The 144,179-nt window shown below is 38.7% G+C and overlaps 1 protein-coding gene across 3 annotated transcripts; it reads right to left on the minus strand.

Moving 5' to 3' along the window:
* Window positions 1–8,369: 8,369 nt before the first annotated feature.
* Window positions 8,370–110,581, minus strand: MME (membrane metalloendopeptidase). 3 transcript variants are annotated; one of them, XM_067033527.1, is made up of 23 exons: window positions 110,407–110,581; window positions 96,666–96,835; window positions 95,901–95,936; window positions 67,785–67,946; window positions 66,751–66,831; window positions 66,569–66,664; window positions 66,335–66,453; window positions 64,319–64,384; window positions 55,739–55,873; window positions 53,429–53,530; window positions 51,615–51,751; window positions 51,412–51,505; window positions 50,134–50,262; window positions 49,266–49,364; window positions 46,587–46,667; window positions 44,907–45,010; window positions 31,490–31,548; window positions 25,947–26,066; window positions 24,088–24,221; window positions 23,905–23,970; window positions 20,823–20,918; window positions 20,403–20,479; window positions 8,370–9,569 (listed from the first exon to the last, which is right to left on the minus strand). In XM_067033527.1, the coding sequence occupies exons 2-23, from the start codon at window positions 96,823–96,825 to the stop codon at window positions 9,470–9,472; spliced, it is 2,253 nt and encodes a 750-aa protein (XP_066889628.1). In that variant the 5' UTR covers window positions 96,826–96,835; window positions 110,407–110,581; the 3' UTR covers window positions 8,370–9,469. The 3 variants fall into 3 exon arrangements, with proteins under 3 accessions (XP_066889628.1, XP_058919619.1, XP_058919621.1); XM_059063636.2 differs by lacking the exon at window positions 110,407–110,581 and adding an exon at window positions 102,046–102,252; XM_059063638.2 differs by lacking the exon at window positions 110,407–110,581 and adding an exon at window positions 101,778–101,971.
* Window positions 110,582–144,179: the final 33,598 nt, after the last annotated feature.

Genomic DNA, 144,179 nt, shown 5'->3' on the forward strand with positions numbered 1-144,179 from the left:
TTTAAAAACGGGCTCTCATGAGCTGGTAAGAGTTGACTCCTGCACATCATGGGTTGGGCTTTGTTCATTCATTTTTGCTATCTACAGAACTCAATAAATACTGAATAAGCCTTAAGTAACATAAATATGAAACGTACAGGTGTTGTACATTAAAAAATTAGGAACATTCTTGGTATTGCTGCCAAGGACAACAGCACTTGCCAGTGTAACTATCTCTTTAATATTTGAGCATTGGGGCAACATATCTTTTTAAGACACACTTCTGAGGCTGAAGTACAGAAGTTCCTGAGAACATAGCAATTCATTAGCTTGCCTAAGGTAAAAATAATACCTATAAATAATCTTTCAGGAAAATGCAAGTTCCAAGTACAGTAAAATCTTAAGGCTGCTTTGTTAGTACTTCCATGGTCCTGGGTTTCTATTTTCTCAAAGCTTTGTTTAAACAATTTATATTTTAGCTACTTTAGTGGATAAAGCTATAAATATTTTCCTGGCATATTAATGCTTATACAAGTAAGGTCCGCTTTGTGGTTAATTAGTTTGCATGCTGAGATGAAAGGTGGGCGATAGGCAAGGCTTGTTAAGTGTCAAATACCTAACTTCTGTAAGATGGATTATGTTTATTTTATAAAGGCCAATGTTTTAGTCTTTGCATGAGTGAATCAATTATGACTACTCACATTAGTTGAAAATACTGGTAACTCATATCTAGTTATCTCAAACTGGTGTTGTATCCAACTACTTCACAATCTAATAACAGATAAGTGAAGAATAATAAATATTTTTGACCAACTTTTTATAGTTGCATATATTTTACCATTAGAAGATAATATCTAAGCTTGGCATAATTTTCAAAAAGTTTAAATAATTCTGAAGTAATATACAGTGAATATTTATTTATATCACGTATTTTCTATAGCTGCTGCAACAAATTACCATGAAGTTAAAGACTTAACATAAATTCATTACGTTACAGTTCTGTAGGTCAGAGATCGGACAGTGGTCTCCTTTGGCCAAAATAAAGGTCTTGGCAGGGCTGGTTCCTTTTGGAGGCTTTAGGGAAGAATCTGCTCCCTCACCTTTTCCAGCTTCTAGAGGCTGCCTGCACTCCTTGGACTGTGACCCGCGTCTTTCATCTTCAGAATCAGCCACAGCTGGTTGTTTTCTCACATGCATGGCTCTGACTTCTACCTCTCTCTTCACTTTTAAGAATGCTTGCGATTACACTGGACCCACCTGGATAAGCTGGGATACTCTCACCTTAAGGTCAGCTGATCAGCAACCTTAATTGCATCTGCAAGCTTTAATTCCCCTTTACCTAATATGCCCTAACATACTCACAGGTTCTGGGAATCAGGATGTGGATATCTTTGAGTGGGGAGGGGGGCATTATTCTACTTACTAAATAATCACATGACAAAAATACATTTACATTTTTACTCTTTACTTCTGAGCAAACTAAGTTTCAAAGGGGTTAAATAGCTTTCCCAAGATCTCTGGGCCAATGCCATTTTCTGGGCAAAATAAAGGAACTTGCATAAACTGTCTTCCCCAAAATTGCCATCTCGCTGAAAACTTCAATTTTGTTTTGAGTGTGCTGCTTTTGCTTTTTTTACTTTTGAAGAAATCCTCTGCTATTTAAAGGATTGCACGTTTTGTGCCTTTTCTGTTTCAAGAGTGTCTAGCAGGAAAAATGATTGAACAGGGATTAAGTAAGCGACTCACCTAGAGCAACAGAACAGACAACATGGTAAAAAGAAAAAAATAAAATTCTAGTCTTTAAGCCAAAAGTCCTCATGTTTTTAAAGACCTACAGGCTTAATCAAGATATTAAACTTCAATGTGGTTGAAAATACAATTTGCTGGCAACTGGTACAATACCCTTTCCAGAGAGGTACAGTGATTATGACCATTCTGAAGAGGAGGAAATTGAAGCTTAGAGGAGTCAAATGCTTGCCATGTAGCCATTTGGCTGGCCTTTGCTTTGACCCTGTGTGTCCCGGGGTCTATATGGATCACTCTGGATTCAAATTTTTCCATGACACTGTACCCTAGTTCTGCACTCTGATATCTTTCGCCATCTCCAAAAGGTTCGATTTGCAAAACATTTTACCTGCCTGCCTTCTGGTTTGGAAAAGGGCTTGATCTTTACTCTGATTTTAACTCTGAGACAATGAAAATGCAGAGAAATTAGTTATTTGCTCAATGCAGTGACTTAGCAACAGGACTGGAATAAGAGTAGTATTCTAAATTCCCAAGAATAGAAACAAACGTTATCCTATCACCCAACTTCTAGCAAATGCAAGAAATGCACAGAACTTCTTTCAAAGTAAAATGATAATGCATAAACTTTGAGAACAGCATAAGATACCTGAAAAAATGTAAAAAGCTTTTCTTGGTGTAAGACATGTCAAGAGCCAACTGTGAATAATGAACAATTGTGTCAATCTCAGAGTGCATACTCCCCTTGGCTGTCTCCTTCCAGAATTAGCATTTCTACCTAGACTAATTTGGTTCTTGCTCTTTAGTTGCCTAATTCTGTATATGAGGTGTACACAGCAATATTTCCTTATCTCCTTCTTCATTTGTCAAAACCCCATCCATACTGTCAAATGCAACGTGTTACTTCCATCGGATGTCTTTGCCATACTATGAAATTCCCCTGAATTCTCAAATTGTGTTTTCTCTGTATCTCTTGACACATCGCACATTCAGCTGCATAATGTGTTTGTGTACATTCTAATGTCTCTACTAAATTAAAAGGCCAGCTGTTTTCATTTATTTTTATCTTCTAATGACCCCAGTAGAAGATAATCTTCTAAGGACTCTTTTACACGTGATATAGTGCATCACACATAAAAGGTGCTGAGCCTTTGGTCAATGAGTAAGTGAATGGGTAGAGTGGACAACTGTAGTGTCAACCAAAATAATCAGTTTATCTTGTTTGTCTTTTCTAGCTATTTTTATGTTTCCTTCTAATATCGTACCTTGAACATAGCAGGTACTCAATGTGTTCACTGCTATAATTGTTTAAAACACTAAACATCCTTTTAAAAATAAGAAAGGCTTATGTAAAGTAATAAATTAGAAAATATATTGTTTCTTATAAAAGATATGTTTTGGGACTTATTAGCTACAAATGAGTTGATTCTGATGGGCTAACACGCCCTTTTTAGTAACATAGAAAACTCTGATAGTAAATTTATATAGATTTCGGACTTCAACATACCTTGATTTTGTCCCTTGTCATTTACTATCTTTGTGAATCTGGGCAAATCAGTTAACCTCTCTGAAACTCAAATTCACCATCTGTAAAATAGGAGTACTAACATTAACTCACAGGAAAGTTACATTAAATGGAAACTTTATACAAACAACCTAAATCATGGGCCTTACTCACAATAAATAAAATGTCTTATTTCCTTCCTTCCCACCCATTTTTATTAAAAACTTTTTTCTTAAAAATTAAATCTAAGTAAAATGCACGATATCTTCATTTTGGTCAAACAAAATTAAAATTGACACATTTGAGATTTAATATGCACAATGTAATCCAAACTGAGATGTTTTGCACAGCTTTTAAGAAATATCTAGTATAACTTGGCGTTTTGGACATCTGTGTCTTTTCCTTTCTCTTCTAGGAATGGTGCTTTTTCTTCTTTTTCAGGAAACTGCCCTTCTCCTACTCTGTAGGGGATCAATGATCATTAATTTCTACAACCTTCTCACTTCCCCATGGCCTATTCACATGGGTAGGCATGTTTCCAAAATGGGCCAATTGGTTTTTCTCCAGGATTTGTCAAAGGTACTGCAGTTAGAGGCTGTGCTTCCCCTGGGAAGGAAGCAGAGAACCTTTGAGCCTGTCATGGTTGACCAGCATGCCTTCCTTTTGGAGAAAGTCGACTGGCAATCATAAAGTAGAACACATGGAAAGAAGGCCCAGTTACTCTTACTTGCCCCGGATTTAGTTATGGGGACCAACACAATCTCCAGTTTTGGCGAAACTAGCATGAGTTTGATTTTCACATTTGTAACCAAAGTCAAATATAAGCAGTGTATCGCCTAGAATTCGCTGTATCCTGCCCCCTCCTCCCTGATCCACCTCTGAATGTTAGCATCTGACCCCCAGGTAAATCATGGTGCCCACCAGGTGGAGCATTTAGGTCTGATCACTGTATAGTTTACTGGTTTCTGTTTCACAGTCATAGACTGTATCCTGAACTTTTGTCAGTGTTTGGCAAATGCTAGGGTTTTGTACGGAGGGAGACCAATGGAAAAGTGTGGCCTGATCAGTTCAGCCTTTTAGCATTTTCGGGGGTGAAAGAACCCAAACAGACCCCTCCAGAGTACATGCTCTGCTCTCACAGAACCACTTCGAGTAGTCAGTGGGAAGTCCGCCCAATCCCTTTGCTCTATGTTAAGCTGTGTGTGTAAAAGCCACCCCATAAATCTGAGATCTGGCCTGTCGTGGCGTGGGGGGGAAGCTCCTGACCCAAATTCTCTGCCCTGAATTCCCTGAATCCAAGTAGACTGAGACACCAAAGTGAATAGCTTCTAAAATAAATCAACACAGCTTAAACCCAGGGGAATTCTATTTCGCTTTTTGGTCAACTTTTCCATCATTCCCTCCCTTCCATCTTTTCTCCCATACTTCCTCTTTTCTTCCAAATGAGATTTTAAAAATGGTCCTTAAAATGTACTGTTTCCACATTATAGAAATATTTAAAATTCAGGAAAAAAGGGAAATAAGAATCACGTGTAATATCACCAGAGACATTCCCTATTAATTTTTCACATATATTCTTCCAACTCTTTCCCTGTGCAACTGTATTTTAACATGATTGAAATCATGATGCACACTCAGCACTGTGTCCTTTTCATACTTTCTTTGAACAAATCTAAACATGTTCTGCTGTTTAGTTTTGTTCTTTGATATCATGGATAAAGGTGCCGTGACCATCTTGCCATTACATCTCCGACGACGTACTGTAGGGAACACAGAGCTTGGATAGCATGTGTATTGAAGGATTAACACCAAGGTAATCGATAATCCAGGTACTTGACCCCATTTTTGTCTTCTGGATGTAGAGTAAACTTTCAGGAGGCATTATAATTTGAGATGATCAAGTCAGAAATGACAGCAAGTGTACTTACAGAAGTGGAATCAGATGTTAATATGCCTGATAGACCTGAAAAAATTGTTAGTTTTGGCTAGAAAGGAAATCCAGAAGTATAAAAATTAGTCACAATGGCTGAACTTCGTCTTTCTTCACGGCCCAGGATGAGAGCTCAACCTTGTTTCCAGCAAGAGCCAATGCTCATTCTTCTGGCCAGACTTCACTTGCACAACCTAGAGGATCTGCTTTGTCAAACAAAATAGAAGCAGTTTGGCTATGAGGATGAAAATGCTAGTGGAGTTTCTCACTGTTTTAGAGGAAATGCAAAAAAAAAAAAAAAAAAAAGAGTTGAAATTAAGACAACACTGTTAGAGAAAAGATTATAATGCAATAAACATGTGTCACTTGGACACCAGTCACATGTGGCTCCTCTCTTCCCCTGATCAACCAAAAGTCAAGCCCCTCAGTCCAGACACAGAAACAGTTTTGGCTCCTGCCTGAGTCATCTGATTATGCCTGTAATTCCCTATAGCATTTGGCCACCTTTTTTTCTTAACTTCTGAAAACAAATCAGATCAGAAAACTGTGGTATCTTTGCAAGAATGGGGTGGTGAAAACAAGAAGATATTGGTCAAATAGTTTCTATCATTCTTTTTCTCTTAAATAAGTTTATTTACTTTATTTTTGGCTGCGTTGGGTCTTTGTTGCTGCGCAAGGGTTTTCTGTAGTTGCAGCGAGCAGGGGCGATTCTCTGTTGCGATGCGTGGCTTCTCATTGCAGTGGCTTCTCTTGTTGCAGAGCATGGGCTCTGGGAGTACAGGCTTCAGTAGTTGTGGCGCACGGGCTCAGTTGCTCCGCGGCATGTGGGATCTTCCCAGACCAGGGCTCGAACCCGCGTCCCCTGCACTGGCAGGAGGATTCTTAACAGCTGTACCACCAGGGAAGCCCTATCGTTCTTTTTTAAAAGATTCAATTTGAAGCTAGCAGGAAGTGTAAGGTTACAGAGATAAAAGCCCCATTTGGCCTTAACATTTTTCAAGACATAAATGCTGTGAGGATTTACATGGGGGGTGGTGGGGTGGGGGGAATGGGGGTGGGGAGGCTGGAACAGAGCCGACTAGGAACAAAAGCAATAGTATGAAAAATATTTGTTTTTATTTTGCAGTTTTAAGACTGGAACCTGATAAAACTTCCTGATTTTCCATCTTTGGCAGGGCGGAGTCTTATTTCCAAACTAACAGTTATCGTCTACTTGGAGAACCACATCTGGGACAACAGGAATGATAAAGGTTTTTGAGGAAACTAACAACAGCACAGACCCAAACTCCATGAAACTTTGGTCTTTGTCCTTTGGATTATAATGTGGTTTAATTGGACTCAGAAATTTACATGGGAGTTTTGAGATTATTTTATCCAATGGGTCTTAACTGGGGAATAGTTTAAGACAGCACTGGACATATTCTCCTTCTCTTACTAAGAACTACTAACAAAACCTAATTCTCTTTATTTCAGGTGGGGAAAGCAGAGGCCCGAGAGAAGAGATCAAATGCCCAAGGTCGATTTGTCATTAGTGGCAGAATCAGATTAGAATAAGAAAAGATTCTTCTCCCAGGATAGCGTCCTTTCCACCTTGCACCTAGAATTTACACAGACAGTGCAGCACGGAGCAGACACCTTACCAATGATGTTGCCAAGAACTTTTTCTATCTTCAGCCCTGAGTGATATCAGCTCCCAACCCTTGGTGTCTCAGCTTATTAACTCTTTTCTTGACCCGGAGTCAGGCATGGTGAGACTCAACCTGTGAGATCATTACAGATAGGTTTTAACTGATGGGATAACACCAAGTGACTGGGAGTGGTTATGAGAGACCATAATGTCCCATACAACTCAACAACTGTGCCACGTACACTTAGTGGTGTCCCCACGTGTGAGGGCTGGGGAGGTATTGGTATTCTGACTTTGGTCTAGCCCTTGGCCTCAGAAAGTCTTATATTTCTAGAGATAAAAGATCCAGGCACTGGAGAAACTTTTTTTTCCAGAAAACTTCACTCAAATCATTTCATCAGAATGGGAGCTGGATGTTTTATAGAGCTGGCAGAGGGGAATCTAGTGCCTTTTTATAATCTGTACTAGTCACTCTTCAGTTCTGGTTCTTCAGCTGCTCTGACAGGATGGAAATTAAATAATTCAGAGATAGCTTTTCTCTTCAGCACTGGATGCTCCAACCATTCATACTACTTAGGAATGTCTTCGGTTTACTTTAAGGAAATATACACATAAGTATACTTTGAATTATCCACAATAAAGGTGGTAGTGATAAAGGGGAAAAAGATAAAGTTTTATCCATGAATAGCTTGCAACTGTATTTTCAATATTTATAATAATTTTAGGAAGGATTTGTGGAAATTAGTCCATTAAAATCTCAAGTACATAAAGATGATAATACACAAGGATGTTCATAATTGCACTATTTGTAACTGCCCCAAACTGGAAACGTCTCAAGTGGATCAACAATGGAATGGATGAATTGTAGTATAGTCACACAACAGAATATTGTTCAGCAATGAGAACAAAGAGTCCACAACCATGTGCAACAATACAGATGAATCTCACAAACGGAAAGCGGAGTGAAAGAAGTCAGACACAAAAGAATACATGCTGAATGAATCTATTTACATAAAAGACAAAAACAGGCAAAACTACTGGATGATATTAGAAGTCAGGACAGTAGTTGTCCTTGGAAGAGAGAAGAGATAGTTGGGGGAAGGGGATTCTATGGCACTAGTAATGTTCTGTTTCTCAGAAGTCCTGGCTACAGGGACATGTTCAGTGGGAGAAAGTTCACTGAGCTGTACACTTATGCTTTTAAATTTTGGCATATATGTTACATTTTAATAGCATTTTTAAAAAACATGTAAATGGACATTTTTCAAGAGGCAGGAAAACCAACACTCATATTTTGGATGTTCCTTCATTTTCATGTTTTGTTAGGAAAAATAAGGATTTTGGACTTCTTTTGTAAAATATTAATCAAATAATGAAATGAACTAAATTTGCAAACAGGACAGGAAAAGAGAACATAAAAGCCTCAAGAGCTGAGTTGCTATCAGGGACTAGACCTCCCCCTCCCAGAATTCTGGGTGAGTTAGAATTTTAGAAGCAAGTCCATTGGATGTGTAGAAGCCTCTCATTTCTATTCAGAAGTGCGCTTTCCAAAGCTAGATGGCCCGCACAATAAGCTTAGTGAGTAATGGGTTCACAATTTCAATTTATTATCAAAATATTTCCATCAGATGACAAACCTGAAAAGTTAAGGAGATGCAGAGCTACATAGATGCAGTTTTGCCCACTTATCATGGCCACCTTCAGCGACAGATTTAATTTTGAAAATCCTGCTTGTAAACCACAACTCTTATGTATCTTTAGACCACTGTCCAATGGCAATTTTTAACCCAGAGTTTGTGCTTAAAGCTTCTCATCAATATGATTTATAAGTTTAAAAAGTCTCTAATCTTCATCTGTACATCACTTTACAGATCTTGGTTCATCACTATTTATCTTGGTCTGAAGCTTCAATATTAAATGATTACCTATAATAACAATTACTTAGTCATAAGTGTAGTTAGTAATTAAATATAAAAATTATTTACACATTACTACAAATCTCTTAAAAAGACCAAGTTTTGAGAGAGAGAGAACAAGAAATTGCTTAGAAAACTGCAGGGAGCCTCAAGAATCTCGTCATCAGTCAAAGCAGGTACAACAAAAAACAGTTTTAGACACTCATTTTTGCCCTAAGAGTGCTTAAAATACAATGCTTTCAGAATGAATAACTGATGATTGGCAAAATTAGATTAAAACGACGTTAAGTCCCAAGGCCCCAATATATATGAGAATTCTTTGGAAGAGTTTTGAAGGAGCATACATTTTGCAAATAAAAGTCAAAATAAGTACATCGGAAACATGTTTTTAACTCTCACATCACTCCTGTGCTTTTGGTGCCAACTGAGTTCTTCCACCTCTTCTTTCTCCCTTTGATTAGAAATGCCGGTCTACATCAAGAGAAAACATCAAACTGGCAGATCATGTGAGAAACAGAAATGAATGGCAACATTCTCTTTAGAGATTAAGCATTATTTACGCAGTGAGAAGTGATTGATTTGATAGACATTAGACCTCTCCTCCCTCCGCATTTTTCCAGAGTAACCTAGCTTCATTTTTATGGCTCCCATCCCCATGAACTACCTCCACATAATCAGTGACCTCTCTGGCCCTTTTTCTCTCAGATAGAGTTTCCCGTTTCTGTGATGTGGGCAAGTCTAGCCAAGGACTGCACCGCTTCTTCTGAAGATTACCAAACCCGGCATTTCTTTTCTGGATTCATGTATGAGTTCTTGCGGCAATAAAAGGCTTCCGAAAACTCAGGCGAGTTCTGCAAAGTCCCAATAATCCTGTGAAACAAACAAACAAAAGTCACCGTCAGCATGTGATACCCATGTCCACACCATGCAGGAGCTCTACAGAATTTTTTTATGTAGCCCAGCTGTGTGGGTTTGGAACTTTCAGTTTAAAAGGAAATTTAAAAAAACAAACAAAAAAACGACTGGTAGAATGAGCCCATTCCTTTTCATTAACAGAATGTTTAAGTGGAGAGTTAGCAAACTACAGGAGTTAAAAGCAGATTTTAAAGACAGATTGCATGGTTTGAATCCTGGTTACGAGTTGTATTTATTTAGTTTCTCTGTGCCTCAGTTTCCTTTTCGGTAAAATGCATATAATAATATTACCTGCATCTTAGGCTTGGTATGGGGGAGTTAACTTATAAACACTCTATATGTGTTTCTAAGGTAAGTGAATAATCCATATTTGGAATTGCAGTTATTTTAAGAAGAATTTGGTTAAAGAATAAAATTATGATTTCTTACTGTATCTTGAAAGGCCTCGCACAATGACTTTCAATATAATAGACTTTAAATAGATATTTGATTTAATAGGGAAGATAACAATTATTTTCTTTTTTCCCAAAAGAACCCCATAGATATCAGAAACTGGATTCAGCCTGAGAGGTTGGCAAAATGTCAATCTCCTCTTTTTTTTTTTTTTTTTGCACAGGCTCCGGACGCGCAGGCTCAGCCGCCACGGCTCACGGGCCCAGCCGCTCTGCCGCATGTGGGATCTTCCCGGACCGGGGCACGAACCTGCGTCCCCTGCATCGGCAGGCGGACCCCCAACCACTGCGCCACCAGGGAAGCCCTCAATCTCCTCTTAACTCTAACCCCAACAGGCAAAAACAACACTGTCCAGCCCATTACTGGCACCATCTGAGGGACGGAGAGGTCCGTACAGTGATGCAGAGGTGATGTTTTGCCATCAACCCTGAGCCAGCTCCTTCCCTTCTCTTGCCACTGGGAGCATCCCACCTCAGCCACCTTGTGTTGGGGACAGGGGGCTGGGAGGCAAGTGGACTGGAGTGACGGGAGGACATGGGGTGCGTTCTAACGTACTGAGATCTCCCTACGTGGCAGATGTGTGGACATGTATACGTCCCGGCGTTTCTCGCCCCTCTGACCCCCTCTCCATACAGCAGTCAGAGTGAGCTTTAAAATTTAAATCAAGCTCAGTCATTCTCTTGCTTAAAACCCTCCAGGGGCTTGAGGGATATGCAAACTCCTCTCCACGGTCTCCAACGTCCTTAGGGCTCCAGCCTACCTTCCAGGCCTCCTCATGGTCTGTTTCTCCTCCTGTTCCTCATTAAGCTCCAACTACACAGATTCACTTTCCATTATGCAAACTCGCCAAGCTCGTGCCCTCTTCTGGACCCGCTGTTCCTGCCAACCACACTCCCTGCAAAGTTACTCCCTAGCGCCGACACGGCTAACTCCTTCTCAGCGTTCATGCCCCTGCTTCAACACACCTCCTCAGAGGTCTGCTTGGAATACAGCCCACGTGAGTCTCTCCCACCTGTGCTAGCCTGTCACAGCACTTCTCACGATGTGCAATGATTTTTCTCTCCTTTACTTCCTGACATACTCTCTACACTATAATCTCTACGAGGACAAAATACTGTGTATACCTTGTTCCCGGCTGCACCACCAAAGCCCAGCACAGTGCTTTGCTTATTGCAGGACTCCGGAAATAATGAAGGAGCCCGTCACCTGGCCATGGTGATTATATGCAGAGAGTAACAGGGCATTACGAAGAAAGACACTGCTGAGTGTTTTTGGTTTATTTGCTACCGTGGACCAACCAGAGAGGAAGAGAGCGTTTCCTTTCCCTATCTCCATTCCACGTCGAATTTCTAAAAGTTCTCCTTCCTGCTGCGTCACCCATCACCACATCAGCTGTTTCTCAAACTCTCCTATCCTTCGGGGAGGAGAACTTTTTTGGTTGTATGTTTTTGAGGACTCCTAGAGGAGTCTTAAAGATTGAAAGCAATCTCTCTGGTATGAAGGGCTGGGGGTTGAGGTTGGGGAGGGTAGAGCAGAGGAATTTACATCTATTCGTCCACTGGCTGGAGAGGGAGAAGACTGGCCTCCCCAGGACTGAAGAGGGGCCCAGTAAAGGCAGGTTATATGAATGACGAGGACGTGCCTGTCACTCTGAGCAGGGCCCTGAGAGGACTTCTGATAGGATGGCACGTGGCTGTCGAGGAGGCTGAACGTCCAGAGTGGCGGTTCTTGCCTCCCTTGACCATGACCAATGGAAGGAAATGGAGCCACCCAACTTCAGATAGGGCGATGAGACTGCAAGGATGTCAGCACCCATAGCAGGCTGGGAAAGGAGGTTATTCCCTAATTTCTAGGCTCATGAGATGCCTCTGGATTCCAGTATAACCCTAGAAAGGAGTACACTGAAAATGACTGAAATTAAATTTCTCACCTCTTGGCTTAGGGTGGGAGCCTAGAGTTTGAATTAATTTGATTAATAATAACAATAATAATAACGTGTCATTTCTTACACCTGCAAGTTCGAACAAGTTCACTTGATACATGGTCAAAGTGATCATGTATGTAAGGATATAAAGATTTTAGACATCGGGGATTTATATTAGTACCTAGTCTTTAAGGTTCTAGGCTCACAGACTCTGAGTTAGAGAGGTGCTTTGATTCATTTAATCTGATCCTCTTCCTGCATTAGGAAGCCCTATACACTGGCTGAGGGACAGTATTCTGGTGGTCTGACTGTTCCTCTAGCTGGGGAGCAAGCTCCCTGATGGACAGGGTAAGCATCTGAGGGTCACTGGCTGCAAGAGCTGCTCTTTTTTGTTTTTACTTTATTAACATGTTTTCAAGGGATTGTTGTCTTAGATACCACCATATGGAGATAAGTACTTCAGTAAAAATTCCAAACCCAAGACTTGATTCTACGTTTCTCTTAAAAATATTAAATAAATTTTTAAAAAAAACAAAAAACCTTAAAACAAGAAAGTCTTCACAAGACACCACTGGGATTTGGCCATGCAGCAACACCCAAACCAATGCACACTCGGCCCTCTGTCTCCATTCCAGCTGCTCTCTTTACATCCAAAAACTTCCATTTAGATAATATGATTCTGAATAATTAGGTCAACAATGTACCAGGGCTTCACTTATTTTCCTAGGACTCTAATTAGTGTTTAGTTGTTCATAACATCAAATCTTTGGATGGATGACATACTCTATTTCAAAATGTGTATACGTTATTAAAGTGAATCCCTTCACTAAGAGTGGGATCATATTTCATTAACATTTTTACACGAATTTCATGCTATATGAAGACTATGTAGTTTTTGTGTTGTGTTTATAATAACAGAAGATAATAAAGGTTTTTATTGATTATTTCCTAAAGTAAGTTACTTGAAATTTTTGCTTTAATATATAAAATATATACTGCTTCTGTTTTATCATACTACTGCTATTTATTCCCATGGCAAATAATCACTTGCATTGAAAACACCTAAGATATGTGGAGTTGAACATCATGTAACCAACAAAGAACTTTATATCTGACTACTCCTGCTTGAATTTAACTGTTTTTTTTCTTTTTCATTACCGAATGAGCTTTTTACAATTAATGAGTTCTCTGACAATCTTTTGCTACATCTCTTAAATAAACAACTGGGCTACAAGGTTAACCAGCTTCATTCATGAGTAAACTGTCCAATTTTTATCATTAACTGATGTTCAGGATTCTTTTAAAGTAAGGTCACATTGGTCTACACATGTTCCTCTATAAATTCGTGAAGAAATAAATGCCTGAATAGATTCCCAGGTATGGGCTAAAGATTAATAAGTGCTAATAGAAATTCTGCAAGGCCCACCAAAATCCACACCATTTATAAAATATCAGAAACCAATGCTAATATTTAAGGTAAATGGAGGAAACATCAGTATTTCAAAGAGGGTTTAGCTTAGGCATGCTAAATCATAGAATAATAAGGAACAAAATAGCCATATTACTTAAAAATGTCTAAATAAAACAGTAGAAAGAATATTTTTTTAAAGTATTAGATATTAAGCTGTGGAAAACATTTCTAGCATTATTAGTGGTGTAGGTTCTATAAAGTGGCCTTTATTCTGACTGGAAGATGATCTCAAGCAATATAGGTATCTAAATTAGCACCATTACTATTTAGGTAGCAGACATTGATATCATTTTGTCTATTTGGACTTACTTTAAAAAATTATCAGGGACTTCCCTGGTGGCACAGTGGGTAAGAATCTGCCTGCCAATGCAGGAGACATGGGTTCAAACCCTAGTCCGGGAAGATCCCACAAGCCGCAGAGCAACTAAGCCTGTGCGCCACAACTACTGAGCCTGCGCTCTAGAGTCCATGAGCCACAGCTACTGAGCCCTCGTGCCACAACTAGGGAAGACCACGTGCGTAGAGCTCGTGCTCCGCAACAAGAGAAGCCAGCATGATGAGAAGCCTGCACACTGCAATGAAGAGCAGCCCACGCACTGCAACGAATAGCAGCCCCCACTCGCCGCAACTAGAGAAAAGCTGCACACAGCAACAAAGACCCAAAGCAGACAAAAATTAAAAATAAAAATAATTAAATAAATAAATTTATTTATTTTAAAAAATGATCAGACCCTTATGTCTTATACAGAAATATTATATCTATACACCATGATCAAGTGGGGTTTATCCCAGGAATGCAAGGATTCTTCAATATGAGCAAATCAATCAATGTGATACACCATATTAACAAACTGAAGGAGAAAAACCATGTGATCATCTTAATAGATGCAGAAAAATCTTTTGACAAAATTCAACACCCATTTATGATAAGAACCCTCCAGAAAGTAGGCATAGAGGGAACTTACCTCAACATAATAAAGGCCGTATATGACAAACCCACAGCCAACATCATTCTCAATGGTGCAAAGCTGAAACCATTTCCTCTAAGATCAGGAACAAGACAAGGTTGTCCACTCTCACCACTATTATTCAACATACTTTTGGAAGTTTTAGCCACAGCAATCAGAGAAGAAAAGAAATAAAAGGAATCCAAATTGGTAAAGAAGAAGTTAAGCTGTCACTGCTTGCAGATGACATGATACTAAACATAGAGAATCCTAAAGATGCTACCAGAAAACTAGAAGTAATCAATGAATTTGGTAAAGTAGCAGGATACAAAATTAAGGCACAGAAATCTCTTGCATTCCTATACACTAATGATGAAAAATGTGAAAGAGAAGTTAAGGAAACACTCCCATTTACCATTGCAACAAAAAGAATAAAATACCTAGGAATAAGCATACCTAAGGAGACAAAAGACCTGTATGCAGAAAATTATAAGACCCTGATGAAGGAAACTAAAGATGAAACAAACAGATGGAGAGATGTACCATGTTCTTGGATGGGAAGAATCAACATTGTGAAAATGACTATACAATCCAAAGCAATCTACAGATTCAATGCAATCCCTATCAAACTACCAATGGCATTTTTCACAGAACTAGAACAAAAAATTTCACAATTTGTATGGAAACACAAAGGACCCCAAATAGCCAAAGCAATCTTGAGGAAGAAAAACGGAGCTGGAGGAATCAGGCTCCCCGACTTCAGACTATACTACAAAGCTACAGGAGTCAAGACAGTAAGGTACTGGCACAAAACCAGAAATATAGACGAAGGGAACAGGATAGAAAGCCCAGAGATAAACTCACACACTTATGGTCACCTTATTTTTGATAAAAGAGGCAAGAATATACAATGGAGAAAAGACAGTCTCTTCAATAAGTGGTGCTGGGAAAACTGGACAGCTACATGTAAAAGAATGAAATTAGAACACTCCCTAACACCATACACAAAAATAAACTCAAAATGGATTAAAGACCTAAATGTAAGACCAGACACTATAAAACTCTTAGAGGAAAACATAGGTAGAACACTCTATGACATAAATCACAGCAAGATCCTTTTTGACCCACCTCCTAGATAAACGGAAATAAAAACAAAAATAAACAAACGGGACCTAATGAAACTTAAAAGCTTTTGCACAGCAAAGGACACCATAAACAAAATGAAAAGACAACCTACAGAATGGGAGAAAATATTTGCAGATGAAGCAACTGACGGGATTAATCTCCAAAATTTACAAGCAGCTCATGCAGCTCAATATCAAAAAAACAAACAACCCAATCCAAAAATGGGCAGAAGACCTAAACAGACATTTTTTCAAAGAAGGTATACAGATTGCCAACAAACCCATGAAAGAATGCTCAACATCACTAATCATTAGAGAAATGCAAATCAAAACTACAATGAGGTATCTCCTCACACCAGTCAGAATGGCCATCATCAAAAAATCTACAAACAGGGCTTCCCTGGTGGCGCAGTGGTTGAGAATCCGCCTGCCGATGCAGGAGACACGGGTTCGTGCCCTGGTCCGGGAAGATCCCACATGCTGCGGAGCAACTAAGCCCGTGAGCCATGGCCGCTAGGCCTGCGCGTCCGGAGCCTGTGCTCCGCAACGGGAGAGGCCACAACAGTGAGAGGCCCGCATACCGCAAAAAAAAAAAAAAAAAAAAAAAAAAAAATCTACAAACAATAAATGCTGGAGAGGGTGTGGAGAAAAGGAAACACTCTTGCAGTGTTTGTGGGAATGTAAATTGATACAGCCACTATGGAGAACAGTACGGAGGTTCCTTTAAAAGCTAAAAATAGAAGACCCAGCAATCCAATTACTGGGCATTTACCCTGAGAAACTCTTAATTCAAAAAGAGTCATGTACTACAATATTCATTGCAGCTCTATTTACAATAGCCAGGACATGGAAGCAACCTAAGTGTCCATCGACAGATGAATGGATAAGGAAGATGTGGCACATATATACAATGGAATATTACTCAGCCATAAAAAGAAATGAAATTGAGTTATTTGTAGTGAGGCGGATGGACCTAGAGTCTGTCATACAGAGTGAAGTAAGACAGAAGGAGAAAAACAAATACCGTATGCTAACACATATATATGGAATTTAAAAAATGGTTATGAGGAACCTGGGGCCGTAAAGGAATAAAGATGCAGATGTAGAGAATGGACTTGAGGACATGGGGAGGGGGAAGGGTAAATTGGGATGAAGTGAGAGCGTGGCATGGACATATATACACTACCAAATGTAGAATAGATAGCTAGTGGGAAGCAGCCACATAGCACAGGGAGATCAGCTCGGTGCTTTGTGACCACCTAGAGGGGTGGGATAGGGACGGTGGGAGGGAGACACAAGAGGGAAGAGGTATGGGAACATATGTATAACTGATTCACTTTGTTATAAAGCAGAAACTAACACACCATTGTAGAGCAATTATACTCCAACAAAGATGTTAAAAAAAGAAATATTATATCTGAATAACTTTAGAAACACATTTATAGATCATATAGTAAATATTATCATAACAACCATTCTCTGAAGTGACTGTAGACAGCTAACAGAAGCTGGATTTCCAAAATGAAGTCATTTAAATTTCTAGAATATCAGAGGGAAATGGTTTTGCTTTAAATACTAAAGTTTTAGAAGTTTATTTCAAAGTAGATAAAACTTTAGTTAGGAAGAATAAAATAATTATAGCTTAGACCTAACATGGTTTTATAGATTCAGCTTTATATGGTTTTATAGATTCTTTATAGTTATACTTTTTCCTTTTGCTTTTGATACTGTGGTTATTTAAGCATAATGTTACAAAATCGCCCTTTGTTTCAGAAATGTTTCTACAGAAACCACCATGCACAATTTTTCAATAGCAACTCAATGTCTTTTAATTTTTAAGGTTCTTTAAAAAAATGTGTTGTACTTTGTACAGCCAGGAAGCAGCCTGTTTCCAAAACTAAATGTGACCTCAACCTTTTGCCAAGGAAATCCCTTTACATCCAGAGAAAATAATAATTTCCTTGACAAAAGGCTGGCATTCCATTTACCCTTTAAAAAAAATCAACACATACTTCTCTTATTATGAATGAAAAATAGTCAAAGAGGCATCTTTTGGACCAGAACAAAGAAAATAAAAGTTACAAATAATTCTACATATTTCTAATAAAATAGTTTTTTCAATTTAAAATTGGGGGTAGAAGACAATTACATATTTACCTACATGATCACTTAACCAGTGATCAGTTACTGACATTTTGAGCTAAGGAGACATAAGAAATGAAGAAAAAAAAAAAAAGCCCTTAACTGTCAGCTAATATGGAATGTTGCAAAATCCATATACTTTATTCATAGGAACGCTTATTCTGTTCGTATCTCTCTCATGTAAAAGTAATTCAAGTATTAATTTTCAAACACATATATGTGATAGGCACTTCATATACATTAACATTAATCCTCTTAGCAGCTCTCATGATAATTTAATCCTCACTTTATATATCAAGAAATTGAGACCCAGAGGTTAAGGAATAGCTCATAAACGGCAGAGCCATTGATGGAGCTCAAAGGTTTCTTACTTCAAAGCTTGCATTCATTTTTTACCATAAAGTATAATGATATTTTTTCTGAGCTAATTGGAATGGAGGAATGGCACAGCTGAATGCAGGCAATACCTTAACAAGAAAGAGAACTAGGGAAGAGACAAACAAATAGAAAAACTCTAATAAAACGAAACTGAAAAGTCAAGAAAATCAGCATTAATGGCTCTGTAGTGCAGGAATAAATAACTCCACATGTTATAGCTTCTGAGGCTTTCACTAACCTAATAAACAGTGAAACCATAAGTAATAGTCATAACAGAAGTCTGTGTCATCCAAAAAAGAAAACTTAGCTTTTCGTCAGGATACTGTGTTAATAAGGCAGGAAGTTAGAAAAGTTATTTTAAACAGAGAAATTTTAATCCACGGGTTAAGATAAAAATGTTAATACTCAAGAGACAAACGTTAGCTGTCAAAAATTAATGTGCCACCTCTTGTTCTCTGAGGATGCCAGATGTAGAAGGTACTATATTAATATTACTTAAATTCACCTAGGCTTTTTATGGATATATGCTTTGGTTCATGAGGATATGTAGGGCAGAGCTTTGACAAATTAGATTGTTATGGTCATTTGTGTGAGCTTATAAATACTCTGTTATCCTCAGATTGTTAGATCTTAACCTCTGAAACTTTAGTAAGGAAAAAGACAACTTTAAAAAATTAAAGCTATTGAATCACTGTTGTACACCAGGAATTAACATGGTGGTGTAAGTCAGTTATACTCAAAAACAAACAAACAAACAGATACACTCAGAGAGAACGCTATCAGATTTGTGGCTACCAGAGATGGGAGGTGGGGAGGAGGGGAATTGGATAAAGGTAGTCAAAAGGTACAAACTTAAGGTACAAACTTCCAGTTATAAGATAAATAAGTACCAGGGATGTAATGTACGACATGACACATATAACTAACACTGCTGTATGTTATATATGACAGTTAAAAGAGTAAAACCTATGAGTTCTCATTACAAAGAAAAAATGTTTTTTTCGCCTAATTTTGTATCTATATGAGATGATGGATGCTCAATAAAGTTATGGTAATCACTTCATGATGTATACAAGTCAAACCCTTATGCTGTACCTCTTAAACTTATACAGTGCTGTATGTTAATTATCTCAATAAAACTGGAAGAAAAAGTTTAAAAAGAAAAAGAAAAGAAAAATTAAAACTGAAAGTTACAAAACCATAATGACAATTGATCCAGGGACTTCCGTTGCTCATTACTGAAAAAGAAGCTAATTTGTATATCCTAGCAAGACTAAATTTAGCTTGCACTATACATATAATAGGTGTACAATAATCAATTGTTGAGTGAATGAATTTTGAAAAAGCTGTTAAGGCAAACACCAAATGATGATGATGATGATACTAGAACAAGCTGAGTAAATTCTTTAATTTTAAATGTGCTATTTTATTGTTTCACAATTGCATGAGTTTTTTCCCCAGGAGTGAATGATCTGGGCAGTATGTTCATATTTATTTTAGGAAGATCTTTTAAAACTGGCCCATTAGTTTTCTTTTGTTCTCAAACTCTGTTTTCCAACAAACCTACAAAATTTTTAATTTGTTTTTCATACACTCATGCCTGAGAGGTGCTGCTGTTGATCAGTGAATCGCTGATGAAGATTTTAGTGCCTGCAGGAGAGGTAGGAATTAGGAATTCAGTCCTAAAATAGATACATGGGGGTCTAGAATTTGACATTCCAGTGCTGGTTGGTTGATTCTCTTTCAATCCAGTGTTCTCTTAGGTTTTCTGACTTGGGATGGATTTTAGATATCTTATAACTCAACTTTCCACTCTGCACAGAATTTTTCTCCAGCATCCCTAGCAGGTTGTTCTCTGACCTCTTCTTCATGGCACTCTCTCCTGGAGCTTTGGGGGTAACTTTGCTCCAAAGTTATTAGAGGTTGGGACCTCTAATTACAGGAAAGTTTCCCTCTGTGTTGAATGGAAATCTTTCTTTGGAACAGCTACTCATTGGTTCTAGGCCTAAGCCTTTTGCAACCTCTTAGAAATGTCTCTCTAGCTTTAAATAGAGCCACTCTTCTGAGGTGACATCTTTGTTGGAATTCATCAAGCACCGGGCCTAGGTCACATACATTCTGAGGATAACAGCAGTCACGGTTATGCTTGTGTAAACATGACATTTATCCTGAAGTGTTCTGTTACTCCTTTCTGAGACCCTCAAAAAGAAAAAAGAAAAAAGAAAAAGAAGGAAAAAGAAAAGTACGGGATTTCCAAATTTGACAGAATCAGAGTTAGAAAAAACCCTCCAAATTTGAAATAATGGAGCCAATATTGGAGCACCTCAACAGATATTCATAACCACGCACCTAAAATTGCCTGGACTGTGCACATCTGTTTTAATGGAGTTGACTGCATACTCTGGCCTATAGGTCCCACACCACACCTAGGGACAGAAATAGAAAAAAGAAAGCAGCATACTTAGGTTCCATCAAGGATTATTTGTTTGGACAATCCGGAGGGAAAGCAAACTTCCTATTGTGAAAATTAAATTGGAATTCTGCATTCCCCAACCAATTACTCTTCAAATAATGTTCAATAATAGGCAGCCAGGAACATAATTATCATTAATACGGCCTGACAGTCTGTTACACACAATGAAAGTTAGTCAATCAAATGCTCTGCCACAATTGATTAAAACAAGAAAACTCAGCATCTAATATCTAACTTACTATGAAATTATAACTCAAGATGATTTTCATATCTATCAATCAAGAAAGATACAATACCTGGGCAAAATTCAAGAAGAACAGTTGTTTGTGATTTAGGTCAAGTCCAGGAAGTAATTTTTCTTCACCATGCTTTTTAACATAATTTTGATAGGCCTAGGCAGTTAATGAAAGAGAAACATGATGTTTATAATTTCCAAATTTATATATAAATCTATGCAAAGATCATGTAACCAAGTAATTAACTTTTTATATCAGAATCACCATAATAATATATTTAGTTATGGCAACCTACAAGTATTTAATGGATTAGAAAGAAAACTAGAATTTACTTACAAATGCTCTGAAAAGAACAAGATTAATGATTAACAGATGATAAAAGCCTAGCATATGTCAGATGATCAGCAAATGTTAGCTGAATGAATGGATGACTTAAATAGTGATGAAAAACTTATCTAAATGTTGTTATATAGATGGGTGAGTCTAGCCAGTTGGAAGAAAAGATTACCAAGGGAGTCTGTAATTGCTGTACTTGGCTTGGTTACTACTTTCAGCAAAAGAGACTCACACCGGACTTCATATGAGTGATTCCTGACAAAAGTCAAGGGAGTCTTTTAAGAGCCCTTAAAGGCCTAGCACCCTATGATTCTAAGAATAAGGATGTGCAATTATCATGACCCCCTGAAGACAGAGCAAAACAGATTGAACCTCAGTCACATTAAGAAGAAGGAATTTAGATTACTTGAACATCAGGAAATTTTCTTAATTCTTAAGGATCTATAGATACTGTTGAAAAAATGTAGTTTTCCTCTACTAAATACACTTAAGAAAGGGATTGACAACAAACTTTCTGAGATGTGTTAGTTTCAGTTTGATACAAAGAAAGGTGATATTAGATACACAGAAGATATACTTCTTTTCTTCTTACTTGCCATCAACATAGATTTATCTGTAATGTGCAAAGATGCTGGGGATATGGGAAAGACTTGAGCCTACTCCTCTTAGCGAGCTCATAATCTAGCAGGGAGCAATACAAGTCAAGATTTCATGTATAATAACATATTTACACACTTGTAATTTGCTTCATTATTATAAATCTGTACTCGTTCTACATGAGGATCTCCACGCAAGTACCCTTAACCCAGACTTTGTCCGATTTTTTACAGTGATTTTTACAGCAGTGATTCTCAATCTGGTTGCGTATTAGAATCACCATGGAGCTTAAAAGGCCCAATGCCTTCCACTTCCAGGCAAGATGGAGTGACAGGGACTGAATTTACCCTTCCAGTGAAACGACCAAATGATAGACAAAATATATTAAACAATGGTTTGCATGACACTAGACATCAGGCAAAAAGGAAAGTCATCTCTGGGAGATGGTAACAAATAGGAGGACCCTTACGACTGCCCCAGCTTTTTGACTTGAGCGTTTCCAGGCCACAAAATAGAGCAGGAAACCCCAGTGGGAGCCTGGCGGACTCCTTGAGAGGGTGAGGAGAAGGTGCTGAGAATTCAGGGACACCAAGGAAAGGGTAATGAAGAGGAGAAAGCTGCAGAGAAAGAGACTCTCAGAGATCAATGGCCCTTCAGGTATTCAGCTGAGTACCTGAGTATTCATGTGAGCACACTACCCAAGGCTAGGGAAGGAACCACAGAAAAGGATTAGAGATAAAAATGTCTGGTATCACACAAGACAAGAACGAAAGACCTCAAGATTCACACTGTAGGTTCTTGCCTCAGCAGTGAAGGATAATTATCCTTAGACTAAGCACTACCCCAGACATGCCTAAGAAATTGTAAAAGCAAGATCTAAAAGGACCAAGCCATTTCTGAGGAATTTAATGGCATCTTAGAATAAAGCTCAAGAATATTTAGAGGAAAACAAAAATGTCCACCACCCCAAAAGGTAAAATGCACAATGTCTGGCATCCAGTAAAAAAATTTCCAAGTATTCAAAGAAGCAGCAATCTACCATCTCCCAGGGCTTGGCTGGAACTCATTCTTTTGGAAACTTTGCAGCCAGATTAATCCCCCAAGCCTCACACTTTGATCATCCAGGGTCACTGCCAAGTCACAGGCCCCATCAGTCAACTCTCCCGCATTGCTCTGATAAAAACCCTCCTCCCCTCCAACCCAAACATCTCGATGGAGAACAAATAACCCTATATCCTCCCCCACTCCAATGAATATTCCATCCATCTTTATGTCAGTAGCCTGATTCTATCCTGTGGACACCTGGTCCCCTGTACCCTCTCAAGTAGACTCTGTTTTTTCTCCCACATGTGGGCTACCTCAGCGTTGGGAAGACAACTCAAAATCACGCTCACTCCTTGCTGCTTCCAAGACCATTACTCCTCCACTGTTTTGTGAAAACCCCTACTTTTCCTTGTGCACATAGTGTCCACTAGACCATCTTTAATCCTTGTTCAAATCATCAAATAATGGCATATTTTATGGAGGGTGCAAAGCTGGATCTCCGGTACCAAGTGCCAAACACATAGTAAAGCCCTCAGAAAGTATCGTCGAATGTTAAGAATGAATGGAAGTCCAGATGAGATTCTAAGGGACGCTCCAACAATACACTCCTCTGAGTCTAATGGTTTGGACCGTTACAAGGCCACAGGCTGGGACCATATCACTTCAGTCCCTCACTGTCCTTGTAAAGTTCTGTAGTTTAATATTATGCCTGTGGTTTATGTTGATTATTGTTCCCCAACACTGCTTCATCTGCCGTGAAACTGAGGGTCATGCTCAGTACATCAATCAATGACTCCGAACTAAACCTTTCTATAGACTGTCTTTTCTAGAAAAACGATTTCAGAGGTTATTTCTTAGAAAAATATCGCCTCCTCCGTGGAACTTGCTTATCTCAATTCTATCATGAAAATATTCTAGAAGTGTTTCCTTTTCTCCTTGGCGTCTTCAAAGCTCAGCGGCTGGAATTCAGCTCAATCGTATCAGCTGTGTTGCCCCTTCTGGCTAGCGTGTTTACAGTCCTCTCTCTCCTTGGGACTTGTCCATTTTCTAGTCATCCATTTATTGCTTACACTATATGTCTTTGGCAAAAGGCTTTAAATGAGTGATTAAATATGATCGATATACACTCTAATCACTAAAAGGGGAAGAAAATATTATTACTCACTCTGTATGCTTGGCCAATACCACCATTATCAGCAATGTTTTCTCCTAGTGTGTTAATTCCATTGAGCTGTTTAAAAAAAAAAAAGACACTTAACGACCCTTCACTATGTTTGGATTGTCAAGAAAGCATCAATAATTCACTTAAGATTGAATATAACTTTTCAAGAGAATGCTGATGACATACATGCTGTCCACCTGCTAGGTCCCAGGAGAAGTTTCCATACTGGTACACCATGCACTGGGATTGGTCTTTAAAATTATTTGCAGACTGTTGAGTCCACCAGTCAACGAGGTCTCCATCCTTGTTAAAATTTCTGCCTGGAATATATATTTATTTAACTAAAATGGGAACTTATTACAATTGCAATAAGATATCTTTAATTCAAAGTGCAAGGGCTGAAATACCAGTATGCGAGAGAACATTAAACTGGACAGATGATGAGATAAACTGTTCTGCTTTCTCATCCAGAATTGATGAAACCCAGGCTGCTGGGACTCTCTTTGCTGATACGCCTTAGTATTAATCCAGCTATTTCAACCACTTGGCCGTTGATGTCTCAGCCGAGGCCACCAGACAAACACTCCTGAAATCATGACTTGCTTCTGTTGGATGGTTTTCACCTGAACCAAATCTGTTTAATTTGATGTTTTGAGATTGTAAAGATGTCACTATTTCACTCTGGCATTCATTTCATATCTCAAACCCTTCATTAGACATTGCAGACTCATAATTTTGCTATACTTCAAGTACAAAGAAAAAGTCACCTTTTCTCCTGGAGCTTTCTTGCTAATTTTTTTTTTTTTTACTTTTTTATCTTATATTGGAGTATAGTTGATTAACAATGTTGTGATAGTTTCAGGTGTACAGCAAAGTGATCCAGTTATACATGTATCTAATCTTTTTCAAATTCTTTTCCTATTTAGGTTGTTACATAATATTGAGCAGAGTTCCCCGTGCTCTACAGTAGGTCCTTGTTGGTTATCCATTTAAAATTTAGCCGGGTGTACATGTCAATCCCAAACTCCCTAACTATCCCTTCCACCCATCCCTTCCCCGTTGCTAATCTTAACTACATTGATCTTTCCCCTTTTGAGCTTTAGCAGCATTTATATATGTCGTATGTTTGATACTTGATTTTATCATCTTTTAAACAGTTATCTATGATGTAGTGAATAAGAGAAGGGCTATAAAGACAAGCTACCTGAACCCACATCCTGGTTCCAATTCCCAGTTTTGTAATTTTGATCAAGTCATGTGCATCTATATTTTTCTGTTTGAAAAATGGAAATAGTATTAATACCTACCTGTGAAGTTTGTTGTATAGTTAGAGTTAACAGAAGCTTAGTTAAGTCCTTCCTGTCTCCTTTTCTTCCTCTGGCTCTCTAAAGTTGGATTAAGGCTTCATTATTTTCCCCTCTACTGTTCTCTTGTTATTTTCTTTCCACTTGTGAATCGATCTTTGTTATAACTTCAACTATTACCTCTTTACATATTTCACATCCTTACTTCTATTCCTCTCAAATTTCATTTCTAAAACTATTTTGCATTTTGAGCAGCATGTAAATATTTAATTTCCTACTGTTTTCAAGGCCCTGAACTAGGTAGTAGGTGTAAGATGCAGCAAAAAAAAAATGTCTCTGACCACAAGCAGTTAAAAGTCCTGTGGGCACCTTACTTTCTGAGTTTACATCTGATTTTTAAAACATGGACTCTGCCCTCTAAAAGTCTAGAGAGATAAGATATAAACAATCATGAAATAAGACCAAACATTATCATTGGTGTTGACAAATATCACAATGTTTTCTCAATGTGAATATCTGTTTTATTCTGTCAGAGTAAAAAGCACACATTGCTAACTTCACTATTAGAAAATTCTGATCTTCTTAAGCAACAATTTAAAAGGAACACGAAAAGTGTGGTGAATATTAGACCAATGATATGCTGATGAATAAATGTGTTTTTGTATTGATAAATTATAATAACTCTTAATGAGGTTTACTAGGGTATATCTCAGCCAAAGAAAAGCATCAATTGCACTTTACCATTGTCATCGAAGCCATGGGTGATTTCGTGTCCTATGACCATGCCGATGCCCCCATAGTTCAATGAGTTAGACTGCTGGGCACTGAAGAACGGGGGCTGCAGAATGCCAGCTGGGAAGACTATGAGGAAAGAAGACAGTTAAGACTACTTGTGGTTTTCTTCTGTGACGGACAGGCCTGGGGTTGGCTTCTTGCCTGCTAAGCTGTTTTCCAGTATGTCCGTTTCACTTAATTGTGTACAAAAATCTTCTGTGATAGAAACAAATGCAGGTCTTTTATTGCTGATGACAGTAAAGAATTCATCCCAGAGTGGCACCACATCTGTGATTTATAATCATAATTGACTTTGTAACATCTATTAAGATTCTTTTCCCACTGTAAGGAGTTTAGAGCAAAGGAAAATTATCATCTTCATTCAGAAGGTCTTTTCCCCACTGCAAATATTTGGGAGAAATAGTTACTTAATAATGGAAGTTTTACTTTTAATGTGTCTAACGTTTTATCCATCTACAATAGCTTAGTAAATAAACAGAGCCACTCAATCGAAAGTATCCCACAACTACACCACCCTTATTTATTTTCATCAAGGCATGTATGACTGTTTATTTATTTATGGTTGTTTGGTCCTTCTTTTTCTTGTCTGTCCCCACAGCACCTCAAATATTAGCTCTTTTGAGATCAGAGATTTGTTTGTACATACATGTGTTTGTTTGTTTTTGAGTACATTTGAATTCTCAGTTCATTATCTCCAGCACCTAAAACTGGATGGTGCCTGGAACATAACAGGTGCTCAGGAAATGTGTTGAATAAATGAATAATCAATGATGATGAATGAATGAATGAATGAATGAATGAGGGAATGTCCTACGATGTCCTAAAGACTTAGCAAATAAATAAACTGTAATTTTTATGTCTACCCTGACATCTGTCTTAACTTGCTAACTTTCTACACTTAGGTGTCTCACACTATTTAAATTTCATGTGTCAAACATCAAACTCATCATTCTCCCTTCGAAGCCATCACTCTGACTTTATTATTTCTGCTAATAGCGTGTGAAGGGTCTCAGTCACTCAAACTGAACAGTTTTCTATCTTCAATGTCTCCTTTCCTTTACAAAGTCTCATATGATCTATTTAGGAAAAGATCAGGTCATGTACCTTCTTTCCAGTAGCATCTCTTCTGTTTATCTCCTCCTATCCGTCCTACTGCCACCTTCCTAGTTCACACTCTCATTCCTTGCCTCAAGAACTTAATTTCCTAATCGGTCTTCTTACTTCCAGTCTCACCCTACAAAAATCTATCCTTAATCCAACCTATCTTGTCCGCCAATTAAAGTGCCACTGTAGTCATTATCTCTCCTCTGCTAAAACACCTTTGATGGCTTATCATTGCTCCCGAACTAGATACAGCCTCTTCTTCCTGGCCTTTGTCTCTATGGTCTTCTATTTCTCCGCCTCCCCCATACTCTCCCCTTCCCTCATAACGTCCATGGTTTTGTAATTTTATCTTTCATGTTCTACAATTCTAGTATCCACTGAAGCATGATGTTCTGTAATCGAAAAAAAAAATCAGTTTCAACATCTACTATGCATGCAAAGCCCCGGGCCATTGCTACATGGGATATCAAGAATACAAGGGAAAGGCCCTGACCTTAAGAAATTTAAGACCTAGTTAATACAGAGTAGCAAATGTTGTTTCTTTGTCATTCACGTGGGGTGAGTATGACATAACCTTGCAAGGGTTTCAGGGATAAATATTAGATATTTACAGAGGAGACTTAAAAATACACTGGGCAATTTAAGTGCTCTCCAGACCGTTAAAAAAATCTGGAAAGTTGCCGTAACATTCAAAATGACAAAAAAAAAAAATACTTTTGTCCTTGGAGAATTTTGATGAACGTTATACCTCACATGTAGCTGCCTGAGCTATCAACAGTGCCAAGAAATTATTTTTAGCTTGAAGTATAAAAATTATGTGCAGTACTTTATTAACTTAAAGTGAACACTATCTCCCACACTATGTACTTTGATTAAAATCCATCCATTATATAAAATGCTCTTATGAAATGTGCTATCAAGACTAAACATTAACTGTAAAGATCCTGCTGCTTTAATTATCCCCTGATATGCCATTCTTCAGGCAAGTGATAAGATTTTTATGGCTCATATTAAATACTAGTCTTCAAGTTCAACTTTGCAAATTATGATTTCTCCCTTTACTCTATCAGCTAAATGTCTCGGATGAGGATTTTCCCCACTAGCCTCATCTCTGTTACTAGTAGACATCACAACTCTTGACAATAACCAACTGCTTAGCTGTGCATTTTTTATGTTCATGATTGTCAACAAGTTAGTTAATTAAATAAGTCATTGGTCCATGAAACAAAAGGCTGTTTCTCCCCACCCCCAGCCCCTCACCGCCCTGGTTTATTTTTTTAAGGCTGCAAGCAATTCGACTTTAGAATCTTTGCTATAAAGCTCAAGAGTGCATTCAGATAAACTGAATTTTGGTGGAAAAAATTAAACATTGTTTTTTATATTAAATGAAATAGCAATATGTTCAGAAACAATTACTCTTAATTCTCAAGTATGAAAATAAGACTCCTAAGAATGACTAAGACAATTTTAGAAAATTTAATTATGTCAAGGTCGTCATAGATCACCCAAACTGAATACACTAAATAATCCATAAATTTCCTAAAATTGAAAACAATTTTCTTGTTAATGAAAAAGGAGAATGCAGCAGTAGTAAGACTTCCCGAATGACTTGATCATTTCCTTGGAAACGACTTGAAAGTTTAATAGGATGATTGAGTGGTGTCTGAAACTTACAGAGAAACATTTGACAAAACTTTCAAGCGCAGCTTTCCTAACGGCATGAAAGATTCCTGAAGCTCCATGGAGTAACTATGCAAGGAATAGGAACCAGTGAATTTAACACTTTCAGTATGCCTTCAGTATGTTCTGGAGGTTGGCTTTTTTTATTTATGTGAAGTGGTGAGGGTGCATAAAAATTGGAATGTAGCCTACATGTGTGAGTTATGACAAACGTGGTGGGAATTGAATTAAACAGTAGAAAATACTAATATGAATGACTCCCTATACAATAATAGAACAAGTTATTTTTCACCGTAACATAAAAAGACCAATCCCATTAGAAATTGTATGTGATCTAGCTTAGGGTACTTGTGTGACGGTGGGAGGAACATTTATGAGACATGTTATTCTATACCAGTTCTAATTCTGTAATGCACATCATATCAAGTTCATTAAGATAGTGCTGCAAAAGTTATATCTCTAGGTATGGATGGACACACAAATACACTTTTATCAAGAAGAGAGGTACAGATCTGGGTCGTCAATTGCTCTTAGTTAAGACAATCCCCACTCTGGAGATTTAAATGAATTGTTAAGGAGAAAACGTACACATGTCAAATAGTTCTCCTCTTGCATGACACTTTCCCTTTCTCTGAACTGCTTTTATTAGCAGATAAGCATATGAAAAGCATATGAAAAGAGGTTAGCAATTTTTCGGATTTCTTATTTCCATCATATGAATTTATCTTGAGTATCTTTAAAAGGTCTTTCTTATATATTAAGAATGCTTATCACAGCCAAGTCTTGACTATTCAGAGGATATTTGTCTACTTTGTGAAATGTTAGCACACTTTTACCTTCTTTTTCCTTTTGCTGTACGCTTGTTTGGTTTGAGGGTATTAAATTCAAAATGAGAACATTCCCAGGTCTTCTCAGATCAGGGAATCTCTCAGGCGGACCAATTTTGAGCCAGCCTCAGGGATATGGGGTAATTCAAAGCCAAACTAGGCCCGTCTTGACCTAAACCAGTTGGACACGCTCTAGAGAAGAAATGAAAGGATGAACATGCCAGAATGGTCCCACAGAAGGTCTGTATGGCTCTTCTTATGGGGATGAATCAGTGTCAGGTCTGATAGGATCCTGAGCTGGATTAAAATAAAGCAATATCCCTTAGTCTGCCCTAATGCAGAATTCAAGTCAAGGCCACCTCAATCTGCCCTGGGGTTCCATTAAAAGTCAATTATCCTGTTCTGTCCAAGTCTACAATGAACTAGATCTTACACTGACAGACCTCAAGAGGTCTTCAAAGTGAAGACTCTCCCGAGATAATGGCGCTTCTAAGAAAAGGTCTGAATGGTGTCTAGGAATACATGACAAAGGATAGACTGCATGGGTTCTGAGTTGATCATTAAACAGGCTCTGATCTAGGTTTAGGTAATCATTTCACTAGCTGGGAGATGTACTACCCTAGACTTCGAACTAACTGACTTTAACCTTACTTATAACCTATTTGTTATATAAAGACAAACTTTTCTGATCATAATTCATTTTCATCTCATGTACCAAAATAAATTCCAGATAGACTAAAGATTTGCTCCAAAAATAAAAATCTATAAAAATACTAGAAGAAAATGTGGATGATTTCTTAATTTAACACTTCCTAGGTTTAAAAGCAATGCAGGTGGGAGGGGAAATTCCCTGGTGGTCCAGTGGTCACTGCCAAGGGCCCGGATTCAATCCCTTGTCGGGGAACTTAGATTCCACAAGCTGCATGGCATGGCCAAATAAATAAATAAATAAAATAAAAATAAAATAAAAGCAATGGGGAAAAGTGTCATCAAATTTTATTTTCCCTCTTGATCCTTGACTACACTTAGAAATGAAGGGCTGGACTGAGTACACCTGGAGAAGCTGGCTGTACTGTTTGTTTGGGAGTCTGAAGTACTGAATCAATTGGTTGCCTTTCTACATACTAAAAACCCTTGGGAAAAAAATGGGTCTATCTGTGAGATACTTGAGAGAGATTCAAGATGTCGCAGTATTCCCAGGAAGAGAAAAAAATATATCTTTGTTATATTAAGCCATTTCATTATTCATTATATTATTCACTCATGTATTAATTTCTATGCATATTTCTGTGATACTACTACTAGGGAACATATAAAATTTTTTTGATCAAAAGTGGTTAATAAATAAAATTTCATATGGTTCAATCTAGTATAATTGACTTTTCAACTTTCTGAGACTCTTGGAATCTTCTAGAAAAAAAGATGATACAGAACAGGACCATCTCTACCAGTGCCAGCATACAAAATTGACAGAAAAATTGGATTTCTGAAAATTTGGTTCTTGGAATTTTAAATCACCTAAGATGCTGACGCTTAGAAAGTCCTAAAGTTAATATAACTTTGTGGCGATATAAGGGACTTTTAAAAAGTATTTAAAAATAAAATAAAAGTAGTTAGAAATAAGATAAACCATTCAACTATAAATGAGAATATTGTAAAAGAAACAAAACTACTTAATGTGATTTATACTGATTTAAATTTTGCTATTATAGTGAAAAGAGGTACACGGATGCACTTACTTTCAAGGAGGATATTCAATAAATCCGTAACTCAGCCTCGCTGTGCTTTTATGGGGAGTATAATAAATTGGTCACGCAAAGCACTACCGCTTGGGAACAACAGAAAAACATTAAATAATTATTTAGGAGTAGACCTTACCTATCTGATTTCTGCCTGAAGAATAAAACGCATTGACTACAGCTGCTCCGCTTATCCACCTACAGAAAACATAAGAACTTGTTACAAACGATACAGCGTTATCTGATTTAATCTGTTCACCACGATAAAAGCATTATCACTGTTCCTAGATGCATCTTAACTTTCTGTCTGAAATATGATCAACAAATTAAAATTAGCTCACTAGGTGAGGTAATTCATTGAAAGTATTTCCACTTCTTGAAATACAGGAATATATCCAGGTCTGCAATCTGTTTTCTAATTTGCATAAATTTTTAATGGAGGCAATTGACAGTACAAAACCCATTCTAATGTATCTCTTGGGAAACTGCAATGGATTAAAATTATATTGAAATGTGTTTAGCTCTGTGTTCCTGATACTAGGTAAACTATGCCAACAATTCTGGAGCAGCTGACAGAATATTGAAATACAGGTTGCTAAAATTTCAGACTCTTTGTAAACTATGAATTAAATTTTTTTAAATTCATAGTTTACAAGGAGCCTTTTTGGGGACTAAGAGATCCCCTCGGCAGGTATTTAGTTTTGGGTAATGTGCCTCCTCTGATTATTGCCATTTAAAATTATTTCTTTAAAATATGGCATACCAGCTACGAGAGCAGAGGTATATTTTTTTTTTTTTTTTTTTTTTTTTTTTTTTTTTATTTTTTTTCGGTATGCGGGCCTCTCACTGTTGTGGCCTCTCCCGTTGCGGAGCACAGGCTCCGGACGCACAGGCCTGGCAGCCATGGCTCACGGGGCCAGCTGCTCCGCGGCATGTGGGATCTTCCCGGACCGGGGCACGAACCCGTGTCTCCTGCATCAGCAGGCGGATTCTCAACCACTGCGCCACCAGGGAAGCCCAGAGAGCAGAGGTATATTTTTGTATAATGACTGTACAATAAAATCCAGGTGGTTCTTAAGTAGATTTGTCTGTGTATGCCATGAATTAGGCTCTATATTGAATCTAAAGATTTTATAAAATACAATTCCTGACTTTAGAAAAGTCTAGTTGAGGAGATGATAAAGAGGCATAAATAACTATAATACAAGACAGAATGAGAAAAATAACAACAACCCAGGCAGCCTTAAGCTAAAGGATGGCGCCAGTGTTCCCACGTCTTTCTGCTCAGATGTTATGAAGACCGCACATCAATAATCACTGTTAAACACTTTTGTGCAACAGGAGTAATATTACCATCTTAATAGACTATTACACATATCCTTATATACTCATTGAAAAATGGGTACTGCTTGACTTCAGATATCTCCTTAAATGTCAGCACACATGCATACACTTAAGACAATCATATATTATTATTTAATGGCTGCATTATAGTTATTCCACTTTTAGGGCAACAATTAGAATGGCAGTTATTATCCTACTCATGGAAGGAGTTTATAGTAATTAGTGCAATGAGGTTAAATCAGAACTGTTTCCAGACCCTGCTTTGCAAGGTAAGCAATACAAAGTCAGCACCCCTACATCAACATTTTAGCTACAATTTCAGTAACTACTGTCGGATTTCAGATGTGAGTCCTATTTTGATCTCTTAAAAATAACTCAAGGAGGGCCACATATAACAACGATCTGATAAATTCTAATCAAGCATGAATTCTGTCTCCAATAACATGACTAAGACATTCATATAAAGGATTTGGGACCTAAAAAGAAAATTCAGATAGAATTTCTGTGAATTTTTCTTTAGGAAGCACATAACTTTGAAGATGGAGGGTGTGGATGGGGGAATAGTTGATCAATGTGTTTCTTCTTTGGTTTGATTTTGTTGCAAACAGAAAACATTTTCAGACAGGATGGTGTGACAGACAGCTCAGTACTCCCTAATTTCATCACAGCTGAGTCATCAATATTTTAATTTCTTGCAGGTTGTTGGTTACAAGCATATAATTTTATTTATTTTAATTAAACTTCACCTTTTCCCACATGCTTTGTGGTGACTCACAACAAAAACATATACTTGTAATCCCAGGGGTGTTAGACTAAAATCTAGAGATCAGAAATGACATAGGACAGGTAGATTTGGTTTGTGTGACCCAAAAGATTATGAAAGAAAACATTTGTATAAATAAAACTCAGGATCAGGGAAAATGATGGATTAGGACTACGTTTATATATATTCACACAGTTATTATGACTCAAGTATGGTTCAAGGTTGTCTGGCAGGAGAGGCAAGATAGGAAATGTGCTCATACTACTTCTGAGGAGAAACGCTGTTCCTTGCAGTGACTTTAGAAAGATATTTCTGATGTGTCCTCAACATTCTGATAGTGTAGGAGAGCAAAACTTGCCGCCCCAAAATGTATCTTTGGTATGAGGATTACTTTGACCTGAAAACAAATCAAGGCCCAAAAGACTCAGGAAGAGACTGTGACCTGCCCCTTAACTGCCTAAAAAATTTTTAGATAGAGGTCCTGTTCCTGGCATAGAGCCATCACCAGAGGTGAGTTCAAATATGGGCCAGGTGTGGTGGGAGAAACTTGACAGAGCCCAGAGATCAGAGTCCACTCTGTATTCCATTGTCTCAGCATGACCCAGAGAACAAGTGTTTACCAAACATTTGCTTCTGCATCTGCATGTGAATTGCCCTCCTCCCATTCGAAGTCTCCAGCCACTACCCCAACCTCCTTTTGTCTTAGCTGAAGATGGTATTTAAGGTGAGGGGATTCAGTCATCTTGGCAAGTTACTCAGTTTTCCTGGGTCTCTCCCATGTACACCTGTAATTAAACTTTGTTTGACTTTTCTCCTGTTAATCTGTCTCATGTCAATATAATTCTTAGACCAGCCAGAAGATCCTAGAAGGGTAGAGGAAAATTTCTTCCTCCCTGATAATAGCATATATGGCAGTAGATTTTATGCATAAACAGCTTATGATTATTAAAATCATTAAATTTCAATTGTTATGAAAATTAATTTAACATATTTTCAGGTCTCATTTGTTCAATTATGAACTTCTGATTTAGTGATGGTATACTGTGCCTGGACTTTAATGGGTAATAACAAATAATATGCAAATTGCTGGTTCTGGACTCAGGCACAATGCTAATAATGAAATACAAAAGATGCCAATTCAAAATGTTTTTGTTTTTTTTTTAAACTATTATATTACAGAGGAAAGGAACTAGATACAGGAAACTAATGTTTCAGATAGCAACAGATCTCAGAAGTAGGACACAGATTAATGAAGTTTATGTTACCCATCTCATGTTTATTGCTTTTGTAAAAATAAATGTCACACCTTTTGTTTTAGTGATTTTTCTGCTCTTCTGTTACATTACTTTGAGGGGGTTTAAGATTGCACTTTGATTAATGTTTGTAACTTTCCAGCAGGGAGGGTTTTACATATTAAAATGTCCACTGTGAATTACACCTTCATGAAAATAGGTAGCTATTTATGACCACAGGACACTCAAATAAAAGTAGAATTATGGTGGTTAGGTTCATAGAGCACTAGTGTGTAGTGTCTGCCTTTTCTTCCTTGAGATCTTTCACAGTGTGTCCTCAGACTACCCCTGGGTAATTACCCAGATTCAAAAGTACAGGGCACTTTGTCCCTGGGAATGATCAGAACTTGAGGTACTGTGATTGGATCATTATATCTTAAAGTGATGATAACAGCGGCAGACTCAATGTCTAATATTTGTGGTCAATCATGAAATATTTCACTATGTTACTATAAAAGCTAAATTAATAAGACAAAGAAAATATTTTTCAAAGTAAATGGTGATGTAACAAAATATGTAAGTTCTTTTGACTTGGATGCAGCCTCAAAGTTTCAGGAGAAGCTTTCATTTATGGAAAACAGACAAATCTGACCCTGAATAGCAGCATAGAAAAGAGAAATTGCACAACTAAAGAGAAAACCAAGTATCCACTAACATAATGAATACTGCAGGTTATCTGAAGATAACCTTTAAAGTACGGAGGCCAGACACGAGCATCTCCTAGAGCAGGTATTGAACCTGAGAGATGGAGTAGGTATCACCCTGTTCTTTGAATTCTCTTCCTGCCTCCGGTATGTGTGTAGGAGTATGGGTGTGTATGGTATAAAGTGAAGGGTGGGGAAGCAAGAAGTAAGCAAACTTTATTTTAAATTTCTGAGACATAATTTTGTCAGGTAATCTTATTCTTGTTTTGGGGCACTTACAGTAGGACAAAGGGACACTATAAGCAGCATGGCCCTCGAAGTTGAACTGACAGTGTAGCTGGGAAATATAAATGAAATGCCCTTGAGAGGGGGACCAGGTGTGTTTCTCTTCTATCTCTTATTACCCTGAAGAACCTAAGTGGTGAGGAGATGAAAGCACAGAGACATCATTTTTACTGCAGGGAAGAAAAGCAGAAGTCTACAGACTAATCCTATAGCCTTATGGATATAATAAACCCACTGGATTGCAAAGGCACCTGGAATAAAACTTCTTTTGCTCACTCATGTGTAACTTTAAAAATTTAAGCAACAAAATCATTAATGCCTCTTTCCCTGAAAGCATTCAACTTCTTAGCATCTTGTGGCCTCGAAGCAACTCCTTTGACATCAGCAGTACAATACAATGGTTTTCTCTGTCTTCCTCAAGTACTTCTGGAAAGGAGAATTCTCATTTTGTAATTGCAGTTGCCACTGTGATGCTTCATATTTATTAATATTCCCTCATCAAAACTTCAAGGTTTTCTATATATTTTCATTCACCTTTCAAACCACACGAATAAGATAGATGACACCTCCAATTTTCAGGTGTAGAAACTAAGGCACACCATAGCTCAGACTCTTTTTCCTATTTACAGACTTAGCAATACAACTGGGAAAAGGATATAGAAACTACGGAGAAAGAGGACCCTCTCATCTTCCAGTCAAATCCCCTACTTCTAACATGTTGATCTGCATCACACATAAAATTTCATCACAAAAATGAATGCCATTTCCTTGCCATCCTCTTTTAAAATGAAAGTGCTCATTTTTAGACTGCTTCACATTTAGGGCTGCCCCTTTCCCTAACAAGCTTTAGGACGCTGGCCTCTACGCCACCCTGAAGTCTCATCATGACCAGATCTTAACAACAATAGCTACTGTGTAATGAACACCTAAGTTACGTGGCAAGCACATGACACAATACACAACACAATGACCCACAAGGCAAAAGTAAATGTTATTATCCTCAGTTTATAAAGGAATCATTGAGGCTCCGAGGTATTATGTAGGTTGTCTAAGTTCACACAGCGAATGAGTGGCAGGAGAAGCACCTTACCTCAGGACTGTGCACTACCTCTACCCCCACCACCTCCCATCACCGCCCCGACTCCAGGGCACAGGCTCTTTCCACTGCTGCCTAAGGTACAATATTTTACCCAAAGGCAAAAGCATGGTAGGACCAAAGAGCCTATTCCACTGTTCACTGTTGTTGCATAAGAGTTGTTTACATGACTGCAGTACTCTGAGTGAGAGCCAGGACTCCTATGCCGACATGACATTGGGAGAATCCACTTCTCTTTCAACAGAAAGCAACACAAATCACTACTCTAATTTTCTTCCTAGAAGTCATCAGTTGGTTGTGTGTGGTTCTAAGTTTGGCGGCAAGACTCCATCTTTTTAGTCTTCAGTAGCTCTATATGTGTGTACATGCATGCATGTGTGCCCTCATGTGGGTCACGGGCCAGATTCAGAGAAATGCCCAATTTGGAACATATATGGGTGGGTGGATTTTTTTCTGTCAGAATTTTCTTTTGGTACTTGTTCTCCTGGTTAAGAATAACCTTGCGATCTTTCGGGAAAGAAATGAAAGCTCTTACATCCTGTATAACCCTTAGCAATGATATAACGTGATGTTATAAGTCCACTGTTGTCTAGCTCATTAGACAGTGACTCCCTGAAGGCAGGGATGTTCCATGTTTTGTTCTTTTTTAAAATTTTGGTAAGAACACTCACCATGAGGTCTATCCTCTTGACACATTTTAAGTGTACATTATTGTTGACTTTAGGTAAGAGGCTATACCATATTAATCTTGCTTAACTGAATTTTTATGCCTGCTGATGAACAACTCCTCATTTCCTCCTCTCCTCAGCTCCCGGTAATCATGATTCTCTCCTTTGATTTTATGAATTTGGCTATTTTAGATACCTCATATAAGTGGAATCATGCAGTATTTCTTTTTCTGTGTCTGGCTTATTTCACTTAAGTATAATGTTCTTAAGTTCATCCATGTTATTGCTGCATACTGCAGAATCTCCTTCTTAAAGGCTGAGTAGTATTCCATTTCATATATAGACCACATTTTCTTTCACCTTTCATCTGTCGATGGAAACAAGTTGTTGCCACATCCTAGCTAACATGAATGGTGCTGCAATGAACATGGGTGTGCTAATATCTCTCCGAGACCCTGATTTCAATTCCTTGGCTATATGCCCAGAAGTGGGATTACTGGGTCATGTGGTTCTATATTTAATTTTTTGAAGAACCTCCATACTGTTCTCCATAGCTACTGCACCCTTTTGTATTCCCACCATTTGTGCAAGGGTTCAAATTTCTCCATATCATCACCAACACTTTTTGTTGTTTTTTTTTTAAAAAAAAAACAATATGCAATCCTAACGGTAGTGATGTGATAACTCACTGGGGTTTTGATTTGCATTTCCTTGATGATTAGTGATGTTGAACATCTTTTCATATACGTGGTGGCCATTTGTATGTCTTCTTTGGAGAAACGTCTATTCAAATTCTTAGCTCATTTTTTAATTGGGTTATTAGTTTTTTTGCTCTTGAATTGTGGGAGTGACATATATTTTGGAGATTAAGCCCTTAGCAGACATGCGATTTGCAACTATTTTCTACCATTCCTTAGGCTGCCTTTTCATTTCTTCTACTATGCAGAAGCTTTTAAGCTCAATGTAGTCCCAATTGTGTATTTCATGTTTTGCTCTTAATAGTATCTCTAGGGCTTAGCACAGTGTTGGGAACCTGATAGGCACTCAATACATATTTGGGTCTTGGCATATCAGTGGGTCCTTCCAAGCCCCAAGAGTACTGACCCTTCTCATCCTTGGGACCCTGGGAGGGTGGAGGGCACGAAGCCTTGGTGTTATGCAGGCTGTCGAGAGCCATGGAAACTGCAAGTCATGTACTATCTGGACATTGCCCTCTCAAGAGGGTACACTGGTATAAAGTTCTAGACTTCTTTTGCAAAGTTCTCCCTGTTTAAACCTTTTAACTTTTACCTTCCCTCCCTACCTCTTCTTCCCCCTCTGAAAACAAAACCCTGCTTGGGTACTAATTAAAATGCAGAAATGTTTTTACTGGTAAAATGTATTTTGCTTATAACCCAAAAACATGTTGAAAAATTGCACAGTATGTTGGCTTAATGGGAATCTAAAAGATGGAACTCTAACATTTTAATCTATTACCGTATGTGTAGAACATGGGCACACCAGGGCAGATACTGCCATAGGGAATTACAGTGACTTGTCCAAGTTTAGTTGATCTGTTATTCTGTCTTTCTGGCTGAGTAGTACTTAGTGAGCCGAATAATCTGTTTTGTGTATCTTCCTCATACATCTACACCATGGAGAGTCACTTGTGTCCCAAGTCTCCAGCAGTCTGCGTGCCCACCCTGGACAGATCCTATCAACTCTCCGCCTGTGTGCCATCCCATTTACCCACATAAGTCCTCTATAACTCTTCTTTTTTAAGTTCAATGACACAGACTTAATTAGAAGATTGAGTCTAGAAACGTTAGTGAAGGGGAAATATCAGAGGAGATATTTTAGAAAGAAGAGAGGTGCTTCCCTACCTCCCAAGAATATGTTCTTTTTCTCTTGGGTCACTTGATGTGGGGAAGCCAGGGAGTAAAACATCCTGACTCTTGTCAAAACTTCACAGTAAGGGCCATAAAATTTTAGTGCTGGAGAGAACCTTAGAGATGTTATGAGGTCTAAATCAACCTGCTCATGTTGTAAATAAGGAAACTTCATGGCTTCTAAAAGGCCACAGATAGTAACTGGCAGAACTGAGACACGAAAAAGAGAGAGTAACTCACGGCAGTGGTAAAACTATGGTGGTACCAGCCACCCTGCTATTTTTGGTGGTGTTGGCCTTTCAGGAAGAACCACATAAAGCCACGGCTGTTGGGCTGCCAACCTCAGTACCACCACTCATTTCAGGGGCTTGCAAACATTCAATTAGCCCAGATTAGAAAAGACAGCAGACTTGAAGCAATGAAGGAGAAGACAGAAATGAACCAACCATTTTGTCTGGTTTTGTTTTAAGTGAATCCTCTGTTCAGCTCAATATTAATTTAAATGCTGACATGTTGTTTCCAGAGAATGTTTTACTAATAAGTTCAGGGTTAACTGTGGTTTAAAAAACAGTGCTATCTTAGCACTTTGTTGTCTTGTAATAGCACTAACCAACTCTGCTTTCTATCAGCTTTCATTGCTGCTCACCTGCCTCTTCTACTAGATTACAAGCTATGAGTCTTACTCATTACTTTATCCTCTTTATCCTTACTCATTAATTTACTGTGCTATATCCTTAGCACAGTGCTTTGCACACTGCAGCTGCTAGATAAAATGTTTATTGAGTTGGCTGCTTTTAATGTCAGCTTGTTTTTATTTTGATGTACAACAGCGGGAGAGAGGCAGCAATGAAATAAGTCTTCGTAGTTTACAAAATGCAACTCCACATGCTCAATGGTCATAATTTACAAACACTGGCACTATCTGTCCCAATTATATTACAGGAAATTCTGTCCTGAGAAACTAACAAGATAATATCAAGTCTAAAAATAAGAAAAGGAATTCATTTTATTTTGTTCTCGTACATTGTTTCTTTTCAGAGGTTTACATTTGTTCCATGGAGTCTAAGTGAATAATCATGTTACTGGAAGTAAATCATTTTAGATATATCACTAAGTAATTTTGCCAATGGATATTACAGTCTCAATTTAACATTATTACTATTTGATAACATGATGTGTTTGAAACTCTTTACAAACTGTCATTAAGTCCCCAGAGAACATGATGTTTGAGATAATTTTGGAAACACAAGCTAGGCACTCAGAAACCACATGAGCCAAGAGCCTTTAAAATTTAAATCTTTGTCCTTTGCAGTTGCCAGGGGCTCCAATGGGCAGAAGTCCTTTTAGCCAGATGATTAACTCAGGCATATCGCATGCAGACTTCCTGACCTCCTTAACTTTTTGAATTTTTAAGCAGAGAGAACAGCAGAGATCACGCTGCACATCTTCACCAACACTGATGGTGAAATGCTTGGATGTGTCAGTATTTACTTTAGTGGCCGAGTTCACTTTATAAGCATTATCACCAACTGGCAATTTTATCAATCATTCACTCCCTCATCATTGAGGAAAGGTCGACATTCTGCTCATCAGTGTCCAAGCTCTGGTGACACAAATACATGGCCTAGTCCATCGTGTCACCATGTAGTCAACAAGGCCTAGTCCAGCTAAATGTCATCAAATGTACTGGTGCTGTGACTAAAACGCGTGTGAGGTATAGCACAGGGACAAGCTGAAGAGCACGGTGTAAGGGGGTTCTGTGAGTGAGGGGATGGCGCTCCAGTTGAATCACACCACGTGCCGGTTTCCGTTAAATGGACAGGGCAGAAAGGGTGGCCCAAGGTAAGCGATACGGAGGAGGAAGAGACGGAGCAGTGACTTTACAGCAATTCCTATGGGTGGAGATTTGGGGCGATGCTGTGGGGTAGGGTGACTCTAAAGGAATTCTGGAGTGCTATTACGGGGAGGTACGCAGAGCCCTGTACACACTTCATGAGATGGGCAAAACAAAGGTAGTGAAAGGTTTTCATCAGAAAACGACACGACTCAATTTGTGTCTTTAAAAGCTCCTTAGGGAGCTTGGAGAGTTAGCTGAAGGACTGTGAGATGATTGAATGTAAGATTAGGAAAATATTATCATCACTCTGGTGAACAATGAGAAATGTCTGAATTCAGGCATGACAATGGAGACGGTTAAGACGGAGAGCCACACCCCCTCATGCCTATAAAATATTTAATTAGCAGCTGGTGGATGAAAACTTTTTTTTTTTTTTTTTTGGATGGGATTTGAAGTAGGTATCCCTGTAGATATCAGAGACGACAGAAAGGGATTGGTCTAGGATGATGAACCCCTGGTCTCTGTCTTGGTAGCAATAAGATAGAAGTTGGAAACTAGGGGCATCAAGGAAGAAAGATGGTAAGTTTTTGCTCAAAGAGGCAAATGCTGTGTTTGTAGGGTCAATGGAACAACTGCATGGAGATGTTTCATTGACAGCTAGACATTTGGATCTGGAGCGCAGAAAACAGACCTGGCTGGGCCAGAGACGTGTATTCAGTGGTCATAATGACAGGAGAAGATGCAAATAAGTATACGAGTTTGCCCGGTGAGAGCATGTGGAGTGAGAAAAGAAAAAGTCTTGAAGTTTACCATTTGGTTAATTGAATTTATTTAAATTAATTGCTGCCGTGAAAATTTAATGCATCATCATGTCTCTAGAATACCCTACAATATAACCCTACTATAATCAATAGCTTTTCTCATCTCTGTCTCATCTACTGTGGATATGGACACCTGTTTGTCCTGCAAGACCCTAGGAGTGAGGACTTGAGCATCTGAAAATGTAATTCTCTGAGTTAACTGCAGGTTAGATGAATAAAGTAGAAGCAATAGATTTCACCTGCCTGAACATACACAGTGAGGACTTGAACTTGATGCTATATAAAAAAGGGAAGAAAACATAGTGACTTTACTGCTATTAAGCAGGTACAAATTAAGTCAAAAACTTTCACTATAAGAAAACTCAATAAAATAGGAAGAACTTTTATTATGTTGTAATCTATCGGGTACAGTCCTAATGACTTAATGGAATCACTGTCAAAAGTACTTCCAATATTTTGGAAGACAAACACTAAATTTTAAAGCTAAATTGCCAAATTAAAGACATCATCTTGTAAAAAAATTTCACAAAATTGAATACGGGCAAGTATGAGTCAACAAAAAAAGGAACAAACACTAACGCAGGGGTTCTGACTTGAGAAGAGGGCGTGGGACTTAAAAGAATACCAATATCTGGGTCCCCACCTACAGGTATGTACGTCACACTCTAGGGTGGTGTAGAGCTGGGGAATCGGTACTATTTCTTTTTTTTTTTTTTTAACTTTATTTATTTTCTTTTGCGGTACGCGGACCTCTCACTAATGTGGCCTCTCCCGTTGCGGAGCACAGGCTCCGGACGCGCAGGCGCAGCGGCCACGGCTCACGGGCCCAGCCGCTCCGCGGCACGTGGGATCCTCCCGGACCGGGGCACGAACCCGCGTCCCCTGCATCGGCAGGCGGACTCTCAACCACTGCGCCACCAGGGAAGCCCTGAACTTTATTTTATTTATCTTTTATACAGCAGGTTCTTCTTAGTTATCTATTTTATACATATTAGTGTCTACATGTCAATCCTAATCTCCCAATTCATCACACCACACCCCCGCCCTGCCACCTTCCCCCCTTGCTGTCCAAACGTTTGTTCTCTACATCTGTGCCTCTGTTTCTGCCCCAGGTGACTCTAAAGTGCAGGCTGAGTTTTGAACCCTTGTACTCAGCATACAGGTAGAAGATGAGGAAGGAAGAAAAACTAGCCTGGTACGGCAGAGAAGACCTTACACGTCTTGCACTTGTGATTAACAGTCAGAAGCTCATGGAAAGGACCCCAAAAGTACTACTGAGCTATGCATGCTACTGAGCAAATATTCATTTAAATATTATATACAATTGTCACTTTTGATTATCTATAGTAAAGAGAAAAAGACTCAGAGAAAATCAACACAACGATAAAAAGGAATGAAAACTGCACACCATATTACAACATGATTATGGAGCTGGGACTACATTTACTTCTAAAGAAAACATCAAGCAATAATTCAAAAACTATTTTTAAAATTATGAAGAAATCTTCTGGTGTCAGGTGAGTGCAGGTTATATTAGCTATTTTCAGAAAGAATATTTGATGATATTTGTATGCAGATATTTTACGCAGTGCTAACAACCATTAAGTGTAACTATACGTCGTTTTAAAGAAATAAAAATATTCAGACTTATAAGGATTCTCAGATTATAAATTTTCTCACAGGATATTATTTTTGATGACTTTTTGTGTGTTTCTAGAGATAGGACTCGCAACTGATTATAACACAAACCATACATGCCCATTTTCCATCTTTCTTTCCCACCTGGGACACTAAAAATTCTGTGACATTTGCTGTCTCAATTTTAGCACCACACAATACAGCATTTGCTCCAGTGTAAACACAGAGGTCAGCAAAAGAAATCGATCTCTTTTTCAGGGTACCTTAAGGGCTCAAAATGTTGTGCAGGGATTGAAATAAACTGGCATTTCCATATTAGGAATTTTGTCCAGCCTGGACTTGGTTTACTAATAGAAGAGTCCTGTTATCAAATAGTCCTTCTGTACTTTGTACCTCTCTTGGCACATTTTCCTCCTGGTGATACGGTTTATTATAACACGTCTTTCATACCCTCTGCTGTTGTAATGTAATGTAATACAATCAAAGTTCACCTTTGAGTCTCCCAGTCCCCAATGACACCTGGACTTGGTATGGTATTGTGTCAGTTACCACAAAAATCAAATTAGTATATTTACTTTGCACTTGCTCACTCATTCATTAATTTAGTTTTAACTGAAAACCTCCTATGTGTTCAGCACGGTGCTGAATGGTCCCTTGCTCTCTAGGAGCTAAAAGCGCAAGCAGTTCTAGGGATTTAAGTGCATAAACACTAAACACTAAATATGTTAGACACACCCATTTAACTGAAAAATGAACATTAAACTAGTAGTTACTACAATGGACGAATGCCACTAGTAAGCAGAGATTAAGAGCATTTGAAAACTACGAATGAGAGTGATTCCTGACGTCTCATACTTGGTACCGCATGGTGGACAGAAGTGTTACCTGGGGCAATCTAGGAAGGGGACGGAGTTGCAGGACATCGGACCCATAGAGAACAGGTGGGGCCGAGGGCAGATGATAACGCCGAGTACAGTAATACAGCCTCAGAGAAGGCTTGAAGGAGCGACGGATTACTTAGGCTAAGGTGTTCTTGAGAGCCCTGTCCACAAACAAAGTACGGGGGACAGACAATAATATGAGAAGAAACCAAAGGTAGTCTCAGGGCACCTTAATGAAGAAAGTTTAAATTTTGATTAAATCCCTGACTCATCTTTAGTATATTCTTGGGTGCTCTCAGAAGTACTCAATAGAAAGAGAACATTACACCTTTTAACATTATTCTAAGTCAGGTTCTTTCTCGTAATCCAACAAAGGCCCTCTTCTGAATGAACATATTAGAAAACTGGAATATACATACTCATCCTTGTCCACCTTTTCTCGAAGCTTCTTTAGCTGTTTATTTTGGCTGAACTTCAAGTTTTGAATTATGTTCTCAAAGTATTCATCTTCTCTGTAGCTCAACTATATTAATTTAAAAGATTTGGGGAAAAATATTAAAACCGGTATCCTCAAAGTTTTTGCTAAATAACATTAAGAGATACTTTCTTCAATTCTATCACTTAATAAAGTTAACAGAGAACATTAAAACTTGCCAAAGAAAAGTTAAGTTCCAGCTAGCTTAGTTCAATATTACAGATCACTGCTGCGCTGGCTGAATCACTACTTCAGCCTATTCTTTTGTAATTAATCAAATGAAACGAAACGTCAAACAAGCTTTTCTATGTTGATATTAATCCTTACAGGACAGACAAGATAAAAGCATTCATATTTAGTATCTACTATGTTTTAAGAACACTGTTATAAGAACTTCATATATCACTTTTTTTTTTTTTCGTTATGCGGGCCTCTCACAGTCGCAGCCTCTCCCGTTGCGCGGAGCACAGGCTCCGGACGCGCAGGCGCAGCGGCCACGGCTCACGGGCCCAGCCGCTCCGCGGCACGTGGGATCCTCCCGGACCGGGGCACGAGCCCGTGTCCCCCGCATCGGCAGGCGGACTCCCAACCACTGCGCCACCAGGGAAGCCCCATGTATCACATTTTTTAATCCTCATAATAATCTTTTGAAGATGGGCTGTTACCACCATTTTAAAGCTGAGGAAACTGAAGCACAATTAAGTCACTTGCCCAAGTTACTGAGTGATGGAGCTGAGATTTGAACACTAGGGGTCTGACTTTGAGCTTATGCTCTTAGCCGGCTAGTGAGAGGTATAGCTGAGATTTGAACTCAAGCAATTCAGCTGTGAGACCATGTGCTCAGCCACTAGACTCCTGCCACAAGGGCCCCGGGGACTCACACGCTACAGCCAGCTCATTTTTTAAAAAGTCAAGCTTTTCTGCAAATGGAAAAAGAAAAAAGGACACTGTGCCTTGCAAACTCCCGCGTTACGCTAGTAAATCAACAGATTAGGAATTGCTGTCATCCCCACATCTAGGCAAGGGTCTCCTTGTCCCTAGGGTTTTAAGTAGTTGTGGTGGCTGCAAGGTTAACAACAGGACCTTTAGCTGAGTCTGAAATCGACACGGTAGTGACTTCAATCAACTCTGTTTTCTTTTCATTGTTACATTACCAAAGGCGAATAAAATAGTTCCCCAGTCTCAAATAGTAGATTTTTTTTCAAATAGAGAAGGCATGACCTGGTTTACCCAGTGGAGGAATAATTAGAAGGTGGAAGGAAGGCTGAAGATTTGACTTTTCAGGTGTGTCTAAAATGAGATAAGAAGCCTGAGTACTGCCTGTTCATCACTTAAATGTCTGTATCTTAATGCTCTTTAAAAAAAAACACCAGATTTTTATCACTACTCTTAAAATGGAATATGTGGAAAGCAAAATAACAAAACCAAATACAGACCAGCCCATGAAACAATACGTTAAAACGAAAACAAACACAGTTCTGGCTTCAGTGTTAAAGGCTTAATATCAATATATTAGGACCTCTGGGTGTAGGCTATGTCACATAATGTCTGGCCCCGCTCATTGCTAGAAAAGACATTGCCGCCAGCCCCAGGCATCGTCCGTGCAGTCTTTATAAAGACGTACCTCAAGGTATTCATTATTCAGTTTGTTGTCATTTGAAATAATGTCATCAGGATAGCCGATCCTTTCTTTGATTGCTAAGGCCTATGAAAATTAGAATATTGAATGTGAGCGTGGTTATGAACTGCCAAAGGCAAACATTATAATTTTCCCTTGACAGCGGTTGAATAACCTGATCCATGCTGTTTACAAGATGAGTATCTGACAATGTTTAAACAGAGATCTTTGCACTGGCTTTTTCCTGGAGCTCAAAATAAACAAAAAATAGTTCTGAAATTTAGCTTCTAATACCCTATTCTCATAGGCTGCAGCTTTCCCAAGAAAACCAGAATGAAAACTGACCAGGCAGTGCTCCACATGTATTGTACTTTTATGAACTTTTTCCCTGAAAGGCTTTTTTCTTCAATTTTACAGGAGCGGTAATATTTAGAACTTCCATTCTAGCAGCTTATAATTATCTTTCCACTTCACTGATTTGGCTGAGAAAACAGATGTGGGCTTACAGGTTTAATGCTAATATTCTTCCTAAATATTGGTTCCTGGAGTTTCTATGTTCTCCTTTGGTCTCCAGAGCTTCTGTACCTAACTTCCCGCAGTTAAACGAATGACATTAGTTAAACAAGTAGAAAACAGGGTTTTCCTTGTTATACCATCTCATATTTACCACTACCTTACTACTATGTCTATTTTTGTTATTTTAAAATTGTTTACTTATTGTAATTATTTCATCAGTACCACTCGTTTACTACTTGCTATTTCTATTTTTTATTTCTCTCACTTTTCTCAAAGATAGTTGACTTTTGATCTTATCATATCACATTGCTCTTAAATAATTTAACTAATCTAATACTTTCATGGGATATTAAGCTTGCATCTCAGAATTATTTGTTTTACCATCAAATGGATGTGGTTTTGTTACAAATCTGTTTCATAAGCCTAGGATTTCCCCAGTGGGTCAGACAGATGTGTCACTAAATCAGTTTGGCCAAGCCCATTTCCTTTCCATACCATCAGCCCATAACGAATCATCTCCCTCTCAATGGCACTTTATTTTCTAGGAGATATTTCCCCAAAAGGTGTTCTAAGGGATACAAAATCTACAGAAATAGGAGGTACTACATGAAAAGGATATATTGTCAAATATTTGGGGTAAATACTGTGACAAAAACGTTAAGCAGGCTTCTTCATTGAAAGACTACTTAGAGTCTAAAATTAAGTAATTGTAAGTGTCCAATGGGATGAATTAATTTGTCTATTTATTCATCCAATTTGTCTTCAATGGTATGCAACAAGCCAGGTACTTTGTAAGGGGCTGAGGATACAATGCTAGGCAAAAACTTCTACCCCTGGAGAGTTTACCATAAAGGTCAATGGTAGGCAATAAAATGAATATTAACTCTCAAGTGGGATGTATGGTGCCATAAGATCACACCCTACAGGTATGTAACCTCGTCGAGGGTGGGATCAGGGAAGCCTTCCAGCAGGAAACGTTTCCTAAACTCTTTTTGACCACGGGACTCTTCCATAGAGCAACTTGGCAGGTCCAGAGTTTCATGACACTACCTTGGGAGATGATTACCTAGAACAATTTGATTAGCTCCATCAAATAGTACCATGTTGTGATAGCTAGAACATGAAAGGAGCAAATCCAGCCTGAACTTCTGAGGACCTACAGAATGGTGGAAAGATAGCTAGACTGGGGTGCCAAATTCTAGACCTGACCCACTCAGGGGTCTGTGACAGCTGATAAAGATGACCCTTCCATGTGATCTAATCCTGAAAGAGAACTAGACCACAGCTTGATTCTCTTAGTATAATAGATTTATGGACTCTTTCTGTGTTAGTTCAAAGAATGGTCTGTTCTTCCTGTTACCCTAACTACAGAGGAATAATCAGGCTGCATGTGGATACTGCTCATAAACACATACAGTTTTCACTGGACATGTTCCTTTTAGGTTTATATAGTTATCAACACAACGGCATAATAAGTTTAAACCTGAGATTTCCTTAGACATCTCACTTTTATTCTAATGCAAGATACTAAGAGTCCCCATAAAAGGTGCACCATGGGGGTAAATAAGAATAGTTATAAAAAGCTCCTTCAACATCCCTCTAACTGTAGGTCACCTTATAGTACTCAAATAATGCACAACCTTACATTTGCTTGAATAGAAATTTAGTATTTTTCTCCCTAGGTCATTTTAAAAAAAACGAAATAGTGCATGCTTAAAAAAAAAATTTAGCTAGAAATTTACACTAACGATTAGGGTATATTTTTAGATATTGGTAGAGGTCTTTTAAATATTTTTCATAAGAGGAAAAATATGAACCACTGATAATATCTTTTAATGCTTTCTTGTTCACACAAGATTTTCCTGTTTTGTGAAGACTTCCTTTAAAAAAAAAAAAAAAAAAAAAAAAAAAAAAGGAAAACTGGAAATCTTTCAAAGTTTTGAGCCAAACATGGAGAGTAGGAGCTAGTTACAAAGAGATAATAAAAGATGAAAATCATAGAAAAAAAGAATCTTCATCCATGAGAAGTGTTCCTGGAAACATTACATCTTGAAGGAGCTTGCTTTTATTTTACGCAATCTTTGAATACTATGTTTTCCCCAAATTTCTTACAAGCTAATCTTTTCTTATAGATTTTTCTTTGATAATTCGCCCTGCCTCGCTCTTTACCTTTTCTTCAGCTTTCTTTTTCGTTTCAGCATCCATCCAAGTAAGGTCATCTAAAGTCTGAATAAAAACTTCCCGGATCTGTGCAATTAAATCCTCAACCTTAAACCAAAAGAACAGTAGGCAAATTTAGGCCATGAATTAATTTTTTCTAACACAAATTTTTAAAAAAATAGAGCTATAAGCTATCTTTATGTGATCCAAAGATATGTTAATAAATGTAAATGTATAAACCAACTGGTGATCTAAACAAATGGATATACGTGGGTAATTATATTTTGAAAGCAACACTGCTACTGTCAACACTAATGATTGAATAGGTCTTAATGCATACATTAATAAAAATCATCTTCAGAATGTATGGTTTCCATCATCACGAAAGACCAACTAACATAAAATACCGTCATTACTATTAGTAGTTTAGTTAAGCATGAGGTAGCATTTCAATAGATTCTTTCACCATGTCTTTAAGTTCCCTTGTCTTCATTTCAGTGACAATAAAACATAAAGTGCATGTCTTACACTTCAAATAAACCCTGGTTTACCTTCTGGTTTTTAAGAAAATACTAATGCTTAGTCAAAGTTGATAACAGAAGAGATTACAAATGACTACACCATTAGAACATGTGACTGGGTATTGTGAATACACCGCTTCTGGAAAATGGACATTTGGTTTTGGGTTAAACAATATTAGGATCAGAAACATAACCAGACCCGTGGGAGAGGGAGAATAAAATTTATTGTGAAATAATGGCAAATTGTGATTCAGAAGTTCTCTGCCAATTAATCAAATTTTAACCAAATGATGGACTATTGTAATTGCCAATCAGTGCAAACACGTGCTGACAGAGTGTTGTGCAGAAAACATTACCACATGTTTACTGTCTCCAGGAAATGCCGCTTCCACATAGAGCCTTCCCACAGCATTTTCCATATTCCCATTGACATAGTTTGCACAACGTCTCCAAGTCGCTGTTTCGGATGTTGTGCCATAAAGAGCCTGTGGGAGAGAAAAAGGAAAGTGGCATTTGACCAGGAGTAGATGGCCGAAGCATGGTAAGAGCACAAATTTCACAGGACTCTGTTCTTTATGTCTCCTAAATTCTTGCAATATTCATTGCTTCTCCTCACATGTCAGGATGTCCTTGCACAGGATAAAAGGTAATCCAATTGAATTATTACTTACTATGATCTGGAAATAAGGTATATTTTCAGTAGCACGTCCTAGAAAAACTGTTGGCTATTGCAAGTTAATATCTTTCTAGACAGCGTTAGAAAAAACAACCCTTTCCACCACACAAACAAAATAACACTGTTGCCACTGTATAAACATAAATGTGAAATAATATTCAATAAATGTAACAGGCGAGAGATCTGGTATACAAGAAAACACATTCCTGTTTTCTAAAGTTTTTGCTGAAGTTCCAGTACTTAGAAGAACTGCATGTGTACAAATTTAAGAACCAATAAAGGGATCAACTTACAGAAGGGAAATTTAGCAAAACACCATTTTTACATTCTCTAATTTTAAGAATATGTCTACATTTTCTTGTAAAGGGTAAAAACTAAAAATTTCAATCAATCAGGGAGTTATTTCCTTTCCATGACACCAACCAATATATTTGTGAGAATTTCTCCTTCCTCAATCCCTCCTGCCCTCTCCCTTCACAATAGGATGAAAATGATGATGCTTCTTTAAATAATGTAGGTACGGTCTAATAAGAGGTCTTAAGGCTATCTCCAGGTAGGTATATTCTCAGGCGATTGTCCACATCAATGTACTCCAACTGTCTGAATGAAATGTCTAGTATGTTATAAGCACCAGAAAGATCAAATTAATTGAGATAGATACCCCTGAAATTACTTTGAACACAACAAAAAACCAAGCTAGTATACTTCCATGAATAACCAATACATGCCCTTCCCGGGCAATTCAATCACGGGGCCAGAGCAGACAATCATAGGACCACAGAGCACCCGAAAACTGCCTTTCCTAGGCGACATGGCTTAAATACAGGCAACATACCCAGCATTTGGCATTTTGTCTCTTGTCAAAGTTTACCACTTCTAGTAATGTACATGGCAAGCCTTCATAACCATGGATCGCTTTATGCTTTAAGTCTTAAGAAAAGAGAGATTTTTTCTTCACCTTGCGGAAAGCATTTCTGGACTCCTTGTAGGTTCGGCTGAGGCTGCTTACAAGATCCATTATGAACCGCCAGGACATTAAATTTTGAAGATCTCTGCATAAAAAAACCCACCACCCAGCAACAGAAAAGATGAGGCTGCAAAGCTTCTAAAGAGTGATATTAAATGTAAACTTTGGGGACATGGGCACTCTGACATACCTACCTGGAAGAATATTTGGTAAGAATGAGCTTAAGTTTGGTTAAATATTCTGGAGCATAAACAACCACATCTTCCTCATTTGGAATATTAATATTCACAGTTGACATGATTTCATTTGTGAAATTTGACCAGCTGAATGGCTGGAAAAAAAGCAGGCACAAAACATTCAGTAATTATGGATCTCTCTTCTTGGTTCCAAGACTCAGTTATGGTTACAGGGTCAGACATGGTTACAGTGTCAGTTACATCACTATATAATTATCACAGTGGTCAGTCTGATATCTGTTTGGGATTTTTCTCTAATTGCTTCAATCAATTTTAAAATAAAAATTAGTTCTGCAGCATAATTATTTAAATAAAAGAATTAAACCAACCATTTAAGAGCAAAAGCAAAGCTTCTAAGTGTAGTGAACATATGCTAGAAATTAGGCTCAGTGTCAAATTCTTGGTCTAACCAAAATGAAAGAAAAAGAAAAAGAAATTCAGCTGTAAACATAAAGTTTCCTAGGTTTATGCAAAAATTTAAATGGGTATAAAATGTTTATCTCTTAAAGGCGGATATTAATAAACAATCCATTTGAACACAGTAATACATCTCAGTGGAGCTTGTGTTGTCAATGAAAGCACACTGTCGTCCTAGCAGAGGTACAGTAAATGTATAGATACAACACAGATGGGCCAATGAAGATGAACAAAATGTACTATAAGCTATCAATATCAGGTCTACAGGCATGCGGTTCTCACACTTCAGAAGCTGGATTTCGAGTTGCCAGAAGATGGAGTCTTATCTATTACTCTTTAAATGGGAATTGTGGCTATTCAACCACCAATGGATATAAGAAAAAAACAGCAGAAGTGGAGATTATGCAGATCTTGTTGAAATGCCACATTTCAATGTTTGAGAATGTTTAAGATTACCAATATCTTAGGCTCTATAATTTTATATATATATGCCTAGAAGTATATAAATACACTGATCACTTACTAAGTATGAGACGCTATGTTCTTTTCTTGATTTCCTTTGGCAGTGTGGCCCATTATTTCAAAACATATTTATTAAACACTTATTATATTAAAAAGCTCTATGTAAGAAATTCCTAACTCAGTAGGTTATGCCTTTAAAAAGTCCTTGTTTTCAGCAATTAGTGCTAAAGAGAATTCCATCACTGAATGTGGTGGTTTGTAGATTTTTCCATCAATGTTGCTTCATTACCTGATTGTGGGCATCAACTAATACACAGAATACATTCATAGCCTTAAAAGAGATTATTAAATACTAACTAAGGAATTACAACTAAACAAAAAGATGTCAATTGATGTTCATAAATGGAACCTATAGATTTTTCTGTTTCTTGTGTTCTACTTATCCATTATTGCTCTGAACACCTCCATAGATGGCCTTGATGAGAACATGGCAAGTTCTATGAATAAATTATCCTTTTTCAGAGTTAAAAAGAAATCTGGCACTTATATTATTTGACTGTCCAAGTGCAATGGCTATATAATGGTCTTTCAGGATTTTTTGCTTTTAATGTTTCCAAACCCTTTCCTATGATAATTTCTAATATTATTACATAGCTGCCTTGAAAGGACTTTTACCTTTGAAATTCACTCTAATTAAATATAAATATAATTATGTCAAATAGTTTTTTTTCAAGTCTTTTCATGAAGTCAAATGGTTGATGTTGTCTAAATTCATTCTGATGTTCACTTTATTTCAATAAATAAAAAAAAATCATCAAATTTTAACAAGCTGCATTTTAATATTATAATTTTAGAAACGGCACAATAAGAGAATACATAAAACTGCTACTTACCTTCCCACTGATCTCTAGTGAAAAGTTATTTTGGATCTGGGCTAATGTCATTTTGTTATAAAGAAGCATTGGATCATTTCGATCTTCAGATTTAGTTGTAGCCTATGGATTTAATTTCTTATCATTATTTTAGATCAAGAACTCTTTAGAAAAATATAACTATATACAAGGGAGAAAGAAATATGGCATAGGTACAACATAACTATATTTAAGTTCTATTCTGTATTTGTGTTATAATTTATTTTGTCCTATCAAGAAGAAGAGAGAAATATAAGAGACTTTAAGTATGTTCAGTAACACTTATCAAGATTTGGCTGCAGTGTCAAGTATAAAATTTTTCAAAAATCTTTATACATTTTCATAACTGCCAAACCACATCAGCAATATTTACAGGCCTCTTTCCTTCTATGGCTAAATGGGCAGCTCAGTTGTGTCTGTGGCTATTTCATATGATAATGACTTTCTTGAATATAGTCATTTCCAGTTTATCTCTCGAGTGCTCTTTCTCTCACCTACCACCATTCAGTGTCCCAGTTAAAATTCAGACAGGAAAAAGAGTAGAAAGCACAAGGATTTCTACAAGAATTTAAAGCAAGTAAGACCGAGAAAATTCCTAGTACATAACACAGGTAGGTGGCAAATTATCTGAAGAGAGTTCTAGCATCTACTTTTGTGACTGTCCGCTCATCTGGCCTAACGAGTTCAGTGTTATCAACAGCATCCAGTATTATTTTTTTCATTGAATCAAAAAAGAAAACTTCAATAACAACTGCCCAACCAGTGGTTGAAAGGAGTAAAAGCAGTTTTAAGTGAAAAGAAACAAAATGTAAAAATGGGAATTCTCAAGTGGCAACGGCTCCAATTTCCCCTTTAGGCCACTTACTTATTCACTTAAAAATCATGTTTGTAACATCTGCACGCAATACTGTGCTGAACACTGTCAGAGACACATAGGGGATCCAGGGAGGACTGAGACGCTACTACAATCTCAGTGTGTCAGAGGGGAGAGAAAATGTAGACACAAAGAATTCGGAGGTAAGATACAACTACCGCAGAAGCGGAGGCTGATCAAAGGAGAACACGGTCTTGGAAGGTGCCAGAGGTAAAAACCCAGCGTAATAAACTGCGCTCCTCTGAAAATTCTGTTTCCAACACAGAACCACATGTAACCCATCACACTGCCATTCTCCCAGCTGCAGCTCTAAGCGAAGTCTGGTTCTGATTCTAGACTTTGGGTTTCATGTAGCCCCAGGAAAGCCAAAATTGCCCTCAAAGATCTTCAGTCTTCAAGATTCTGATGATAAAGTGACAAGCAGACAGGGATTTAAGAGTGCAGGCTGGGCTTCCCTGGTGGCGCAGTGGTTGAGAATCCGCCTGCCGATGCAGGGGACACGGGTTCGTGCCCCGGTCCGGGAAGATCCCACGTGCCGCGGAGCGGCTGGGCCCGTGAGCCGTGGCCGCTGCGCCTGCGCGTCCGGAGCCTGTGCTCCGCAATGGGAGAGGCCACAACAGTGAGAGGCCCGCGTACCACAAAAAAAAAAAAAAAAAAAAAGAGTGCAGGCTGCTGTTCGCCGTGCCAGAGAGTTCCGTGGGTCCTAGACTGAAACTGACCGTGAGGTCAATCACCAACCCGGATGCCGCTTACAGAGTTCGCTCGCTTGAGACCGCAGACCCCGTCAGAGGAACTTCAGACAAGAACGTACCAACTCAGACTCTAAGGACTGGCCTGGAGCTACAGGAGACTCGGGAACACATGCCTTGGGCTTTGCTGACAAACTCCTCCTCTTGGATCTCCCCTGAGCTAATAAGCAGCCTGACGGTCTGAACTCAGTGATACCGTACTGTAGTGTGGCCATGTTCAGAGGCTAATACTTCTTAGCAAAGGGACAGAAACCGTTTCTGTGGTCACCTTAAATTTTAAAATAAAAGAAAGTAAAACTGTACATATCAAAACTAAAACAGCTTTGCCGAATAGCTAGCAATCAAGTGTGTCCTGAATCTCAAGGGCATCTCAACAACAGTTTGACTGTAAATAGTTAGGATGTTGATGTAATCCACTTATAATAGGTCATTAAGTACATCTAGTTTAATATTTGTCAAATTAAGTATGTCTCCTGGATGTCTGGAACCTGGTTCACTGTAAAATTCCAGTTTTAAAGGTCCTCTCGAAGTCAATGATCCATTACCGAGCTATGCATTTTTATCACTTGGTTAAGGAGATGTACTTTTTACCCTTAAAATACGATAGAGAAGAGAAAGAAATAAAAAGTGGTTGACATTGTTCAGTGTATCAGAGAAAATGTGTTTTACATTGGCAATTTCTTTTTCCAATTCCATAACTTTATTCATTTCCAAAGAAAGCTGTTTTTCATCGACAGGCAGTGCCTTTTCCTGACGAATCAATTTGGCCACAGAAATCATAAACTCCACATATGCTGTACAAGCCTGCAAGAAATAAATGACAGTACATTGCTGAAGAACCTTCTAAATATTCAGCACGGCGCTTTAACTTAAAACTTATTTTCAATTCAGTATTAATTTTTGGTCACAGATAAAGCACAACAAAATAGAAATCCATTCCTGAAACCTAAAGGAAGTGACCTGTACGGATTCTCAGAAAGTCAGTGTGTCTTTGAATTATAGCAGAACAATAAAGGATCGCTCTGAAAGTACTAAGTAACATAACCATTTGGCTATGGAGATTTTATAACTTTCAACTTTTAATCAAACAAGTTGCTTTAATAAGAATGCAGATGCAAAACATTTGGTAAGCAATAACCTAGTATTTTTTTCTTAAATAATAATGAATTCTTTTGCCAAATTTCCTTTTAACAGGTTTTCTCTGCACACACATATATATATTTTTCAACTATCCATGAAGAGATGGCCACAAACATTTTACATTATCAGGACATCTTTTATTTGTCTTCTCTGGCCAAGCAGTATTTTTTTTTTTTTTTTTTTAATGAGAATGTGTTCTCATGAGCTCCTCCAACACAAATCTGTGGGTTTTAGTTAATTCCAAAGCTGGCTGTCATTACTATGAAATTTCTAAGATACCACAGATTTGAATATCAGCTTTCTTCTGAGAACTCAAATTCTTTCCATTTTATCTTCACACACATTTTAACTTTATGAAGATAAGCTATAAGCTAGTTTTATTATTGACCTTTTATAGAATATATAAATACCTTATTCAAGTTCAGAGTGGCACTGAACCAAGGAAATTTAATACCACTTTCATAACATCGCTATTTAGCTATTATTTTCTATCAGCAGTTAAAATAAATTAGGATCCCACCACATTCAAATTTATTCAAAATTCAAGTCCCAGCACCAGTTTGGCGACACGCAGACGACCACAATTAGGAAAGCCATACCACACAAGTTTGGGATCGAGGGGTAGTTCTATGCTTCAAAGACTTGTCCACACAGGGTAAATATGAAGGAAAGCTGTAGAGTGCTCAAAAATTTCACACTTTCAAGGGGCTTTTACAACCCTACTAATTGATTAGCAGTGAAAGGGGCACCCTTCTAGTCACTGTGAGTGCAAAGACACATCTAAATTCACAGTGACTCATTAAGAGGACCAAATATAAAACTATTAGGGAAATAAAAATATTTTATCAAGCAAGAACCTAAGCAAAATGTACAAAGTCATTATTCATTTGAAATTCAAGAGGACACCTTTAGATACTGGCATCCCATGAGCTTTACTAAATGCTAAGTAAACAATTTCCCAGGGAGAGGGCTCTCTCTTTCAAGGATACCCAGCGATTGTGAGGCTGTCTCGCTGGCATCTCTATCCCTGGATCTGCTACTCAATAGAACAAATTATTTTTCAACCATGTGTCTGTATTAAAAACCAAATCACTAAGGTAACAGGGGAAAAGGATGTTTTTATGTATATTCTTGCCAACTCCAGTCTTTTCCTATTAAAAAGTAATCAGAATTCTTGTTTCACTTTGAAGAAAACAAATATGTCTGAGTTCATACTTCATGGGACCAAGTATTCCAAAGTACAAGCATGCAGTGTTTTGAATTAACTGCATTTCAAATAATAGAAATTCATCTGCATTCAGCAGGGAATTACTACTAACTACGAAGGAAATGGTAATTTAAATTTTCCAGTATCGATCTACTGAGATATTTTTTTTACTCTATGGGATGCTTTTTCATTAATGAGGTGAGAAAACAATAATAAGAGTGTTCTCCTCCATTTCGTTGACTCTGCAAACTGGTTTTACTCCAGTATCTTTATCCTTACAGATCTATTTAAAGACTATAGAATTTGGCAAGCAGTAGAACTTTGGAAAATGCTTCTAGTCTTCTGAGCTGGTAAAGTTTCCCAGAAAACTGGAAGCCTATTATACCATGAACTTTTGAGATGCTTGAATATTTAATACACTTACATGGAATACACTACTTCCTTTAATGAGCTCCACTACCTGGCAACCTATTACAATGTGACTGATTAAAACATGTCTTAGTATCTTGATTATCTTTCCTGGCTTCCAAATTTATCTAGGAGCTGTCAGAACCCAGGCTTACTGCTGCTGTTAAATCCTTTCTACAAGATATGATTCTACCTTAAGGTATTGATTTTCTTCCTCGAGATACTTCTAGATTTGTAAAATGCCAAATAATAGCAGGTGTTATCATTTGGGGAGAAAGTAACCAACACATATTTTAACATTTAAAAAGTACATTGGCCAGGATATTTTTAAAATCAGATGTCAATTTTTCTTTCCTGTCACTAAGCGAGCAACTAGTTATTATGACGAGGGTCAGAGGCAGCTACCTTTTTCGACGGTCGTAAGGTAGCCTAGTTGAAGCTCTGATAAGTGAATCCTTTATGTGACCAAACAAAAACAAAAACAAATGAAAAACACCCCAAAACCTAAATGTCTATGTAGTCCTTCCTTTAAAAATAAAACACTGTGGGCTTCCCTGGTGGTGCAGTGGTTGAGAATCCGCCTGCCGATGCAGGGGACGCGGGTTCGTGCCCCGGTCCGGGAAGATCCCACGTGCCGCGGAGCGGCTGGGCCCGTGAGCCGTGGCCGCTGAGCCTGCGCGTCCGGAGCCTGTGCTCCGCAACGGGAGAGGCCACAGCAGTGAGGGGCCCGCGTACCGCAAAAAAATAAAAAATAAAAAATAAATAAAACACTGTAAGTCCTAAAGCTTATAATAGCAGGTTCAAAGATGCGAATTGGTTTTAGATGGTTGGGTAAAATCCCTAATTGCAGTTTTGTGAGCTTCTAAATTACACGCTATTGGTGAGATGATATTTACCAATACCCAACACGGTGAATTGTTACTCAAATTAGGACTATCTTCATATCGCAGGACCAGGCAGTAATATTTATGTACTGGCTCTGTTCAGAAATTGGACTTCTCCTGCTTAGAAACAAGCTGATATTTGTTAGAGTTGCCAAAGAGCAAGAGAGAGAGGCCATTCCACTGCTGTCCTTCACACTTGGTATCTTTGTTAATAAGTCACAGCAAGTCCCAGGGAGGAACAGGTAGCTCTCTGGAGCTCTCTGTTGGCTGATATTCGTGTACCTTGGTGTGCCAGCGACTATGGACCAGGGGGTTTCACTTTGAAAGATTGCGCCCCGGGACACCTAGCTCTTACCGATTTTCTGCCCTTCTCTTTCCAAGACATAATGTGGAGCATGAAGTGACTGAAAAGTCACAGAGCTGTCTTATTCCTCGCCACTGATGCTGGTGGTGTTATCTAACAGTGTTACACAGAAAAGTTTCCTGAGGGGACACACAGGGGCCCCCGGCAGGAGAGAGATGTTTCCTCTCAGAAGGCTTGGAATTTTTTCCCACTTGAAGCAGCATGTCAGGGATGGTGCAGTTGCCAGAACACAGAGGCTTACTCCCCAAAGACGGGCGCAGACACAGAGAATCACGCGGCCATTCCTGGGGACAGGGGGTGAGAAACAGCGCCCGACCCTAGCAGGGCTCTGGAACAGGAGAAACACAGGATACTAGAGCATCCACTATGGACCAGCATGGGGACTGCTGGGGTTTTTTGTCAAGTTATTAATGAGAGAGCCTGCAGATTCATATGAGAGAACTTATTATGTAACTTCTAAGGTTTGTTGCATATGTTTGGGAAGGTGCATGTAGTTCTTTTTACAAACTGAGTTCAGCTGATGTAAAAAATTTCTTTTGTCATATCCAGGAAGACCCAAGTTCAAAAGCTCCTTTATGTTTGTGGACTGGGTGAAACCTCCTGACTGTTAGTCACCTGGTGCCCAGAAAGTACAAAATGAGGTCAGCTGTTTCCTTTGCAGGATCTGGCTTATCAAGTCAACCAAGCAGCAGTCACAGCAATCTTTTTAAAAACCAAATCAAATCACATCTAAATTATCCATCGACCCCCACCCCCAGTCATTCACCTTGTATCATATGATCCAGTTTTATTTCTTTTATAACACTATCTCCATTTATCTTATTTCTTTAATTTATTTACTTGTTTCTTTATCATCTATCTCCTCCGATTAGAACATGAGTTCCATGTGCATAAGGACCATTTCTGCCTTGTTTCCTTAGTATCCTTACTGCCTAGAAAAGCATCTGTCACATAGTAGAAGCTCAATAAAAATAAAGTTAAATTGTAAGTATGTTGAGTAAGTTTCCCTCACCTCCTACGTTATCAGGCTTCTAATCGCAGTCCAAGTCCGGAACAGTTTCTCTGAGCTTGTATTTTGGGTAAATGGGCAAACAAAATCCTCTCTAGGTTTACCCTCAGTTCCAATACCTGCTCATCTAAAGGACTGCAAAACTCAGCTTGTGCTCTTTCCAGAGCAGGTACAGCTTAGAGAATTTCCCTGGACTGTGTTTTATTTAGTACACAGGCCCCGGATCAACTCTTTTTTGGCTTCTAACCATCCTGGCCATATTCCAAGTCCTCTATCTTCATCCCTGAAATGTTTCCCTTTTTTTTTTTTTTTTTTTTTTTAAATGAACATCAAATTTTTCTAAGCGCTCTAAATTTCTTCATGACTCTGGCCTCCTCCTCCACCCCTGCCAGGCCCCATAGCATTATTCTATATAGCTTCTAATCTCCAACCCCTTTGTTACCTCCTAGGTCTCTCATTTGCTAGATCAGTGGTTTTCTCACTTTTCTTTTAGCCCTGAAATGCTCTGTTCAAATAATGTTTTGTTAATGTATAAATAAGTAAAGTGAATCTTGAAGAATGTAAACATGAAGGTGTGGCTACACAGAGCACTGTCACTGGCCACACGAAGTGGTCCTTAGGTTCAGAAACCACTACCCTGGCTAATTCTACCTTTTCAGAGAGACACAGAACATAAACATATCTATAATCCAATTATGCTCAAGTATTTTGGGTACCTAACCTGCAGATTCCTTATGAAGGAGGACAGGGCAGCACTCAGCCCAGAAAAGCTAAAGAGGTAGAGAAAGGGAAATTCTGACACCAATTCCAATTCATCCCAAAAGAGTTCAGAGACTCTTCTGGAGGTGGTGATTTTTCAAGAAAATTAAGGTTGTCATTCTTTCAGTGAATCAATAAGCAAGAGCTTTCTCACATGAAGTAGTTGTTTGGTTCCATTTTAAAATTCCATGATTAGGATGATTATTTTTTATGGGCAATATGTATCTTTCATATTGTTTTCCTAGCATAGAAATGTATACTCTTGTATGGGATAGAATTGATTCAAATCTCACTACTCCTGTCCTTTGCGGTAGCAATGTGTCATTAAGTGATCTCTTCAGATAATCAGGATACCTCAGACATAAGGTTCTATCTCTTTAACGAGAGACATCCAGCATGAGTGGCTCCTTGATGAACCCATTTTGAGACCAGTTTCTTCTGCCATCACATTTAGGAAGTTCTATTTATTTCCTGGGAAAGGACACTTTACACAACAAGGTGTCACACAGATAAATCCCAATTTTTAAAATAAATGTATGTATTTGTTCAGTATTTATACAGATGGCTATGTGGCCTTCTGCCTAATATTTGGCCTATAGAACACTGTGTTATTTTTTTTTAACATCTTTTTTTTTTTTTTTTTTAAATTTTTTTTTTTTTTTTTTTTTTTGCAGTATGCGGGCCTCTCACTGCTGTGGCCTCTCCCGTTGCGGAGCACAGGCTCCGGACGCGCAGGCCCAGCGGCCATGGCTCATGGGCTTAGTTGCTCCATGGCATGTGGGATCTTCCCGGACCAGGGCACGAACCCGTGTCTCCTGCATTGGCAGGCGGATTCTCAACCACTGCGCCACCAGGGAAGCCCTTTTTTTAACATCTTTATTGGAGTAGAATTGCGTTACAATGGTGTGTGAGTTTCTGCTGTGTAACAAAGCGAATCAGCTACACGTATACATATATCCCCATATCCCCTTCCTCTTGTGTCTCCCTCCCACCCTCCCTATCCCACCCCTCTAGCTGGTCGCAAAGCACCGAGCTGATCTCCCTGTGCTCTGCGGCCGCTTCCCACTAGGTATCTGTTTTACATTTGGTAGGAACACTGTGTTATTAAATTTACATGATAAACTCCTGGAAAAAGAGTGTTTATGTAGTCTTGTTTTAAGCCACATGAGCCGGCTTAATTCATAATTTTAAATGAGATTTGCTCTCCAGGTTTTTCTGTAGAAATAGCACCATCTAGAAGGAAAGACAGATTGGGAACCAGGAGACAGGATCATGATGAGTGGGGCTATAGTAGCTATTTCTCCTCATCTGCTCATAACAGAACCCTCTATTCTCTTTCCTCTTGGTGGAACTCTCCATCAAGGGGTCTCCCTTCCTGAGCTGTGGAGATGGGTTGGCAGTACCAACTACCTAATCAGAGAGCCCAGTTCCCTGGACACAGGGATTGGTCAAGGGAAGGGCAGGTGGCTCATGCAGGAACAACCAGAGCCCTTTCCTCAGACACTGATAGGAATCAGAGAGACAGAATTTCTCTTTTCTGGATTGTAAGGCTGCCAGGGATCATCTCTGATGCTACAATGGAGAAAGCCTGCTAGAGAAGGACTCCAACACAGAAGAAAGTAGCCCCTTGAGAACAGGAAAAGAGAGAAGATGGTTCAGGTGAACCCCTGGAACCCACATGCCTGATTCATCCCTAGAGCTTTACATTTAGGTGTGACAGACAGAAAACTTTTTTTTTTTTTTTTACAGAATTGAAGTTAGAGTAGGTTTCCATTGCTTACAATTAATGTTCCTGACACATGGATCTTCTAATCCATGACTTAAGCAAATCATTTTACTTATTTGGGTCTCTGTTTTCTCATTTGTAAAATGAGGGGTTGAACTAAATTTTCTAATGTCCCATTTAGCTCTTAAAGTCTGTGCATAAGTAACCTTAATTAGTAAGAAAACATGCCATTCTGCCATGTAAAAAATATAAGAATATATATCTTGGAGTTTCTATTGCCTTAAGGCCTGTTCTCTCTTTAGGAAGGAAAGTACAGAAAACAAAAAGGAATTGACGTATTTAAGTTTAAAACAATAACCAGAGGAATACAATATGCATTTCTCAAAATATAATCTAATCTAAAATGTAAAAAAAAAAACAAAACAGCCACAGGTTAAACAAAATGCTTCCATATGACCCAAGCCTATGAAAGACAGCTCTAGATTATGACCTTTTCTTGATTATGAGATAGTGTTGAATATAAAATGCACAAATACACCATCATCTTAACAACATGATCCTTTCCAAAAGAAAAATAACAAAAAAGAAACTTTACCACATTAAATGTATATACTAACTGTTGGGTATACTCTGATATCAGGAATGTTAAAATACAAAAAATATATATATCTTTTTAGGATTGGACAAATTTGATATGATTTTAGGACAAAATCCTAAAATTGAAAAACATTCTAGTTGATGACAATGAAAATGTAGTATAATGAGCCAAAATTCTTCAGTCACCCTCAACTCTGCAATAGGAAGCAGCTAGACAGCTCATAAAGCCAATAGTTGCAACCCTCACAATACCTGTAATGAACTCAAATATCCCATACCCACTTGATTCTCTGTGCTATTAACTATGGACTTTTACAATATATCTTTTTCTTCATTTCAATGTTGTGTAGCCACTCAAAAAGACACTTTAAAATGAATTTATTCCATGCGATTTTGACTTTAATAATGAGGCCAAATGCACACTCAGTATAAACATATAAAGCTAATAATTTTAATTGAGAAGTAATTTCAGCCACACCACCATTGTGACCCATTAGAATAACCAAAGGTAAACTTAACTTACTTCTGAGCTACAAAATAATGAGGAAAACATTTATGGAACCAACACCTTCCCCAAATACCTAATAATATATTACACTGCTAAGTTTATCATCTATGGTTCCTTCATATCAAGAAGCAAAAGCACATCAACACCAGCTTGAGGGAGGCAAGGCTGTGAGGCAAAGCGAAGCAGTTCTGTGGGGGTGTGATGAACGTTAGAATCAGAAGGTGACTGCAAAGGTCTGTCTGAACCCAATGGCCCTATCTGGGTAGTCCTCTGAAAGTCAAATCAGAAGACTCTAGAAGAGTGCTGCAGAGTGTGATGTGTCTGATACTGGACCATTCCCTGGTCTTCATTGGCACTGACCTAGACCATGATTAATCTGTTCATTTTTTAAATGATCAAACTTACAGAGAAAATAAAACATTTAAAATTGACTTTTCAAAATGGGTCACGTGACTTAAGTACTAAGATCAAGACGTGAACAAGGAATTTCAAGTTTCTTTGTTTCTTAGCTTAGAATATTCATTCAGTCAAAGGAAGCTCACTATTATGTGTGATTTTCAGTATCTGCCTGAGTGAAGGACATAGAGGGTTAAGTTTAAAGTCTGTAGTTTCATTTTATTTTGTTGGATTTTTGTTTTTGTTTTTACCTCTTTATATATTCCAGTGCATTCATAGTAGTCTCTGGAAGGCAGGCCAAGTCGAGGCTGGTCAATCTATACAAAAATATGCGAAGAAGAAAATACAGTATTCAGTTGATATAGAACAGTTGGACAAATTACAAGCACACCTATCTAAGTATGAGCAAGATCCTAGTGTTCTTCTAGGAAATATAAAATCGATAGCTAGTGGGAAGCAGCCACACAGCACAGGGAGATCAGCTCGGTGCTCTGTGACCACCTAGAGGGGTGGGATAGGGAGGGTGGGAGGGAGACGCAAGAGGGAGGAGATATGGGGATATATGTATATGTAGAGCTTGTTTACTTTGTTATAAAGCAGAAACTAACACACCATTGTAAAGCAGTTATACTCCAATAAATATGTTAAAAAAAAAAAAGATCCTAGTGTTTTTGTTCTTTATAAGGGTAACAAGCAGACACTGAGTGAATACATAGCTAGGAAATGGTTTCCACACTACTGTGAGTTAAACTGATGTGTAGCTAGATAATCTGGAAGTCTGTGCTGCAGATATTTGAGAAAAACCAAAGAAATCTTGAACAAAAAAAAACACACGGGGAAGGATTTTTAATGCATAATAAAGGGGGAGGTGAACAAATACATGTTAGAATCTAGGACTAGGGAGCATTATATTTTTACAGGACATTTTGGTTTCCTGAGATTCTAACATGCTCTCCTGAGGGACATTCTCTTCTACCCCCACCCTTAATTGGGACAGAAAAAAAAAAAAAAGGTGGCAAACCTCTAAGGTAACTCAAGAAATTCTAAGCTAGCAGAAATCTTGATTTTTCTGAGATCCTCTACCCTAAGGGGACAGAGGAGATTCCTCCTCAGTTCTCTCCAAAGCTGTCCTGCCTCAGGACGTGCGGAGACCCAGCAGCCAGCTGAGTGTGTGAAAGAGGTAACTCATCTCGGTTCTAGTGTGTCCAGTCCACCTTGGAGACCCAGCAAAACCTTCTGGACATACTTGCGACTTTGTGAGAGTCCCTCTTAGGCGCCTCGTGGTAAGACGGATAAGGTAAACTTAGAGCAGTTATGGGTGAGGGTGAGAATCCTAGCAGCTGTAAAGAGCCAGGCCAATACAAAAGAAACAGAACCCAGAGGACTGGTAAGGAAAGAGCCAGAAGGCATCCCCATGGGAAGAGCCCTGCTCCTTCTCCAACCTCCTGACCCTCCTTAGGAAACCGCCTCATGGCGATCACGCAGGATACTGGCATTTGAGAGCCAAAGGAGAGAACGCAGGAAGAGAGAAAGGGGTCCACTGTAGGCAAGAGTTGGGTTCAATCTCTTTCATGATTTTAATAAAAATGAGTATAAAGATTTATGCAGCAGTGACATAATTATGCTTCTGTGACCTGCAACTTTTGGGTAGTTTCTTTTACAGGAGACTAAATAAAAGTCCCTAAATGTTTCACTCTATTCCAAACATACTCGTTAAGTAAATCTCGTCCTAGGTAAACCTAAATGAATGCCTTACACTTTAAAAATATCAAATAAAGCCATTTAAAAAGAATGGGATTCTGCTTACCTTAATTGAGAAAAAAGTACAGACATTCTTTAGCAAGAACCAAAATTGTGTTAAAAATCCCATTTCTATGATCGTTTTGGAATCAATTAGGAATTTCTGATTTCTGGCCTGTATCACTTATGTAAACCAGACCATGCTCCTTTCATGAACATACAGAGAAATCAGGTGCTTTTTCTAAACAGGAGAGACCTGAAGTCTTTCCTTTCTTATCATCTGTTTTTATAAAGGGAGAGGTATCTAAAACAAAGGTAGCAGGAAGGAGAGTTGAATGTCTAAAACACAGCATCAAGAAAACACTTTCAAAGTTGGGAATCCAGGCACCTGTCCTTGAACTTATTACCACCTTGCCCATGCAATTCAAATGAGAATATGCATTATTTCTAAATATCAATAACAACAACGTGTGTAAAAGTTTTACCGCAATTTAAAGTAACTTTGGCTGTTGGCCACACAAACTTACATGAATTACATGGTTCACAGAGTTTTTATCATCAGTGCCAACAAAAAAATTAATAATGACTTTTTTCCCATATCTAGAATTCAGCTGTGCAATAGATTTCTCAGCTGTCCAAGAAGAACCTAAAGCAATGAAAGGTGAAGTATATCATTAGATGCTTTAGTGCATTAATATGATACTATAATAACAGATTTCATATGGAGACAATTTTTTTTTAAAGAAGGAAAATTGCCTTACCATATGTTTGCTCCCAGTTTTCTGTCGCCACTGGCCAATCATATATATCTGGTAACAGTCTGATTAGAGGATTTCCACCTCTGCTATCAATAGCAGCTTTTGAAAATAATGAATATAAATATATTATGAAGACTATGCATATTTTGGCATACTCCTAATAAAATAAAATACAGAGCACTTACATTCATTTATACAAGATCTATACAATGTTTTTGCTTTCTGCACTGCTACTATATCTTCAGTTTTGGGTTCCTGAAGGACATCTGAAATAGGGTATTGATAAAACACATCAGTATAATTGATTATTTGCAGCTGCAATGAACATTTTCAATGCAGGTTTGGTAAAACAAACTTCTGTACATATGTTCACACATCTCCCATTCCAAAACCTTATAGGAAAAACCAAACCCCTTACACCAGATCATTATTCCTGGTGCGGAACTGGGAGTTAGTTTCATTACCCAGCTTAGATGAAAGTCTTTTTGACTAGCTTAGCTTTGTGTGTGTGTGTGTGTGTGTGAACAGTGATGTGTACTGCTCTACCGTAGAGAAGTTACTTTTTTTGAAATTGAGATTAAAAAGAAAACAAATACTACAGAGGAATTTGGAATTTAATGTGATAGTCTTGACGGTTGGAAAATAATTATCTTTGTGTGATTGTACTGTTCATGCTCCAGATGAAATGAATGTTCTGTTCTTCTTGTTTGGATATTAGAAAATAGCAAAATTTTTTTTTTCGCAAAGTAACTTCTAAAAGAGGAGAATGGAGGATAGCAAAGGACTAGACACTGCTTTCTCAGCTTCCCAGGGAGAGTGTCTTAACTGGGTTAGAGCAGATATACCTACTCTGGGAAGGCAAATCTCAGTAACATCTCACAGTGACCTCAACACAGGGCCAGGGTAGAAGGGACATGCAGGTGGTGTTTACTGGCAATAATTTAACTTCTTCTGTAAAATGGCATAAAGATGCCATCTCCAGGGATAATAGAGCTTTATCGTGTGTACCTACAAATGAAAGCAGGAATGCTAAGAGATGCCAACATATCCATTTCAGCGTCTACCACCCTCAGAGTGACTCAGCGACGGTCCACCAAACTTGGAGGGATTATCGACTTTAGTCTTCTGCGATACTCCCTGTAATCGCTAAGAGCTGTATCTTAAGAAATGGATATATTAAGAGAGAAATCTTTGATGCATAGACACAAACTCCACTAACCTTTCAAAATGACTTCTAATTCATCCCTTAGAATGTCAAAGTTACTGTAACGGGAGCTGGTCTCAGGAATGACATTGCGTTTCAACCAGCCTCCGCAGGCGTATTTGAAAAAGTCTGTACAAGGCTCAGCAGTGGCATCCATGTTCTGGATCAGTCGAGCGGCTGAAAGACCAGAGAAAGGATGAGATAAAATGAAGGGTGTATTTTTGTAAGTTTGGAAGGGGAAAAAATAGACACATTGCTTCTTTATGACCTAGTCAACCAGACTGATGCTCGTCTTTTTACTTGCGTAACTGTGCATTCAGGTAGAATGACGAGTGTTAGCTGCGTACAGTCCTCCTTCCTTTACTGTAGTTGGTTGGTTTTATTCTTGAGAGGTCTGGGCCCTCCTATCCTATATCTCATCCCCTCCTTTAAATAACTAGGTTCTTGCTAGTTCCTATCTCAGACGAAAAAATGAATGCAGGTCTGCCTTAGCCGTCCTGGGCCTGGAGTCACTCTTCACTCTGATAACTTTGGCTGTTGACTCCGCTCTTCAAGGTGTTGTGACCTTTGAATGTCCAGGAGGCTGGCTCCAAGGCATGTGGGATTGTTAATGGATTTTATCGTTTTACAAAATTTTTGCAGTTCATATTTGATATCCGCTCTACATTTGTCTATGTAGAGTCTGTCATTATAAGATTAGCTGTAAGCTTGTTAGTTTTTCTTAGGTCCACTATTTTATCTTTGAGATTTATGATGAAAGTGCAAATCAACCAACACTGAGTATTTACAGTGCGCAAAACACTGACTGTGGTGGGTGTGGCAATTGATAGAAAGAGGTATACAGTTTTCATAAAGTATTACCACTGAAGAGCCGAATATTACGTAAGTACAGGAGGCTCAATGCCCACAATTTCTATACGTGGAATAGTGAGGAAACCCTTCCACTGCCCTCCCCACGTTCTTTCTCATACAAGTTGAACTGTTTCGCAAGGAAAACTAAAGAGCAATTGAGAATTCATCTGCGTCAAGAGAGTATAAATCCTCAAGTGCGCTTCTGAAAAATAACTTCACTTTCTGAATAAATAAGTTAATTAAACACTTTTAAGAATTGCTGAGCTCTGTGGATTTTTTCAACTTGGAATGGTAAATCTGTCTTGCAGCTGAGCCTCAAGCCCCGGCTTCTAACCCCTTCTGGACACGTTTGCCTAGCTGTCATCTCAGGTTCCATCTCTTTAAGACTAAACTCTCTGGGCTGCCTCCAAACCAGTCCTCTCTGGACGTTTATACTTTGGTCTACAGCACAATCGTTACCACAGCCTTCCATGTTTCAAATCTCGAGTAAACTTCTGTATTTCTTGCTCTCCCTTGGGCTTATCAGTAACTCTTTTGCCTGTTTTCTATACTCTTTAGAGGATCAGTGTTAACCTACTTTACATCTTCATCCCTTTTGACCGGAAGTCACCTAACTACTCCTCTTGCTACTATTATCTCCCTACTTTTATACATATGTCGCGTATCTTTCGCAGATTAAACTTCACCAGATACCCTTTCGCTCTGGCCACTCCCTTGCTCAAAAATGTCAGTGACTTGACGCTGCCCAGGTTAAATGACAAACTCTTTAATTTGGCTAATCAAAAGTCTCTACCTTCTCTTTTGTTTCCTCTCTGAGTTTTCATACAAACTCTGCTCCAGCCAGAGGGGCTAACTCCACCTGCCACAAACACTCCTGTGCTTCTCTACCTCATGCCTTTGTTTCTGCCCCCCTCACCCCACCCTTTTAACTCCTCCTCCCATTCTTTCCAAATTCTACCCACTATTCAAGGTTCATCTTATGTCCCATCTCTTCCTGAAGCTCCCATGACTCCAAACTTTAGGGAAAATTTCTTTCTCTGAACTCCTGAGAGCTCACTGCCTCACTCAGTCTTAACAGAGGCTTTAGATGAGGCTCCTTTGAATTTCTCAGGTGAATACCTACTGTGTCTTCTTAACCATTCTGTTGATGAACTTAACCTCTTTGTAATCCCATCAGCTAGCACTTCAGTAGAAGTCATGCAGTTAAGTCTATGTGTGATGACATTACTGAATCCTCAGTGAGTCCTCTTCTTCTCCTACACGTCCCCCTCCCCAGCTCCTGCAGGTCAGACCAGTTCTCATTTCACAGCCTCCAGAGTCCATCCCATCCTTCCAGGTCCCAGTTTCTATTCTTTCTCGGGCCCTCCTCTCTCAGCCTCTATTCATGCCCTTTCAACCAAACTATGGCCCCAGGTCTCTCCACACCCCATTCAGCCTGTGTGTCAGTCAGATTCACATTGTCCTGTCATTTCAGCGCGCCATTTTCCACTCCAAAGTTTTCAGTATAATCCTCTTGCATTCATCATAAAATCCAGAGTCACAGCACATTCTAATCCTAATATACCTGGTGAAGCTTCTTTCACTACTTTCTAACATGAGCCATCTGCCCCAATTTAATGAATGTATTCATTTTCTGCTATGAAACACCTCACAGTTCTCTGCTTCTGTAAGTTTGACCATAAATCAGGCATATTCAAGGCCCAGTTCAAATTCTCCTTCTTCACGAAGGACTGTCCTTACAAAGTCCATATTGGCTGACATCATATTCATTTTTTTGTTGGAAAATCCATTGTCTCTTCACCTGGACTGTGGTTTCCACACAGGAGGAGAAACATTTTCCCGTTTTCTCTCAAGGCTTAACGCTGTGCTCAGTAAAAGATTGTCAGTAAAATTTCTAACTTGAAACCTCAAGTAAAGATTAAGAAACTGACCTTCAAAAGGTAGAGAGAAAATGCAAATCCCTTGCACTTTGAAGTAAATGAAGATTTGATGACAGGGGAAGTAAAAATAAAGACCCTAAAGAACAGAAGATTATCGTGTAAAGTGAAAAACCGGAAAATTGGAGCCTGAAAGAACTGCTACTTAAAGACATTCTAAGCACACATTTTTAGCAATTTTATATAACTCTTGTCTTTTAACATACTTTAAAAAATGTAAGCTGGGGCTTCCCTGGTGGCGCAGTGGTTGAGAGTCCGCCTGACGACGCGGGGGACGCGGGTTCGTGCCCCGGTCCGGGAGGATCCCACGTGCCGCGGAGCGGCTGGGCCCGTGAGCCGTGGCCGCTGAGCCTGCGCGTCCGGAGCCTGTGCTCCGCGACGGGAGAGGCCACAGCAGTGAGAGGCCCGCGCACCGTAAAAAAAAAAAAAAAAAAAAAGTAAGCTGAATGTTGTAAAGGCAACTGCCATTTTGGGAGCACTTCTATTTTCTTGCCTTCTCTGAGCAAATGGGTGGTTTATGTCCTAACACCACAAAGAGCCAAAAACCCCTATTTGGGAGAGCAGCGAACAAGTAAGGAGCAAGTAGAATGAACAGGGAGAGTAGTGAACAAGTCTCACTGCCTCTCTGGAAGTACCGCCTGCCTTGCCTGAAAAGGACCAGCAGGGGCTGCAGTTCCATGCTCATGAGTGCAAACCCACTGCCACGTTCTTGCAGCCCTACTTCCCACACCTCCCATAACGGAGAAAGATGATCCTTTCCCTCTTAGGCCGAATTGCTCACTGGATACCCAGTTACACTACTTGCATGTGGGCAGCAAACCAAAGCAGCAGCATTCCAGCAATTCGTGAGGGATGTGAAGACCAGAGAGGGCGAGGCAACTCTGCCCACCCCTTCTGTGCCACTTTGAAAACTGGCCTTTGACCGGAGAGCTCATCCGAGCACAGGCGCCTCCAATCACTTCAAAGAGAGCTCTGCTCTGATCCGTGTTTTGGGGCCTTGGGCCAAGGCAAGTCATGGGCTAGCAGTTTTAGGCTGGGGTTTTGATCAGTCTTCCTTTAATCTCTTATCACGGGTTTGATTCTCATTTTGCACCTTATCCTCTGCACCCTCTCTGTGCTAACTTTTCTTTGAAGTCGGCGGTAGACTCATGGGTGGAAGGGCCGTAGGAAACAGACGCACCACTGTGAAACTGGTTATAATTGTTTTTATATTTTGCACTTTGAATTACTCAACCTCTCCACATAGCCACACCTGGGCTCTTCAGATGTTTCCTTATCTGTGGGTTTCTGACATCTGAGTAAACAAATGTGGTTTAAAAACAAATCAAATTATTTCACCTTAGTAAGCAGACATAAAAAAATGATGTAGTAAAGGCCAATGTATTGACGTGGAATGCTGTGGACCAGATGTTTATAAAGTGAAAGAAAGTGTATATTATGATTTTTGAAAGTCTGTATAAAAACAAAGAAAGTCTAAAAGGCCTTTACAGCAGTTATATCTGGTGGAGGGATTATGAGTGTGTTTAGTTTTGTTTTATTTGCTTATCTTTATTTTCCAATTTGTATTAGATGAACATGTGTTGCTTTTGCAATAAGAAAAAAGTTTATTTTTAATTTAAGAAGAGTCACATAAAGACAAGAAAAGTAATCTATGAATAATGAGCTTACTTCTTATGAATGACAATTCTGAATGTTCTATGCTGACAATAAATGGCACACCATTTTTTCCCCAACTAATCTTCTTGTAACATTTCCCCAACTTACTTGATCACAGGAATTTAAAAACAAGCTCAACTACCATCTGGGATGTTATTAATTACTGTATTCATTACCAGGGTCTATTGTGAGGGTACGGATTAGGAGATGCTGTATAAGCTGAGAAAATGTTTGGAGTGCTTAAGTCAGGCAGACTTGTTTTGAACCCCTGAGCTTCCCCACTTTTTTGTCGTACAAGAATGAGTAGTTTCCCCAAGACCAAGCAGCCAGTAAACGATGGAGACCCGGGACCTGCACTTAGGTGTGTGCGGCCCCAAGCTCACCCTCTCCCCTCCAGCCTTTGGCTACATCAGGTGGGAGTGTGTGAGAAGCGCTGAGCGTGCTCCATCGCCTTCTCCTCCGCCGCTCCTTCCCAGCTGCCTTTATGCTTGCCATGACCCCTTCTTTACTTTGTCTGCTCCCTGCCTATCTGTCCCCACAGCGTCCCCCACTCCTCAGTGTCAGCCTTATCACCAGCATCTAGGGCTGAGTCCAAGGAAGGAGAAAGCATCAGAATTTGGAGTCCGTAGTGGCCGTGAAGAAAGGTTAAGACACAGATGAATTCTTCACAGTGGGGCAAACAGACGGGAAAGTGGCACGGAGGCCTTTCGTACTCAAAGGCACACCCCAAGGTGCATCTTCCTGAGGTGGACATGTAGCAGGGCTCTTGCCTAACCTTCCACGGGACAGCACAGGACGGATGATGGAGGGTGAAAATTCTCAGTGATATCTTGTACAGCAGTAATCTTCAACCCTGGCTAACCACGTGAATCACCTTAGAAGCCGTTAGACATACAGATGCCAAGGACGGATCCCTGAGCAATTAAATCAGAATCTTTGAGGTGGTCCAGGCATTTTTTAAGGCTTCCTGGGTGATTCTAATGTCCATCCAGGGGAGAACTGTCAGATTAGACAATAGAGAGACATGGGAAATGAAGGAAGTAAGGACGGTCCCATATGTAGATGAATCAGGTCTATTTCTACTTGCCTTTCCAGTCTGTAAGTACAAATGGGCCCATGTCATGACAACCCATATTTCTAAGTACAGTTGTTCCTTCTGAGTCCCTGGCACAGGATGGCAGGGAGCCACACATGTGTCTCCTGTACAAGCCCACTCTCCTCAGGTCTCCACTCTCTATACTGGCTTTACCTCCACGACCTCCTGCCCTCCAGACCCCATCCATAACCTCTGGGGTTGGAGCCGTGTGAAACAGGGAGAATGCGTCTCTTCCATCATCATTGTCCTAGAGGAGTTCCAAGGAGGGCTCATGGTGCCTCCAGGTGAAGAGCTCTCTTAGAGTTTATCTCCATGCCTCCCTCTCCCAAGAACCACAAGGACCCATGGGCCTCGTTTGAGGGAAGACTGCAACAGCAAAAGCTGAACTACATTCAGAATCACTTCTCTGATGGGAAACGCTTTATTCAAGGGACATTTTTGTTGAGCTTGACTTTTGATTCCTCTGAGATGAGCTCTCTCTATCTTAGGAGGCTCCTGGCCCTCTCAGGCAACAGACCAGAGACACAACCACTCTACTCATTGCCAGACGTGATTAGACATGGCAGAATTCCAGATACACTGGAAACCTGCTACATGTCTACCTCAAGAAGGGGCAGTCCTTGGTCTGCCTTTGAATGCCAATGACCTCCAGTGTCACATGATCCCCCTTTCTTATCTATATGCCATGCTTTCCAACAGCATCAACAGCTTGCCAACTGAAAACAGAATTTTAGGCACTATACACAAGAAATATTTCTATGTTTATACATGTACATTCCATAGAGGCTACTTTTCTGGTCCTGTGTGTGTGAATGTTCGTGTGTGTGTGTGTGTGTGTGTGTTTTAGAAGATGTTGGGGTTAGGAGTTTATTAATTAATTTATTTATTTTTGCTGTGTTGGGTCTTCGTTTCCGTGCGAGGGCTTTCTCTAGTTGCGGCGAGCGGGGGCCAATCTTCATCACGGTACGCGGGCCTCTCACTGTCGCAGCCCCTCTTGTTGTGGAGCACAGGCTCCAGACACGCAGGCTCAGTAATGGTGGCTCACGGGCCCAGTTGCTCTGCGGCATGTGTGATCCTCCCAGACCAGGGCTCAAACCCCTGTCCCCTGCATTAGCAGGCAGATTCTCAACCACTGCGCCACCAGGGAAGCCCCATGTGTGTTGTAAAGAGATTTCTGCATGTGTCAAGTAATCCTGGGGAAACTCTCGTAAAATAATGAAAATCTCAAATAAATATGATTGCCACAAGCAGCAAATGAATAAACTGGATAGCATGAAGCTCTCTGCTGGCACTTAATTGTGGGTTTAATTTTATTTAACGTGGATCCCTACTTAGTAGATCACTGATGCTTTCCCGTGCGAATGAATTAACAGGAATTATGAATTGGGCTGATTCTCATTATTTGATGGGGTTTTGTTCTAAAGTCAACACTAATATTGAATTAGCATTGACCTTTGGAAAACAGTGTTAGGTTCCTACGAGCCTCTGATCACACAGTATTTTCACCAACTGATCAATACATAATCTTGTTTTATGTGTGTTTCTGTTTAATTTCTGATTTAATATAGATCATTGATTCATTAACGTTGAAGTCACAGCCAATAGCACTACAACTCATACCCGAATGAAGCTTATTCAACACATATCTTTTCTCTGTAAGGCACATCACAGCCTTCTTGCACTTAGGAACACTAGACAGCACTTCAGCACTAGGCTTGGGGGTCATTTTGAACAGTTAAATCACTAACAAAAAGCACAGAGTATGTGAAAAACGTGGCACTAAATAGACTGAGAGAAGGACCCTTGTTTACAATCTCCTTGTTGGACCTCAGCTGGGTACGTGTGTGCAGAGTGATGGAAATCTTTCCTCGGTCTGTGTGTGTCTGTAAATGACCTCGAAAGCACCGTGAGTAATGATCTGGGTGTAACAAATAAATTTTAGCCAGTAGGTGAATTAGCAAATAGGAAATGTGTAAATGATTAGGATTGACTACACTTTCGTCCATTTTTTCTTTGAGGCTTTTAAAAAATATCCAGAAATATGTGCACAACAAGCAACGATATTAAGTGGGAATGGTTTCAAATCACTTCTTTCTCAATTACTATTGTATTTTTAAAAAAAATCCTGGGGCTTCCCAGGTGGTGCAGTGGTTGAGAGTCCGCCTGCCGATGCAGGGGACGCGGGTTCGTGCCCCGGTCCGGGAAGATCCCACGTGCCGCGGAGCGGCTGGGCCCGTGAGCCGTGGCCATTGAGCCTGCGCGTCCGGAGCCTGTGCTCCGCAACGGGAGAGGCCGCAGCAGTGAGAGGCCCGCGTGCCGCAAAAAAAAAAAAAAAAAAATCCTGGCCACTATATATTTTGGTGTTGAACATTTTAAATAGGCTAGGCATCTATTTATAACATATATGCCACATATCTGGCTTGGTGGCAAAATTTCTTCACTGATTGTTCTCACCCTGCATATGTAAGGTGTAAGGAAGCCTTTACGAGCAAAACTGTTTTCAGCTTGTTCTCTCCCAATCGGCCTACGCCCTTGGTTTTTTGCTCCCCAAACATTTTCACACAACGTTTTCATTTTGGTATCTTAAAAATCACTGTTATCATCAGCCTGGCTTATGACTGCTATGGAAGTGTCCAGAAGAGGTCAGAGAAATGCTGGGGCACCCAGGAGCAAATGCTCCTGTGAAGGCCTTAGGACATTCACTTCTGACCCAAACTCCTATCTTAAATGTTTGATTTATTAATAGATACCAAGCTTGATATTACTTACTAGACATTTTTTGACAATTTAAAAATCTCCTTTGACAACATTCAGAAAGTATTGCTGACCTCACTCCCCTGCTGCCACCCTTCTCCCATCACCCCCTGACCAAAAGTAAGGCAGAGTCAGAACGTTTTGAAAGAACACAAGGAAACTGCAATGTAATCACAATCGGTCACAAAGGACTCCATTCAGAAGGCAGCAATGTGGAAACTAGAATCTGGGGGACCCTTGCTGAAGAGAAAATGACTGAAAATTAGCAAGCACACCAACTAATACTAATAAAACCGAACAGTTTTCTTTACAAACATTCTGGATTCTTGCAAAATCCAACCCTCCCTTTGAAACGAAACCCGTGTTTCAGATTGCTTTTGTGATGCCTTGGTTGAAGAAAGGCTGAAGGTGATCAGGGCTGCTAGTTACTCATTTAGCCAAACACTCCCCGTCAGCCACTGGGTAAGTTCCAGCTACGCCAAGGTCAAGCCTTGCACTAGTCCAATTGGTCAGCACCAAGAAAAGTCATCTCTATATAACCCTTCAGAAATTATCTGTGTATTTACACAAGTAGATTTGAGGGAGGTTCCAAGATAGTGAATTTTTTCTGTAGAGCTGCAATTCTCAGGAAAGGAGACCTATTTTTTGTGTTTCAGCTTGAGGAGTAGTTTATAATTGTATTTCATGTACACATGTGACCAATTTACCTCGAATGCATAGGCACAAACGCACACTCACACCCACATACACACAGGCACAAGCTATACGTAGTTAACCTGGAATCCAGTTGCTATCAGATTTACAGATAAACTCACTGTCAGATTTATAGGCAAAATGTAAACTATAGGATTTTCATTAGGGTTCAGCCAAAGATGCTTATGTCATAATAATAACAAGTCAATGTTCGACCTACCAAGTGCTTACTTCATGCGAATCAATTTTCTAAATTCCTTGACATTGTTTCTCATTTAACTGTATACGGTAACAATATTTTTGTCCCCACTTTCTAGCTATAGAAATTGATGGTAAGGAATCTGTACCCAAAGTCATACAGTTGGTAAGTAGCAAGACTGAAGTTTATCCTCAAGCAGTCTGGTGGCCAAAGCCTAGGCTCTTAACTATGATGTTAAACTGCTTCTCTGGTTTTAATTATATTTCTTCCTTATAATATCGTCCCACTGCTCTATAAATAGGACATGTTACCTCTGTTTTAAGGAAACCTAGGCATAGAGTGGTTTCATGCCCAAAGCCACCAATATGACTTTAGATAGAGCCTAGGTCTAATTTTAAACTGATGTTTTTCTACAGTATCATCCTTCTGTAACTCCAAATAGCATTAAAAAAATTTTGGAAGCTCCACAGAGAGAGAGAATCCAAATTAAATGATGAAGCAATCACTGTCTTTCTGATGCCCAATTAAGATTTTATTGCTCCATAACATGAGCATAGCTACATAAACGTTTTCACCTCGTCTGACCCTAGATTTTTAGAACTTGTTCAGATAATTCCAGAAATCTCAAGTCTAATGGACCTACAGTAATAATCCTTAGTTGGATCTCCCCAAATTAGTGAAATTCTTCAGCCTTATCTCATAGCCCATTTAAATGAATGGCTCACAGCCAAGAGAGGACATTCAATAATTTTCCAGTAGGGATTCCTCCAAAATTCACAACCCAAAATATTCTGTTAACAAATGGAAGCCCTGAAATTGTGTTACAGTTAAGTTAAAGTGCCGTAGGTCTAAAAATAAATTTTCTTTTTCAAGTCCAATTTGCATTCTAAATCCAAAAAGAGTCTTTGTTGGCAAAAAGCTATTAGAGATTATATTGCAATTTAAATACAATATATATCACTTAAAATAAGTTATCAAGGCTGTGTGTTGATGATAATGTTAAAGAATAATAAGGTTCCTTTTTTAAGGAAAGATATAGAAGGTTATGAAAAGGCTACACTGTTCCCTAAGTAACTCTCATCAGTTAGATCGCAAGCTTCCTGGACACTGGTGGTTGTTTCTGAAGAGGAAGCAATGAAATTACATACCCATGTTTCTCCCAGTTAAACATTTTGCTATTTTGGATCACGCTGTTGAACAGAAATGATCAGTCCAACTTCAGTAATATGTAATTACTGAGAGTAACTCAAAACATTCTGCCTTTGCATCAGTTTTGGTTAGGGCGTGGTACAAAAAGATCACAGCAAAAGGATTAGCTGGGTCACTGGGGCTGTAGAATGCTAATGCTACCTCAAGCGAGGTCAAAATTGTAAAAAAACAAACAAACAAACAAAACCCCTCTTCTCCAGTGGGCCCTATGAAATTTAGTACGTATTAACAAACTAGGCATTTAGTTGACACAAGGTGGTATTAGGCTCCACACGTTTATATTTTTTTAATGAATACATATCTCTGTTCTATTATAGAAGACCCAGAGGGTTATGCTAAATCATTTGCCTTCTCCAAAAAGATTTTTTTCCTTGTGGACCATGGAAAGACTATGAAACTTTTTATTTCATTTCAACAACTATTTTTGAGTACCCCTACACGTCTGACACTATTGGGGTCTGAATATATGTCATGGTGAATAAACAGATATAATCCCTGCCCTCACAGAATTTGCAGGACTTCCTCTGACACAAGACTGTTTCTTTCATGATGCATATGAACTCCTATAATGTAACTATATCTAGAAATGAAGGGTTGTTATGTTCTGTTCTCATTTCCAATTCCTGAACTTATGTACTATTCAGTTGACAAGTAAAGCTCCTATTTTATGTAACTTAGAGGTAAGGAGTCACTTGCAGTGTGCGTCTATAAATAGGCTTATCATGCGTGTGTGTGAGCTGACCAGGAGTCTGAATGAGCGTACTATGAGTGAAGCAACCTGGGATAGAGGAACCTTTGAGGATGATGGTCAAAAACCAGCAGCACTTAGCCAAATAGAGACATTCAAGGGAAGGAGAGCACAGGGCCTCATTAAAGGAGAGCAGAGATGAGTTACTGAGAAGGAAGAAGCTCTGAGAGAAATGGAATTGGAAAAGAAAGGCCAGACTAGTGGAGATTTTGGTCGCAAGGAGCTGGAAATGCTTACCTGAGTAGGAAATTAGCTGAAAAATCTCCCTGAAACAGGAAAATAGTGGGAAAGAGAAATGCATACAGAAACTGTTGCCTTGTTGACCCAGTTCTAGCTTAGGAGGATAGAATTAACTAGGTAAATTAAACAACCAAGGAAGAGAATAACTGACTTTACTGCTAGCAAAGGAGATAGATCAGACAGAAAAGAGTTTGACAGGGAGATACAGAACTGAGAAATCTGATTTACATATGTGGGACAAAGCCCGAACGAGACCACTTCTTTGCTGCTGTACTTGTGTCTCAGGTGCCCTGACAAAACACCTTGCCTAGACAACAACGGTTTTGTGACCAAGATAAGGAACCTGACAGAATAAATACAAAAAATAAATTAAATATTCATTTATGCAACCCATATTTATGGACAACTTACTATGCGCCACGCACCTTGCTAGCTGCTGGAAACAGACTGATAAGTAAGATAGAAATAGTTATTACAGGGGGCAAAACTAGACATTGCACAACTAACTACAAGCGAGACGTGAGCTATGGGCAGGCATATAGGATGTGCTGGGAGCCAAAGAGTTGGCTAGGCAAAGATGGAAGAGGGAAAGCATTTCATTCCTTCACTCATTCAACAGATATGTGAGTCAGGAACAGAGCTGTGTGGTCCAGGCAGAGAAGGTGAGTGACAGCCTTGATAAAAGAGGCCACCAAAAGAGGACTGGAGTGTAGAGCGGCTCTCTGTGAGTGTGGAAAGATAGTCCAATCTCAGAAGGAAGGAGACAGGATGGAGAAAGAATGAAGAGCTAGATCTCCAGGGCCTCAGCATCCCAGGAGGAACCCTACCTGTCTTTGATTGGTGGAAAGAGACCTGTGGGACTAATAGTTAGGGGCTTGGCCTTTGTCACCCTGTCCAGTTTAGGAAAGAGATCTGATCATGGGAAGAAAGATTTACTCTTGCTGAGCTTGCAGGAAACAGCCAGCCTTGTCCTAGAAGTCCTTATCTCGGGCATCTAATAGAGGCGAGTCCTTTCATCCTCAATCTATCTGCATGGCTGGTCAAAAAGTTCCAAATCATCTCTTCAACACATGCCCTTGCCAAGTCAACTTAGGCTTTCAGGAGCCCTAGCTTGGACAAGATCTCCCCATGAATCTAGACAGAGTTCTCATGGATTGCAGATGTTAAGCTGCCGGACGACCTCTTCTGTAAGGTTCATACATCATGGCATCATTTGTGTGACCGTATGGCTAGGTGAGAGATGGAGCCTTAGACCATCAACCATGAAATAAGTTATCCGCATGAGATGTGCAGTTTCTAAGAAATAACTCAAAGTATATTTCCAGGTAATCCACAGAATATAAAAACAATGATAATTTTGGGTACACCCTTTACCCACAGCAACGATTCTACATCCAACACCTTGCACAATGACTAGTTCATGATAGACACTCCAAAAGAATCCTTCATTCTCAATTAAGTCTTCTGTTAGGAAATTATCACCACCTGTTATTTAAAAGCCATACTTTTCCTTTATCAGATCTTAAAATATTTTGATACTGGTTTCTCTTGCCTGTTACTACACTTGAATAAAAATGGCTTTTATTGTTCATTTAAAGTCTGATAGGCAGTATCTGAAAAAGTTTGAACTTTCAACACTTAATTAGGTTTTCTTATATTTAAATAAAACAAGACAAAGAAAGAGATTCCTCCCTCCTTCAGTTTTTAAAATTAATAGGTGTGGCTGGCTGACGGTTGAGGGAAGAGCCGGATCCTTGGCTTTCCGTGTTGGCATACAGCATTAGTGAGTTGTTTCTTCCTCAGCAAATGAAGAAACATTTTTCTTCCATATAAAATGGGTGTCATGCACATAAAGTGGGCTCAGGTGGAAGTAGTCTGAGCCCATCCAGTGAGACTGAATCCCCTATTTCAGATAGACTACAAGGAATGAGCAACAGAGGAAGTGCCTGGCTAAGAGCGGTGGAGAGAAGCTACACAGGGACAAGGAACAGCAGGCAGCTGTGGCGAGGGAGCTGTACCCAGCAGACGGCGTGCGGTGCCCCAAGAAAGTCCTTCGGGCAAAAGGCAATGAGGTTAAGAACTCGACTAAGCTGGGTTTCGGTCCCAGAAGACAGGGGGGAAAAAGCAGAAACTCAATTTCCATAGCTAGGGAATGAGCCAGAAGTGAGGTCCCAAGGGGCAAGGTAGGAAGCCACTCACTAGAGCTGGGGTCAGACGCAGCTCCCCAGACGTGAGACTGACTGGAGATGGAGCCAGAGTCGCTGGCCTTGCTCTTAGTAAGGGCCTGGGCCTGGAATGGGGCTGGTCCTGCAGCAGGGGCCTTCATGGAGCTCAACCACGTTTGTCAGCGTGGCAAATCTCCCCACTTGTTTTCTTTCATTTTCCTACACAGTTGTTGAAATACATCATGTACAGTTTCATAGCATCTATAGCTGCTAACTTACATTCTCCTTTAAAGATTCATATTTGCACGGATACGAGTTTAAGGGGACTTGCAAGGTTTCACTTGTGCCATTTCTTCTCAAGACATTGTCATTTCCTTGCTACAGAATATTATATACACAGGGCTTTGAGAAATATTCTGTTCAGTGAATGACTTTTCATATATTGCTTTTTTATTTGATTCACTTAAATATAATTCAATTATTTCTCTGAACAAATACAGTTATTAATACTTCGTTTCTTGGCTTCTAAGTTAGTGAAATCATTAATTGCTATATACATGTGTTCAGGGATAATGAATTCATTTTGGCTTCAGACTGGCAGAGGTATCAGAAACATCCTAATTTCACTCGATTAATTTCATTATACCAGAAAAATTAAGCCCCTAGATTTTATAAAAACTTTCTTTTCTGGAAGTATTTTTAAATAACTACTAGATCCTCAAGCACATCTTATTATAAGTCTTTGATGATTTGGGAGTTCTTTAAATAAGAATTTCTTTGAAGTTCAAGAAAGCCTTGATTAACAAAGGGAACTACTTAAAAGATATGGCCTAAGCCATCTTCACCATTTTATAGTTGGCTTGCTTGGTTTTGCTTTAAGCATCAAGCACAAAGAAACAGATGCACTGCTGGCTACTGGTTACCTGCTAATTGATTTCAGTTTGACTTCCTGATCCTTTAGTCTGTGCTGTGGACCAAACCCCTCTTTATTAGTTTCAAGCTAAGGTACCTACTGTCAGACTTCTCTGGATTGAAAAGTTTTTTTAAAAGAACATGTGGTATCTGAAATGTGGTAATTCCATTTGGACATTTTTTTTCCTTTTAATTTTGAAGGAAGATCGTGCCTCTGAAAAATGTTTAAACAAACATTTTGTTTTGAGATGAGAACTCACTGATTCGCTTGGAGTTTTTATCTAGGTTGGTGAAAAAATAAATAAAAATGAATTCGTGAGTAACTCTAATTCCATCCAACGGGGTTCCTGCTCACCACGCCAGACAGGCAGCCCTCCAGTGTCTCCTTTTACCGGCTGCTGTTGATCCACTGGAGTGATACTATCACATATGACAACAAAGAAGTCGAAAACCCTACCCCGTGAGGACTAATTTCTAGATCAGGTGGCACATACTATGATTCTCGAATCTGACTCTTGTCAGCAAACATTTCCCTCCATTCAGAAGGGTGGTATCCCCTACACACCTACCTCTACAGAATGAAAGAAAGGGCTTTCGATTGTATGAGGAAACAGGACTAGAAGAGCGTTTCTAGAGTCATCTTGGGCGAGAAGGCATGATTGATTAAGCCCTGAGCCTCCTCACGGATGCTCCCTTCAGCTCTCTGATTTGAGGGAAACCCTCTCCCCTGAAGCTCTCTCTCCCTCAGCACTCCGCATACTGACAAACAAAACAAGTCTTCTATCACTCTCTGCAGCCCCTGAATCATTCGTCTCCGCTGTGTTTATTCAGGCTTCCGCCAGCTGACCATCCCCGCCCATCTCATCTACTTTACCTCTGTCACCCACTAACTTCCTGGACACTCATCTTTGTGGTGTTTTTTTTTTTTTTGTGAAACACGGGCCTCTCACTGTTGTGGCCTCTCCCGTTGCAGGGCACAGGCTCCGGACGCGCAGGCTCAGCGGCCACGGCTCACGGGCCCAGCCGCTCCGCGGCACGTGGGATCCTCCCGGACCGGGGCACGAACCCGCGTCCCCTGCATCGGCAGGCGGACCCTCAACCGCTGCGCCACCAGGGAAGCCCCTGGACACTCATCTTTGTTTATTAAGGACTCAACACCTCGCTCAGTCTTCCCTTCCACAGATGTCCTACCATCTTCCCAAGTAACATCAGGGACTACGTGGGCAATCCCTGCTCCTCTCTGGCTTAAGAATTTCTTAACCGTAGAAACTCTCGTGACCTTCACCTCCATTCCACACCTGTACCTGCATGTTCATGGTCCCGATGTTGTTATCACCAAGAATAGTTCTACCTTTGAAATCTTCAACCTGAGTAACCCACACTTTGGCCTTCCCATCCTTAGAAGTTTTTTCATTTCTTTATTCCCCCTGCACCTGCTCTTATACTTTACTGAGAATTCTCACTTCATGCTTACTCTGTTCTTCCTTTGCCTTTCTTTCACCTTCTATCCAGCCTACATCCTGTGGTGTCATCATTTACACCATCAACTCAGCAAAGCATTTCACTCCCTCGCCCCTGCAGATGAGCCTCCCCTGATTCTTCCCAGCTGCCTACCTCTTCCCTTCCAACTCTCGGCTAAGCTCTTTAAGAATGTTTTTTACAGATCTATTGATTGACTTTTTTTATCGCAAGCTCCTTATGAGCAGGGACTTTGTGTTGTTCACTTCTGCATCTGCGGCAACTAGAACAGTACTCAATGCATATCTGTGGAAGATATTACCTGTGATGCTGGGAAAACCCCAAAACTTCCTGGTTCGATGCCATTTCAGATTACGGCCTTCAGCTTCAACGCGGCCATCAATTCTGTGCACAGCCTTTCTACGTGGTCCCGCTCAGCCTTCCCTTCCACTCCATACACTGGCCCTTCCCAGCCTTCAATAATACCCTCACTTCCTCTTACACAGAGAAAACTGAAGACACTGAACGATGAGCCACGTGGCTTCTCATCCTTCTCAGCCCCTAACCGTACTTGCAGGCACACTGTCATTGCTGCTTTCCCCCTGGTAAGAGAGGAAGAGGGGATCCTCCTCTGTTTAAGAGTGGTCCTGCCATCTTTCCTCTGGACATATCCTCTCTTACATCCCCAGGAACAAGATCCACCAACTTTCCCATCTTCCAATGGCATCTTCAACCTCTTCCTTTCTGCCTTCATTGCTTGTCCTACTCAACCTCTCAGCTGCATTTAACTCCAGTGATCAGGCTCTGGTTTTTAACATACTCTCTAACTTTTGCTTCAGTGGTTTTATACTTTACTGATTTTCCTTGTACCTCCCTGGCTCCTCCTCTTCAGTTTCTTTTTAAAAAAATCTCCATTCCTTCCTGGGAAATCTCAACCACCTCACGCTGACGACTCCTGAATCCTTATCTCCAACCTTGTCTTCCCTGAACTTCGCCACACAGAAGACTCACCAGTATCTCAAATCTACACCGTCTCAAGGGGAACTTTCCGCTGCACGCGCCCCGGCCAGCTCTTCCTCTGTGTTCCCTGGCTCAGTGTCTAGCAACACTTACCACCTAGTTTCTCAAGCCAGAAACTTGAGTTTCGTTTCACTCACTTCTTTTTCACCACCTCACATGTTTACATAAACACTATGCCTCATAAATTCTACCTCCTAAATATTTCTCAAATCAATCTATTCTCTCCACCCTGTTATCATCAAATCCAGGCAACCCGTAGCTCTCATCCGGATTAAGTGCGCAGTAGCCCAATTCCTTGCCCAGAGTCAGTCTTCGGGTACAGTCAGCGATCCTTCTCAACACTTCTGATCAAGTCACGTTTCACTGAAAACCCTTCCTTCTGTTACTTCCCATTGCTATTAGGAAGGCTCAAACGCTTTACCACAGACTACAAGATTCAGTTTCTGCCTATCTCTTGTGCCAGCACTCAGACACCCTTCTCACCCCCACTCTCACATCCACATTCATGCCTGCTGTGACTCAGACCTATAGCCATTCTTCCAGCTCTTCAACCTTGCTACGCTCTCCCTCGTACCCGGCACCCGGAAACAGTATTCCCTCGTGTGGGTAAATCTTTGTCTCCACTTCACCAAGTCTGTGCTAGCCAGCAGGCAAGATTGAATATGCTCCCCCTCTGCTTAAAATCCTTTAGATGCTCCCCATAACATATTTGTTCATTTTCTACAAACTAGAAGGGGAATTATAACCCAGCGCATTTCACATTACACTCCAGCCAGCATGAACCTCTTGCAGAGCCTACGCTCACCCAGCCTTTGCACGCATCTTGCATCCAGCCTGTGCACATGCTGCCCTCTGCTCCACTGGCCTGGCAACCTCCGAGTGGCCTTCTGAACTAGCAGGTGACATTTCCTCTTGCGAATGCTTCCCTGGCCTGGGAGTTACAATCACTCGAGCTGCCCGTCTATAATGACTGATGTGGTTTAGGCGCCCCGTTCTCAGTGCCTGTAGCACTGCTCCTCTCTGCCTTAGCACCCACCCAAACCGTATGATAATTTTGTTTATTGGTCTGTCTGTCATGCTGACCAGACTGTCACTTTCCTGAGGGCAGGGTTTATCTTAGTTCACACCCCCAGTGTCTAGAAAAGTACTCAACGTTTAGAAGGGGCACAATTAATGATTTTGAGAAATATTAAAAAATGATCGAATGAATAGATGAATGGATGAGGAAAGACATTGTTCTGAAGTCTCTAAGAAAACATCTGTGCCCCAATTCTACTGGGGAAATTCAGGGGGACAGTCCAGGTTCAGCTTCTCCATTATTAGCAGAAAAACAGGCCTCGTGACCCTCCGCTCTGACTTAGTTTTTACTGAGCTGCACAGTCTGAAATAGCACCTGTTAGAGCAACCAGTTGGTTAACATATACCTTCTTTTAAAAATGCAGGGCTTCCCTGGCGGCGCAGTGGTTGAGAGTCCGCCTGCCGATGCAGGGGACGCGGGTTCGTGCTCCGGTCCGGGAGGATCCCACGTGCCGCGGGGCGGCTGGGCCCGTGAGCCGTGGCCGCTGCGCCTGCGCGTCCGGAGCCTGTGCTCCGCAACGGGAGAGGCCGTAGCGCTGAGAGGCCCGCGTAACGCAAAAAAAAAAAAATGAAGCAGTCAGGCTTCCCTGGTGGCGCAGTGGTTGAGAGCCCGCCTGCCAACGCAGGGGACGCGGGTTTGTGCCCCGGTCCGGGAAGATCCCACGTGCCGCGGAGCGGCTGGGCCGGTGAGCCATGGCTGCTGCGCCTGCGCGTCCGGAGCCTGCGCTCCGCAACGGGAGAGGCCACGGCAGTGAGAGGCCCGAGTACCGCAAAAATAAAAAATTAAAAAAATGAAGCATTCAGGCTTCCCTGGTTGCGCAGTGGTTGAGAGTCTGCCTGCCGATAAGGGGGACGCGGGTTCGTGCCCCGGTCCGGGAGGATCCCACGTGCCGCGGAGCGGCTGGGCCCGTGAGCCATGGCCGCTGCGCATGCGCGTCCGGAGCCTGTGCTCCGCAACGGGAGAGGCCACAACGGTGAGAGGCCCGCGTACTGCCAAAAAAAAAACAAAAAAAAAACCCCCCAAAAAAGCAAATGTCCTGGGAATTCCTACATACCTTAATTTATTTACTTAAATTCCTTTCCCCCAACACTTATCAGAGACCACTCGACTGAAGGAACTGGAACTCTGGGTGTCAGAGAGGAGGGAGGTCTGGCGTGGGTATATTTTGAAAGCTTCCCCAATTATCCTGATAAGCAGCCACAGTTGAGAATCACTAGTCTTCGGTGCTTTTCAAACTTTACTGTGCACTCTCCTCTCCTGGGGACTTTACTAAAAATGCAGCTGCAGATTCAATAGGTCTGAGGAGGGGCCCGAGAATTTGCATTTTTGCAAGTTCCCAGCTGATACTGATGGTACACTAGACCACGCTTTGAATAACAATAATCTAGTTATTCTCCTCTTACCACAGGCCTCTGGCTTATTTATTTACTTTTAGGGGTTAATCATCGGGGAGGGAAGGGCTAACAGTGAATGTCTGCAACGGTGAGCACAGAATAGCTACATGTTCAAATCAAGTTGTGCTTGACTGGCTTTACAGAAAACAAAAGAAAGCATCTTGCTTTACAGGAAACATGGATCCAAGTGCCCATTTCTGATTGTGTTCATTTTACAGTTCATTCACAGGCTGAACTGTCACTCCCTGTGCTAAGATACAGCACAGTAGTCAAGGAAAATGTTAATAAGAGATGACACATTTTTACCCGAAACTATCTAAAATGTACTTCTCTCTCTCTCTCTCTCTCTCTCTCTCTCTCCCTTCCTCCACCCCCTACCCTCTCTCTATTTTTGGCTACACCTTCCACTTGAAAAATATATTGACTGCCTTCTTTTGATTCTGACTAAATAGCTTTTTTTTTTTTCGGTACGCGGGCCTCTCACTGTTGTGGCCTCTCCCGTTGCGGAGCACAGGCTCCGGACGCGCAGGCTCAGCGGCCATGGCTCACGGGCCCAGCCGCTCCGCGGCACGTGGGATCTTCCCGGACCGGGGCACGAACCCATGTCCCCTGCATCGGCAGGCGGACTCTCAACCACTGCGCCACCAGAGAAGGCCTAAATAGCCTTTTTCCCCTCAATAAATAGCTTTAAATAGCGCATCTGTAACTTTCATGAAAGAACACGTTAAATGGGATATATCTGTGCATTATACCTGTGGTGCATCTGATGCATAACATGAAATAGGCTCTCATTAATCTTTGCTGTTTCTCTGTAAAATAAGACACTTGTAATTTCAATTTTGTAGGTAAGGAAAATGAAATGCAGAGCTAAACTGACTTAATTAAGATCGCATACTAACAACACAGGATGTGGCTTGAACTTACATCTTTGTTCTACCATGTTGTTGGCTTAGTGGAAAAAGAAGCTGTAATCGTTCAAAAGATTGTGCCTTAATTAGTCATAACACTTGCGACTCTTTGAAATAAACTTTACTATTTAACAGCCTTGCTCCTGCACATATGTATTGTTGGAATTTATCTATATTCTAGTCATCTAATTATTAACCTACATTGTTCATAAAAGAATTCAAAGTGGCCTTACAGGGATACAGGAAATAAAATCAAATACATTAGCTGAGAAAGAAAGAGGAGGGCAGGAATAATGCTAATGAATCAAACGTATACAAAGATTATAATTATAGGTTAAAAACAAATCTCTTGACACACTAGTAGTCAAGGTGAAAAGGGAAACATTTCATAGAACCCTTATAAAAAACCAACACATTTTCCCAGAAGCATGATTATCCCCAGTAACCACTTTGTGGTAGACCCAGTATTATGCCTTTGATTGAGAGATGATGGGTCCACCTGTCCCTACCTTACCACATATATCTCTCACTTCCTCTGAAAGTGAAACTCCAGCACACGCAAACAATGCTTCCAATGTCTAATTCCGAAATAATTTCAACTTCCTAGTTGATTTACAATTTCCACGGACTTTTCATCAATATAACACTAATATGATCAAATAATAGTTACTCCCTCAAACTGAGAAGCTTATTTAGTGATTTGGTAGGCATTGAAAACTACACATAATCCCTTTGAACTGTGGAAATAGGAATCAACAGACTCAACATTTAATTACAATAACAAGCATAAGATCAAAACGGAAGATAATTACTTACAAATGGACACTGGAGAGATGGGAAAAAGGGATAAGGGTGATGTTGTTGCTTTTTATCCTCATACCATAAAATTCACACAATGACTTTTAATACATTTATACAGCTGTGCAATGATCACCACAATCCAAGTCAGAAAAATTCCATCACCCCAAAAGGTTTCCTTGTGCCCATTTGCAGGAACCCCTGCTCCACTCCCAGGCCCTAGGAAATAGCTATTCTACCTTCTGCCTCTATAGTTCTGCCTTTTCTGTAAATTCATATAAACGAAATTATATAATATGCAGTTTTTGTTACTGTCTGACTTATTTTACTTAGTATAACATTCTTGAGTTTCCTTATTGTTGCATGTATCATAGTCTGTTCCTTTTTGCTGTTGGGTACTATTCCCGCTTATAGCCATACCATATTTCGTTTATTCACCTATTGAGGGGTATTTGGGTTGTTTCCATAATTTGGCTACTATGAATAATGCTGTAATTTAAAAATCACATGAAATCCTTTTGAGGACACGTATTTTCATTTTTCTTAGGTAGATACCGAGGAGTGAAATTGTTGGGTTGTATGGAAAGTGTATGTTTAATTTTCCACATAAACTGCCAGATGTTTTCCAAAATGGTTTTTATATATCGCATTGGGATGTACTGAAATATTTTACATTCCCACCAGCTGTGTATGATAGTTCTAATCTCCACATCCTCACCAACACTTGGTATTGTCTATCTTTTTTATTATAGCCCTTCTAGTGGGTATGGGGTGAGGGTGTTTTGAACAAAGGGAATTTATTCCAGTTTTCAGTCAGTCAGAAATCGGATCAAAATGACCACACCCCACCCCAGAATTTCCTTTTCTGAATGATCTTAGAGAACAAAATTTTTCAAGATTCAAGGGCTTGTGTAACTTTCCCCTTACAGTCTTTTTAACTCTTTATTTTACAATTTCCCTTTAAAAATCTATCAATATTATTAACTGGAGCTTCATATTATATCAAAGGGTTATTGGGAAGCACTTTGCTATGCCATGGATTTTGGCGAGCAGGACAAAACAAGACCCTTCAACTGCAGAGGGGTCGTCCCATATTTCTCACTCTACAATGTTGAACATAAAGCTGGGGTCCTCACCCCACCCCGACCCCAAGCTAGAGTTTATATCCACTCCTTTACGCACGGGTAGTGTTCACAGCTGTAAACTAAACCTTAAGATTCCAAATAAGCTTATCAGGCACTGCTAATTTTCCTTCCCTTTAACCACTTAGTCCAACTTATCTATGTTTTCAATACCTTGACTTTGCACTAAAAAAAGATGGTGCACTACTGCTTAAAATCTACCCAGAAGGTAAAAAAAAAAAAAGAAAAGTTACATATGTGTGTATTTATCACATCACTGACTCCCTTTCTTGGAAAGGATGTGATTGACAGATGCTAATTTTGACTGGAGAATTTTTGAAGCAAGTATTGCTACACAATTGTCAGGAGAATGGTGTGAGGGAAGCCGCCCAAAGCAAATTGCCACATGCCACATTTAAATTAACAAAGGTGTGCTTCAGCAGCCTTTCCACTAAGATGCCAGCTGCGTTCTTAGTGCCTGAAGGATTTTTTCAAGCTAAATTACATAATGAAATAGCCTCATCTCCCACTCTGAAAGGCTGTTACATGCCTGGCAGTCCTCCAGAGTCTGTCTGTGGTCTTTCCTGTACTCATCTAGTTGTGATATTTTTCTTCATGGAGGCTTCTGGGGTGTTAACAGGCAAGAAAGGAGGGACCATGACCCCCAGCAATGCAGAGATTCCTTGTTGCTGCCACGAAAAGGCCAGCTGGTAACAAGATACTTCACTTAGGGCACGCACTACCAGGATCTGGTCCTTGAAGAAATGATCAGATATTTGGAAGGTTCATTTACTTCAAGGGTTATAGCTCAAGCCACACAAAAGTGATTATAAATCAGAATATGAATACATAATCTCACCAAGCTTAACATAGTTTTCAAGAGAACAGAATGCCTCCCTCCTTTCCTTGTATTAATATTTAAATACTCATCAAAAGTTTGCTTGATGAGTAGAGAATTAAAGTAAAGGAAATGGATAGTTACGAGAGGTTTCATCCAGGTCCTGACGCTCCACAAACCTGTCCCTCAGGGCTGCCACAATTGTGCAGTGTACAACCTGCACAACTGTACAGATGGTCTTGCTCTCTCTTGAGAACTGTATTGCTCATGTATCTTAATTTGGTTTCTCTATCCCCTGGAGAGTTTAGGACTACACTGCTAATGTTTGCTCCTTTAAACCCCTCAATTCCATGTTGTGTCTGATGTACTAAAATCACTGATAAAGCTGATCGCTGTTCTCAGTAAAGTAGTTTGTTTCCTGGTCAAAGAGATATTCATTCTCCTCCTTCTTAGTCTGTATTTAATTATTTCAACTCTCTGAGAGTCATCTTATGTCCTTTAGTTCCAAGTTCTAGCATGAGCGGAGGCAATCTGCTCTCAAATACTGTACGTACAGGCATAGCATATTAAAAGTTTGAAAGACTCCTGGTCTCCTTTGAGGCAACAGGGAAAAGTGGTCATGAATACAGGTTCTGGAGTCAGGCTGTCTGGAATGCAATCCTAGCTCCAGTTTGTTCATCTGTAAAAGGAATGTATAATGGTACCTACCTCACAAGGTCATTGTGAGGATCAAATGTAAACTGCTTACAAGAGTGTCAGACACATAAACATTCAGTAAGTGTTAGCTATTATTATTCTATTTTATCTTCTATTTTTACTTTATTATATTCTATTAATATTCTCCTGTATTGTTATACCCCTCTATTAACCTGTTTAACATTTCTTCCTTATCATTGTATGTTACATACCTCAATTTAGTAATAAAACACTAGTTTAGCAAGAAACACTGTGTGTGTGTTTTAACTCTTCAAAGGCAGCATCCAAATAAAAGAACTATGGAAGGGTGTATTATTAGTTCCCTACTGCTGCTACAACACATTGCCACAAACGCAGTGACTTAAAACAACACAAATTTATTATCTTATGGCTCTAGGGGTCAACAGGGCTGCATTCCTTCTGGATGCTCTAGGGAAGAACCATTCCTTTCCCTTTCCAGCTTCTAGAGACTGCACACATTCCCTGGCTCATGGCTGAATTACTCCAAACTTGGCTTCCTCTGCTTCTGTTGTTACATTTTACATTTTTCTCTCTGATTCTGACCCTCCTGTTCCCTTCCCCTTATAAGAAGCTTGTGATCACATAAGACCATCCAGATAATTCAGGATAATCTCCCCACTATCCTTAACTTAATAATCACCTTTGCAAAGTACCTTTGGCCTTATAAGGTAACATATTCATAAGATCCAGGGATAGGAAGTGGACATCTTTAGGGAGGCATTATTCTGTCTAAGGGAAAAGCATTAGGTGATCTCTTGAGATTATTTAAGCCAGTGGTACCCAAGTGGAGATGATACTGCTGCCCCAAGGAGACATTTGGCAATGTCTGGAGATACTTGTTGGTTGTCACAGCTGGGAGAAGGTGCTGCTGGTCACCTAGTGGGTAGAGGCCAAGGATGCTGTTAAACATCGTAACATGCACAGAACAGCCCCCTTCCCCAAAACAAAGAATTATCCAGACCAAAACGTCAACAGTGCTGAAGCTGAGAAATCATAAAGTATGTGATTCCTTGAAATCTTAGTAAGGTTGCAATGCAATGGAAGCCAGTTTCAGGATTTAGATTTACACAGAGACGTTTGAGAAATCACATCCAAGCTCTATAATTCCATGTTTTTAACAATCTTATATAGTAAATTAGAGATGAATAGTATTACTCATACTTTAATAGTAGGGTTTTGAACACTGCCTTAACTTGTTATTTGTTAAGAAGTGTTTGTTTCATTTTAGGTCTGGTGTAATCTTTCAGAGGGATGCATTTCTTATACAGGCAAGTTAATTTAATGTATTGTAAACAGCATTTTATGTATATTACAAATGTTTAAATTTATAGAGGCTCAGATTTAAAGGACCCAACACCAAACAAATTTCAAGATGATCCACAGCTTTCTGCAATATTTTATTTTTGCCTTGCTGTGGCTTGACCTCCATCCCCTGACTTCAAAGGATCAAAGAGAGAAGTACACTTGCCATGACTTTCCCTTCCATGAGGAGAAAGAGTTCAGCTAAAACCAACTTTCACTTGAAATAAGCACCTTGGGTATCAATACCTAACTTTTCCAATTCTCATCAATTTCTGTGCTCAGGTTTGAATTCTCCCAATCTTTTAAAGTAATCTATAGTATTGCTGGTAGGAGACTTTATAGTTTTTTCAACATCTTTTATTCCATTTTTCTTTTCTTTCCATCCACTCCACTCTTTCACTCTCTCCCTTTTATTTCTGTCCAAGATTTCCCCTAGAGTTTTCTTAATCTGAAGCAACTTCTAAAAGCAATAGTTATGTTTTCTGTGGCAGAAAATATTTTCTAACCAGTAGAGGACCCTGTGTGTGTGTGTGTGTGTGTGTGTGTGTGTAGGGAATGAAAACTTTATCCATAAGAGTGAGTTTCATCATTTTCCCCCCAGGGAGGAAGAGTAACTACGAATATGAAAGTATTCTAGCAGCTTGTGAACCAACAGAGCAGAATGAGGAAAAACACACAGCAACCTTGTTTACCACTGAAGCTATTTCTACTGTACACATTTCTCTGCCAAGATATAGTTCTGTGAGGTGCTTTTTACATTTGGTATGATTTCTAAACGACAGTTAAAGGATACAGTTTAAATACATTTTAATGAGTTAAGCCTTGCCAACCAGTATTAAAAATAGCCAAAGCCATACCTCTAAACATTAAGTCACATGTAAGATTCCAGACTCCAAATGTCATATTGCTCCTTGGGTGGGTACCACTAAAGGAACCTGCTCAGATCTCTGGGGTACAATCACCTGTAGGATTTTACAAAGATATGCCTACCTAGTCAAAGGATCTCGTTTCTTCAAAAATAAAATCCAAGAAAAAAGAGTGAGAGGGAGAAAAATCGGAGAGAACCTACAGATTAAGAGATTTAATAGATGCACCAAGTATATTGAGGACTGAGAAACTTAGAGATAATTAGAGGGCAACCCATAAGTGGGAGCTACTCAAAACAGAATAGCATAAGCATATAATAGGGCAGCTGGTAGAGAGAAAGGAGAGATAGGATTTAGGGAGAAGCACATGGTAACTTTGACAACTTGGACGCATACTAACTCTGGCACAGAGACCCTGGACATCTCCCAGCCAAGGCACCTGTGCAGCCATTTCCCTGAGGAATAAAGAAACTTCTTTTGTTTCTGGGAAGGCCCTTGGATGGGAAAGTGCACGGTATTACACTGAGGAGCAAATGGCTAGTATTCCAATCAGGTCTCCCTCAAGCTACCCACATCATGTCCCAGAGTGTACATGTGGCCAGTGCACTTGAGATGCAGTGGGGGAAAAAAAAAAAGGCAAAAAGCAATACAGAAAAACAAAGAGCACATACATGCTAAGGACATTAGACTATAACCTAGAATCCCACAATATTTTCCCATTACTATTTTGCAAAGGTCGGTGAATAACAAAAACCCAGATAAGACAATCCAACAGAAAATGGTTAGAAATCATTTGGGAGAGATTATTTCTTGGAAGAAATGTAGACATCAGAAAGGAAGTATAGAATCTCTTGTCAAAGGGCATAAATACTGTGTTCATTCATATCCAAGGTGCTATGCCAGCTACCACCTTTCTTCTCCTTGTCAAAATGTTCTTCTTTTTTTCACCACATTCTAATTGATGTGACTTCTATAGCACCATACACTTCTCTGTTCTCTTCTCTGACTTTTCTTTTCCTTCTACTCTAATTCTTGATGTCCTCTGAAGTTCCGCTCTTACACTTCTTCTACTTTTAGGAACTCAAATATCCCCAAGGCTTCAGCTATCACCCTTTGGGTGACAGATCCTAAATTTACTCGATCTCTACTTTTTTGCTGTCTACTTCCACTTGGATGTTACCCCTGTCTTAGACGCAATAGGTCTAAATCCACATTAATCACATCCATCCCTAAAACAAACTTACGTCGTAACTTTGCTATTTCAGTGTGAGCTGCCACAGTCTCCCAAGTCCCTTGAGGTTACAAAGTTGGCGTCATTTTCAAAGTACTCATATCCTTCATTTAGCAAGTCAGTGCTATCAAGCCATTCAATTGTCCCTCACATTGTCTCATAGCTCTTTCATCCCACCGCAGGCAGCCCTCCTAAACTCACACCTGGATTACAGAAGCAGCCCCTACCTGCCCTCCCTCCCTAGCTTTTCACTCAATCCACCCAGCCTAGCACTCCCAGAATCATCCTCCAACTTTTGCCTTAACAAGTGATCTGTTCAGGAAAATACCCTTTTCTCTTTTACTACAAAATCAAGGCTAAACATGAATTTTCAAAGCTCTCCATAACATGTCCCTATCTATCAATGCCTACATTTTCACTGCTTCTCTACACAATTTATTCCTGTTCTTTCTCCTTGAGAAAGAAAGTTTGGAATTCCCTCTTCTGTACCTCAACTTCCAAATCCTAGCCCTGCTTCAAGACCCCTCCCAAATCTAACTTCTCTACCTTGCTTTACAGGACTGTATGTCACTCCCTTTTTCATTCTTACCCCTCTAATGATCTGCATTGAGAAATTTAGCACTTAATGATATGATGCGTGCCATTTCAAGAGCTGATTTTCTTTCTCCAATTACATGGCAAGCTCCATAAAGCTACAGATATAGTTCTCCATCTCTACCCTATCATATACTCTGGGGTTGAAAGGAGTGAATTCTTTTTTGGAATGAATAAATTAACAAATCTACTACTGAAGTATATTTTGATGTTCTTTGACTATTAATTAATGACCTATAACAAATAAAAATATACACAAAGCAAATATAGAGATCTATTAGCATTTGATTTTTTAATGTTATACATTAATTGTAAAACTATTAAATTTAAAAACTATCTTCTTACCTGATTTTATGCAGTCAGATGACTTGCAAATACCATCTAGAAAAAGGAGGATATATGCATAAATATTTGCAATGCACATATTCTTTCTCCCTACCTTTTGTTCTTTTATAAACGGCCAATTAAATAATCAATTCCTTAAAGCAAGAACTAAAACCTAAGTATTATATATCATTGACAGTAGTTAGAAGAAAATATAGAGGAAGAAAATAAGCAAATTCTAAATTTAAAATTTTTTTAATTAAGGAAAAAAATGTATTTCTTATATCATCCCTGATCACTAAGCCCTAGGTCTATTAAGTTGAAACATCAGTTGTTTTAGTCTGGTAATCATTTTTTTTTCCATTAATGAACCAATCTTTTCTAATCCTTATTGTGAAAAACTTCTAAGGCTCAAATTAGACCTCTTAAATTCTTGTAAGCCGTTTCGAATTTCAATGACACAACAAAAGTTGACTAATTGAAGTTGGCCATAAAATTGTGAATACTTTCATCAAATAAAATTATACATTAGAATCTTCATACAATACATATGAGTGCACGAAACATACTTGGCAATTAATAACTTACCTCAAGCATAAAAGACATCGTACTTTAGTCAAAGTTAGTTTTGGCATACTGATGTTACATTTTATAAATGAATCTTTATATCACCATCTTTAAGTGTCTCTTTCCTTAACACATTGTTTAATGTGTTAAGGAAACACCTACGATGAAGATTTCCCTGTCTTCTGCATGTGTGTGGGCACAGCTGCAAGAGTAACTCACCGTCATAGGTTGCGTAGAGAGCTATCATTGTCACGGCAATGACGGCAAGGAGCAGGACAAGGACGGAGAGGCTGATCTCCAGCGGGGTCCATCGCTGTCTCTTCTTCGGCTTTGGAGTGTTGATGTCAGTTATATCCATCTGACTTTCTGATCTGCCCATTACCTAAAGTCTGAAAAAAAAAAACAACAACACACATTAAAAAAATTTTTTCAAGCTAATCATAATAAATTAATCAATAGATAAAAAGAAGAGATCTATACACAATTTTCTAAAGGCTTAATGTGACTGAATAAAGTAAAAGGTTAACTCATTTTTAATTAGAAATAAAAGTTTCTTGCTGAAAGTTAAAATTTTGATTCTGAAAGCAAAGAGTATATAGTCACATAAGTTAGACAGATCCTGGTCACAACCTTTTGGAGTTTTTCGACATATCACTGAAGATCCAAGCAAAATCAGACAAGGAGACTCAGTTAAATACTCACGGAGGATTCCTTCAGCAGTTCATAAGCAAATAACTTCTGTACCATCATTAAGGAAAGTTTTAAACTCACCCTTCTGAACTTTGTACAACATCAAAGGTGAATTTTATAGCTTGCTCCACTGGCTTCCTTTATAAGCTTAGAAATCAATGACTAATACTTCGAGGTTTTGACTAAGCACTAATTTTATATATGAATACAGATAAAAACAAAAAGGAACAAACACTTGTAGTTTTTTTTTTCATCTTAAAAACATCTTCTATTTTACAGTTCAAAATTACAACAACTGCTAATATGGGTATCTATAAACTGGTTAGACAACATGTTGAAAATGGTCACTCACTGGACCAAAAGTCATGGTTTACAATCTGGGATGAAAGACACTCACTGTAAGTACTGTTCCTTTGTGCAGCTGAAGAAGAAGAAAATATGATTAAAAATATTCAACCTTGCAGGTCAGGATAACAATTAAGATACTTAACTTGTTTTAAAATTAATAATATTAATACTTCTGTTAATAATAGCTGATATTTACTGAGTACTTCCCATGTGTCACTCACAGTTCTTGGTGCTTTGCATGTACTAATTCACTGAATCTTTGTGAGGCGGATTTGAAAACTCCAGTTCTATACCTTAGGATAGTGGGGCACAGAAAAGCCAGGTAACTTTCCCAAAGCTACACCGGTAAGAACACATTTACAATGAACACATTTCAAAGAATACAATTACAAAGAACACGTTTTGAAAGAAAACTACATCATCATACAATGATAGCTACTTCAAACCTTACTGCAGAAGTCTAGGGGGTAAAATTAAGGGGATATTTGCCTAAATATTAGATTCCATTATGTTTCTTTTAGAGGCCTAGTGACTCTTTATCAGCCATTCACCAAAGCTTAGAACACACAAGTTCAATTTTTCTGCCTGACTGTAAAAAAGAGCATCGTAAACTAACAGATTAGCTGTTTATAGCTTGACGCAAATTAAGCATATAATTCAGTTCCTAGATGAAGTGACTGCTCAGAGGTGCTCTCATAGTTAGAAATCTTTGTTGAATACACATAATTTTCTGAGAGTGTGTTTTGTGGAAACTGAGGCACAGGAAAGAAGTAGAAACGGATTCTACGTTTGAAGTATGGCCTGGGTGATCAGGCCATCAGTTATCAGCAGATAACTAGGAATTTAATTTCCCCAGTGAGTTATTAATAAGTGAGGCACAACTGGACTTTAAAGTTTGGGATACAAAGTCTCAAGCATGCTGTCCCCGGGATTACAAGAGGCTATAACCAAGGACAGACTATCAAATATAAATACTTTATTAGACCATGAAAACGATGTCTGCTCAACAGAAGTAGAATGTAGTGTACCTGAATGTTAAAATGTCTTAATGGTTATTTGACTCTTGTTGGCTTAGTCTCACAGCCTCTTTCTTGGGTTATGGTACGGAATTGCATTGATAGTAGCCCTTGGATTTTTTTTTTTTTTTTTTTTTTTTTTTTTTTGGTACGCGGGCCTCTCACTGCTGTGGCCTCTCCCGTTGCGGAGCACAGGCTCCAGACGCGCAGGCTCAGCGGCCACGGCTCACGGGCCCAGCCGCTGCGCGGCACGTGGGATCCTCCCAGACCGGGGCACGAACCCGCGTGCCCTGCATCGGCAGGCGGACTCTCAACCACTGCGCCACTAGGGAAGCCCTAGCTCTCGGATTTTTAATAGGGGAGGTGGGTGGGGAAAGAAAAGATGGAAACACACTTAACGCTTGGACACCATACAGAGAGGTAAACAATAAAGAATAATTTTCCCGCTTCTCCCAGATGAATTCAAGACTGACTTCGAGAACATCTGAATATTAATCACATTTGCTTGAGTATTTCCGTTTCCTGAGTATTTCTCCCCCTGCTCTGATAATATTTCAGAAAACAATCTAGAGAAACGCTCTCCTGATATATTATGATATGACCCACTTCTCTTTTCAGTTCTTTCTTAGAAAAAACAATTAGTTTCTCAAGTGAAATCTAGGTCCAGGAACCAGGGCAGCCGTGGGTCAAACTGAAGCTGCCCATTGGCGTCGCCAGGTTTTCACCACGCAGGAAAACTAGTAGGCAGGTATGTCTTTCTCCCTTCTGGGTTACTTTTCCCTGGCATCTAACTTCTTGCCCTTGAGATTGGGGTACTGAGGCAGCTGGGCTCTTAATCGTTTTGCACCTTAGACGGCACAAATTGTTACAGGGGGAAATGAAGGCAGTGACTGAAGCTGTTTAGTCCTTATACCTGAATCAAATTAATATCATCTTTGAATCACTTGCAAACTCTTCATCTGCCCCCCTATAAACGTCCTGCAAAATTTCAGTCTTTTGCTCCTAAGAAGCACTTTTCAGCAGCACTGACCAAAGCAGAAATGAGGCGAGTTTAACCTAATTAACTTTGTCATTCATTTCCAGTCATTGATTCGCTATTTTCTTTTAAGAAAATAGGGGTCAGAATCTTGAACCTCAGGAAAAAACATATCACCCTCCCTCAGATACTTGGATGTACAGTGCAACCGTACCCAACCCCATTTTAGAGAGGGGGGGGAAAGGAGGCAATTATACAGAAGAATACAAAAATTATAAAGTCGATACTTGCAGTCCCATATAAGGCAGGATATGCCCAAACATACCTACATCCTTAAAGTATTCCACCTCCATTGGAGATATGTTGGAAAGTTCAAGCCAAAAAGTAGGCACTTCCGCAAGAGAGGATAGAGGATTAGGACATCTACCCTAACAAGAATACTGCAAACTTCAGCTTGACAACATCTCCAAAAGAACAAAAGATTATTTTTGCCTAAGCAGAAACTGAGTTTCAAAGCAATATACAGCAGCAATTTTTATACCAGTTGAGTGTACACATTACTTTATCACATCGTCAAATCAAAGAACCCAGAGGATAACCGGTTTGTTGAAAAGTCTATAAACCAAAGCAATGTTCATCTTTACAACACATTAGTACATTAACATTTCTGCAAGTCTCTGAGGTTACACTATGCAATTACAGTTTGTATTATGGAAACTGAGGCACAGGAAGCAAGAGAAACAAGTTCCACCTATAATAGAGTATAATCTACAAAAATACTGAATCACTGTGCTATACACCTGAAACTAACACAATATTGTAAATCAACTGTACTTCAATTCAAAAAATACAGAGAGAAACAGGTTCCATATTTAGACGATAGCTGCAGATTTGAGGAGGCACATATGGTAGAGGAATCACCTCCTCGTTTCCCCGACAAGGGAGACTTGTAGGTGTTTCCCGGAACTGATATACGGAGTTCTGAACGCAAAGCCCCAAACACATTACTCCCATGTGCAGTGTTGCTATACAACAAAAGACACAGCATGGAGTCCAAGAAACTGTCGGACAGTTTTTTTAAAAGTGCTGGAACCCAGCAATAATGCCAGCTAGATGCCTTCATAGCCGGTTTGCGGAATAGTAGCTTCCAAATGCTGACACTGCAAATCGAGGTACTTCTTTTCAGTTTAATAAAATTACCATTTGCATCGTATATGGGGGAGGAGTAAACTTGATCAAGCGGCTAAAGAGAACAGTTTGGGACTTCCCTGGTGGTGCAGTGGTTAAAAATCCGCCTGTCAATGCAAGGGACAGGGGTTCAAGCCCCCGTCCGGGAAGATTCCACATGCCACGAAGCAACTAAGCCCGTGCACCACAACTACTGAGCCTGCGCTCTAGAGCCCGCGAGCCACAACTACTGAGCCCGCGAGCCTGTGCTCCACAACAAGAGAAAGCCTCCTTGCAGCAAGGGAGACCCAACTCAGCCAAAAATAAATAAATTTATTAAAAATAAGTAAAGAGAACACTTCAGTTGCAATTACTCTTTTGTTCAAATAATACAAATAGGTTGAGACCGATTAAGGAAACTTTCATCTGCAAAAGCACTCCGACCACCACTCCCACCAACCAACCCTCGAGATTTAAGCACTCTATCAGCATAAATTATGTAAGAGGAAACTAAGGTTTAAAGCAAGATGAAGAGGTAGGATAATGAAAAGATCTTCAGGGTAGGGAAAGTAAAAATAGCCAAGTGAGTTACAAATGAGAAGAAAATCTGACAGAAACCAAAATGAAAACAAGCCTTACTTTAAAAAAACAAACAAAAACCAAAAACAAACAGAAACCGTGTCTTTACAGCGGAATGGCAAATTCCCAGCCCCCAAATCAGCCAGAGGCTGCAGTTTCGCAGCGCTGATCTCAGTAACCGGACGCAACTCTCCGAGGCAGAGGCTGCAGGAAGCTATGGAAATGAACCTGAAGAGTCGACCTGACCTCCCTTGCAGAGCCCTCGTCCAGGTCACCCTCTCTAACCCCAGTCCCTCACTCTTCAAGTCTCCGTTGCAGCTTCTTCCCAGGGCACGCCTCCCTCGCCCACGGCCGCGGGGTCCCGGGCGCTCTGATCTCGCCGGACCTGAGCCGCGGACCCTGCCCCGTGCGCCTTCCAGGCAGCCGCTCCGCGCGGCCGCCGCTCCCCTCCGGCTCCCGTCCCAACGGCTCCCAGCGCCCCCGGGGCAGATCTCGCGCCCTTTGGACCCATCTCCCCCCAGCTCCCAGGTGCCAGCTCGCTTTCTCGGGACTCACCCGTGGGATTCGGGAGAAGTTGGAGGCAGCTGAGCAGACACATCCCGACCAATGAGCGCGCGGGGTCGGCGGGCGGCGGGGAGCGCCGCAGAGCGCGGCTCGGTCGGTGCGTCCGCCCAGGCGCGTCCGGAGCAGCGCGAGCTCCTGGCGGCGGGCGGCGGCGCCGAGCCCAGGCCGGACTCCGGGGAGGTTCCGGGCCCGCCTCGGCCCGGGCCGGGGGCGACGGGGAACCCGGGCATCCCTCGGACCCGCACCCGGAGAGACTCACCGTGGTCTCTCAGCAGATCCCGCGCCGGGAGTCGGGCGGCTTCTCCCGCCTGCGCTGGGTCCAGCTTCGCCCCTTGCACATCTCCGCGCCCCGCGCGTCTCGGCGCTCTCACCCCCCCCACCCCCCCACCCCGCCTCGCCACTGCAGGACCAGCGAGAGGAGCAGTTCCCTGGGTGACCTGAAGGTTTCCGCTAGGTCTCCCAAATCCTGTCACATCCTGTGAGGGGGCCGGGGCCGGGGGTGGGGGTGTGAGAAAGCCCCCCCCCCACGCCCGTCCCCACCTCACCCTTCCCCAAAGGGCTTTGCCAAACATTCTTGGAATTGCTTCGCTTCGGGGCTTTCAAGAAAATACACTGCCTCTTCGAGATTCTGCAGTGCTGATAAGGGTTCTATTTCTCTCTCTAATGGACCTGAGACAAAAACCTTTCCCACACTCTTCTTTCCCCTCTTCCTCGCTCCTTTTCCTCCCTTCAGCGAAGCTTTCTTCCTTTCTCAGTTTTTCTTTATTTTTTCCTCTCCTTGCTTTAGTTTTTTTTTCTTTCATTCTTTTCTTGCACTCCCTCCCTCCTTTCTTCCTTCTCTCCTTCCTTTTCCCCCTCCCTTTTGCTTACCCTCTCTTCTCTCTCTTCCCTTCCCTTCTTTTTCTTGGTGATGTCCAGAGCTACATTCTGTACTGAAACTCTCCACTCCCATCTTCTGACTCTAGGGAATCTTGTAACGTGCGTACCCGAGGGGCTGGAATGGGGAGTGAGAAAGTCAGAGAAAAATAAGCTCAAGTGTGTCTGGCTCTACCTACTAAAATTAGCTATAACGTGTCTGCTGGACCCTTGTCATCGTAATGCAGTCAAGCAGCGCACCATTTTCATCTAAGACATGTGATTCCTTTTCAAGGGCGTAAAAAACAAGAAAATACTTTTTGCACAAAGGCGATTTCTTTATAAAAGCTGTTTTTAGCAGCTATAAACTCAGAAGAACTAAACCTCTTCTAATTTTTTTTTTTTTTGCTTCCATGATTTTTGGTTCAATGAATCAATGCCAAGTATATAAGTAGCTTCAACACTGATCCCCTTTTCCTTATATATGTGCAAACACACACACACACACACACACACACACACACACACACACACACACACATGCACACCCTGGGGAATTCATAGGGAAATACAGGTGGGTTTTCCTGAACATGCAACTGCTATTTTTAACATCAAAATTATGCAGTGCTTGAGAGAAGTCCCTTTGCACTGACAAATTTTGCATCCTTTTTATGGTAGAGAAAGTTGAAAAGCAAGGAGAAAAAGTGGTACTTGCTAATGAAAGGGTAAATGGAATGCCGTGGAGAGACATTAAGAAAAAGCTAAAACAATCATTAAATAATTAGATTAATATAGCAAAATCAAAAATGAAACAGGAGGGAAGGGGGCAGGGCACAGCCTTTAAAAGAATGACCCAGCCACAGTACATGATGAAAAGTACTGCGAACCAACTGGATCCAAGATGGCAGAAGATTTGACTTTCAGGAGACCTTGAGCCTCATCATATGTTCATTGTAATACATTAGCATAAGCTAAATGACACACCCACCAGCGCCATGACAGTTTTGAGGTCAACCATAAAAGGTCAAAAAGTGGGCAGTGGCCCAATTCCTGGAACTCCCAGCCCCTTCCCCCAAATAGTTGGAGTAATCCTACTCATTAGCCTATGAAATTATCCAGCCCATTAAAAACTAACCACCCCATATTTCAAGGCCTCTTGCTTCTTGCCTTCCTAGATGGCCCACACTCTGTGGAGTGTGTTTCCCCCAAGGCTCCTCGCCTTCTGAGATGGCCCACGCTCTGTCTGTGGTGTCTCTAAATAAATCCACTTTTTATCTATCACTTCGTCTCAGAACTCTTTCACAACGAAGAAAGAACCTTAAATTCACCGGCAACAAAAGTACTCTCCTCATATCTCTATTCTTTACTCTTTCTTGGTGCATGGTGCAGACACTACTTAATCCTCACAGTATTACAGTATGGATGTAATTACCCCACAAATAAGCATAAGGAGCTCTTCTAAGTTAAAACTGCCAGGAATTTGAATCCAGTTCATTTTGACTCATGCTGAGTTACTGTTATCCTTATTTTATAGAAAATATTGAACCATAGAAAGGTGATTTACTCAAATTCAATCTGTGAGAAATCTAGGTTTTCTAACGCTCCAGTACTTAATTTTTATTACTTTTCAGCTGAATCACCAAAATGTTATTTCAAACTTACATAATTAACAATAAATTAAAACGAGCTAGAAAAGTCCTTTCTTTTTTTCATGTAGCCAGTCCTTAGTTTCTTCATAAGGAGCCATGTTCATTAAAAATTTAATACATTTCTTCTGATTAACATAACAATGAAAGTTTACGGTAGAGGGGGAATGCCTTGGCCAGAATAATCACCAAATTTGCATATCAACAGGAAATGCAAGTAAAACTTTTAGGCTTGGTCTTAACATTTCTGTTTAAACTTTTCAAGCTAGGTTCTGTTTTCAAATTTGCACAAAATTTTTAAACAGAAGAAGTTCTTTTGGAAGGTAATATTTATCTTTGCAGTTCAGGAATATCTTATTTCCAGTAGAAACTAAGATAGTCTGATTTGTTTATAGTGCCTCTAAACTTAGAGGTGAAAGAAGAAGACAAAAGTAATTCATTTAAATTTTCTTAAAAATTAAAGATTAACTAATAAAAACTTTTCAGACTATTCAGTTATGAGCATATATCATATTTTTAGGTCTATCTTACTGTAAAATTTTTTAAAAACCCTGCAGGAATCCAATTCAAAGATTCACTCTTCGCGGGCCTCTCCTTTTGTGGCCTCTCCCGTTGCGGAGCGCAGGCCTCGGACGCGCAGGCTCAGCGGCCATGGCTCACGGGCCCAGCCGCTCCGCGGCACGTGTGATCCTCCCGGACCGGGACACGAACCCGTGTCCCCTGCATCGGCAGGCGGACTCTCAACCACTGCGCCACCAGGGAAGCCCCAAAGATTCACTCTTGATAAGGGTATTTCATAGGGGAAAAGAATGGATATAGAGTATACAGCTAACGAAAATCAAAGTGTAAAGTTATTTTTAGACTGAGACTTTCACCTGTTAGCAAGTGTGTGTTTTCTACAACAAGTCTTAATCTTATTAAAGGTCCCCAGAAATGTAAGGGTTTTATCAAAAATGCTAAATCTCTTCCCAGAAGGAGGCTATGTGAACTGAAAAAATTTCTCTTTTAATGGATCTAATAAGGAGGCACCAGCTAAGGAAACTCAGAAAACTGAGGTTTGCGGAGGTTGTCCAAAGGCATGCAGTTTGGTGAGTTACAGGGATGGAGGAGAAAATGGGAACTGCTGACTGAAACTGCCCGCCTTGGCCAGGCATGGTAATAACCGCTTGCATAAGTTGTTTTACAACAGGAGATCACGATAAGGAACACAGTGCTGCCGCTGAAAACTAACTTGGAGAATTCAGGAGAGGCCAAAAGGAGGGAGGAGATGTCAGCCCATAATTTGTCCCACCAACCTCCCAGAAATCCTTGTGCTGGAAACCATCCTGTCTGAGAAATTCTCGCACACTGCCAGGGAGGGCCTTGAATCAGGCCAAATATGGTCACGGGGAAGATGATTGGCCAGAGACAACCCGGAAAGTAACCCCATTACCATAAAACGTGAGACTGCAAGCCACGTGGCAGAGCAGTTCTCCTGGGTTCCCTTACCCTGCTGCTCTCCACCTTGGTGCCCTTTCCCAATAAAGTCTTTTGCTTTGTCAGCACACGTGTCTCCTCAGACAATTCATTTCCAGGTGTTAGACAAGAGCCCACTCTCAGGCCCTGGAAGGGGACCCCTTTTGGTAACAACAGTAGTCCTCCTGGCTGCCATGCATAAGTTATTAAGAGTGGAATGCATTGGTTCTAGAAATATGCAGAGTAGATCCTTAAAAGCTGTACTTGTATGCAACACTTCCAAAGGCTTGATAAAGTATTTTCTAAAGCCCCTTTAAGTGCACCATTGAGCCATCAAGACAGGGAAGGAAAACATGAGAAGCCAAAAAATGGAGAGCTAGGAATCCAGAAGGGCATTTGAGTGATGAAGATGGTGCTACCCTAGGGACATTTACCTATCTGAGGAGGCCTTATCAAAACAAGGTGACCTAGAGCTTCAATTTTAACACAGCTTGTGACTTTTTACAAAACCTAGTCCAGAACAAGGTGAAAGTCAGGTCAGAGATTCCTACATAAAGCAGAGACTACTGAAGAGAAACATCTGCAGTGAAGAGGTGAACTAGAAAAAAGAAAAAACTCAAATCCCATTTCCACTTTTTCCCACTCCCCCAAACATAAATATATTTGCTTTTTTAGCCACTACTTCAGGCAGGTAAATTTATACCAAAAAGCTTCCGGTGAAAATTCATGATCAGATCAGACTTCAGATGGATGTAGGGCTGAGATGTACATTAATTGTGTGACCTGAAAATTCCCCAGTTAAAAAATTATAGTAAAGTGGTCCCTTCTAGACTGTGCCAAACAAAAATTGAGAGAATTATCGCCTCCTGACTCTCACTAAAGGAACTTGTTGAGAATGAATTTGTGAAACAAAATAATACTAGATAGAAGATCTGATATGCAAGAAGGAATGGTAAGCAAACAGTAACAATATAGGTAAATCTAAGAAAACATTGACTAAAAATAATGTACGGGGAAAAAAGGTCAACTAAAATACTGCACAATGGTGATTGTAACTTGGGAAAGTGTTAATTAAGTTAAATCACTCCAAAGTGCTTACTTATGTTGTTGCAAAGGAGGATAATGATCCTGATTAATTTTAGACTTTATTAAATTAATTATACATGTAAAAATTACTAGTGTAACCACCAAAAAAATAGGAATAGAGTGTATAAGGTCAAATTTCGCATAAGGAAAAAAAACTAGAATTAAATAAAAAGCAATCTAAATGAAGATAAGGAAAGAGAAAAAATGAAATATTAGAAGTAAGATGGTAGAAATAAATCCAACTATATTAATCACAATAAATATAATTGGATCCAATTCTCCAGTTAGAGGACAAAGATTGTAATATAACAAATAAACAAAATCCAGCTATCTTCTGTTTAAGAGACACCCCTATAACATAATAATACAGAATGGCTGGAGCAAAATGATGGAAAAAAGATATGTCAAACAAATATGAACCAAAAGAGAGCTGGTGTAGTGTAGCTATATTGTAATCAGACAAAATAAACTTAAAATTTACCAAAAAAGACAGTAATCAGTTCAGAAGGGTGATACAATTCTAAACTTGGTTACATCCAATAGCATAAAGTTGAACTGTGTACTATAAAAAATAACAGAAGAACTGCAAGAGGAAACTGATAATTTAACTCACCATGATAATGGGTGATTTTAATACACTGTTCACTATATTTGATAAAGTATGTGCACAAATCAGTAATGATACAGAAGATCTGAATAACAATACTAAAAGCTTGTCTAATGGAAATGTATTGAACATTTTACCCCAGAATTGTAGAACACACGTTTTTAAAGCATCCATCGAATATTTATAAACATTGATTATATACCAAGCCATTAAACAAGGTCCAATGAATTTCAAAGACTTTTCATTATAAATAACACATTCTTGGAACTTAACACAACTAAGGAAAGCTAAATTAAAACCACATATACGTTTAGAAATTGTTAAATGATGCACACAGACACTTTTAAATATGTTAAAGACAAGATAACAGGCCCCAAATGGAGTTTAGCTTATGTTAAGCCCCACAACACCAAAGTGAGACTGAACTTAATTACAGGTTTGGCTATTCCAAAAATGAAATTTTAAACTAGCCAATCAGGATTGCCTGATCAGCACTACTTAGGTAATCTGCCTGGTGGACCGCTGCCATCCTCCAAAGGAATAACTAATCTGCTTTTCTTCCCCTAGTACAACTGCCATATTCCTGCTCCCTTATGTCTATAAAATCTCTTGCCCTGTATAGCTCTTCAGAGCACCAATCTACCTGCTAGGCTGAATGCTGCCTCTTTCCTGAATCGTTGGATAAATACCATTAGATCTTTATATTTTATGCAATTGAACTGTGTTTTAAAATAAATAACACATGAATGAAAGATGAAATCATAGCGAAAGCTGGATGACAGTGAAAATACTGCATATCAATAACAATTGACTTATCTAGAAGGAGATTTATAGCCTTAAAAGTTTTTATTTTAGAAGAAAAAAGCTGAAAGTTCATGAGGTGAGTATCCAACTTAAGGAGTTAGAAGAACAACAGAATAAATCCTAAGAAAATGGAAGGAAAGAAATAATTACCTCAGAATAATAAATTCATGAAATATATATAATAGGGAAGAGCAACAAATCCAAAGTTGGATATTTGAAAAGACAAATAAAACTGGCAATGCTAAATAAGATGGATGAGTCGGGAGGTTGTAATTGAACATTATGTGGCATGACTAAAAGAAAAAACAAAAAATAAAGCAGAAATTAAAAGATAATGAAAATGTTATATTCTGCTATATCCAATATATTTAAGGAATTGGATAAAATGAACAGTTGCGTAGGAAAATACAAATTACAAAAACTGTTTCAAGAAGAAATAGAGAACCTAAATAATCTTATAATCATTAAATAAAATTAACTAACAGTTAAGAATCTTCCCATAAAGAAAGAAAAAAGAAACAGGCCTAGACTTTTATTTTTAGGCAAATTCTACCTTATTAATGGACAATTCCATTCTCATACAAACTTTCCTGAAGAATATAATAAGGAAGAATATTTCCTAATTCATTTTATGGGTTAATATAACCTTGAAACCAATAACAGAAGAGTATCTGAAGGGAAAATTACGATCAGACTCACTCATGAGTTTCAAAGCAAAAACAAAATAATAGCAAACTGAACGCAAGCAATGTATAAGAATGACCCCAAAACTAGGCATACAAGTTTGGTTCAACATTAAGTACAGTATTTAGAGGACTGAGATGATACAGTTAGAAAGTAAACAAAGAAAGAAAGAGAGGAGGCAGGGAAAGGAAGGCAGGAGGAAGGAAAAAAGAAAAAAGAAGGAAAGAACTAAGCAAATGATGGCAAAACTTTCATTGTTTGAAAATAGTATGATTGTCAATACTGGAAAATGAAAGCAATCAATTAAAAAAATTAGTATTTGTAAGAGAGTAATATGATCATTGAATATAAGGTCAGTATTAAAAAGTTAATTGCATTTTTCTACGACAGAAATAAAAATTTAGAAAATGTAACTTTAAAAAGGCCTGTCTACCGTAACAAATACATATATTTGTACAGATAGATAGATATAAATATAATTATAGATACAGAAAGATATTTCCTAGAAATAAATCTCATAAAAGACATGCAAGTTATAAATCTTCACTGAAAGTTACTGAAGAAAACCAGGTAAACTGAGGGACAAATCAAGAACTAAGAGTTGAATATTTAATATCATAGAAATATCAGTTATTCTTAATTTATAGATTAAATTAGATGTCAATCAAATGCCCAGAACAGTTTTTTGAAAGATGATAAGCTGATTATAAAATGTTCACGAAAGAACAAAGAGAAAATTATAGCCAAGACAATCCTGAAAAAGAAGAACCACTAGAAAGGATTTGACCTTCTAGATAACAAGACTTACAAAGTAATTTTAATAGTAATTTACTAATTTACTAATTAGCAGTCATTTATTGGTTCAAATAAAATATATCAGTGGAATAAAATAGGGATAGAAAAAGTAGACTCATGTATTTAAGAAAGCTTGATATATGCAGAGTTGATATTACAGATAGAGAAAGGATTTAAAATTCTTTAAATTGTGATGAGACCTGAGATGGAAAAATATTGCATTTCTAAACAGTATAAAAACTTAGTTATACATGAATCAGAAATTTAAATGTGGTAAGCAAAATTTTTTAAAGTGTTAAAAGTGTTAGAAATATATATGAGAATATCTTTATGATCTTGTGATATGGAGTGATTTCAAAGCCCAACAAGTTCAAAACATAAAGAGACTGATAAATTTAATTACAAATTAAATTCTATTTGCTTGCCATAAAAACTTTGCAAAGAAAATACAAAGACAAGCGATGCACTAGGGAAAGATATCTCCAACACATAAAAGTGGAAAATTATTAGAGTATATAAATAACTGCAAATGGAGGCCAAATAATCACCCCAAATGAATAAGAGACATAATCAGGCATTAAAATGAATATTAAATAGAAATGACCATAGCATATAAGAAGATACAAAATCTCACTAATTATAGGCAAATGCCAATTAAAATTCCAACAAAAAAACAAATTTTACTCACCTGACTTCTTACACACCACTGGTAAGAATATTAATTTGTACAATCTGCCTGGAGGAAAATAAAATTGTCCTTATAAAGGACAAAAGAGATCCCACAAGGACTCAGAGGCAAAAAATATACAAATCAATTTTCACTGCAAAGTAAAGGAGCTGTTACAGTGGAGGATTACTGGACTGAAGTCAATATTATGACACAGTATGAGTGTGTTTTGTGTTTCGTAATTGCAATCATTGTTGCTTTTGTTGTGGTCATCCATTTACAATGCTTGGTGTCAGTTAATCTCTTGTAAAAATAAAATACAGTGTGTGTGTGTTAAAAAAAAATAAAATAATTGGGGAAGCTGAGAAAAATAAATAAATAAATTACAAAAAAAATATAGAGAGATTATTTTTAATGGAATTTGGGGAATTGGCTAGCACAAAGGTAGGAAAACTTACTCTGTAAAGGGCCAGATAGTTAATGTTTTAGGCTTTGTCCACATGTTTGTTGGTTTTGTTTTTTTTTTTTTACAACCCTTTAAAAATGTAAAAAAAAAAAAAAATCTTAGTATGTTGGGCCTAAAAACCAGGCTACTACTGGATTTGGCCAGCCAGCTATAGTTTGCAGATCCCTGGCTAGTAGATCCTCCAGGATTAACTGATTCTATTGGTCTATACAGCGGTTGACTCTCTATGGGCCATGATATTTTACAACTCTGAAAAGGTATTCCTTTCTGGAAATCAAAAGTAATGTAAATGTATTCAAAGATTTAGTAATTTGTAGGAAACTGGTAGCAATAGAAATGATTGTTGTTTAAAACAATGCAAATAAACTTTTTCTGACAGAGATTCTACTGATTTCCATTGAAAAGATAACCCCAAACATAACATTTAACTGGCATTGGCCAATAAAATTTTGACTGGCCAATATAGTTTTGAAAAAAACAAAACTATACTTCAGCAAATCGCTTTGGAAAATACTTGCATTATCTAGAAAAACTGAAGAAGTACATGATTCACAATCCAGCAAGTCTACCTTCAATACATACTTGTGCACATGTGCATCTGGAGATGTGTTCAAGGCTTCATAGCAGCATTGTCTATAATAATAATAAGAAAAAAACTAGAAAGAACACAAAAGTCCATTGATGGAAGAATGGATAAAATATTGTAATACATTCATAAAATACTAGAATACTACCCAGAATGCAAAATAACTAACTGCAGCTAAACGAATCAATATGGATGACTCAGAAAGAATGTTGAGTGAAAAAGCAAGCAAATCCTTTGCAAGATTGAGTAGATACAAAGAAAACAAAAGATAAGATGATTAGGTAATCAAAGAAGCCATACTTTAGTGGGTAAGAGAAATGCAAACACACATTTACAGTAGAACATGGTTATCTTTATAACTGAGTAATAGATACAAAGTTCATTTGAAATATGTGACAGGGCAACTTTTTACCATTGGGTACATCAGAACGCTCCATCACTTAACACATTTCTTATTTGATTTGAGGTATTTGGCAGAAAAAGGAGAAGATAAGAACGTTCAAGACAGAGAGAACATAGAGAACCTTCTCTATGTCTTGAATATTGTATGAGGTACATTGCAAAATTTTGATGACTTTGAGCAGTTTGGTGCTGCTGAAGTATAAAAGGTATGGGGAGGAGGGAGGGGGGGAGCAGCTTCTCAAGAGAAGACTGAAGAGGTAGGAACCAGATAATGAAGGAATTTGTATGCTCTGTAAATTGCTTACATTTGGATGCATGCAATAGAAAGCATGGTCAAATTTGTGCAAGGGAGCAATAAATTCGGAGTTGTACATGAGAATACCTATGCCTCACTGATGGTAATGAGAAGCACGGCCAGAGGAGGCAAAAACGAAGGCAGAGAGGTCTGTTAGAAAGCGAGCGCACTAATTCTTATGAGAGGTGTCTTAAAAACATATGATCAAAGGCAATCAAAGGAGAGATTTTTGAGGTGGAAACCATAGGCCTGAGGATTTTTTAATATTGAAGGTACAGAAGAAGGAATCTAGAATGACTCCTGTAGTTTGGGGCAAATAGTTGGATCTATCACTTCACTGAGACAGGGAATATTTGGTGCTGGTGGTGGCGAGTTGTAGATAGAATGTTGAACAAATTGTTGAAACTGTAGCATTTCTGTCCTATGGCAGAACATAACAATGGGATGCGTGTTGTTTCTGACAATCTGGCAAAAGATCTAAATATTTGTTACGTGCCAAAGGCAATACTTAATTGTGATGATGGACAAATAAGGCTCAGAAACATTGTAACTTCAGGCTTTACCCGTCAAGCAGTTTTTTGACTGACTATAACTAACTGAAAATTACATTTTAAAACGTGGAGTGGAGCCTATTCTCTGGCTAAACTGTTCCATGTGCTCTGATATTGCGGGGCAGGAAAGTCCCTCTGGGGACAGCCTGCACTCCCGCCTCCCATGAGGACGTGACTAAGCTCAATTGCAAAGATGTGCTCATCTCTCCACATCCCAAGATGATTACACGTTTCATCACAGCAACTCTCCAAAGTTCCGTAACGGATCATGTACAGAGAAGGGAAACGAGAGGTGGTTGCACAGCACACTTGTGTGGACGCTTGGCATTCACAAGCCTGGAACTTAAATTCACAAATTCTGGCCCGGAGGGAGGACTGCCTGTGACAGTCACTTTGAGGACGCCTATCACCACATACCAAGAAACACATGCATCTGATTCACTCCCATTAGACCCCTCTGATGCATTTCCTGTGGACATCTGTGGCCCTGACTCTGGGGGTAGGAGCCGCGAGTTGAGTACGACACAGCAGCAGCCACAGGAAGAACCCAGATTGGGGACAGCTGTTTAGCCTTGGCACAGTTTACATTTAAATCTCTGGTACTTTCTGACTCTGACTGCGGAGGGGGGAGAGGGCTGTTTACAAATAGGCAAAACTAGGACAAGTAAGATAAAGGAAAGAAATGTGGCTTCTAAGCAACCCCTGAAGAGGGAAGTTTGCATCTTACCTTGAGATACTCATATTTTAAATAGAATTGATTCCCAGCTTCTCCTGAATCCCTAATGTTTCCAGGAAGAGTGCCACGTGAAAGAGACATATCTTGATTTTAGACTCTTAAGTTTTCTGCTCTACGCTGTACCAATTCATTTGCAAAGATAAAGTTATTTTAACCCCATCAATCTTTATCCTTTCCACCATACAGTCATTCTTACCGACTCAGATTATTGCATTTACCTACATTCTTTAAGTTCAACTGTAAAGAAAACTTTTTAAAATTCAATCTGATCTGTACATGCAGATGTATGTACGTAGTGGCTTTTAGTGCATGTGTTATTTAAGAATGTTTAAAATATTTGAATGCCAGTTCCTAAGTAAAACTAACAGCTCATTGCTGCAGGATGCTTTTTAAAGTAAAAAATCTTTTCAAGTATAGTGATTTGGGAATGCTACTTCACAATAGTTTGTTCAATACACATTAATACATTGTAACTTTCAAAACTAGGCCAGCATCATCAAAAAATCTAGAAACAGTAAATGCTGGAGAGGGTGTGGAGAAAAGGGAACACTCTTGCACTGTTGGTGGGAACGTAAATAGATACAGCCACTATGGAGAACAGTATGGAGGTTCCTTAAAGAACTACAAATAGAACTACCATACGACCCAGCAATCCCACTACTGGTCATATATCCTGAGAAAACCATAATTCAAAAAGAGTCATGTACCAAAATGTTCATTGCAGCTCTATTTACAATAGCCAGGACATGGAAGCAACCTAAATGTCCATCAACAGATGAATGGATAAAGAAGATGTGGCACATATATACAATGGAATATTACTCAGCCATGAAAAGAAACGAAACTGAGTTATTTGTAGCGAGGTGGATGGACCTGGAGTCTGTCATACAGAGTGAAGTAAGTCAGAAGGAGAAAAACAAACACCGTATGCTAATGCACATATATATGGAATCTAAGGGAAAAAAATGTCATGAAGAGCCTAGGGGTAGGATGGGAATAAAACACAGACCTACTAGAGCATGGACTTGAGGATACGGGGAGGGGGAAGGGTAAGCTGGGACAAAGTGAGAGAGTGGCATGGACATGTATACACTACCAAACGTAAAATAGCTAGCTAGTGGGAAGCAGCCGCATAGCACAGGGAGATCAGCTCGGTGCTTTGTGACCACCTAGAGGGGTGGGATAGGGAGGGTGGGAGGGAGGGAGACGCAAGAGGTAAGAGTTATGGGAATATATGTATATGTATAACTGATTCACTTTGTTGTAAAGCAGAAACTAACATACCATTGTAAAGCAATTATACTCCAATAAAGATGTTAAAAAAAAAAACTAGGCTAGGAAAATTAAAGAAGTTTAACTAGGACAAAACTGATGTAATTGAAAGATTCAAAAATATTAAACAATGTGGCTTGTCATGTTTTCTGTCCTATCAAACAAATTATATTTTTATAGAAGAGTTATTGTCTGTTCCCCTAGTCCACTGTGCTACCTGTTGGTTTTGGGTAGAGGTGGCAGTTACATTTCCCAAGGGAAAATAATCTCTTCCTGATCTCTCTGGTTATTTATGGCCACTTCCGGCTGCTTCTGGAGCTGGGTAGGAAGGCAGATCTCAATAAGGTGTTTTTGCTAGGATTGCCTGATGTCACAAGATAAGGGATACGTTCAGTCACATTCTTGCTAAATTGAGCCACTATCTGGGTATTAAAATAGCTGAAGGTAATGGAGCCTCTTCCCACTCCATTAAGCTGATGGTACTGTTTTTTACTCATTTGAAACTCAGTGAGTTTCTTTCTGCTAAGGAATCCAGGGCCAGATTAATTTCTCCAGTAACTCTTTGAAGTAGGTGTTAATATAAAAGTAAAAACGATTTCTCCATGAAGTACAATTTTTTTTCTTCTCCTCCAGTATCTTCAATAAATTGCTAGGGCACCATTTCACATTCTAGCAAGAAATGATTAACATTTTTCTAAAGTGCCTCAAAAAAAAAGTGTCAGGTTAGTGCTCTTCTGTTACAGGGATGCTCATGTACCCTCCAACCTTATCCTGGGCCTGACAAACCTCTCTTAACTCTGAGCTGTCCACTCTCACCCTTCTTACTGAAAACCTTCTTTAATTTTCTCAACTATTTCTAGTCCTGAAATCTTTAACACTTATATTTCTTGAACTTTCAATTCTCAGCTTCTGCAACACTATGCTATCACTGTGCCTACACTAGACTCCCCTGTCCTCTTTTCCCTCTCTGTGTCCAGTAAATTAAGCATCTTTTCTTCTCTTTTCATCTCTCTACCATTTCTTTTTTTTTCTTATTTTTTTTGTTTTGTTGAATTTTATTTATTTTTTATACAGCAGTTCTTATTAATTATCTATTTGATACATATTAGTGTATACATGTCAATCCCAATCTCCCAGTTCATCCCTCCCACCCCCCCCACCCCACTTTCTCCCCTTGGTGTTCATACGTCTCTTCTCTACAACTGTGTCGCTATTTCTGCCTTGCAAACTGGTTCATCTGTACCATTTTTCTAGATTCCATATATATGTGTTAATATACAATATTTGTTTTTCTCTTTATGACTTAGTTCACTCTGTATGGCAGTCTCTAGGTCCATCCACATCTCTACAAATGACCCAATTTTGTTCCTTTCTATGGCTGAGTAATATTACATTGTATATATGTACCACAACTTCTTTATCCATTCATCTGTCGATGGGCATTTAGGTTCCTTCCATGACCTGGCTATTGTAAATAGTGCTGCAATGAACAGTGGGGTGCATGTGTCTTTATGAATTATGGTTTTCTCTGGGTATATGCCCAGTGGTGGGATTGCTGGGCCATATGGTAATTCTATTCTTAGTTTTTTAAGGAACCTCCATACTGTTCTCCATAGTGGCTGCATCAATTTACATTCCCACCAACAGTGCAAGAGGGTTCCCTTCTCTCCACACCCTCTCCAGCATTTGTTGTTTGTAGATTTTCTGATGATGCCCATTCTGACTGGTGTGAGGTGATACCTCATTATAGTTTTGATTTGCATTTCTCTAATAATTAGTGATGTTGAGCAGCTTTTCATGTGCTTCTTGGCCATCTGTATGTCTTCTTTGGAGAAATGTCTATTTAGGTCTTCTGTCCATTTCTGATTGGGTTGTTTGTTTTTTAAATATTGAACTGCATGTGCTGTTTATATATTTTGGAGATTAATCCTTTGTCTGTTGATTCATTTGCCAATATTTTCTCCCATTCTGAGGGTTGTCTTTTCATCTTGTTTAGTTTCCTTTGCTGTGCAAAAGCTTTTGTTTAATTAGGTCCCATTTGTTTATTTTTGTTTTTAATTTCCATTACTCTAGGAGGTGGGTCAAAAAAGATCTTGCTGTGATTTATGTCAAAGAGTGTTCTTCCTATGTTTCCCTCTAAGAGTTTTATGGTGTCCCATCTTACATTTAGGTCATTAATACACTTTGAGTTTATTTTTGTGTTTGGTGTTAGGGAGTGCTCTAATTTCATTCTTTTACATGTAGCTGTCCAGTTTTCCCAGCACCACTTATTGAAGAGACTGTCTTTTCTCCATTGTATATCCTTGCTTCCTTTGTCATGGATTAGTTGACCATAGGTGTGTGGGTTTATCTCTGGGCTTTCTATCCTGTTCCATTGATCTATATTTCTGTTCTTGTACCAGTACCATATTGTCTTGATTACTGTAGCTTTGTATTATCGTCTGAAGTCAGGGAGCCTCATTCCTCCAGCTCCATTTTTCTTTCTCAACATTGCTTTGGCTATTCGGGGTCTATTGTGTCTCCATACAAATTTTAAGATTTTTTGTTCTAGTTCTTTAAAAAATGCCATTGGCAATTTGATAGGGATTGCACTAAATCTGTAGATTGCTTTGGGTAGTATAGTCATTTTGACATATTGATTCTTCCAATCCAAGAACATGGTATATCTCTCCATCTGTCTGTATCATCTTTAGTTTCCTTCATCAGTGTCTTATAGTTTTCTGCTTACAGGTCTTTTGTCTCCCTAGGTAGGTTTATTCCTAGGTATTTTATTCTTTTTGTTGCAGTGGTAAATGGGAGTGTTTCCTTAATTTCTCTTTCAGGTTTTACATCATTAGTGTATAGGAATGCAAGAGATTTCTGTGCATTAATATTGTATCCTGAAACTGTACCAAATTCATTGATTAGCTCTAGTAGTTTTCTGGTGGCATCATTAGGATTCTCTATGTATAGTATCATGTTATCTGCAAACACTGACAGTTTTACTTCTTCTTTTCCAATTTGTATTCCTTTTATTTCTTTTTCCTCTCTGATTGCTGTGGTTGGGACTTCGAAAACTACGTTGAATAATAGCAGCAAGAGTGGACATCCTTGCCTTGTTCCTGATCTTAGAGGAAATGCTTTCAGTTTTTCCCCATTGACAATGATGTTCACTGTGTGTTTGTCATATATGGCCTTTATTATGTTGAGGTAGGTTCCCTCTATGCCCACTTTCTGGAGAGTTATTATCATAAATCGGTGTTGAATTTTGTCATAGGCTTTTTCTGCATCTATTGAAATGATCACATGGTTTTTATTCTTCAGTTTGTTAATATGGTGTATCATATTGATTGATTTGTGTATATTGAAGAATCCTTGCATCCCTGGGATAAATCCCACTTGATCATGGTGTATTATCCTTTTAATGTGTTGTTGGATTCTGTTTGCTAGTATTGTGTTGAGGATTTTGCATCTATATTCATCAGTGATATTGGTCTGTAATTTTCTTTTTTTGTTGTATCATTGTCTGCTTTTGGTATCAGGGTGATGGTGGCCTCATAGAATGAGTTTGGGAGTTTTCCTTCCTCTGCAATGTTTTGGAAGAGTTTGAGAAGGATGGGTGTTAGCTCTTCTCTAAATGTTTGATAGAATTCACCTGTGAAGCCTTCTGGTCCTGGACTTTTGATTCTTGTAAGATTTTTCATCACAGTTTCAATTTCAGTACTTGTGATTGGTCTGTTCATATTTTCTATTTCTTCCTGGCTCAATCTTGGAAGGTTATACCTTTCCAAGAATTTGTCCATTTCTTCCAGGTTGCCTATATTATTGGCATAGAGTTGCTGGTAGTAGTCTCTTAGGATGCTTTGTATTTCTGTGGTGTCTGTTGTAACTTCTCCTTTTTTATTTCTAATTTTATTGATTTGAGTCCTCTCCCTCTTTTTCTTGATGAATCTAGCTAATAGTTTATCAATTTTGTTTATCTTCTCAGAGAACTAGCTTTTAGTTTATTGATCTTTGCTATTGTTTCCTTTGTTTCTATTTCATTTGTTTCTGCTCTGGTCTTTATGATTTCTTTCATTCTACTAACTTTGGGTTTTGTTTGTTCTTCTTTCTCTAGTTCCTTTAGGTGTAAGGTTAGATTGTTTATTTGAGATTTTTCTTGTTTCTTGAGATAGGCTTGTATTGCTATAAACTTCCCTCTTAGAACTGCTTTTGCTGCATTCCATAGGTTTTAGATCATCGTGTTTTCATTGTCATTTGTCTCTAGGTATTTTTTGATTTCCTCTGATTTCTTTAGTGATCTCTTGGTTATTTAGTAACATACTGTTTAGCCTCCATGTGTTTGTGCTTTTTACATTTTTTTCCTGTAATCGATTTCTAATCTCATAGCGTTGTGGTCAGAAAAGATGCTTGATATGAATTCAATTTTCTTAAATTTACCAAAGCTTGAGTTTTGACCCAAGATGTGATCTATCCTGGAGATTGTTCCATAAGCACTTGAGAATAAAGTGTAATCTGTTGTTTTTGGATGGAATATCCTATAAATATTAATTAAAACTATCTGGTCTATTGTTTCATTTAAAGCTGTGTTTCCTTATTAATTTTCTGTCTGGATGACCTGTCCATTGGTATAAGTGAGGTGTTAAAGTCCCCCACTATTATTGTGTTACTGGCGATTTCCTCTTTTATAGCTGTTAGCAGTTGTCTTATGTATTGAGGTGCTCCTATGTTGGATGCATATATATTTATAATTGTTATATCTTCTTGGATTGATCCCTTGATCATTATGCAGTGTCCCTCCTTGTCTCTTGTAACATTCTTTATTTTAAAGTCTATTTTATCTGATGTGAGTATTGCTACTAAAATTTTCTTTTGATTTCCATTTGCATAGAATATCTTTTTCCATCCCCTCACTTTCAGTCTGTATGTGTCCCTAGGTCTGAAGTGGGTGTCTTGTAGACAGCATATATATGGATGTTGTTTTTGTATCCATTCAGCAAGCCTGTGTCTTTTGGTTGGAGCATTTAATCCATTCACGTTTAAGGTAATTATTGATATGTATGTTCCTATTAACATTTTCTAAATTGTTATGGGTTTGTTTTTGTAGGTCCTTTTCTTCTCTTGTGTTTCCCACTTAGAGAAGTTCCTTTAGCATTTGTTGTAGAGCTGGTTTGGTAGTGCTGAATTCTCTTAGCTTTTGCTTGTCTGTAAAGCTTTTGATTTGTCTTTCAAATCTTAATGAGAGCCTTGCTGGGTAGAGTCATCTTGGTTGTAGGTTCTTCTCTTTCATCACTTTAAATATATCATGCCACTCCCTTCTGGCTTGTAGAGTTTCTGCTGAGAAATCTGCTGTTAACCTTATGGGAGTTCCCTTGTATGTTTTTTTCTGTTGTTTTTGTTTTGTTTTTCCCTTGTTGCTTTCAATAATTTTTCTTTGTCTTTAATTTTTGTCAGTTTGATTACTATGTGTCTCAGCCTGTTTCTCCTTGGGCTTATCCTGCCTGGGACTCTCTGTACTTCCTGGACTTGGGTGGCTATTTCCTTTCCCATGTTAGGGAAGTTTTCGACTATAATCTCTTCAAATATTTCCTCAGGTCTTTTCTCTCCCTCTTCTCCTTCTGAGACCCCTATAATGTGAATGTTGTTGCCTTTAATTGTTATCCCAGAGGTCTCTTAGGCTGTCTTCATTTATTTTCATTCTTTTTTATTTATTCTGTTCCGTGGCAGTGAATTCCACCATTCTGTCTTCCACATCACTAATCTGTTCTTCTGCCTCAGTTATTCTATTGATTCCTTCTAGTGTATTTTTCATTTCAGTTATTGTGTTGTTCATCTCTGTTTGTTTGTTCTTTAATTCTTCTAGGTCTTTGTTAAACATTTCTTGCATCTTCTCGATATTTGCCTCCATTCTTTTTCCAAGGTCCTGGATCATCTTCACTATCATTACTCTGAATTCTTTTTCTGGAAGGTTTCCTATCTCCAATTCATTTAGTTGTTTTTCTAGGGTTTTATCTTGTTCCTTCAACTGGTACATAGCCTTCTGCCTTTTCATCTTGTCTATCTTTCTCTGGATGTGGTTTTTGTTCCACAGGATGCAGGATTGTAATTCTTCTTGCTTCTGCTGTCTGCTCTCTGATGGATGATGCTATCTAAGAGGCTTGTGCAAGTTTCCTGATGGGAGGGACTGGTGGTGGGTAGAGCTGGGTGCTGCTCTGGTGGGCAGAGCTCAGTAAAACTTTAATACACTTGTCTGCTGATGGTTGGGGCTGGGTTCCCTCCCAGTTGGTTGTTTGGCCTGAGGTGACCCAACACTGGAGCCTACCGGGGCTCTTTGTTGGGGCTAATGACAGACTCTGGGAGGGCTTATGCTGAAGAGTACTTCCCAGAACCTCTGCTGCCAGTGTCCTTGTCCTCATGGTGAGACACAGCCACCCTCTGCCTCTGCAGGAGACCCTCCAACACTAGCAGGTAGGTCTGGTTCAGTCTCCTGTGGGGTCACTGCTCCTTCCCCCTGGGTCCTGATGCACACACTCCTTTGTGTGTGCCCTCCAAGAGTGGAGTCTCTGTTTCCCCCAGTCCTTTTGAAGTCCTGCAATCAAATCCTGCTAGGCTTCCAAGTCTGATTCTCTGGGAATTCCTCCTCCCATTGCCAGACCCCCAGGTTAGGAAGCCTGATGTGGGGCTCAGAACCTTCACTCCAGAACCTTCACTACAGTTAGTGGACTTCTGTGGTATAATTGTTCTCCAGTTGTGAGTCACCCATCCAGTGGTTATAGGATTTGATTTTATTGTGATTGCGCCCCTCGTACCATCTCATTGCGGCTTCTCCTTTGTCTTTGGATGTGGTGTATCTTTTCTGGTAGTTCCAGTGTCTTCCTTCGATGATTGTTCAGCAGTTAACTGTGATTCCAATGCTCTCACAAGTGGGAGTGAGCGAACGTCCTTCTACTCCACCATCTTGAACCAATCTCTCTACCATTTCTTCCTTGATTATTTTTATCCATTCTTATTATCTCAGCTATGAACACATGACAGACAACTACCAAGTCTACAGTTTGTCCAGTGTATTTTCTGAGTGGTAGATCCACCTATCCTTCCATCTGCAGGACACTTCAAATATCCATGCTTTTGTGAACCCATACATTTTATAGAATCAACATTGTCCAATTTCATCTAGGCTTGACACATCCAAGTGATCTTTAATGACTTCTACATTACTACCCGTACAGGAAGTTTCCAAGTACTAACATTTTTATCTCCACAGGCTCTCTTGAATTCTTCCCCTACATGCCATTCCCAGAGCCAACATTAACCAGCATGAATGCTCTTATTTTTTTCTGAATTATTATACTAACATTTTAATCATTACCCTTACAAATGCACAATTTCATCTTTTCTTTATTCCAATTTATTGTTCACTTTACTCCCTGGTTGATTATTTTAAACAGAAGCTCAAATTATTTCACTCCTCAGCTGTTCAAAAACTTTCAATTACTCCCTACTGCTGTAAAATTCTGTGGTCTCAAATGTCACTCACGCTAAGCCAAATTTAGTAAAACTTGTTCTGTTAAGTGAGTGGTAGTCCAGCTAGAATGGAAAAGGTGGTTATAAGTATACAGACTTCAAAAAAAGTAGCTGATTAATAACACCAATGATACTGTATCAGACAAGCATACAGTATCCAAGTTTGGGGGGGAATTATTTTGGCTTCAACACCATGATAAATGTTTAATTAACATATAATTCATTGCACATACTTAAGTATACAATTTGATACTTTTTTTTTTTTTTTTTTTTGTGGTACACGGGCCTCTCACTGTTGTGGCCTCTCCCGTTGTGGAGCACAGGCTCCAGACGCACAGGCTCAGCGGCCATGGCTCACGGGCCCAGCTGCTCCACGGCATGTGGGATCTTCCCGGACTGGTGCACGAACCTGTGTCCCCTGCATCAGCAGGCGGATTCTCAACCACTGCGCCACCAGGGAAGCCCTGATAAGTTTTGACATATGTACATATCCATGAAAGAATCACCACAATCAAGATAATAAGTTTACCCATCCTTCTCCAAAAATTCCTCCTGCCTCTTGATAATCTTTCTCTCCTGCCCTTCCCTAACTTTCTCTCATCGTCAGGCAATAATTTTTCGCTCTCTGTCACTATATGATAGTTTTCACTTTCTAGAATTTTACATAAATGTAATCATTACATATATATATATATATATATATACACACACACATGTATATGTAGGTAGATTTATACAAGTATACTCTTTTTTGTATGGCTTTTTCACTTAATATAGTTAGTCTTATATTCATCCATGTAATAGCAAAAGTTCATTCTTTTTTATTGTTGAGTAGTGTTCCATTGTATGGATACACCACAGTTTGTTTATCCATTAGCATTTGTGTTGTTTCCCACTTAGGCTATTACAAATAAAGCTGCTATGAAAATTAATGTACAAGTCTTTATATGAACATACGCTTTTGTTTCTCTTGGATAAATACCTAGGAGTGAAATGGCTGGATATGGTAGTCATATTTAACTTTCTAACAAACTGCCAAACTATTTTCCAAAGTGGTTTTAGCTTTCTTTATTCTCACCAGTAATGTATGAGCGTTCCGTTTGGTTCACACCCTTGCCAGAACTGGTATGGTCAATCTTTGAATTTTAGCCATTGGAACAGGTGTGTAGTGTGCCTCATTGTGGTTTCAATTTATATTGCTTTAAGGACTAGTGACTTTGAATAACTCCTCATGTGCCTGTTTGGTATCCTTATATCTTGTTGCTAAAGTGTCTGTTCAAAAGTAATTTTTAAAAACTTTCAATAAGGTAAGTAATATTCAGCTGTTACTCAGATATGTCAAACTCACTAACATGATATACAAATGACTGAAATTTGGGAAAAGCTGCTTTAATGTTTATCCTAATTACTTTAAAACTCTGCTCCACAGAAAACTAAGTTTTACATGGAAGTGCCTTCACTATTGGCTATGGGTGAGCAAGGAGAGGTGAGCAAACAACTGTAGGGAGCCCAGCCTTGGGATCAACCACAGCAGCTCATGTCATTTATTTATAGGAAATAGGAAACATCAGAAAATGTAAAGAAGAGAATACTCATCTGTATTTGTATATGCTTTTACTATACATCCTCCACTCTTTTTCTATGTTCATATACATTATTTTATAAATGAGATTATGTCATAATTTTATATACTTCTTTAAGAAATACTGGGAAATGTTTATTTTCTGTCTTAAATAGTCTTTAAAAGTTGATTTTTGAAACTCAGAATATTTATTTAAGCTGTGAGCCTCAGTTTCACTTCTACAAAATGAAAGTTGGACTATATGATATCTAACATACTTTCCTGGTCTGACAGTCCTTGATTCTGTTAAGTGAACCAGCTAGTAGCTCCCAAATGGCTTAAAAAAATCAGTCCCTCCTTATTCATTCTGGAAGAGACTATACGTATGTACGAAGCTGCCCATGTGAAAGCAGCTCCATATACAGCAACAACAGTAATTTGGAACATCAGCCCATATCAGTACAGTTTGGTTCAAATTTGAAAACACTGTTCTTTTATGACCACAGTGTCTTATTATGTATGGAATGCTTCTTCTAATTAGTCACTGCCCTCACTTTACCTCAGCTTTGGCTGCTCTGGACGATGACTCCCTGTCTATTTAAAGCACCTCCCAGGGCTCTACAAAGTAGATTTTGTTTATGTCATATAGCTCATGTTTTAAGTTAGAAAATGTCCCTTCAAATTTTGTGAGACTCTGTTATGCTATTTTTTTGTTATGTAGTAACAGATAAAGAGACAAAATTTCACTTTATTGACATAGATTTTATAAAGAATTAAGGATAATTATAGCCTGTACTTTGTTGAAAGTTGTGTATTACTATATTCCATTCTACTTTGCCTTAGCTGAGATTTAAAGGAGAACAGTTCCACCTGTCTTTATATCTGGAGGGTCTTCAGGATCTAGGTGAAGCGTAATTCATTCATTTCATTTCACAAACATTTATTAAGGACATACATGTGCTAGTGTATATAGTAGGTGCTTAAGATATAAAAATAAACAGAATGTGTTCTCTCTCCTTAAGAGTCTCAGTCTGGTAGGGGAGAGAGTGATAATGAGAAACAGTTGTTACAGCTACCTGAGAGCGCTGATGAAAGAAGGCCCAAAGTCATCAATTTAAAAAAACAAAAGAGAATTCACGGGGATTATCTTTGAGGAAACTGCCAAACGCTACTCTACTGTGCTTAATAGTGTTCCTCCCAAATTCATGTGTTTCTTGAAACCTCAGAATGTGAATTTATTTGGAAATAGGGTCACTGCAGATACAATTAGTTAAGATGTGATCATATTAGAGTAGAGTGAACCTTAATCTAATATGTCCCGTGTCCTTATAAGAAGAGAAGAGACCCAGTGCAGAGTCACACAGGGAGAAGGCAACCATTCAACAAACCAAGGCAGAGAATGGAGTGGTGCATCTACAAGCCAAGGAATGCCAAGGGTTGCTAACAAATACCAGAAGTTAGAAGAGGCAAGAATGAATTCTCCCTTACAAGTTTTAGAGGGAGCCTGGACCTACCTACACCTTGCTTTTGGACTTCTGCCCTCCAGAGCTGTGAGACAAAAAATTTCTGATTGTTTTAAGCTGCCAGTGGTGGTACTTTGTTAAAGCTGCCCGAGGAAACTAATCTAGATACCTAGAAGCTCACTAAGTAGATTGAGGAGAAAGATCTTCCAGGTAAAGGTAACAGTATGTTCAAAGGCAAAGGAATGGAAGAGTATTCAGAGTCCCATCAATACAACTGAGTTACTTAAATTCGACATGATACGTGTGGTTAAATGAATAATGAATACACAGCCAGTGTGTGATGATCCTCATCAGGCCCTGCAATTGCGTATATCTGTCTCAGAGTGAACAAGAGAAATGAGACACAAACTTTAGCCTGTTTTTTTTTTTTCTTTAGCCTGTCGCTTATGCCTCCCATCATTGAGTGTCTTGCTAATTGGAGGGTTAACACAGTTGTTAAACATAGTTTTAAAAAAAATGTGCCTCCAAACACTTCATCTGGTACTCAATTTAAAGAAACAGATATCTATTCCAATATGAACTAAACATTGGATATATTTTAATTACTAATAGGTCATTAAAAGGTTTCCAATTTAGCACTTTTCTAACGGGTTTTCCAGGGTAATTTTGGTTCTACCTAATTTTTGTCTACCCACTGAATTGACCTAACTTCTCAGTAAGATTCTACTTCACTGTAAAAGACATGTGATGCCCAGTTTTCTGTTTCTCTAAGTCTCAAAACTGGAGGTATGCAATTATTACTTTCTTCTTTACCAAGCTTATGAAATATTGAGAAAGTTTACAAAGCTATTTTTCACAGTTTGTTCATGTATGATTCTTTTAAGGATAAAAAGAACTGCCATGTATATTAAATAGCTACACATATTTGCACACATTTATATAACATATGAACATATATATGCATATATGTATATATAGAAACAGTGGGGAAGCTCAGATGGGAGAAATTAAGGAATTTTCTGAAGTTCATAGATTAATAATGGGAAAATCTAGGATATTAATTCAGATATTCTAACCTCAAATTTAGCATTTTCCCCACTTAACTAGGATGACTAATTGTATATACATGATTTTCTAGCACAGAGGTTCTTAAACAGGAAATTTTTGTTTTCCAGGCAACATTTGGCAATGTCTGGAGACATCTTTGGTTGTCCCACTGAGGGGATACTGCTGGCATCTGGTGAATAGAGGTCAAGATACCTCTGAAAATTTTACTATATATAGGATATCTGCACAGAAAAAGAGTTATCCAGCCCCAAATGTCAATAGAGTCAAGGTTGGAAAATTGTGATCTAGCATAATGGCTAATAATAAATATCTTTATTAAATATTTACCATATGCCAAGCACTATGCTAAATAATTCATTTCTAAATAGTGGTTTCTTTAATCTCAAGATATTCCTGATTTGGTACATAGTATTATGAATCCCATTTTACAAATAAGAAAATTAGGATTGGAGAAATTAATTTGCCCCAGCAAATGATGGGCCTAGAACTCAAACACAGGTGGTTTTTGTTGCCAGAGGCTATACATTTAACTGCTACATTCTAAATATCTCACTGACAGAAAGGTCATCATATGATAGATACAGTGTGATTCTAAATAACTTTCTGTTAAATATTATTTTGTAGTTTGGTTGCCTTTGCCTGACAACAATTATTGTATCCCTTGTAAGAGGATGATATGGTGTAAAATTTGCTGAGACCAGCTGGCATAACAAAATCAATCGCATAATGAACACAGGGTCATGTTTTCCTGCCTGAAAAATAAATGTTTCTGTCTGAATTATACTTTGGAGAGCTAGAAATATAATTCTAGAATCCTTTTACCTCTTTTAATATAAAATGTATAACGTACTTCTGTGATCACTCAGTCAGTAACTTTTATCCAGCTATATTATCGTTAAGAAAAATTTATCAATAAATTTATCAATAATAGCAGACTGCATAATTCAGAACAAAATTCCCACTGTGAACAACAGAAAAACAAAGGAAGATAATATAATAAAATAGTGAAAAGTCACAGGGTCAAGATCCAGGAGAAAAACATAACCTAGGAAGTGAGCCCTCAATTTGGAGCACTTTTCCTCTAGGGTCATATGTCAGTTCTTGAAGAGATGTCTGAGAGCCTGAGATTGAGCAGTACTTTTAACAGTTTTGTACAGCTAGACAGAAAAAAATGGAGGCTAGCACCTGCCAAAGGAAAACAAACAAACAAACAAAATAGTAAATGTCTCTGTGCTTTGGGTTGAGACCCAAAGGGCCACACCTTAAGAATCAGAGTGTAGGAAAATAATCTGTTTTTATTCCAGAAACTGAAGTCCAGTGTAAAACACATCTATCCCTTAAATTGGATTAAGGTAAACCAAGATTGTTATTCCCTCACCAGTAAAGAAGCAAATCTAAATCCTCTGTGGAGAAAAATAATATTATACTATGCTTGGAATTATTTCACAATTTTTTATATACCATTTTCAGCACTCAATCAAAAATAACCAGGCACACGAGCAAAAAAGAGAACAGAAACAAACCTTCCCATAAATGATAGACCTCTAATAGAAGTGATCGAGAAGAAATAGATACTGGAATTATCAGAAATAGATTTTAAAATAATTATGCTTATTATGATACAAGACATAAAACAGAAGCATGAGCCTTTTGACACACAACTGGAAACTTTAAAAAAGCAGGATCTAAGTTGAAGATAAGTATAGGATTAATGACCTTGAACCTAAGTCAGAAAAGTAAAATAAAACAAAACAAAGCAAAAACCAAAAAATACCCAGAATGAAACACTGGGAGACAAAGGGGTAGGCAATAAAGAAAAGAAGGTAAAAGGCAGGAGGATACAGAATACATTGAGAGGATCTAACATGCGTGTAACTGCAGTCCCAGAGGAGGAGAGCGAGTAGGGTAGAAACATTATTTGGAGATAGTGGCTGAGAATTTGCCCAAACTGATAAAAGATATCAATTCACAGATTTAGAAAGCTGAAGCTAAATTTAAAAAGAAACGAAAAAAAAGAAGAAAATCATAACCAGGTACATCAGAGTGACCATGTTGAGAGCCAAAGTCAAGGAGAAAAATCTTAAAAGCAGTTAACAGAGGAGCAGTGGGGGCTGAGGAGGCAGGAGTTTACCTGTAGTTTTGTCAGTTTTGTCCACTGTTTCTCCAAAGTTTTGTTTCTGTTCTCTTTTCTTCTCAGATGCCTGCTTAGTTTTGATTGAGTGCTGGAGACTGTATACAAAAATTTTGTGATATAATTCTAAGCCTATAAGTATATTACCTTTCTCCACAAAGATTTATGCTTGCTTCTTACAGGTAACTAGGGACTAACTCTCTTGACCAGTTAGGCTGAGAGCTAAATTTTCAACATGAAGAATGGAAGCCCAAAGGCAATGGAAAGATAGTCTTCAAAGTTTTGAAAGAATAGGTTCTTCAAAAAGGAAGAAAAACTAAAGGAATTTGTTACCAACAGATCCATACCAAAAGAAACATTAAACTATGGAAAAGTATGCAGGTGAAAGCTCAGAAAGGCCGGAAGGAATGATAAGCAAGACAAAGGTAAATAGGTAAATCTAAGTAAATGCTAATTGTATAAAAATGAACTGTACAAAAGAATTACAGTATATGACAAGGATGCCATCTACCACGATTTCAATTTAACATGAAACAAAAGAATCCTAACTAGGGCAATAAGGCAGAAGGAAGAAATAAAAATGTTACAAGTTTTAGAAAGCAACAAATATAACTGTCGTTATTCTCAAATGTAATGATGTGTACTTAGAAAATCTAAAAGAACTTACAGATGAATTATTAGAATTAATAAACGTGTTTAGTAAGGATAAGACACATAAAAAGTAAATATTTAAAAATCAACTTCATTTCTATACACCTGTAACAAATACAAGTTTGTAGTTGTGATACTCTGGTTTTTAAGTAAGAAATACACACTTGATCTTTGTTTCTATCTGGCACAGAACTACTAAAACCCTCGGAATTTCCAAAGTGAGGAGCATCATAAAGGTGTCTTTGTTAATGAGGTGACTTTTGGAAAGGCCCTAGTCACCGAAGGATTGGAGCTTGTTGCCTGAGAAACAAACCCTGGAGTTGCGACTTTCAGCCCCACTTCCACCCCTGACCTCTGGGGAAGCGGGTGATGCTGGAGACTGAGTTTAATAGCCAACGGCCAAAGATTTCATTGATCATGCCTAGGTAATGAGGTCTCCAAAAAACCCCAAATAACAGGGTTTGGAGAGCTTCTGGGTTGGTGAACACATGGAGATTTGGGGAGAGTAGTGCTCAGAGGAGGCATCAAAGCTCCTCATCCTTTCCTCATACCTTGCCCTGTGGACCTCGTCCATCTGGCTCTTTCTGAATTATATCCTTGTATAATAAACTAGTAATCTAGTGAGTAAACTGGTTTCCTGAGTTCTGTGAGTCACTGTAGCAAATTAGTTGAACACAATGAGGGGGGGTGATGGGAAACTCTGATTTATAGCCAGTTCATTAGAAACACAGGTAATAATTTGGACTTGCTATTGGCACCTAAAATGGAGGGCAGTCTTGTGGGACTGAACCCTTAACTATGGAATCTGATGCTATCTCCAGGTACAAAATGTCAGAATTGAGTTAAATTTACAGACACCTAGCTGGTGCCAGGGAATTGCTTGGTGTGGGGGAAAAAACCCACACTAGAAATTAGTAACAGGATCTTAGAAATAAATGGTTGTTATAGTATTTAATAGAGTCACCTGCATGACTTCATATCTCAGAACAAAGCTGAATTGAGAATGCTTGATACTTTTTACTTGTATGGCTGAGCTGACACATCTATTTTTTTATGTTACATGAAAAATTATCTTTTTATGAGGCATACCTTAGGCAAAGTTCTGAAACACTTGGATTTGTCTTTAGCCCTCCTTGCATCAAGTCCCCTCCCCATGCCACCCTTGTTTTGTTCTCTCTTAATATCATCAGGACCTCAGGACTTTCCTTCCATTACAGCCATCAGTACCTGCCCTATGGGAAGGATCTGAGGGCTTTAGAATCATGGAATGTTAGGGCTGGAAAAAATCTTAGATTATCTTGTTCAACCCCTCTCATTTTACAAATGAGCAAACTGAAGACCAAAGAGGCCAACATACTTGCTCTAAAGTACCTGCACTAGGGTAGAAATGCCTTAGTAAACCATCATGACCATAGGCATTTCACTTAACACATTAAGAACGCTTCTAGCTAAAGAGAAGGATTTTGAATAACGTGGTTTCAGCTTTTAGCTAGCCCAAAGGGACATTTGCAGATCAGAGAGGCTATTTTACGTAAACAAAATTACATACTTTTGCTGCAGTCTCTCAGAACATTATTTTTGCCCCAGCTTCCCAAAGGGCAAGTATGAAGGTCTATTCCCAAAGTCAGTAACCTCTGACTGAGTGCCCAAAGTAATTTTAGGTGGCATATATTGTATTTATGGCCACCTTCTATCCTATCCTTATCATTCAAGAAAGTGATCAACTGATTAACAACTCTTGCTTTGAGACTCTGGGTCTAGTTGCCCCCTAGTCAAGTCTATTCAACAACCTCTTTACTGAATTTTCATATTATGAAAATTTTTTTCATTTTGTTTTCTTGTGTTCTCTTTATATTCTTTTAATAATGATAATTTTTGCTTTTTTCATATGTGTGTGAAAGAACAAAAATAATTTTTGCTTCTTTCCTATATGATTTATTTTGTTCTCTTTTCTCACTGAATGACTACATACAATTTTAATTTACCTAGAATTTAAGAATTATATAAATTGTTTTTATACTCTTGATCATCTTTGATTTTCTTATATAAATCCTACTTTGGTCATGATATGTTTGTTTTCTTTTACCATTTAATATACTTTTGAATTAAACTTGCTAGTAATTTATCTCAGATGGTGGCATCTTCATTCATAAATGAGGTAGGGCTGTAGTTTCTGTTTTCTATGGAAGGCAGGAAGTGTAATGGTTAATAGCTTGTTTTCTAGAACCAAGTTACCTGGCTTGCATTCCAGTTCCACCATTTACTAATTGTAAGATCTTAGAGAAGATACTTAACTTCTCTGTGTCTAAGTTTTCTTATTTGCAAAGGGTGATAATATGCATCTATCTCATAGCATTTTGTGAGAATTAAATGGATTTATCTTCCTAGAACAGTTAAATAGTGCTTGTTATACTAAAAGGTCATTTTAAGTATTAGCTATTTTAATATCATTCTCTAGCCAGGTTTTGGTATCAATATGTTAACCTCGTAAAATATACTTGGAAGTGATCCTTCTTTTTCTAGATCTGGAAACACTTAGAAAGCAGAAGAATTATTTATTCCTTGAGGATTTGAAATAACTCAGTTATGAAATCATCTGGAAGCTGTATCCTTTGGAGAGGGTAGTGCTTTGACAAATTCATAGTTTCTTCCCCTTTTTGGAGTAATTTTGGAAATGGGTGTTTTACTGGAAAATTACACTTACTATTTACAAAATATTGTGATGTTTCAAATATATCAATATAGAGTTTTGTTTTCAATCTTTTTCTTGTTGAGGTTTAAACAATAGTTGTTCATTTTGTGGCATTTTCAAAGAGTCAGGTTACGGTTTTGTTTACCAACTTATTCTTTATGTGTTTATTTTCCATTCATTCCTGGTGTCATCTTTTTAAATTATTTTCTATTCTTGGGTTTCAATTTTCTAACTTATTAAGTGAAACGTTTAGTTTGATTTTTGGTACCATTCTGGCAAAGTGCTTTAAAAGTGTGAAGAAATGGCTAAGAGATTTTTCTCCTTTCTATTTTTCTAGTTTCAGCATGCTATATTTATATTTTATTGGTTATGATTACATTCCCATTCATTAGTTTATTTATTCACTCACAAATATTTATTTAGAACTGGACACTGTCCAGGGTGCTGGCAGTGGGGGTAGGACAGTGAACAGTAAATAGGACACTGTCATCGCCAAGAAAAAAATAATTCAGTGGTTAAATGTCCTTTGAGGAGAAGGAGATGTTCTTCCTCTTTCTTGGGGTCTGAACTGATAGAATTCTACTATGTAACATTTTGGGTCAATTATGATCAGGAGTCTTTATTAAAAGTTTTGACAATTTTAACTTAGCATAAATGTATTATTCTTGTTGTTATTTATAGGGGTTTATACAAGTTTTTTGTTTTTAAATCAACTACCTACTAATGCATTTAGAAGATATGGTAACTAAGTAAATTAATTGGTAGTTAGGAAAACCTGACTTGGACTTTCTGGGGGTAAGATAATGAAAAAATTTGTATTTGTAGACCTTTCCTTGTCCCAAAATTTAAAAAAAAACCATTAAAAATTAAAAATAAGTTTAAAACAGTGACAACTACAGACAGGGCTGGAAGACAATTTTATTATGGCAGCAGGATTTAAACAAATAGCTATATAACCAAGCCAGGGAAAGAGAACCAGAATATGACAGGCATTCTCCATCTTTACCATAAGCAGCTGGGGGAAAGAAGATGAATTGTATCCTACAAAGGATCACTGATCTCCACCCCTTCATTCCTCCCCTCCCCTCCTACACACAATCACCACAGTTTGAAGAAAAGTGGAGAAATGAAGATGTCAGCTTGGGCAAAACATACCAAATCCTTGGAGAGTATGAAATACAAACCACTTTCTATCAGTGAGGTAGGCAAGTCCATCAGGGCTCACCCTCTGGGAGGCAGGCTAGGTAAGAAGTCTAAAAAGTTATAATAATTCCTAAATTAATTGATCTTTTAAAAGTTGTTTAGGGATCTAATATAGAGGATGCCAGAAAAGAAAATAAGATAAAATCATCTGAGAGAAGAGGCACTTGGACAACTTCAGGTGAAATCCAATTAATTTTCTTTTCTGTGAACTAATGTTTTGTAGTTAAAAAAGAATGTCTGAATGGGAGGGAATTGTGAATTACAGCTGTTGAGAGATAGTGAGGGAGTTGAAGATCTGGGATTCTCTATTTAAATTTGCTGAATAGGGGAGAATGAACTATTTCCTAAGAGTAGCTCCATGTAAAATAAATAAATAAATAAGACCCCCAAAACACTATGTCCTGGCTAGGAGCAGTGAACTAAGGCACTGAAATTTCTTAAAAGACAATTTTTGTAACTTTTTTGTATAATGTACATTTAGAAAAACGCATAAGTCATAAGTGTACATCTCAATGAATTTTCACAAAGTTAAGACATCCATGCAATCACATCAAGAAACAGAACATTGCTAGTGACTCAGACATCTCCCTGGACTCCCTTCTAGTCATTTTCTACTTCTCCCAAGAGTGACCATTATTTTAACTTCTAATTCCTTAGATTAATTCTGCCTGTTTTTGAACTTACATAAATGGAGGATTACTATAATAGATTCTGTATTAGTGTGCTTGGGATGCCATTAAAAAACAAAAAAAACCACATAGTCTGGGTGGCTTAAACAACAGAAATTTAATTTCTTACAGTTCTTCTTGCTGCGCGCTCACATGGCAGAGAGGGAAAGCAAGTGAGCTCCCTAGTGTCTCTTCTTATAAGGACATGAATCCTATCTAATCGTGGCCCCATTCTTTGAGCTTATTTAACCTTAATTATCGCCTAAAGGCCCTATCTCCAAATACAGTCATAATGGGGGTTAGGGCTTCAACATATGAATTCTGGGTGAACACCTTCAATCCACAACAGATTTCTCTCTCTAGTTTTTGCTCAACATTACCTTTGTGAGATTCATCCATGTTATAGTGTGGAGTTTTAGTTTGTTCATTCTTATTACTGTATAGTATTCCATTGCATGAGCACATCACATTTTATAGTTGAGGCATTCTTGAGTAGCTCCCAGTTTATAAATGCTATGGACATATAAATGTCCCAGTTTATAAATGCTATGGACATATAAAACAGGTATATAAATGTCCCAGTTTATAAATGCTATGGACATATAAATGTCCCAGTTTATAAATGCTATGGACATATAAAACAGGTTTTATATGTCTTTTGGTGAACATGTGAAACATTTCTGTTGGGTATATATCTAGAAGTTGAATTTCTGGGTCAGTGAGTATACATATTGTCAGGTTCTGTGGATATGTGCTATCAAACAATTTTCCGAGATGGCCGTTTGGATTTTTTTTTTTTTTTTTTGGCCACACAGCATGTGGGATCTTAGTTCCCCGACCAGGGATTGAACCCGTGCCCCCTGCAGTGGAAGCACGGAGTCTTAACCATTGGACGACCAGGAAAGTCCCTGGATCTCCTCTTTTGTGAGGTACTCATTGAAGTCTTTTGTCCATTTTCTTATATGGTGAATTTCTAACAAAATGATATGAGAGAGCACATAGGCAAGGTCATCTACCTGTGGTTGTCCAAAGCTGGACTTAATACTTCCAATCCATGCATAATTAGAAAAATGAGAGTATTCATACCAAAGCTCTGAGGAAGAAACAACTGGGTCTCAGCACCGTGGGAGGAAGACAAGAAGAATGTATCAAAGTTATTTAGGACCAAAAGAAGGTTTTGACAAAACAACATAAATAAATAATAATTAAGACAAAAAGAAATGGCATGAAAGCTACATAAAAAGCACTACAATAAAAATCATTAAAGAAAAGAATATAGTATTACAAAACCCCAACAAATGAAATATACTGTATTAAAAAAAGGCCAAAGAAATAAAAGTAAATTCCACACTGTGTTAGTGTCCTAGGGCTGTCATAACAAATTACCACAAACTGGGTGACTTAAAATAACAGAAATGTATTATCTCACAATCCTAGAGGAACAGCTTCTGGAGATTGCTGGAAATCCTTGGCAATCCTCTCTATCTGTGGACCTGTGGAACTAGAAAACAAGTTATCCACTTCTAAAATACAATGGAGGGACAGGCATAGGATAGATGTTCCCTTTCCTATAGGGAGAAATTGGAAGGAATAAAGGGGTCACTGGTCCCAAGCAAGTCTGAAACCGAGCAGGACAAATTCCATTAGGTTCAAAGCCTGGGAATAATCATTTAAGACTTGATGTTCTGTCCTCTGGACCTACAGCAGTGACCTCACCCTCTCAGCCTGCGGTAATGGCTCTGTTCTTTCTGGCCTCTGCCTGTGCACCTGCCACTCTGCCCTTGGATTCATTCTTCTTTTTCCTTGAAGGTTAGCACAATTTTGCAGCCAAGTAGATTTATCAGCCCATTTTTTTTTTTTTCTTGTACAGTCCTAGAAGTCTGACAGTCTTCCTTCATTTTGTCCCATCTCTATCCTTTTCAGTCCAGTCTGTCAGTGTTTCTGCTGGTATAACAGTCTCAGAAGCCTTGTTGGTCTCCCATGCAATTCACAGCAATTCATGCCATCAGACAAGAAAATCCTCACAGACCTTTCCTTGATAACCCCATCTCTATTCCTGGACTTTTGTTGAGATGGTTGATTTGATTCATGTGTTACATATCTAATTTCTTTAGCAAAAGTTTGTCCAGAATACTTGGTTCTGTCTCTAGAGCATGCTTTCTGGTTAGACTAAGAATTTTCCAAATCATCAGATTCTGGTTCCTTTTTGTTTAACAGTTCCTCCTTCAATTTATCTCTTTCTTCTCACATTTTACTATAAGCAGCAAGGAGAAACTATGTGAAACCTTCCATACTTTGCTTGGAAGTATCCTCAGCTAAATATCCAAGTTCTTCTCTTAGAAGTTTGGTTTTCCATCAACCTATAGAACACAATTCAGCCAAAGTTTATTTGACTTTATAACAAGGATCATCTTTCTTCCATTTGACAATAACGCATCCCTTATTTCCGTCTGAGATCTCACCAGGGGCATCTCTGATGTTCCTATTTCTAGCAACCTTCTGTTCATGATGATATGGGTATTTGCTAAGATTTTTCTCTACCGTGCTCCTAACTTCCATCTGAACCCTCAGCAGAATTGCTTGTCACATACATATTTCTACCAACCATCTCTTCACAAGGCGATCTAATTTTTTCTGTGACATGCCTCAACATTCTTCCAGCCTCTACCCATTTCCCAATTCTAAAGCCACTTTCACATATGTAGATATTTGTCACAGCAGCGCTTCACTTTCTAGTACTAACATCTGTATTATTTTCCCAGTGCTGCCGTAACAGATTACTACAAACTGAGCAGCTTAAAAAAAATGCAAATGTATTCTCTCACATTTCAGAAGGCCAGGAGTCCAAAATCAACAGGGTTGGTTTGTTCTGGAGTTGGAGGGAGAAACTCTCCCATGCTTCTCTCCTGGCTTCCAGTGGCTGCTGGCAATCCTTGGCACTCCTTGGCTCATAGAAGTGCTGCTCCTACTCTGCATCCATCTTTACATGGGCTTCTTCTCTGTATCTCTCTGTGCTTTTTTTCTGTCTTCAGTAAAACAACCTCATGGGATTTAGAGTCCACTCTAATCCAGCACGCTCTTACCTCAATTCTTAGATGAATTACATCTGCAAAGACACTATTTCCAAATAAAGTCATATTCTGAAGTTCTGGATGGACATGAATTTTGGGGGGACACTATTCAACCTACTACACTACCATGAGATATTTGACCATAGGAAAATCAAGAAGAACATGAATTCAGTTAAAAAAAAATTGAAATAACGGAAAATGAAATTTTCTGAGAAATTTCTGTTCTCTCGCTCAACAGAAATGCAAGAGTTCACGACTAAGGAAACAAACTGAGAGTGCTTAATATGAAAGTAATGAATAAATTAGAATTAGGATTATCATAGACATGTTAAAGACAGTTTTTTTGAAAGGTTTGGTATAATCACGGTGATTTTATATAAAAGAGACAAAGAGATTAAAGCAATTAGAGCGCATGTAATAGATATGAAGAACAAAAATCAATTCCACAGGGCTTCCTTGGTGGCACAGTGGTTGGTTAAAAATCTGCCTGCCATTGCAGGGGACACAGATTTGAGCCCTGGTCCAGGAAGATCCCACATGCTGTGGAGCGACTAAGCCTATGCGCCACAACTACTGAGCCTGTGCTCTAGAGACTGTCAGCCACAACTTCTGAGTCTGCGTGCCACAACTACTGAAGCCTGCGCACCTAGAGCCCACGCTCTGCAACAAGAGAAGCCACTGCAATGAGAAGACTGCACACTGCAATGAAGAGTAGCCCCCGCTCGCTGCAACTAGAGAAAGCCCACATGTAGCAACGAAAACCCAATGCAGCCAAAAATAAATAAATTAAATAAAGTTTTTAAAAGATTAAAAAAAAAATCTTGACCAATACAGATACTAATTATAAAAAAATATCAATTCCACACAAAGATCTTCAGCATCTATGAATAAGATAAACTAAATACTGAAATAGAAAAAAGTATTCAAAGGTAGAATAATCAGTATTTTTAATAAGAGGAAGGAAGAACTGAAACTACAGATTAAAGAGCTCACCATGTTCTAGGAAAAACTAATACAAGGTATTCATTATCAAGGGATATTATGAAGAATTTACTGAAATTCAAGGCCAAAGAATTCTGTAAGGATGTAGGTTTAAATAGGCTACCTTCAGAAAATTGCAGACTTCCTCTGATTTTACTGTGAGGCAATCTCTATTAAGCTCTGAGGAAAGAGTTAATAAAAAATTTTATGCAAGTCTTGTCAGGTAAGCACAAAAGCAAAGAGTATTAAACCAATGCAAAAATCTCAAGAAATAATCTCACTACAGTCTCTCTCTCCTGTGATTAGAATTAAAAAAAAACCCCTCTGAACAATAAACAAAGAAAAATGTTCTGAATTGTTCAAGGATTCCAAAAAGAAACAAAAACAATTAGATTGTAGGAGAGCAAAAACTGAGTGAAACGGTCCACATGGGGTGAGTTCCTATTTATTTATGAATTTATCTTTTCTTTGTGGCTCTATGCATGTATAGGTCTGACCTTAACCAACAGAGAGCAAGGTCTTCAAAATGGAACAGAGCTTTGAACCACATGCACAAGCCTCAGCTTTAACCCAGGAATAATGCCCTTCTGGAACAATGCCTACAGAGAAACAACCTAAACAAACACTTAAAAAGAGCTGAACTGAAAACTGGATTACTCAAAAAGTTCTCATACTAACACATGAACTACAAATGCCTGGGCATTTGAGATTAGCCAAGTCTCAGAAAACTGAACAGAGATTTGAATTACCACTCATAAAATGAGACAGATCTTACTGTTTAAATCATATTGGTTTCTCTAGAGGATTGCAATAGGACTCAGTCTACACAACATACTTTTCATAATATCCAGGATACAATAGAACATTACTCTACATATACAGAACCAAGAGTATTATGTCTAACTCTCAAGAAAAAAAGACAATGAATATCTGTCAGCCCTGAGATATACATAATACATCAGATATTATATATTATAACTATGCAACATGATGTAAAAAAACTCTCCTGAAAAAAAATGGAATGAGTGAAAGTCTCATGTGATAAGTAGAGACTATAAAAAAGAACCACAAGAAAATTTTATAAATGATAAATATAATAAATTAAAACAAAAACTTACTGATAGGCTCACAAGTTGAATGGAGATGACCAAGGAACAAGTCAGTAAACTAGAAGATAAGTCAATACAAGTTATCCAACCCAAAGATAAAGAAAAAAGATTAAAAGTATTTTTTAAAAAACTCTCAGCTCTCAGGGACCAATGAGACAACCGCAAAAAGTCTAACATGCATGAATAGACTCCCAGAGAGTCAGTGCAAGAGATAAGGAGGCACAAAAAATAGCTGAAGAAAACAATGGCTGAAAATTTTCTAATTTGGTAAAAGGCATAAATTTTTTTATGGATTCAAGAAGATCAGCAAAGGGACCCTGGCAGTCCAGTGGTTAGGACTCGGTACTTTCACTGCTGAGGGCCCAGGTTCAGTCCCTGGTTGGGGAACTAAGATCCGTGCGGCCAAAACAACAACAACAGCAACAATAAACTGCCAAAAAGAAGATCAGCAAACCCCAAACAGGATAAACAAAAAATACCATGGAAAACAAGAGAAATAGAAAATACTTTGGACTGAATTATAATGAAAAGATAACATATCCAAATTATGAGATAAAGCTAAAGTTGTGATAAGAGGGAAACTTGAGACTTTAAATACTGATATTACAAAAGAAGAAATACCTAAATCAATGCCTAACATTAAAACATAAACCCAAAGTCAGTAGAAGAAAGGAAATAATAAAGAATAGGAACCAACGGAATAGAAAACAGACAAGAGGGAAAAGAAAAAAGAAAAGTTGGTTCATTGAAAAGACCTACAAAATCAACCAACTCTTAGGTAAAGTGATCAAGAAAAAAGAAAAAGAGAATCAATTGTTATGATCAGAAATAAAAAATAGATCAGCAAAGAGCCTACAGTTATTAAAGGATAATTAATTTTTAAAAACCCTGAAAATTTACACACTTAAAAGACCTCTTTGGTAAGGAAGAAATAAACCAAATTTGCTGAAAACATATTAATAGTACTCTCTGAAAAAACAGTTCAAATAGTTTTATAGACAATTTCAACCTGATTTTAAATATTTCAATGAATAGTAAAGGAAGGGAAGCTTCCAACTTCTACTCACTAGTCCAGGAGAAAAATAATACCAAAATTTGCACCCCTCCTCACATTACAAAACTAATCTCACTTATAATATTGATACAAATATCTTTTAAAAAATTTGAAAATAGCATTAAGTGGTCAATTAAGGAATATTACTTTTTGGCCTGATGAAGTTCATCCCAAGAATGGAAAAATGTTTACACATTGGAAATTAATTAATATAATTCCTCATAATACTGGTCTAAAGGAGGAAAAATGATTATCTTATTCCTAATAGGATATTTGTTGAAGATATTTGACAACAGCATAAAGAAACTACTTAATGGAGAAACATTATAAACTTTCAAACTGAAGTCAGGGCAAGGATTCCCAGTGTTAGGTTTATTACTAACAATGTTCAGGAAGTAGTAGCCAATATGAATGAAACAAGAGGAATCAGTGACATAGTTACTGGAAGGAAAAAAAGAAATGGAAAACAGAGACAAAATTATAATTTGCAGGTGAAATGATTTATCTACCTAGAAAATTTAAAAGAATCACCAAAAAACACTTTTACAATTAATAAAATAAATTTTATCAAGATGACTACCTGCAAAATTAACACACAAAAGTTAAAACCTTTCCTAATAGTAAACAACAACATGTTAGATAAAAAAGGAAGAAAAGATCTCATTTACAATGGTTATAAAAAGATAAATACTTAATGAGAAATTTATAGAATTTATAGGACTTTTATGACTGCGTTTATAAAACTTTATTGAGATTGACAGAGGAAATGATATTTTGTTTATGGATAGGTTAAAAAATGATCAATTAATGATAAATTATTAACTTAAGTCAATCAATCTCATTAAAACACCAAAAGATTTTAGGGGGAATTAGACAAAATATTTGTTAGCAGAGTAAGTTTGTGAGAGTAGACATGTGAATATAGAAAGAACAATTCTGGAAAAGAAAAGCAGTAAAAGAAGACTAGTGTGTACCTGATAAGAAAATGTGTGATCAAGTTAAAAACCTAAAAGAATTTGGTACTGTAGAAGAAATAGATGCAAAATCAGTATGATATGAGGGTGGCATGTCAAATCAATGGAGAAAGAATAGATTCACAAATAGTGTTGGAAAAATGTTAGCAATTTGAAAAAATAAAGTTGATTCCTTACCTAATACTAATATCAAAATAATTTCTAGGTACATCAGAGATTTAAAAATAAAATCATAAAATTATTAGAAGAAAATGGTGAACTTATGTATAATCTTATTATGGGGAGGCTGTAAGTAGGACACAAAACACTAAAGCCATAAAGGAGAAAGTTAAAAAATCGTACTGCAAAAAGACTCTAAGAGTAATTTTGTAAAACAATAAAAGCAAAAAAAAAAAACCCAACAACAACAAAAAAAACCAAAATAACTAACTTGGAAAAGTATTTGTAAGAGATATTATTTACAAATGGTAATTTTTCTAAACTTACAAATGATTTACACACATTGCCACATAAAACAAAATATAGTAGAAAAACATGCAAAGGTGATAAGTACTTAATGGAAAAAGAAATATAAATGGCCAAAAACCATGAAAAAATATTCACTTTCATTCATAATTAGCAGATGCAAAAATGATCTTTTTCATCTTTTAGATTAAAAAATTTCTTTAAGTTTGCTAACATTCAATGTTGGAGAGGGTATGAAGAAACACACATTCATACATTTCTGGTGGGAAAATAAAATATACCATCTCTTTGAAAGGTAATTTGGCAACAGTTATTCAAATTGAACAATATGAAGATTCAAACACTCTTTGGTGTATAATGCAATGTGTGTAAAACATTAAACATGTGTATACCTTTGTGTGTGTGTGTGTGCGTACTTGTGTGTGTACGTGTGTGTGTGTGTGTGTGTGTGTGTGTGTGTGTGTATCTTTCCCCTATTCCCTGAAGGGTCCATAAGAAACTATTCTTATTCGTTACATTTGGGGAGAAAGATTGGGCATGAAATGGGAAGAGATTTACTTTGCATTGTATATGTTTCTGTCTACTGACTTTTAAAAAAAATTTTTACCATAGACTGTATCACCTAAAATAAAAAGTAATTAGCCGGACTCCCACCCTTTGCAAAACAAACAAGCAGACAAACAAAAAAGCTGGCTGACAGAAGGAATTCCATTATAAAAATTCTCTGCAACTAGTTTGCATCAATTGTTCTGAACTTTTCTGACAGGAGAATTTGGAAGAGGAGATGGGACCACTCTCATTCCTGACTGTTCATGCACTTTATCTCAGTGAAGATGAAAGCCAGAATGGTCACTATGGCAGCCAACTCCATTTGACTAATTTCTCTAAACTCCTGAATTGAAATACTCTTTTGTTAAGATAATCTTGCAGAGCTAAGTAGTGTTCTTGTAAAATGACAAAGTCCAATTTCAAGCAGATTAAAAGAAGCGGTTCAATGAAAGTCTAGAAACATGTAGAGTTTTCACCTCTGTCTTCTTCCAGATTGAGACAGTACAGTGCTGCTGACAATCTCCATTTCTCTCTGACTCTAAATGACCGTACCCTTCAGTAGCTTAAATGGACACACAGGCTTTGGGTCTTTAGCATTTACAGTGAGGTACTTGAGAATTTAAATGTTTTTCATACTCTTTTCCTATTTCCACATCTCTAGCTCTTTGTCTTCTATTAAAATTGAAGACAATTCCTTCTTTTCATTAATTTCTCTAATAGATACTGCACTGTGCACTTCTGTTTAAATAGAAGCCCTGGAGTTTGAAGACCATTTCCGAAAGGGCTTTGGGTAGGTTGATATGCCTTTAATACCCTGCAAGATGATCTGAAACACAATCTCAAAGAAAAAAGTGACAGTTGCCTATCTTGCTTGCTTTATCTTATGGCAAAATCCTTCCTTTCTCTGAAAAATAAATGTATAGATTTTTTAAAAATATCAACGATTTTGTATCATAATCAATGCAACATAGCCTTCTGCTACCCTTCTGTGAAATCCCTTTTAAAAATCCACTGCAATAGAAACAGTTAAGAAAGCAAAGAACCTGTGACCTTTAAAGGCTTGTGGCTTTTGTATGATCTTTACTGTGGAATCAAGTTTAAGATCTTCACTTCCACTATATTTAATACTGTCTGCCCAGGCACTCTGTGTCACATGGCCTACTTTTATATTTTTTATAGTACTTATCATTCCCTAAAAATATTTTTGGTGTAATTGTTTATTATCTGTCTTGTTCACAGAATTAGGGGCAAGTTTCCCATGAAGCTAGTGAAGTTTAAGCTTCAGAGTCCCTGTCTTGCCTGGGGGCCCTATAAGTGCTGGGAGTTTCTGGAAGCTGTGCAGCGCTCGGGGTGGAGAGGGGAAGGCAAGCTGTATCAGGAAGCCTTAGCACGTAAGCATGTCTAGCAATTTGCCTAAGGCTTTTTCAAAGGGGCCTTGATCTCCAAGGCCAAGAAAGTGGTTGCAATTTCTTCTCTTTTTCTAAATAAGTGCTAACTTTTGTACCTGATTTTGTACTCGTAATTTGTAGGTTCTTTTTTTCTCAGTGAGGGCCTGTCAAATTTGTGTGAACTTCAGGCTCTAAGCATTCTGAGTATGTCACTGACCAGAACGTAAGCCCCGTGAAAAGGCCATGTCTGCACTCTCATTATTGTAACCTCAAATCCTAGAACGCTGCCTGGCACATGACAAGGGCTTCGTCGATCTTTGCTGCATGAATGATGAGATGTGGGAGGTGAGAGAGAAGGGCATTCCAGCCAAGACGGCGGATATGGGAACGGACATGGCTTGTTTCAGGAGTTATGGAAAAATTTGGTGTGGCTGGAGTGTGAGGAATGATGGGAAGAGAGGAGAGATGCTTGGACGCCTGTGCAGGGCCCAGAAAACCCCAAATGCGTTGGAATGTTCTACGTATCTAAACACAACTGACTTTATTTTTTGCTGTTGTTGATGAAGGGGTCCTCTTCTAATTTGTTCTTTGAAAATTTAGAAATAAATTTCAAAACTAAAGTATTTCTCCTCATCATTAATCATTTAAAAACCTTTTCTTTACATATACATGTATCCTTTTTCAAATTCTTTTTCCATTGACTTTGTTACATAATATTGAGCAGAGTTCCCTGTGCTCTACAGTAGGTCCTTGTTGGTTATCCATTTAAAATACAGCAGTGTGTACATGTCAATCCCAAACTCCCTAACATAAACATGACCGACTTTAAATAGACGTTGGTTACAATGTAGAAAATGAATTGGAGGGAGAGGCAATAGTGAAAACAGGTTTGCAGGGCAGTGATGGTGGTGACATGGACTAGAATGATCATCAAAGAGATCACAGAGGACCTCCC

The sequence above is a fragment of the Kogia breviceps genome, chromosome 5 (assembly GCF_026419965.1).
Source record: "Kogia breviceps isolate mKogBre1 chromosome 5, mKogBre1 haplotype 1, whole genome shotgun sequence".
In the NCBI taxonomy this organism is placed as follows: Eukaryota; Metazoa; Chordata; class Mammalia; order Artiodactyla; family Physeteridae; genus Kogia; species Kogia breviceps.

Excerpts from the sequence above, each read along its gene's own strand:
- MME (XM_067033527.1), bottom strand. The coding sequence starts at position 96,825 with ATGGGCAGATCAGAAAGTCAGATGGATATAACTGACATCAACACTCCA. Across the intron at positions 67,947-95,900 it reads ATCTGACTGCATAAAATCAG|CCGCTCGACTGATCCAGAAC; the intron begins GTAAGAAGATAG and ends CTGGTCTTTCAG. Across the intron at positions 66,454-66,568 it reads AAACTGGGAGCAAACATATG|GTTCTTCTTGGACAGCTGAG; the intron begins GTAAGGCAATTT and ends TCATTGCTTTAG.